Source organism: Hyperolius riggenbachi, chromosome 7 (genome assembly GCF_040937935.1).
Source record: "Hyperolius riggenbachi isolate aHypRig1 chromosome 7, aHypRig1.pri, whole genome shotgun sequence".
Classification (NCBI taxonomy): Eukaryota; Metazoa; Chordata; class Amphibia; order Anura; family Hyperoliidae; genus Hyperolius; species Hyperolius riggenbachi.
Window position 1 is genome coordinate 62,103,446 of NC_090652.1, and position 132,489 is coordinate 62,235,934.

Below are 132,489 nucleotides of genomic sequence, written 5' to 3' on the forward strand. Positions count from 1 at the left end.
CTCCTTTGAAAATCAATAGGCGAATTTTGATTAGCTTTTGTAGGCTCCACCCACTTTTCTGAATATTAATCCCTGTCACCCACTGTGCAAAGTTTAAGAACCCTGCCATTGACAGACAGTGTAAGAATGGCTGCAGTTTACATTCTGGCAGTAAAATTTGTATTTTTCTCCACCCACTGATCTCCTAATGTTTCCCGGGTATGTATTTGGCTGCTTTTGGCTGTGGCTTTTTCTAACCCTAACACAAAATTATCAATAGGTAATGATCAAGTTTGTGAGATTTGTGGTCTTTGGCATGAATAATTTTCATTGAAATGAAACACATCTGATTAGCTGTTTGTGGCCCCACCCCTTTTCTAAATATTTAACCCCAGTCACCCAATGATCAACTGTACCAGGTTTGAGGCTTGTGCCATTAACAGTGCAAAAATGGCAGCAATTAAATATTTGCCTTGAAAATCAATAGGTGAATTGTGATTGGTTTTTGTAGGCTCCACCCACTTTTCTGAATATTAATCCCAGTCACCCAGTGACCAACTGTGCAAAGTTTTAGAACCCTACACTTAATAGTGTAAGAATGGCTGCAGTTTACATTTTCCCAGTGAAATTAGTGTTTGTCTCCGGCCACTAATGACTCGGCATTGCCCAGGTATGTATTTGGCTGGTGTTGGCTCCGCCCACTTTTTCTAACCCTAACACAAAATTACTTAATGACCAAGTTTGTGAGCTTTGCGGTCTTTGGCATCAATAATTTGCATTGAAATAAAATAAATCTGATTGGCTGTGGCTCCACCCATTTTCTGAATTTGAACCCCAATCACCCAATGGCCAACTGTACCAGGTACAGGTGATTAACAGTGCAAGAGGCTTGTGCCACTAACAGTGCAATAATGGCATCAATTAAATATTCCCCTTAAAGATTAATAGGTGGATTTTGATTGGCTTTTGTAGGCTCCACTGACTTTTCTAAATATTTATCTCAGTCACTCAGTGACCAACTGTGCAAAGTTTGAGAACCCTACCATTAATAGTGTAAGAATTGCTGTAGCTTACATTTTCTCAGTGAGATTTGTATTTGTCTCCGCCTACTGATGACCCAGCATTTCCCGATTATGTATTTGGCTGGTGTTGGCTGCGCCCACTTTTCCTAACCCTAACACACAATTACTCAATGACCAAGTTTGTGAGCTTTGCGGTCTTTGGCATCAATAACCTGCATTAAAATGAGACAAATCAGATTGGCTGTTTGGGGCTCCACCCCCTTATATAAATTTAAACCCCAGTCACGCAATGATCAACTGTACCAGGTTTGAGGCTTGTGCCATTAACAGTGCAAGAATGGCAGCAATTAAATATTCCCCTGAAAAAATCAATAGGTAATTTTTTATTGTTTTTTGTAGGCTCCACCCACTTTTCTGAATATTAATCCCAGTCACCTAGTAACCAACTGTGCAGTTTGAGAACCCTACCATTAACAGTGTAAGAATGGCTGCTGTTTACATTTTCCCAGTAAAATTTGTATTTGTCTCCGCTCACTTATGACCCTGCGTTGCCCACTTATGTATTTGGCTGGTGTTGGCTGTGCCCATTTTCCTAACCCTAACACACAATTAATCAATTACTCAATTACCAAGTTTGTGAGCTTTGCGGTGTTTGGCAACAATAATTTGCATTGGAATGAAACAAATCTGATTGGCTATTTGTGGCTCCACCCCCTTTCTGAAATTGAACCCCAGTCACCCAATGATCAACTATAACAGGTTTGAGGCTTGTGCCATTAACAGTGCAAGAATGGCAGAAATGTAAATATTCCCCTTGAAAATCAATAGGTGAATTTTGATTGGCTTTTATAGGCTCCAACCACTTTTCTGAATAATAATCCTAGTCACCCAACGACCAACTGTGCAAAGTGTGAGAACCCTACCATTAACAGTGTAAGAAAAACAAAAGTTTGCTTTCTTAAAACAGAACGATTTTGTGATAATCCAGGTTGGCGTGAGCTTGAGATGTCTCCCAGTGCATCACTGCTGAATATATGCAAATTAACCATTTTTACCCTTAGAAGCTAAACACACCTCCAGAACCGCTGGAATGCAATGATGTGTCAGCTTGTTAAATTGTACAGAGCCATAATAATCCAACATACATACAGACTGTTTTGGATTGTTTGATCCTCATCAGTGCATGGCATGGATTAATTTGGCTCTATGCAGTAGGGCTTGTAACACCGAGGTACAGACTAACCAGCAAGCTCATGGTGACCCAGAACTCATTGGAGTGTGTAAGGGACTACAATGGTCCTAAAAGCCCCCTTACTAAGATGTTAAGAAAAACAAAAGTTTGCTTTCTTAAAACAGAAAGAATTTGCGATAATTCAGGTTTGAGTGAGCTTGAGATATCTCCCAGTGCATCACTGCTGAATATATGCATATTAACCATTCTACCCTTAGAAGCTAAACACACCTCCAGTGTAACAGTGTAAGATTGGCTGCAGTTTACATTTTCCAGTGAAATTTGTATTTGTCTCTTTTTGGTTATGGGAATAAATAGTATCCTATACTTTATTCCAGGTAATGTACTATGTGTGTGCCAAATTTCATTCAAATCCGTTCAGCCGTTTTTGCGTGATCGAGTAACAAACATCCAAACATCCAAACATCTAAACATCCAAACATCCAAACATCCGAACTTTCCCATTTATTATATTAGTAGGATAATCTATTCCTCCTCTTCCCTTTATTTCCCTGCCAGCTTCTTATCTGAAACCTAATCCCCTACTCACTTGTGTTTACAAGCAAGGCTGAGGCGACTCAGCGATTGGAGGAGACAATAAAAAAAGTAAAGGGCAGAAATGACATCACGAGTTATAAATATTATTTACTTCACTGCGCCTCAATGACAATGCATTTGATACTTCAATAAAAAATGTATTATAAAATTGATCGGTCAGGATGATATTTAATAATATAGAAATGTCTCCCAAGCTATAACTGAGATCAGCTGACCTCACCACACTGCATACCTTCATGCACACTGCTCCACTCACAACCTGGAATGGTTAATCCCCCCCCCCACAAAAAGCCAGCTGCTGCCGCCCGTGATCGTGTAGGGAGATTCCGCTCCAATTGCGTCTGGTAACAGGCTGCAAGCTTGTCCTTTGAATGTGGCAGCGTGGTTTCCACCACAAAAGTTCAATACACGCAAAAATTGTTAAAAAACATAAAATATAAAAATGTAAAAAAGATTCCGTTATTCTTTTGTGTTATATTTCATAGCATTCATATGCTCCGCACACGGCGTATTAAAGCATAATATAGATAGACTTAGATTGCCAAACAGTTCATAGCAGTCTTGCTGCTCCGCATATAGCGTATAGCTGATGGACTCACGTGTCCTTCACTGAGCGGTTAGGAGGTTTAAGACTGGCAGCCAGACTGTGATAGTCCTTTTCGCAGTTCAACAAGCTCCCTTGTCCCGGCCGAGGACACCAAGAGCCCGGAGCCGCTTATTACTTTGCGATGGTATTCTCCGTGGATCGGAAGTTTCAGGTGACGTCACCACTCTGTATCCACCAATCAGGGCCTACGCGTTTCGGTAGGGAATGCCTACCTTCATCAGGGCCTTCCCGATTGGTTCCCTTCTTTGTCCTTTATCGCTGTGTCTCCGCCTCCTCCGCTCATTGTCATGGTTACTCGTAGTCACAGATCTTCTTCCATTTCCGTAGGTTACGTCCTGGTTTTTGATCTATACACATTCCATCTCAGAGATCCTTAAAATGCAAAAAGTTCTGCATCATTGTTCAATCCATACGGGGCCAGACTATTTAAAGTATATATCCATTTTGTTACTTCTCTTGACATTTTCTTAATAAAGTCACCACCCCTCCAATCTTTCTCTACCCTCTTTATGGCATAAAATTTTAATGAGGTCAAACTGCTGCTGTGTTTTTCCTTAAAATGTTTACTCAAGGGGAATTTGTCATTTCTTCCTTTGATGTTGTTGATATGTTCCCCAATCCTGGACAATAGTTTCCTTTTCGTTTTACCTACATACTGTTTTGGACAGCCACATTCTATGACATATATTACTCCCATACTTGTACAATCTAAATTGTCCTCAACGCTATACTCCTCATTGGTTACACATGATTTAAACTTACTTATGGGGTCCATGTGTCTAGTGTTCCTACACGGATTACAAAAACTACATCTTTTAAAATGACCCCCCCTCCCCCCATTTTTTCTCCCCCCTCTTAAAGGTACAGTCGGTGCAATGATACTACTCAAATTGGCGGCTCTGCTGAAGGTGAATTTGGGTTGTTCTGATAAAATCCCATTTAGTGTTTTGTCTTGCTGTAGTATATGCCAATATTTCCCAATAATTTTCTTAACTTTATTGGCCTGTTGTGTATATTTCATTTTGATACTCAGTGGTGGTGGTGAGGTCGGTTGTCTATTTCTCGGTTTTAGTAAATCCCCTCTTACAATTACGTACTTCTTACTCAACCCTTTCTAATGTCAATTCATTATATTTCCTCTCTGTAAATCTTTTCTTTAAGGTCACAGCATGTTTATTGTAATCTGTCAGCTCTGAGCAGTTCCTACGAATTCGCAAGAACTGACTTTTTGGAATGTTAGCTAACCACTTCATCATATGACAGCTATCCAGATATATGAAACTATTTGTATCAACTTTCTTAAAGAAAGTTGTGGTTTTAATCTTACCTCCTTCTATAAATATTTTTAGGTCTAAAAAGTTGACCTCTACACTGCTATATTCACTACTGAATGATAAGTTATACTCATTGGTATTCATCCATGTAAGAAAGGAATCCAATTTAGCTCTTCCGCCACCCCACACAAAAAAGGCGTCGTCAATAAACCTCCGCCATAATACTAGGTTCGCACCTGGGCTCTCTGGGCCCCCTAAAACAAACTTCTCCCAGAGCACCATAAAAAGATTAGCGAACCCAGGTGCGAACCTAGTCCCCATCACCGTTCCTATCCGCTGTAGATAATATTGCCCATTGTAATAAAAATAGTTGTGGGTTAAAATAAAATAGATGGCCCTCTCGATAAATCTCACCTGATCTAGTGGGATGTCTGTAAGTGTTTCCAGAAAGAACCTGACTGCCTCCAAGCCCTTCCTGTGGTCGATTACTGTGTATAATGAACTCACATCGGCCACACATAGTATGTAATCATCTTTCCAATCGAAATCTTCTAGAATTCGTAAAATGTGGCCTGTATCTTTAATGTACGATTTGGTTCACAGTAATCGACCACAGGAGGGGTTTGGAGGCAGTCAGGTTCTTTCTGGAAACACTTACAGACATCCCACTAGATCAGGTGAGATTTATCGAGAGGGCCATCAATTTTATTTTAACCCACAACTATTTTTATTACAATGGGCAATATTATCTACAGCGGATAGGAACAATGATGGGGACTAGGTTCGCACCTGGGTTCGCTAATCTTTTTATGGCGTACTGGGAGAAGTTTGTTTTAGGGGGCCCAGAGAGCCCAGGTGCGAACCTAGTATTATGGCGGAGGTTTATTGACGACGCCTTTTTTGTATGAGGTGGCGGAAGAGCTAAATTGGATTCCTTTCTTACATGGATGAATACCAATGAGTATAACTTATCATTCAGTAGTGAATATAGCAGTGTAGAGGTCAACTTTTTAGACCTAAAATTTTTTATAGAAGGAGGTAAGATTAAAACCACAACTTTCTTTAAGAAAGTTGATACAAATAGTTTCATATATCTGGATAGCTGTCATATGATGAAGTGGTTAGCTAACATTCCAAAAAGTCAGTTCTTGCGAATTCGTAGGAACTGCTCAGAGCTGACAGATTACAATAAACATGCTGTGACCTCAAAGAAAAGATTTACAGAGAGGAAATATAATGAATTGACATTAGAAAGGGTTGAGGAAGAAGTACGTAATTGTAATAGAGGGGATTTACTAAAACCGAGAAATAGACAACCGACCTCACCACCACCACTGAGTATCAAAATGAAATATACACAACAGGCCAATAAAGTTAAGAAAATTATTGGGAAATATTGGCATATACTACAGCAAGACAAAACACTAAATGGGATTTTTTCAGAACAACCCAAATTCACCTTCAGCAGAGCCGCCAATTTGAGTAGTATCATTGCACCGACTGTACCTTTAAGAGGGGGGAGAAAAAATGGGGGGAGGGGGGGTCATTTTAAAAGATGTCGTTTTTGTAATCCGTGTAGGAACACTAGACACATGGACCCCAAAAGTAAGTTTAAATCATGTGTAACCAATGAGGGGTATAGCGTTGGGGACAATTTAGATTGTACAAGTATGGGAGTAATATATGTCATAGAATGTGGCTGTCCAAAACAGTATGTAGATAGAACGAAAAGGAAACTATTGTCCAGGATTGGGGAACATATCAACAACATCAAAGGGGGAAATGACAAATTCCCCTTGAGTAAACATTTTAAGGAAAAACACAGCAGCAGTTTGACCTCATTAAAATGTTATGCCATAAAGAGGGTAGAGAAAGATTGGAGGGGTGGTGACTTTATTAAGAAAATGTCAAGAGAAGAAACAAAATGGATATATACTTTAAATAGTCTGGCCCCGTATGGATTGAACAATGATGCAGAACTTTTTGCATTTTAAGGATCTCTGAGATGGAATGTGTATAGATCAAGAACCAGGATGTAACATACGGAAATGGAAGAAGATCTGTGACTACGAGTAACCATGACAATGAGCGGAGGAGGCGGAGATACAGCGATAAAGGACAGAGGAGGAGAACCAATCGGGAAGGCCCTGATGAAGGTAGGCGTTCCCTACCGAAACGCGTAGGCCCTGATTGGTGGATACAGAGTGGTGACGTCACCTGAAACTTCCGATCCACGGAGAATACCATCGCAAAGTAACAAGCGGCTCCGGGCTCTTGGTGTCCTCGGCCGGGACAAGGGAGCTTGTTGAACTGCGAAAAGGACTATCACAGTCTGGCTGCCAGTCTTAAACCTCCTAACTAGTGATGCTCGGATGTGCCTCATCCACGAATTCGGAAATCCGCGTGGATGCAAAAAAAAAAATCCGCATTCGGCCCCGCCGCATACGGATTTTTGTCCGCGTCCACGCAACCACGTGGATTTTTTACCATGAATGGCGTAATCACGCGCGGATTCACGCCCGGAGGCGGATTTTCTTTTAACGTTAATAACAAAGCCCCCATACATGCTACAGTCCCCCAAATAGCATGGATTATCGAGGTGATAAGGGGCAACATAACTTCAACATAAAAAATTCCCCCCAAAAAAATTTTTCTAGAGAAAATGGATTTTAAAGTGAAATCAACACTTTAAATGGGGCTATTAATTGGTAATAAGTGGTTTTAAAAAGGGATATACGCGTTAAGCAGTCAAAGAGGTGAAGGCGAGTTCCAATGGCAATTGGCGGCGAAGGTACCGCTGGAGGAGGATGAGTGGCTGACGGCAAAAAGGCTCCAGAGAGGTTTTTGTAAAAAATTTTTTGTTTTTTTTTGCAGCAATTAGCAATGACATCGCAGCAGAGTTGTCAGTGGACACGGGCAGTGTGAATGCAGAGTGCAGTGGTGGTAGCGACTGAGTCAGGAGAAGGACTATGCGGGCGGTCAGTTCAGCAGCACAGAAGGACCACGGCAACATACTGGTGGTAGTAGTAACAGCACAGCGTCATAGTGCTGGCCAAAAAATTAAATGCACCCGGTGACCCGGGCAGTGTGAACGCAGAGTGTAGTAGCGACTGAGTCAGGAGGACAAAGCGGGCGGTCAGTTCAGCAGCAGCAGCACAGTAGTAGTAGCACAGTGTCATAGTGCTGGCCAAAAAATTAAATGCACCCGGTGACCCGGGCAGTGTGAACGCAGAGTGTAGTAGCGACTGAGTCAGGAGGACAAAGCGGGCGGTCAGTTCAGCAGCAGCAGCAGCACAGTAGTAGTAGCACAGTGTCATAGTGCTGGCCAAAAAATGAAATGCACCCGGCGACCCGGGCAGTGTGAACGCAGAGTGTAGTAGCGACTGAGTCAGGAGGACAAAGCGGGCGGTCAGTTCAGCAGCAGCAGCACAGTAGTAGTAGCACAGCGTCATAGTGCTGGCCAAAAAATTAAATGCACCCGGCGACCCGGGCAGTGTGAACGCAGAGTGTAGTAGCGACTGAGTCAGGAGGACAAAGCGGGCGATCAGTTCAGCAGCTCAGAAGGAGGACCATGGCAACTTACTGGTAGTAGTACCATACACCAAAAAATTAACCAAGGTAGGCACTAGGCAGGTAGTAAATGTCTTTATAAAGGCAGGCATAGTTAACAACAGCACATGCAGCAGCCACTTCATGTCCCCCTGTGTCCGACAATAGGGGCCAGGAACTCACCTTCCACCCAAGCCTGGTTGATTTTCAGGAAGGTGAGTTTGTCCACAGAGGCGTGGGAGAGCCGAGAGCGCTTCTCTGTGACCACGCCACCGGCCGCACTAAAGCATCTCTCTGAGAGGACACTGGAAGGAGGGCAGGATAGGAGTTCCAGGGCGTACTGGGAAAGCTCGCTCCAGATGTCCAGTCTCTTGACCCAGTACTCCAAGGGGTCCACGGGGCTGTCGGTGTCATTGAGCCCGCTGGATGACCCCATATAGTCAGACACCATGGTGGTCAGTCGTTGCTTGTGCTGGTTGGTGGTGGATGCTGTGGCGGGCACCTCTGTTCTGGGCTGCTGCACTGCATACAGGCTCTTGCTTAGGCTCTTCAGGTCTCCGGGGCGCCAGTTGCTGCTGCTGGTGGTTGTTGTTGTGCTGCTAGTGGCAATGGCAGGCACCTCTTGCTGGCTTGGCAGAGCAGTTACAGTGGGGGTGGAAGGCTGGGGGAATGCTTCCAGTAGTCTGCGCACAAGGGCCTCCTTCAACTCCCTTGTGCGTTGCTCGGTGGTGGATGGCGTCATTAAGTCTCCCAGCTTCCCCTTCAGACGGGGATCAAGCATCAAGGTAATCCAGATGACCTCCCTTGAACGCATCTGGATCACCCGGGGGTCCCTGCGAAGGCAGCGCAACATGTGCACAGCCATGGGAAACAAGTGGGCCCTGCCAGCAAGATCTTCCACGTCCTCGCCATTGTCCCATAACGCATGCCTGTCCTCTTCCTGTGCCATGTCGTTGTCCTCCTCAAACCGCCATCCACGTACAACGCCTGCTTCACTCTGCTCCTCCTCCTCCTCCTCATTCAGGTTAGGGACCTCCAACTCTTCCACTACCTGCTGTGAGCCCTCCTCTGAGCTGGACTGTGCTGCCATCTGCTCCTGTTCTTCCAACTGCCTCAGGGCTTCATCCCCACGCTCAATTAAATTGTCCATTGCCTGCTCCAGTAGACAAACCAAGGGCACCCACTGGCACACAGAGGCCCGCTCCTCACTGACCATCTTCGTTGCCTCCAGGAAGGGACTCAGCACCAGGCATACTTGCTGCATCAGTGTCCACTGAGTGGCAGTAATCATGGGGACTTGCTGGTTGCTGGGGACACTTGGGTCTAGCATGTAGGCCCTAAGAGCCAGCCTGTGCTGACACAGCCGCTCCAACATGGCCAGAGTCGAATTCCAGCGAACTGGCATGTTGATGATCAGCCGGTGTTGTGGCCTTCCATACTGCTGCTGTAAGGTGGACAAGAGTGCAGAGGCAGTGGCTGACAGGCGGAAAAAGCGTACCACCGCCCGGGCATCCTGCAGCAGCTCGCTCATCCCCTGGTAGGTGCGCAAGAAGCGCTGCACCCAGGGCCGGCCCGCTCATGAGGCGGGGTGAAACTTTTGCCTCAGGCGGCAAATTTCCAGGGGCGGCACCCGCCCGTCCGTGGGTGCGGGGAGCCGGCCCGCCGAGCTGGAGGGGTAGCTGGCAGGACGGGGGTATTGGGCCAGCGGCGGGGAGGGGGGTCGGACCCCCCCCTCCCTCGCCTGGGTCCCCCGTCCTCCGCTCCCCTCCAGCCTAAATAGACGCAGCCGTATATGTAAGAGGCACGGGCGGGGAGACACTCACCTCCTCCTCGCTCCAGCGTGCGCTCCACTGACATCACTTCCTGCAACGCTGCAGGAAGTGATGTCAGTGGAGCGCATGCTGGGAAGAGGTGAGTGTCCTCCCCGCCCGTGCCTCTTACATATACGGCTGCGTCTATTTAGGCTGGAGGGGAGCGGAGGACGGGGGACCCAGGCAAGGGAGGGGGGGGGTCCGACCCCCCTCCCCGCCGCTGGCCCAATACCCCCGTCCTGCCAGCTACCCCTCCAGCTCGGTGGCCCCCCACAGCGCCCCCCCCCCCCCCCCGAGGGGGGGGAGAGGGGCGGCGGTGGCAATTTTTTAAAAAAAATTTGCCTCAGGCGGCAAAAAGTCTAGGGCCGGCCCTGGCTGCACCACAAGATTGAGCACGTGGGCCAAGCAGGGGATGTGCTGGAGGTTTCCCTGCTGCACTGCTGCCACCAGGTTGGCCCTGTTATCGGCTGCCACATACCCCACTTCCAGGCCTCTGGGGGTCAGCCACCTCCGCTCCTGCTTCCTGAGGGCGGCCAGGACGTTGGTGGCCGTAAGCCTCTCCTTCCCCAGGGTCACCAATTTTAAAAGGGCTTGGCAGTGCCGAGGCTTGGCGCTGCTGCTGCCGAGGTGGGCTTGCTTTCCGGGTGCTGAGGGAGTGTCGTGACAGGACCCTTCTGCATCCCCCCTGATCCCGCGTGGTGGCACCACTAGCTGGGCTGATGCGCTCTTGTCCTCCCTCCCTTCCATCAGTGTCACCCAGTGGGCCGTAAAGGACAGGTAGCGACCTGTCCCAAATCTGCTACTCCACGAGTCCATGGTCACGTGGACCCGCTTGCCCACAGAGTAGTCCAGGGAACGGGCCACGTTTTCCACCACAAACTTGTGGAGTGCTGGGATCGCGCTCCTGCTGAAATAGTGGCGACTGGGGACTTGCCACTCGGGGATGCCAAATTGGAGCAGCGTCTGCATGGCGCTCCCCTCCTGCACCAGGGAGTAGGGAAGCAGCTGTGATGCCATGGCCCGGGCCAGCAAGCCATTTAGTTTGCGGATCCGCCTGTGGCTTGGAGGCAGAGGCTTGGTCAGACTCTGAAAGGTGTCGCTCAGCAGGGTCTGACGACGCTGGGATGCAGGGGAGACAGAGGAGAGAGACGAACACTGGCTGCCAGCCTCAATGTCTGTGTCCTGAGCAGCCGAGGTGGAAGAGCGCTTGCGTGCTACTACTGCTGCTGCTGTGGGGGATTCACGACCCTGAGGGAGGGAGGATGCTGCTGCGCTGGTGGGCCTTCTGCTCTCAGGAACCCCTGCCAGCAGTGCCTGCTTCCTCTTAAAGTCCGCATACTCGCGGCAGTGGCGGCTTCTCAGGTGGCCCTGGAGGGATGAGGTACCCATCTTGCTCAGACTTTTCCCACGGCTCAATCTTTTGCTGCATAACCTGCACACCGCATACCTTTTGTCATCAGTACATTCCTCAAAGCAATCCCACACTGGTGACTTTAATTTACTGCGGCCCCCACTAGCAGAGGGTGCAGCGGAGCAATGTGTGGTAGTAGTTGCCGGGGGTTGCATGGTGGTGGTGCCGGCTGAAGCAGTGTCCTGTCTACTTCCTCCACGCCCACTGCTGCCGATGCCCCTGCCCCTGCCTGACATATGGCGATATCCTTGCCTAGGCCGAGGTGACTCGTCATCCTGCTCTGACCATTCTTCCACGGACTCAGCAGGCTGCACATAGTTAGGGTCCACAACGTCGTCATCATCAGCAGCATCATCATAATCCAGCTCTTCCTCTGACTCCCCCGCCTCCTCTTCTGTCCCTACAGCCCCAGACACAGACCCCTCTTCTTCATCACCAGAACTCAACAACGCTTGTGATTGTGGCCCGATCTCAATCTCTGCCACATCAGTCCCCAGTAAGTCCTGAGCTTCTTGCATCAGCAGGTTCCCAGATGCCGGACTGAGGGACAGAACGCTGTCATCCTGGGAGGGCTGCTGACCAGTGGGTGCTGGGGTGGATGTCACAACAAGCGTGGGATGTTGGCTGCTGCTGCTACTGCTTGGAGTGGTGCTCACAGTAGAGGTCTGGGAGGAAGTCATGATGTCCATGAGTACGTCAGGTTCCATTTGCTCAACCACCACACGGGGACCAGAAACTTTAAAATATTTGGACAATGGCGTCCGTTGACTCGGCCCAGGCTTTGCTGCCCCCTTTTCTGCTGCATCACGACCACGTACAGCTGGGCGTCCTCTCCCTGGACGTGGAGCAGTCCCAGAAGTGGCTGAGGCAATTGAACTCCCTTTCCTCTCACCCCGCGAAACCCTGCCAGACATGTTGCTAGTAATGAATCACTGGATGCAGTGGGCACAGTACAAGGTCACTGAAGGATGCAGTGGGCACAGTACAAGGTCACTGAAGGATGCAGTGGCCACAGTACAAGGTTACTGAAGGATGCAGTGGGCACAGCAGTGGGCACTGGATATACAACTAGGTCACTGAAGGATGCAGTGGGCACAGTACAAGGTCACTGAAGGATGCAGTGGGCACAGCAGTGGGCACTGGATATACAACTAGGTCACTGAAGGATGCAGTGGGCACAGTACAAGGTCACTGAAGGATGCAGTGGGCACAGTACAAGGTCACTGAAGGATGCAGTGGGCACAGTACAAGGTCACTGAAGGATGCAGTGGGCACAGCAGTGGGCACTGGATATACAACTAGGTCACTGAAGGATGCAGTGGGCACAGTGCAAGGTCACTGAAGGATGCAGTGGCCACAGTACAAGGTCACTGAAGGATGCAGTGGGCACAGCAGTGGGCACTGGATATACAACTAGGTCACTGAAGGATGCAGTTGGCACAGTACAAGGTCACTGAAGGATGCAGTGGGCACAGTACAAGGTCACTGAAGGATGCAGTGGGCACAGTACAAGGTCACTGAAGGATGCAGTGGGCACAGCAGTGGGCACTGGATATACAACTAGGTCACTGAAGGATGCAGTGGCCACAGTACAAGGTCACTGAAGGATGCAGTGGGCACAGCAGTGGGCACTGGATATACAACTAGGTCACTGAAGGATGCAGTGGGCACAGTACAAGGTCACTGAAGGATGCAGTGGGCACAGTACAAGGTCACTGAAGGATGCAGTGGGCACAGTACAAGGTCACTGAAGGATGCAGTGGGCACAGCAGTGGGCACTGGATATACAACTAGGTCACTGAAGGATGCAGTGGCCACAGTACAAGGTCACTGAAGGATGCAGTGGGCACAGCAGTGGCCACTGGATATACAACTAGGTCACTGAAGGATGCAGTGGCCACAGTACAAGGTCACTGAAGGATGCAGTGGGCACAGCAGTGGGCACTGGATATACAACTAGGTCACTGAAGGATGCAGTGGGCACACAAGGATGTCACACTGTGTAATGAGATGCTCATATGCCAGCGAGCGAGCAGTGGGCACTGGGCACGGCACAAGGTCACTGACAGAATGAATGAACAGCGCTGGCAGAGAGTGGCGGCGCCGGCGGTGTGACTGGCTGCCTGCAAATAGTACAAGTGTATAACTGTCACTGGAATATACAAGTGAACACTGCAGCTGCACTAGCCTGCCTGCCTGCACTCTACACACAGATAATCCCCACTCCCACTACACTGCAGCACTGAACCTGCCTGCACAGCACTACACACATTTAAATAATCACTAGACTCCCACACTCCCACTATACTACACTGACTACAACTAACTACAGCAATCACTCACTGACTAGCTAACTGTGTACAGTATAAGAGCAGTGTTAGCAAAAAAAACCGCTTTGTTTTTAACACAATAAATGCAATTGCTCAAACAACAATGGCCTGGAGATAATCCTCTCAGCACCACAGTCTAGCAAGCCAAGGACATAGCTTTTCCATCATGGCCGCCGCTTTATAGTCAGGAGGGGAGGGCATAGCTCCCCTCCTGTGATTGGTTGCTAGGGCCTGGCTGGGGCACTCTGATTGGCCTGCAATGTGTCACTTCCGCATAGTTTGACGCATTTCCGCAAACCACGACTTCAGCACCGGGTTTCACGAGCGTGAATGCGGATTTCTGTCCGCATTCACGCGAAGCCGAAGTAGATTTTCGTGGTTGAAAATCTATTCACGGATTTTCGTGTCCGAGGCGGAATGCGTCAAAATGGTCGTGAATCCACGCGTAAGCGTGATCACGACCTGGCGGTGAGCACCACTGCTCCTAACCGCTCAGTGAAGGACACGTGAGTCCATCAGCTATACGCTATATGCGGAGCAGCAAGACTGCTATGAACTGTTTGGCAATCTAAGTCTATCTATATTATGCTTTAATACGCCGTGTGCGGAGCATATGAATGCTATGAAATATAACACAAAAGAATAACGGAATCTTTTTTACATTTTTATATTTTATGTTTTTTAACAATTTTTGCGTGTATTGAACTTTTGGGGTGGAAACCACGCTGCCACATTCAAAGGACAAGCTTGCAGCCTGTTACCAGACGCAATTGGGGCGGAATCTCCCTACACGATCACGGGCGGCAGCAGCTGGCTTTTTGTGGGGGGGATTAACCAATCCAGGTTGTGAGTGGAGCAGTGTGCATGAAGGTATGCAGTGTGGTGAGGTCAGCTGATCTCAGTGATAGCTTGGGAGACATTTCTATATTATTAAATATCATCCTGACCGATCAATTTTATAATACATTTTTTATTGAAGTATCAAATGCATTGTCATTGAGGCGCAGTGAAGTAAATAATATTTATGTCCTTAAATCGATGAGGTTTTGAGAAAACCCCATAGCTCTTTCTGCAGCCCATACTATTGTTGATACAAAGCGCCACAGACATCAAGAGTTAGCCTTAACTGTGGGCAAAAGACATGGCCCCCACCAGGAACAGAATTCTCGTAATTTACTATATAACATTCACTGAAATCAAAACGTGGACAGTACAATACATGTGTTACGTAAGTAAATCAAGTATTTATCTACTTATATATGTTTTTTTTTCCCTGGCATAGTATGGCTGATCCTACTGCTTTAATCTAATCTCCCAGCATCTGTTGAAAGTGACCGAACATGCTGTAAAATCTATGAGAAGGAGGAGGAGCAGTGGGAGATCAATGGCCGCATAGAATTGCACTGTTTCGAGTGGTAGGGATGAGATTTCACAAAAATTTCACCCAAACTGCCCCATTCTCTTGAGATTAAATATTCTCATTGAATTGCATTGAAGTCAATAGTGCTGAGTTTCACAGTTGATTGCAAAACCTCCATATGTGCCATCATCCCCAAATTTCCTCGGTATGTTAAGAATGGTGGGAACAAGTCAAAAAAATACTTTCTAGAAGACTTTGTTTAAAGGTACAATAGGAAAAATGGACCTCCAGTGTATATCATATAATCATTGGGTCCTCTTCTAAAATGATAATCACCTGCCGTGCCTGCTTCTTGTAAATCTCCCCCAGGGCTGTGTGTCTGCTGACTTCCAGCACATACCACAAAGTTTTGAGGGAGGGTATTGTACAACCCCCGAACAACTTTGGAAGAAATGAGTGGTGAGTGCAGAGAAGAGCATTTGCTTGGCAAAAGCGGGTGTAACGTGGCCTTGTCATAAACTGGTTTTGGACCGCCGCAGTATGAATCTACATCCAGCAAGTGGTGCTGCCGGTGTGACTTCAACATCCTGCGGAATCGCGCTTCCCTGCCGTTACTGACGATCGTGCCGTTTTCTCCCCACCGCAATACACTCGCCCTGCCGTCTCTATGATGGCAGAGCTCTGTGAGCCGGTCAGGAGCCGTTTCATTGGTTTACATTGATTGACAGGGTCAGGAGCCAATGAAAGCGGCTCCTGACCGGCGCACAGCGCTCTGCCGTCATAGCGACAGCAGAGAGAGGCACCTGCGCCGGAACAGAATGGCATGACCGGCGGGAGCAGCGGATTATTGCGGCGATTCATCGGGATTCATCGTTTTACTGTACCGGCAGTCTCTGGTCCTTAAAGGGGCAGAGACTGCTGGTACGGAAGTGGTTAAAGTGAAACTTAAGTCAGTGTTCTCCCTAGAGCCTATTAGCGGGGCGCTCCGCCCACCTGAAATTCCTCACCACCCGGCTGCCAATCAGCCGCCACCCAGCAGAACTGCTTCTGCAGGCAGCCCGCTGTCGCTCATGGACGCTATACCCGCTCTCCGCCTCAATTCCTGTCTGTGGGTGGTAAGGAGGGAGGGAGGGACAGGAGAAGTACTGTATGACGTTGTGTCATGCAGCTCAGGAGACTCTGCCTCTCACTACCCTGTTAGCCACTCACATTACAGCTTCACCAGCGGGGGGTGTGCCCTGTCGCGTGGGTCAGCTAATGTGCTGCTGCTATCGATGCTTCAAGCCGCGCTGGGTCTGTGTGTTTTCCTGGCTGTAAAAGCGGTGGGAGAGGAGAGAAAACAAGGATGCTTTCCCGAGGAGCTCCTTAGAGTGATCTTATCAGTCATCCACTGGCATGCTGGCCTCTTGTTTTCAAAGTAAACATCGGAGAATGCTAGACAGACAATGGGTGAAGGACTCTGTCCCCTCACACTGTAAACTTAACTTCCTTCCCACCTGTCTGTCCAGAAATCAAACAGAGAGGTGAGAAATCATGGCCGGGGGGGGGGGGGGGGGAGTGGGCTGGGGGATACAACTGCTGCTGACCTGTCACAATCTATTTACACTGCTACACAGCTCACTTGTGCTTTACCCAGCCAAGCTGCCTTTCGCACACTCTCTCTCTCTCTCTCATGAGTCCAAAAGGTCCATATCCACATAAAAATTAAACAGCATGACATTACGTAATGATCATTTAATGGAGATTCGTTATACAAGTTGCAGATGGCTTACGAACCGTGGTGCTCACTTTTTTTTTTTAAAAGACCGTTCTGATGGATCACAATGGAAATGATCGTTCAAACGAAACAATAGTTTCTACTAAAGTCATTGGACTTTAGCAAAACATGGTTTCATTTGAACGATTGCTTGCGTCCTGTTCGTCACATAACTCCGCATCCAATGTTCAAATATAGATCATGGAACGATTGTTCATAATGGAATTCCGTGATCTATCTTTGCGCGGGTACTCAGTTTTAGTCTTAAATTGCTACGACGTGTACAAATTTCCAGCTGTAGCTGCTAATCGCAGCTTTCAACATAGGTTCCTATGTTGGGACCCAAAATAAATTTGCTGCTTCGATGTGACCCTGCCTTTCCACCCAGCATGACCTTTCTTCACCACCCGGCTACTTTTTCATGCCACCCGGCTGGAAAAAATTTCCGGGGAGAACACTGTTAAGTGAAAACAAAGTAAAAAGATAAACAATGGTATCTATCCTCCTACTTCTAGAAATGACTTTTAGATATACTGAAGGTTTATGTTATGTTTAAAAACTTTAAAAAAAAGCTGATTTATTGTTTTGTGTCAGCTGTATAATAATCTGTCTATGTGTCTCAGAGTGCTCAAATATATGAACTATTGCCTTTTTTTTCCTCTCCTCTCCTGGAGAACTGGGCTTCCTAGAGCAAAGTACTTTATGAAATAATAAGAGCATGCAAATCTCCACCACAGTAAATGTTGAGGTCACGGCTCAGCTCTGCAATCATCGATACCCAGATAAAGGAAAGAGGCTTATCAGCTGGTGACAACCCACATTATGAGGTTGTATCAATGATTTGGTAGAACTTCAGGAAGCAACAGTCTGTCCAGGATCCACCAATTCAGCAATGATTCCTCTCATGAATGGATATCAGTAAAAATCATAAAAAACAAACAAACGGCAACACTAAGTGTAAACTGTTTAACCTCCCTGGCGGTGCATTTCTGTCTGGGATTATGAGTCAAAAGCGGTGCATTTATTTCAAGAATTTTAGGCCTTCGATTTTACAGTCTTAACTTACCAAAATATGTCTGAATAAAAGCCAGGTAGACATTCTGTATATAAACAAAAGAATGGAACTCAAATTTGTTGATTTAACCATTTCTGCCACCCGGACGTAAAGCTAACGTCCGGACGGCTGCTCTGCTGCAGGGCCGCGTTTCGGCGCGCTCCCGCTCGTGATCGCGGGCGCACCTCCCATGCCCCGTGCTGTCCCCCGGTAGCCCTGGGATCAGTGAATGGGAACATGGTTCCCGATCACCGATCCATGTCCCCAGCAGAAAAACTGAAGCGCTCTTACAAGAGGCTTCAGTCTTTCTACACGTAAAAATTTTCCGCGTCCCCCTTGTGCTTCCGGTTAGCGAGAAGCACAAGGAGGAAAGAAAGAACCTCAAGGTAGCCATCTTGTGGCCAAATAGTAAAACTATATCTACATATTTTTTACATTCCAATTTACACATATAATAACATTAAAAATTAACTGTTTATTTCCCACACCAAAATATTACCCAAATAAAATTTTTAATGAAAAAAAAAATTACAATTAAAAAAAAAAAAAAGACATAAATAGTTACCTAAGGGTCTGAACTTTTTAAATATGCATTTGAAGGGGTATACTATGAACATTTTTTAAATTATAAGCTTGTAAATAGTGATGGACACAAAACTGAAAAAATGCACCTTTATTTCCAAATAAAATATTGGCGCCATACATTGTGGTAGGGAAATAATTTAAATGGTGTCATAACTGAGACAAAGGGGAAATAAAATACATAGGTTTTAATTATGGTAGCGTGGATTATTTTAAAGCTTAAAAATGAGAAATAATGATTTTTTTCCATTTTCTTCTTATTAATCCTGTTAAAATGCATTTATAAAAAAAAAATTCTTATCAAAATGTGCCACCCAAAGAAAGCCTAATTAGTGGCAGAAAAAAAAAGATATAGACCAATAAATTGTGATAAGTAGTGATAAAGTTATTAGGGAATGAATGGAAGGTGAAAATTGCTCTGATGCATAAGGTGAAAAATCCCTGCGGGCTAAAATGGTTAATTAAATTTATGAATAAAATATATTATGCAACCTAGGTCCTGACATCACACTGTGGTGGGGTTTAACCACACTATCAGCCAAACAGATGTCCCTGATGATCTATTCAAGAAAATGTAAAGATTTCTCAGGGAAAAGGGGCATCAGCTACTGATTGGGATGAAGTTTAATCCTTGGTCACCATTCCTCTTTAAGGTTTCCTTTAAAAAGACACTGAAGCGAAAAAAAATTATGATATAATGAATTGGTTGTGTAGTACGGATAATTACTAGATCATTAGTAGCAAAGAAAATATTCTCATATTTTTCAGGTGTTTTTTTATAACATTGCATCATTCTCTAATATTTGCAGTTTACACACTACTTGGCATTCTAAATGATTTTACAGAGCAGGCCGGTGAACTTTTGAACTGCCCTCTGGAGAGAAAAAGAAAATACAGTGGCTGACAGTTGAGATAACAAGCTTCAGAAGACAGAGCTCTCTGCGACTTTGAAAGTCGTGGGGCTCAATGACTCTTTTGCATAGATAACAACTGCAGTTTCTTAACTCTTCCTGCACTGGAAACAATATTAGACTTATGTCTCTGCTCCTAATGTTTTATTTCTTAGGGCAGCTGCGAGACGCGCGGCGGCACTTCCGGGTCTGCGGGGACGCAGACGAATCCCAGAAGCCGCGCCATGCAACCTGCACGAAAACTGTGGGCAATGCTGGACAAATCGCGCCATTATTTACTATGACAAAGTTTCCCCGAGCGATTTGCCTGCAGGGAAACTGCGGATTCGGCCCAGATTCCGGGCCCTTAGCTGTACTACACATAAAAATCATGATGTCATATTTTTTTTCGCTTCAGTGTCTCTTTAAAGTAAATCACTACCGAGTCCAGATTTCTCCTACTGACCTGCATGAGCATTTTTTTTCAGTGTGGTTGTTGTAGTCAGGAAATAATGAGAAGGTGGGAGAGGAAGGGAGCAAAGATGACTTTATTGTGAGCAATACAATGTGGTGGTTACATAGGAAGGCAGGTAGGTCAGGTGAAGATAGAAAGAAAGAGTGAGTGGGATACTGAGAATAGCCCATAGTTAGTATACAATGGGCTTGATTCACTAAGACAAATAGCATGCCTTATCAAAGTTAGCACACCTTATCACAGTTAACATGTCTTATCAGAGTAGCATAGCAAGCGCTACGAACCCACACTGGCTCAGGGCAGGATGAGTGGAGCTCTCGGCATTGCCAATTAGCAGGCATAAGTTTCCTATGCTACTCTGACAAGGCATGTTAACTTTCATAAGGCGTGTTATCTCTGATAAGGCGTGTTATCTCTGATAAGGCATGCTATTTGTCTTAGTGAATCAAGCCCAAAGTCTCTCAGCCATCCACCCCTTTAAACCAATACAATTACTAGACTAAAACAAATGGGTCACAGCTTAACTGCTCAACAGTATGTGGCCAGTCCATTTACATACTGTGGGGCCGTAAAAGGGGAACTGAAGTAAGAGGTATACGGAGGCTGCCATATTTATTTCCTTTTAATCAATACCAGTTGCCTGGCAGCCCTGCTGGTCTATTTTCTGCAGTAGTATCTGAATAACACCAGAAACAAGCATGCAGCTAGTCTTGTCAGATCTGACTTTAAAGTTAGAAACACCTGATCTGCTGCATGCGTGTTCAGGGGCTATGGCTAATAGTATTAGAGGCAGAGGATCAGCAGGGCTGCCAGGCAACTGGTATTGCTTAAACGGAAATAAACATGGCAGCCTCCATATACCTCTCTCTTCAGTTGTCCTTTAAGCGTACATATTATCCACATTAGCCTAGCATCAGACTTGAGAGAGTAAATTCTGTATTGATACTTTTAAGCCTTTTAAACTTTTAAGCCTTGCGCACTTGTCTTGTCACGCACTTTTAGACAATAAATTAGATATTTTTATGCAATATAAGCGTTTTGTGTTATTTACATATTGGATGAAGACTGTCAATGGCTGCTGTTGATTCGATATAACGACTGAGGTTTGATGCAGATCTGCTTCGAGAAGTTAAAACGGGCCCAATCCGGTACAATGTCTGGTGAGTGGGGATGCGAAGGGGGGAATTGATGCCTAATTGTGATCGCTGACATCTTTTATAAGAAGTGGCTTTGTGTCCCTGGATACAACATCTATCCCAGCTTCGACATCTGATGTGAATTTGCTTACTGTTAGCCAGATTGGCTGTACATGAACTGTATACAGCACTTGTGACCTATTTGTTTTAACATCCACCCCTTTAGCTATTTCTGTTATGTAAAAATCAGGATCAATTTCATTTTGCATTCATTTCAGCTATGACAGATTTTTTTTTATCAGTTCATATTTGCTTTGGCATTAATGGTGCTGACAGCACTCAGCCTGTAAAATCACAAATACAACACTGCCCCCTTGTGGTAAACTGAGTGATTGTCACTCTAAGAGTTATAAAAGGATTTAACAGCATAATGCTAATTCAAGATCTTCTGCTGTTCAGTTTGTAAATTTGTGTTTATTTAATGTCGACTGTATAGTCTGCCATCTTAGTTATTAAGCCTCTGAGTGTAGCTAAAGGGGCACTATGGCAAAAATGATGCTGTTCCATTATCCCCACATCAGTTATTTAACATGGACAGAATACATTTCACTATAGAGTTTGTGTTAAAAATTATCTGGAATGCTGGGAATACACGGTGCGTTTCTGCGGCTCGATTATGACGCCCGATCGATTTACAGCTCGTCCCCGCGGGCGACTCTCTTATCTTCTGCTCATTTTCTTTATCTTTTCCCATTGTCCCTCATGCGGTATCGAGCGCGGAATCGATCGGGCGGGTAATCGGACATGTCGAAAATTATCAATCGATCCATCTAAATGGCTCAATTGAGCGCTACAAACCGTGTAATACTGTACCGTGTATTCCCAGCATTAACACCCTTCTACTCCTCTTCACAGCTGATCTGCGTAATTAGATCAAATATCCCTGATAAGAAAGTGTTGGACTGCTCTCTGCTAACAGACACTCACACACTACAAAGCCCTTTGTTGTTACTTTTCATATGTTAACTAGCTAATTAAATAAGCGGATCGTTCAGGAACAGCCTTATCAGTCCGCCGACAGTGCATACACACGCACTACAGTCTGCTGAGAACCCGCCCAGCGGGAGGTGCCGTCGGACCCATCATTGGCTGCTGTAGTGTGTGTGTACGCACCTTTATGCTGGGCATACACGGCTCGATTTTGCAGCTCGATTCTCCCGCCCGATCGATTCCCCGCTCGATTCTGCAGGCAATTCTCTTATCTTCCACTCCTTTGTCTTTATCTTTTTCCGTTGTCCTCAATGCAGAATCAAGCAGCGAAACGATTGTGCGGGACCTCGGACATGTCGGAAATGATCTATTGAGCCATCTAAATGGCTCAGAATCAAGCCGTGTATTCCCAGCATTAGAGCATGGTAAGCTCAGCTCTGTAGGAGGCCAGAATTAGTGTTTGGAGATTTTTTTTTTTTTTACACAAACTCTATAGTGAAATAACTCATGTGGGGATGATGGAACAGCCTATTTTTGGCCATAATGCCCCTTTAAAGCAAACCTGTGTGTTTAATGGAGCAAAACAATTTGATGCTTACCTGGGTAGTGGGTTTCCACAGCCTCCTGCAGACCACCATTCTTGCCGGGAACCTCTGAAAGCTTGCAGTCAGGCTCTGTCCTGTGTGCGAATGCGCGTGGCTGCAGTGCACAGACACTGAACTGCTTGCAGTTGCACACTATCCGATTGGCTCAGTGCTACTGCGCAGGCGCAAGCCATCTATGCTCCATTGACAAACCCTTTAAGATAAGGTTCGGGTGTCCCAGCGCTCAAACTTTACACTTAAAGCGGACCTGAATTTAGAACTTCCTCTCTGCTCTAAAAGATAAGGAACAGCATAATAAATTTTAAAGAACAATATTACTTTGTTACAGCTGGTGTGTGTCTACTTCCTGCTTGCATGGAAGCAGACATAGGGTTAACCTCCTGCGTTTACAAATTAGCTGCTCTGCTGTGCTGCTTTCACTTCTGCACTCACTTAATGACTCACTTAATGACTCACATAAGCTTTCTGCCAATATTTACTCAGCCAGCCATTAAATATCATTCTGTACCAAACAGCTCCAGGATGCAATTTGCCAGTCGCAGAGTCTCAGGTGACAGCTCTGAAACATACGAGTTCCTGACCCGAGTGGAGAGAGACACCGGTACCAGAGCAATCGGCAATCCAGTCCTCTTTATTATCAGGTAATGATATTGCCATGGCCACAATCCATCAATGTATAAAACAGGGAGTGGCTCCAACAAACAGTCCATTGTTTTCCTAAAAGAACTAAATATAGGAAACCTCCTTGGATTGCTGAAGACAAATAGTAGGAAGTTAATCCAGGGCTTTATCCAGCTGCTATACGGAGTAAAGTAGTAAGTATTCTGTTTCCCTTTTAAAGTATTTAGAAATTACTCTATAGATGTATTATGCCTTCCTTTGCAGTTTTTTGCGTTCTTCAGTTGAACATGTGTCTTTCCCAGCGGTTTAAAGGGAACTCGTGGTGACTGAGAGGGGTATGGTGGCTGCCATATTTATTTTCATTTGTAAACAATGCCAGCTGCCTGGCAGTCCTGTTGAACTTCTGTCACTTCTGGCATACGTAATGTTGGAGTCAAAACCCTGGAACAAGCATAAGGCTAATCCAGTAAAACCTGTGTCAGCTGAGTCAGAGTACCCAATCTGCATCTTTTTATTCAGGGTCTATGGCTAAAAGTTTTAGACACAGGATCAGGAGGATTGCCAGGCAACTGGTATTGATTTAAAGGAAATAAATATGGCAGTCTCCATATCACTCTCACCTCGGGTTCTCTTACTTACAAGTGAACTTGTACAAGTACAAATGAACAAAACGACAATAGCTGTATTAGTACACTGCTTATTGGAGCTGTTTTTTAACCATTTTAACCTGCCTGGCGTTCTGATAAGATCGCCAGGGAGGCTGTGGGAGGGTTTTTTTTTAATAAAAAAAAAACTATTTCATGCAGCCAACTGAAAGTTGGCTGCATGAAAGCCCACTAGAGGGCGCTCCGGAGGCGTTCTTCCGATCGCCTCCGGCGCCCAGAATAAGCAAGGAAGGCCGCAATGAGCGGCCTTCCTTGTTTTGCTTCCCTCGTCGCCATAGCGACGAGCGGAGTGACGTCATGGACGTCAGCCGACGTCCTGACGTCAGCCGCCTCCGATCCAGCCCTTAGCGCTGGCCGGAACTTTTTGTTCCAGCTACGCTGGGCTCAGGCGGCTGGGGGGACCCTCTTTCGCCGCTGCTCGCGGCGGATCGCCGCAGAGCGGCGGCGATCAGGCAGCACACGCGGCTGGCAAAGTGCCGGCTGCGTGTGCTGCTTTTTACTTGAGCCAAATCGGCCCAGCAGGGCCTGAGCGGCAGGCTCCGGCGGTACTGGACGAGCTGAGCTCGTCCAGACCGCCCAGCAGGTTAATGCCCCAGGCAATGCAATTTACTTTTAATATACTTGCCACTTTCTACCAACATAAATTATAAGTAATTTATGCACATTGTTCAAGTGGACACCCTGAAGTTTCTGTTTTTTTTATGTTTTTCTCCCCTTTTAAAATTAGGATAGGTACCTAAAGTTAAGGATTCATTCCAGATTGAATCCTTAACTTAAAGTTCACCTGAAATGGGTGGGAAAAGTTGATTTTACTTACCTGAGCCTTTCTCCAGCCCCCCATAGTCTTCCAGTCCCCTAGGTCCCCTCTGTTGTTCAACTGTCATCCCAATTAACCTTTTCAGGACCTTAGGCTTGCCCCTAGTGACCAGGCTATATTTTACAATTTAGGCCACTGCAGCTTTAAGGGCTCGCTTCAGGGCCGTACATCTCAGCACACACGTTATCCCCTCCCCCTTTTCTGCCCACTAACAGAGCTTTCTATTGGTGGGCTCTAATTGCTGCAGGGATGTTTGTTTATTTATTTAAGTTTTTTTCTAATACATTTTACTATTTTTTTTATTTTATTTTTTTACTATCCCCGCCCTCCCTCCCCCCGCTAACCAATGACAGTGATCGGCTGTCATAGGCATCAGCCTATGACAGCTAATCGCTCCTGTGCCTCCAGAGGGGACAGCCGAGTGACATGGCTGTCCCCAGTGCCTTAGATCGCAGCTCTACAGATTGTAAATAGATGGCGATCGCCGCTGGGAGACTGATGACGGATCTGCTGCAAAACACGTCCCCAGGACTTGACACCAAAGGCGGTCCTGGGGGAGCCACTGCATTCACGCCAATTGGCATTACGCAGTCGTATAGAGGTTAAACTCTACAAATGGGTTGGATTGCACACCAAGGAACATGCGCTGTCCCTGCCACACACCTCGGTTGTGCTCCCATGGCCAGCAGTGTTTTGTGCATGCAAACTGCAAATGGGCAAAATTATCTTGGCCCTGGGAGTGCAATCAAGGAGGTGCGTGGCCAAAGCAGCACATGTGCTATAGTGGGCGACACAACTGGGTCACAGACTTTGATTGGGTTGACAGCAGAACAGCAGAGGGGACCTGGACAGGATAGCACATGCACTACAGTCGGCGACCAAGCTGGGTCAAATACTTTAATTAGTGGTGACAGCAGAACAACAGTGGAGGACACCAAGAGACCTTAAAGTCTATGGGGGTAGAAGAAGCTCCAGGTAAGTCCAACACTTGGATCACCACCGGCCTATACTCCACCAATGTGCCTTACACTTTAAACTATTTTGGATCACCGCTATGGGTGAGATTGCCGAATCTAGTCAGGCTAAGTGGATCAAAGTGCTAGACAAAGTTCTTCTTGCAGTGCAATAATAACACAGAGCAACTGTAACATAAGTGTGAGAACCCGAGGTGGGCATTTTTGTAAAAAAAAAAAAAATTCTACTACTATGTCCAGGGGGCTATCTGGATTAGGTAGCCTCATCACAGCTGATCATGTGGCCATAAATCAAGTAGTTTAGTTTTTAGTGACCCCTGGGGTAGCGATGCTGCAGGGAGGTGGGGGAGCAATGGGGGAGAGGCAGAACTGTTCAATGAGAGCTGGGGAAGGGGCTTTAGGAACACCCCCAGTGGACATTTTAAAGGAATGCCTCTCATGCAAGGGAATCCCCTGCATGTTGGCAATTTTGGAGAGTGACAGCCTGGGGAGTGTGTGTGTGTGTGTGTGTGGGGGGGGGGGGGGGCAGAGAATGGCACACAGGGACCACAGAGGAATGTAATGGACCAGGGAATGTGCCTCTGTGCGCCATCTTCCCCCCTGCACCACCTTGGGAGGGTACACTTTATCTTTTTGCTGAGAATCTACAATTTGTGACCACCTGATCTCTCTCATTCTTAGGACTAATAACAGCCAGAGATGGGCCTCTACAGGAAAGTTCTGGTGGGGATCTTCTCCAGAGAGTCAGAGAGCACCTACCGCTGGGTCACCGACCTGCTAACATCACCACAGTTCCAGCCACTGGTTGAAGATGTCCGCCTGGTTCAGGTGTCCAATACAATGTGCGGTCACTCAACACAGCTGGGGGAGGAGATTGCCAAGTGCCAATTTGCCATTCTCTACCACACAAACAACAGAGGACGGCTGAATATCACCAATGTGACTGACTCGCTGTATGATGAGGAATTGCGCCACTTATCCCAAAAACTGGGTGAGACGTAAAATCTATCCTTATATTCATTCAACAATAATTATAACATAACAATTCTAACATTTCTGCAGCGCTTTTCTACTGCTGGACTCAGAGCGCTTGAGAGTAGGAATGCTCATTCGGATTCCGCGGGATTGAAATTTCCGCATTTCCAATTCAAAATCGGCATTTCCGATCGGAAAGCGAAATTCCGCGGAAATCTGATTTACCACAACTCGGCAATTTTAGCCCATTCACAGAGCTCAGAAGCACTGGACCAATCAGAGAATGCAGGATTTGTCAGCAAAAATCGGATCACCCCAGTAATTTAGACCAATCATAAGACTAATTTTCCCTTTTTCTGATTTTCGTTTTTCCATTTTTTTTTTTCATTCATTCATGCGTTCTCTGATGCAAAAAAAAAAATTACTACTAAAATACTCCCCAAAAATCGGAAATCAGAAACCGGAAAATCAGAAATCAGAAAAACAGAAAATCATTCTGACATTAGCAGAAATCGGAATTTACCCGGAATCAGAAATAAGCATTTTCAACCATCCATACTTGAGAGCTGAAGCCACTATAGTCGTGCTCAGCAGGCCACTCTGCAGTGTTAGGGAATCTTGCCCAAGGACGCCTTACAGAACATTTACTGGCATACTGAATAGGCAGAGCTGAGATTTGAATGCTGGTCTTCTATGTCAGAGGCAGCGCCCTTAACCAGTGCAGCACAGATTCTGGCATGAGTGCCCGGAGTTTGGCTATTTCATAGCTGATCACCACATATAGGTTCCAACAGGGCTGTGGAGTCGGTGCGAAGCAATTTTTGGGTACCTAGAGTCAGAGTTGGTGGTTTCATAAACTGAGGAGTCGGAGTCAGATGATTTTTGTACCATCTTCACAGCTCTGGTAAGTATTAGACTAGGGAGTCGGAGTCGAGGAGTCGGAGCAATTTTGGGTATCTGGAGTCTGAGTGGTTTCATAAACTGAGGAGTTGAAGTCAGACGATTTTTGTACCGCCCTAGGTTCCAGCACTCCGCTATAATATGGCTAGGCTAGCTACATATATTGGCAATACCATAGACAAGCCCCGGATGCTGTGAAACGATATACGTTGGGATTAGTGAAAAGAAAGTGTGTGGGTGTTGGGGGGGGGGGGATAGCATTAACAATCAGACAGAGGAGGTTAGTGTTAGACATTTAGGAGGGGTAATGGTCAAGAACTAGTTTAAAGGATACATACTCTTAAAATAAACCAGGTGGCTATGTAACAAACACGGTATAGGACTTGAGGAGGAGCCGCTCGGGAATGCTCTATCACTTGTCAGTGTAGTTGGTCACTCTCTAGCAATAAGAACATTTGAATAGTAGAAAAATGTTCTAGCGGACCCCTAGGAATGGGAGATACTGGGCGAGAGGAGGCACGCATGCATGGCATTCTGGTGTGGGGGGTTCTGGAGCAGGGTAAACCGAATGACGGCTCACCCTACTGCCGTGCAAATTCGGGGAGGGGGGTGTGAAGTACTATTGCTTCTCTAAGTTATCGCAACTCGGAGGGAGAAGTAATTTGGGGTCCAGCAGCAGAAACAATGCTTGGCTCCTGGCTAAGCAATGCATTTCATTGTGTGCAGACAGGAGCTTGAACAAGTGGCTGTGGGACATTCTTTTAAAGTTCATTCAGGTAGAGTTATGGTTGGGCAACAGCAATTCATCCCAGTGGACCACTACAGGAAGGCAAGTGATATCAGAGTACACATAATCACAATGTCTGCTGTAATAATCATCAATAAATCAAAATAAAATGTGTATATAGCTTGAGATCTTGTAACTCAGAACTTTCAGCAAGATATGCTGTAAACCCAGTTGATGCTATGTGCTGCTCTATAGACCAGTGCAGGTCACTATTATTCCATTATATTTTAGGTACAAGTAATGGAAGATTTGATTTCCGCTATTATTTATAGACTCTAATGGAGTTGCATTGGGGTTTATTTGACTGTAGTTCTGAGCTTTGAATCCACCATGTCAACTTTTACAGACCTTTTGATACCTTGTTTGAAATTCTAGATTGTGTTGCCGGGTCTCTCAATGGCATTCTCTTTACAGGGAGGGAACGCATCATTGTCCTGGTGGATGATGTGAATTCTGATGATCCCCTGGTCAACAGCAGGTTGCTCAATGACCAGCCTCTCATTAATGAGCTTTCTAGGCTACTAATTGTCATGTATAAAGATGAGAAGAGCCTTTATGATCAAAGTGGTGGTGGCTGGAGATCAGATATCGGTTCCTATCAGCAAGGAGCCAAGATCCAATCCAAAGAGAAGATACAGAAGATGAAGTCACAGATAAGCAATGGCAAGTCGTTGTAAAAAAAACAACAAAAAAATAAGTGGGTTCAACAAAATGTGTTTGGTTGGCTTATAGGGAAACAAATAAATGTGCTTTATGAATCTGTTCACCACTGAAGTGATGTAATGTTTGCCAAACTTCTACAAACATGGAAGTGGTCACAGTCAAATAACGTCTTTATTTTGCAATTACTAAATTAAAAATGAGACAGACCAAATGCCCTGGCAAACGAAGCAAAACATGTCTTCATGCTGTCCATTGAGAGCTTTACTTTGATTCTAAGTTAACCAACCAAGACATCTCTTATTTTTCTAGCCTTTGAGGTGTGATGTGTAAGGGAATTCCTGCCATCACTGTAGTTATGAGAGCTTTTAAAGCAGAAAAATTAAAGGTTTAATCACTTAAAGAGACACTGAAGCAAAAAAAAAAAATGATGATATTATGATTTGTATGTGTAGTACAGCTAAGAAATAAAACATTAAGATCAGATACATCAGTCTAATTGTTTCCAGTACAGGAAGAGTTGAGAAACTCCAGTTGTTATCTCTATGCAAACAAGCCATTAAGCTCTCCGACTAAGTAAAGCTGGCCATACACTGGCCCGATTTGCCACCGTTTCGACAGCAGATTCGATCACTGGGATCGAATCTGCTGCCAATCGTTCGCGCTACACGCCGAATTTCGATCCATTTCGTCTGATCCCGTCGATCACTCCGTGTGGAAAATTACCGTCGATCGCCCGCGGGTAGGGAGCGCGTCGCTAGCGGCGTTCGAGTGCCCGACGACCGACGCAATAGAGCCCGCATACATTACCTGCTCCGCCGGCGCGACTCCAGTCTCCCGGTCACCGCTGCTCTGTCTGCGCTCTGGTCTCCAGGTCCGGCATGTCTCACTTCTTCTAGCCTGGCAGGAAGTTTAAACAGTAGAGCGCCCTCTACTGTTTAAACTTCCTGCCGGGCTAGAAGAAGTAAAGCATGCCGGGGCCGGAGACCAGAGCGCAGACAGAGCAGCAGTGACAGGGGGACTGGAGTCGCGCCGGCGGAGCAGGTAATGTATGCGGGTGGGCGGGGGCAGCAGCAGCACCACCACCACAACAGATTGTGAACGGTTTCAGGCTGAAATCGGTTCACAATCTGTTTGCTGTAAAGGTAGCCATATGATCCCTCTCTGATCAGATTCGATCAGAGAGGGATCTATCTGTTGGTCGAATCTGATGGCAAATGGCCACCTTTAGTCGTGGAGAGGGTTGCTATCTGACTTTTATTATCTCAACTGTAAGTGAACTGTTTACTTTTTCTCTGCTAGAGGAGAGGTCATTACTTCACAGACTGCTCTGAAAGAATCATTTTGAATGCTGAGTGTTGTGTAATCTGCACATATTATAGAATAATGCAATGTTAGAAAAAACACTATATACCTGAAAATAAAAGTATGAGAATATTTTCTTTGCTGCTAATCTTCTAGTAATTATTCAAAGTACACAACCAATTCATTATATCATATTTTTTTTCCGCTTCAGTGTCTCTTTAAGTGCAAAAATCTATGTAACCAAATCCTCATGGGGGGGTGGGGGTGGGGGGAAGGGGGGTGTAGCACGGTGGCATAGTGGTTAGCACTCTCATTTTTCATCTGTCTTTCAGTGTCACTCTAAAGCTGCTATAAGATTTTTTTTTTTTTTGTGCTGCAAACCATGGCAACATGATATATTGTTTGGTGTGAAGATGGGATTAAACTCTGAATGAAATGTTTACTTAACACATTAAACAGAGTAAAAAAGGAATATAAAACAGTATAATATTTGAATACATATTTACATCTCACTGAAGCTAAATGGTATCCTAGCTGGTTGCTTGCTGAACATATTACCAGATAGACTTGTAATTAATCATTACTGAGCAAATAAAGGAGAGAACATTCTCTGTTTCTCCCCGAATACTGCCTTGTTTACACAACATAGTACACTTCAACACAATCTGATAAATCTGCAGTCATGGCAAGAAGGGATTTAAGTTCTACAATTTACTTCAGCCTACAACAAACATTGTATGTAGCCAGAGCCGGTTCTAGACTTTTTGCTGCTTGAGGCAAACTCAGGCAGTCCTCCCCCCCCCCCACATCATTGGACAATTTGACTGCACCTTATAGCTGCGGTGAGACCCCCAAAAACACCCTCAGTATAGGTAGGTAGCCAGGTATAGGTGCCACCAGTATTGGTAGCTAGGTACAGTTACCCCCAGAATAGGTTAGCCAGGTACAGTTGCCCCCAGCATAAGTTGTCCAGGCACTCTCTTCCCTTCCTGTTTCTGCCTGGTGCTGCCCCCAGACTTCTGCCGCCTGAGGAAGTCGCCTCACTTGGCATCATGGCCGGACCGGGCCTGTATGTAGCCTGACCAAGTTGTGTTTGAATGAGTTATTATATTGTGAGAAAACGCGGAAAAGCCGCCGCGTGCGCTCAGAGCAAGGCGGTGGATTCTGCGTCCAACGCGGCGGTTTGCACGCGTAGGCCTACATCTGCCAGTATGGCTGAACGCGGAAAAACCGCCGAATGCCTTGATAGCGGTGCGGTGGGCTCCGCGTCCTGCGCGGCGGGTGGTACACAAGACATGTCTGGTGTGGCTGGGACTGATAGTCCACACAGGTTCAGAAGGACGCGCGCGCGCGCTGAGAGGCAGAACTTTTATGACAGCCAGAAGGGAGTCAGCTGACCAAGCCGGTCAGCTGACGATTGTACCAGTTCCCATTGGTCCAGCATTTAGGGGAGGCGCTGGAGAGCGCTGGGCTATATATACTGGGTGCTGGTCATTCGCTGGTTGTCTGCCGTTGCGATCACTACGTGGAAGCACTCAGACCTTATTGTCAGAATCTGTGTTATCATTCTGTTATACTTCAGACTAGTTCCAGGGTGTTGATGATCAAGGACCTCACACCCAAGATTAGGAATCTGTGTTATCATTCTGTTATACTTCAGACTAGTTCCAGGGTGTTGATGATCAAGGACCTCACACCCAAGATTAGTAATCTGTGTTATCATTCTGTTATACCTCAGACTAGTTCCAGGGTGTTGATGATCAAGGACCTCACACCCAAGATTAGGAATCTGTGTTACCATTCTGTTATACTTCAGACTAGTTCCAGGGTGTTGATGATCACGGAGCTCACACCCAAGACTAGGCATTGTTTATTATCTGTTATGATTTTCTGCTTTCCTGACCACTCTTCTGTTCACTGATTTGGTACTTCGCTATATCTGATACTCTGTTGCCAAACCCTGCTTGCCTTAGGATTACCAAATCAGCCTCCTGTCTTTGTACTTTGTATGTCCGTGTGTTGCCGACCTGGCTTGTCCGACCTTGAGAGCTATCTCCCCAGTTAAGAGATAGTTCACAGATCAGTCAGTGACATCCTCCTATTAGTGTCACTCACGCTCTGGTCCTTTCCTCTCCCAGTCTGACTCCTCCCTGCTGGAGAGTCTCAGGCTGCGGAAAGGTACTTATTCTAGCAGTATTCCTTACTGCCTTGTACCTGTCCTCCTGGTATTGTTCTCAAAGTATTACTGTTACACCAAACACTCATATCTCTCAGGTGTCCAGAGGTTAGTAATATATCTGATTATCGGTGATACTGCAGATCATCAATAATCGGGTATATATCTGTATTTTTGGTGATACTGCAGATCACCAATAATCAGATCCTCTCTGTGTTACACCGATTGTTACAGATATCTCCTCATCAAACTAAGTCCATGGAATGTGATGCTCAATCAAACAAGTGGTCTTATTTTTTGGTCATAAATTAGCTGGCATGCCTGTGAAATTTTCTTGATGTTATATAATAATATATGTAATATAATCATCCAATGACTTCTATTGCAGAACAATGCATCTCCTGTTAAATGCCCATTGTATATAAGCTGTATTCTAATTTTTGTCAGTATACAGGTATCAGTCTGACGAAGGCTTCATAGCCAAAAGCTTACTGCTTTTCTTCTAAGTTGGTCAATAAATGGTATCATCTTAATTCAAAACTTAATGTTGTAATAACCGGAAAAAATAAACGAATAAAATGTGTGGGTTTTATGTACAGTCGCATGTTTTATTTTAAAATTAAAATGGCTAAAAACTGAGAAATAATGAATTTTTTAAACTTTTCTCTTCTTCTTGTTCCTGCTAAAATGCATATAAATAAACTAATTGTTAGCCAAGTGTACCACCGAAAGAAAGCCTAATGGGTGGCAAAAAAAGTGTATTGATCATTTTGGTGTAATAAGTAGTGGTAAAGTTATTGGCGAAGGAATGGGAGGAGCATTGAAATGTAAAAATTGCTGTGGTCCATAAGGAGAAAAACCCCTAAATAAAACAAATGTATTTTAGTACAGTTAATATTGTCCATACATAAATCAAGACAGATGCCAACATTGGTATTTTTCCAGTGCAGCCCTGACTGCAGGCAGCACCAATTGGCTGGCAGCAGCTCTATTCATAAATCCAAGGTTGCCCTTCAGAGATAAACAGTCTGTAACAGGTCCACTCTGATGTGTACGAAGACACTGGCCATCTCTGATCTACAAAAAAAAGGCTCTGATTGGTCAGCCCTGGTATGCACAAAGTCTTTGACTGCCCAGAGCTCACTGACTGTATTACTTGCCAATCTGATTTTTAAACTATTGTTCATGTAAACATCACAATGGAAAAATATCTCAGGCAAGGCTGCACTCTAAATGTAATGACAGAACGTATATACGTAGAATGCTCAGCAAACATATATAGTAGTATGATCTTCTTTGTTTTCATATCCTTTGTCACTGATTGTAAGTGAGACCACAAGCTTTTATTTCAATAAGGTTATCTACTAATAGTTATGTTCTGTTAGTTATATTTTTATTTTTATTTTCCATTCTACTACCGGCTAAGAACAACATATATCTGCATGTAAGTAACACGTTGTAACGATTGCAGAATTATTTCCGTGGTCAGCGCACGAGATTTGCGCTGACACTGTGGAAATCCTCCACAAACATGTAATTTAACAGAACCCAGCTATGGTGCTATGTACCTGTAGAGGGAAATTCCCACCGGCAGATGGAGCTGTGGAGTGCAGAGGAACACAGCCTCTGCCCTGCCACAGATGCCAGATGGGAATTGCATGAGTCGAAGCAATGCAGGGCAAGATAGCCCTTAAAGAGAGAGAGAACACAGAAACAGAATGTATGTGTGTCCACCAATCTAGTTGCCACCCAGCGACGGTGAACACACAACAGCGGAAACGAAGTGTGAACGCAATCGCAAGAGTGGCGATTGCCAATAGTGACACAAGACTGAATCAGACAGAGCACAAGTGTAGCAGGAAAGACACAGCAAATAACAATGATCAGAACATCAAGGAAAATAACAAACGCTAGCTAAACGCATCCACTGCACTCATTCGCAACAGCGAACGCGTTAAAGACACGATCACTGCGCGTTAGGTGCCCAGTGATAAGCGTGCCACCCTAACTAACCAAAATAACACAAACACGAAAATAGAGAACGCGAACACTTGCTAAACGGTTACCACACCGAGCCTACAGCAAGCGTTCGTACCAGACAAGACAGAGAGAGGAAGTAGCCAGCAGCAACCGCAGCTCTGGCCTACACTCCCAGACAGAGTACAGAAGGAACCACCGCCACTACCGCTAGGGTGGATGCGATCCAGACAGGCAGACAGATGGGGCTACCAGTAGCTACCGCTGCTCTGGTTAGCACCCCTAAGGCAGAACGATTTCCTGTTGACCACCACTGGCGACAAGACAATCGCAAGAGACAGACAGATATAAGGCAAGACAGATAATACAACCCGACTACGCTAGAAGGGATGCCTAGTGTGCAGTCCCAAGGAATTACTCTAAGATAATCTTAGCAAACAATAGCAAGGCTGATACTCCTGGTGAGTAGCAGGAACAAACCATCATGACCAGCAAGGAATTCTGGGAGAGAATGGTATTTATACTGCAAACCATCAAAGGAAGCAGCTAAGCAATTTGCATGACATGTATATGCAAATTCCTCAGCAGCAGAGCAACTCTGACACTTGCAAAGTGAAGACAGGTCTCTTTTCCAGAGACCTGCAGCACTCAGACTTAAATAATGGTCAAACAGCTGTCTACCTGTGCAGACAGCTGAGCAGATCATTACACACGTTTACTGCATCTCAGCCGGTCCATATATTTATCAAATCAGATGTTTAATTTAACTCATGGAACAGTGACATACATCATTACCAAGACTTCTTATTATCACATTGTACTGCTTTAATTCTTAAAAAAAACCCTAAAAATATAAGATCCTAGCTTAACTACATTAAGACCGACAATCTCCAATAGTTTTTCGATTGATAGGTCGTCTATGTACCACTGCTTACAATCGAACAATATAGTCAGAAACTGACCCTCCTGTTAGTCAGCCAGAAATACATTGACTAGATAGGAAGTCATTATTCTGGCAATGTTTAAGCCAGGACACCATTAACAGTTGAAGGCATATTACCTTTATCTCTGTACTATGTTTATGTAGATCTTAACCTCCCTGGCGGTAAGCCCGACCTACATTCGGGCTAGCTGCCGGAGAGGATCGCATGGCTCCCCAGAGGTTTTTTTTTAATAAAATTTGTTTTATATGCTTGAGCTAGCACTTTGCTAGCTAAGCATGCCCCCCAAGTCGCTCCGCTCTCCCCTGATCCCCCCCCCCCGATCGCCGCTGTTATACGTACCCCCCAGGGATCCCACAATGGTGCAGCCTCCCAATCAGCTCCAGGCTTCGCTATGGGAAAGATTGGGACTGTGCATGACGTAGATGACGTCATGTCCGATCAACACCATAGCGACCACTGAAGCTACATGGTGAAGCTGCGGCTCTCGCGGGATCGCGGACGGGTAAATATTGCCGGCGGCGATCGGGGGGATCACAGTGGTGCCGGGGGACTTGGGGGCCACAGTTAGCTAGCAAAGCGCTAGCTTAAGCAATTAATCCAAATTTTATTTGAAAAAATTATCCCGCGGACGCAGCAACTGCGTACCGCCAGGGAGGTTAACTGTATACATGTCCAGAACCCAGATATACTTAACGAATGTGAAGTTGTCTTGTATAATATGTTACAGTTCCTTTTTACTGCCTTAGCATATCTTTCAATAAAAATTTATTGATGAAAAAAAAAACAAATACTGTTCATGGAATTGGTGACGCGTAAACAGTGGAAATGCATAAAAGTCCACCATTTTTCATTAGTTATTAAAAATAATTTGTTATTGATTTACAACATTGTATTTTCTTCTTTTTTTGCAGCGCAAGAATTAAACACGGTAAGTAGCAGTCTATGCTTCATTGTAGAATAACTAAATGAATTGACAAATGAACATATAAATCAATGAAAGGAAAGCATCCCTTGAGTTTTTAAGCCATTTTTAAGCTTGTATTTCCTTCTAGAATGGAATACAATAAATGGACATTGCGGTCTACGGTGTAGCCCATTTTTTTTTTAATGCAGCCGGCAACCCAATTTAGGTGTCTCACTCGGCTGAGTTCCATCTAGGGCAGGGGTTTCCAAACTTTTTGGACCAAGGGCCATATCACTGGTCTTGCTGCTGGCATAGTGGCTACTGCTGACATATGTGGCTACCCTTCACTCATCAAGTCCATTTCCTCCACAGTGGAACTTCTGCAGCCATTTTCTGATGAGCCATAGTGATCACTATAGGACTACAAATAGAAAGATGGCTCACATTTTCCAGTATATACTTTGTAGACCATTTCTTTGTAAATATATACTAATTCCTGTGGGACTTCAGGAGAGTGGAGGAGGAGATAGACCCGTGACACAGGTTGGCCCTTAACATTGATGCATGTGGTGCCACAGCAACAGAAATCAAACAGCAATTAAAATCACACAAGAGCTTTAGGGGTCACTGGAAAATGCTCAGTGGGATGAGTTTGGCCCTCGGGACAGACTTTGGACACCCCTGATCTAGGGTGTGCACAAAGCTTTAGACAGTGAACCTCACGATCCAGACACTGGATGGAACCGTTGAAGATGAGGAGGGTGGAGTACAGCCGGACCAAGAAGCAGAGGCAGCCGCTAGTTGGGTCACAGTTAGAAGGGGTAGGGGAAAAAGTGGCAGGGAGGCTAGTCCCGAGTTGTCCCTCACTAATAAGTATGCTTGTTTGCGTAATATTGGGGAGGATGATTCAGGAGTAGCAATGCTGCAGCAGGATGTGCTCCTTAGCAACCAAGGGGCAGACTGCTGTAACGAGAAAGGGAATAGGAGTGCAGCTAAGGCTAGACAGGTACTGGTGGTAGGGGATTCAATTATTAGGCGCACAGATAGGGTAATCTGTTGAAGAAACCGCGAATGCCGTACAGTCTGTTGCCTCCCGGGTGCTCGGGTTCGGCATGTAGCGGAAAGAATTGACAGATTACTGGGTGGGGCTGGGGAAGACCCGGCTGTCATGGTACACATTGGCACCAATGACAAAGTTAGTGGGAGATGGAAGGTCCTCAAAAATGATTTTCAGGTACTTGGAGATAAACTTAAAGCAAGGACCTCCAAGGTGGTGTTTTCTGAAATACTGCCAGTGCCACGTGCTACATCTGAGAGACAGAGGGAGCTTAGGGAGTTAAATAAGTGGCTGAGAAATTGGTGTAGGAAGGAAGGGTTTGGGTTCCTGGAGAACTGGGCAGACTTTGCAGTCGGCTACAGGTTCTACAGCAGGGATGGGCTGCACCTTAATGGGGAGGGTGCAGCTGCATTGGGGGAGAAGATGGCTAAACGGTTGGAGGAGATTTTAAACTAGGATCTGGGGGGAGGCGGGAGGATAAAGTCTCAATACATAGACAAGATGAGGTAAAAAGACAGTGGGAACCTATCATTATGGAGGGTGGAGAGGGGGGTGGGGACAGTGTAAAGATTAAGGAGGTTGGTAAAAATTCAAGTAGCCAATTTCATGTAAACAAAATTGGTAAATGTGGTGGTAAAAATATAAAGTGCATGGTAACCAATGCTCGGAGCCTTGCAAATAAAATAGACGAACTAGAGTTCATTCTGAATGACAAAGGCTATGACATTGTGGGAATAACCGAGACATGGATGGATGAAAGCCATGACTGGATAGCTAATTTAAAAGGATACAATGTGTTTAGGAGGGATAGAACAGGGAAAAAAGGTGGAGGGGTTTGTCTCTTTGTTAAGAATTCTCTTACAGCTGTCCTCAACGATGAGATGGAGGAAGATTGCGAAGATGTGGAGTCCGTTTGGGTAAATATTCATGGTGGAAATAAAAGTTGCCAATTGCTTATTGGGGTATGCTACAGGCCACCTCTTATTAATGAAGCTGCAGAACTGCGATTACTACAGCAGATTGAAAAAGCTGCAGGTAAAAATGAGGTCATAATTATGGGCGACTTCAACTTTCCAGACATTGACTGGAGTATTGAGGCTACCCATTCTGGTAAAAGCAGCAGATTTCTGGCAGCACTACAGGACAATTACTTGACTCAAATGGTAACTGAACCAACTAGGGGGAATGCGTTACTGGATCTGATCATTTCTAATAGACCAGATAATGTATCAAATGTGCAGGTTCAAGAACATTTGGGAAATAGTGATCACAACATGATAACGTTTGAGCTGGTGACTGATAGGCCACGGGGCAGCGGGACCACTAAAACTATGAACTTTAGAAAAGCAAAGTTCACTCAAATTAGGCAGGCACTAAGTTTGGTGAACTGGGATAATGTACTACAAGGGGAAGACACTGAAGGGAAATGGCAAGCTTTTAAACTTATACTCAATCAATACTGTAGTATGTATATCCCATATGGAAACAAAATGTCTAGGAATAAAAAAAGGCCTCTATGGATGAATAGAAAGGTTAAAGATAAAATGAAGAGGAAAAAGAATGCCTATAAGGTCTTAAAACAGGAGGGGACAGAGGCTGCACTAAGCAATTATAAGGAGTGCAATAAAAATTGTAAAAAAGAAATTAGGCAGGCAAAGATTGAAGCTGAAAAACAAATCGCTAAGGATATCAAATCTAACCCAAAAAAGTTTTACAAGTACATTAACTCTAAAAAAAAGAAAGGTTGACTGTATAGGACTCCTAAAGGATGAGGATGGGAACTCAATGGTGGATGACCAAGGTAAGGCAGAGTTATTAAATGCTTTCTTTGCTTCTGTCTTCACAAAAGAAACAGCACTGTTGCAAACTACAGAGGCGGAAGAGTCTCAATCTTCTAACTGTAATATTTAATACTTAATGCAGGAAGAAGTGAAGGCAAGACTAAATAAATTAAAAATAGACAAGGCACCTGGCCTGGATGGCATGCATCCTCGGGTCCTAAGGGAATTAAGTTCAGTTATAGATAAACCCCTTTATCTTATCTTTTGTGACTCTCTTGCAACTGGCAGAGTCCCAGTGGATTGGCGTACAGCCCACGTTTTCCCATTATTTAAGAAGGGCAAAAAATCTGATCCAGGAAATGATAGACCTGTAAGTTTAACATCAGTTGTATGCAAACTATTTGAGGGGTTACTAAGAGATACTATACATGACTTCATAGTAGAAAATAATCTTATTTCTCAGCATCAACATGGGTTTACTAAAGACAGGTCCTGTTTGACTAACATGCTCAGCTTTTATGAGGTAGTGAATGCTAATATGGATATTGGGAATGCTGTAGATGTGATATACTTGGACTTTGCAAAGGCATTCGACACTGTTCCCCACAAAAGTCTGGTGCAAAAGTTGAGGATGCAAGGACTGGGGAAGAGTCTGTGTTCATGGATAGGGAACTGGCTAATGGACAGAAAGCAAAGAGTTGTGGTCAATGGATCATACTCAAAATGGGAGACTGTTAGCAGTGGGGTCCCACAGGGGTCTGTTCTGGGTCCAGTGCTCTTCAATTTATTTATTAATGACCTAGTAGATGCAGTAGTGAGCAATGTTGCTATTTTTGCAGATGATACAAAATTGTGCAGAATCATTAACTCTCAGGAAGATAGTGTCATATTGCAACAGGATCTGGATAGGATGGCTATATGGGCACATACATGGCAGATGAAATTCAATGTTGACAAATGTAAGGTCATGCATTTTGGACGTACTAATGGTCTAGCACCATACAAAATAAATGGGATACAGTTGGGGACATCAAACTTGGAGAAGGACTTAGGAGTACTCATTGACAACAAGTTAAATAATCGTACTCAATGCCAAGCAGCTGCAGCTAAAGCTAACAAAATTTTGGGATGCATTAAAAGGGAAATAAAAACTCGAGATGCTAGCATAATATTGCCCCTGTTTAACTCTCTAGTAAGGCCACATCTGGAATATGGAATTCAGTTCTGGGCACCACATTACAAAAAAGATATTGCAGTTTTAGAGCAGGTGCAGAGACGAGCAACAAAATTGATGTGTGGGATGGAAGGTCTCACTTATCGAGAAAGGTTAGATAAACTGGGTTTATTTAGTCTAGAGAAAAGACGCCTTAGAGGGGATCTAATTAACATGTATAAATACATCAGAGGGCAATATAATACCTTGGCGGATGAGCTTTTTGTCCCTAGGCCTTCTCAAAGGACTAGAGGACACGATCTGCGCATGGAGGAAAAACGTTTTAGCCATTTATTTAGAAAAGGGTTCTTTACAGTAAGAGTGATTAAGATGTGGAATGCATTGCCACAGGAAGTCGTTATGGCAAACTCTATACCTGCATTTAAAGGGGGCTTAGATGCTTTCCTTGCGTTGAAAGACATCCATGGCTACAATTACTAGGTAATGCCTAATGATGTTGATCCAGGGATTTTATCTGATTGCCATCTGGAGTCGGGAAGGAATTTTTCCCTTTAGGGGCTAATTGGACCATGCCTTGTAAGGGTTTTTTCGCCTTCCTCTGGATCAACAGGGATATGTGAGGGAGCAGGCTGGTGTTGTACTTTATACTGGTTGAACTCGATGGACGTATGTCTTTTTTCAACCAAAATAACTATGTAACTATATATGTAACTATGTAAGTATATCTTGCGTCTATTACTAGACAAACTCAAGAAATAATTGTTTATTTCAAAATCCTATTGCTGAAACTTCATCTACAGTATATTGAATGTTTTCCTCATAGCGTTGTATTGTTTTTAATGTTTAGCCCCTTGTCCTGCTCATTTCTGTCCTTGTCGTAGTGAGTGTGATCACCATCATAGCTGTCTGCATCTGGGTGAGGACCTAACCCAAATTCTGGAGGCTAATCTGGATTCATCCTGAAGACATCTCTACTTGGATATACAGAAACTACTTACACAGGAACTATTGAGGACATCTTCAGGAGAGGACTTAATTCATCGGACTGACTTCCAAGAACTTCACGGAGTAGATCTAACATCATTTGAAATAGTACTATCGGTTTATTAAGGAAACAGCTCAAGCTCAGCAAGGAGCCAAGATCCAATCAATGTTTGTTTTGTGATGCAAGACTAAATTTATGGGCCAGAACCAACCAAATCAACTTTCTTTACATTCTGTTATTTAACACAACAAGAAATACCACTGAAGATCTATTTTTCCAGTGAACCATCTGAAATGTTTTATTTGTTTACAGGTTTACATTTGTGAAGGTAAAGGATAACTTGTGTATCTTTAAACATGAATATGGTTGATACACAATTGTTTGAAATGTAAACATTTCAAACAATTGAAATGACAAATTTTTAGTGCTAAAATAAACAAGTTTTATGGTGAAACTAATGGTTTTTTTTTTTGGGGGGGGGGGGGGGGCTGGGTTGCATTTTTCGTTATAAAAACCACAATTGTTCACATTTTTGTGATTTTTCACCAAATTACAAAATATTTTGCATAATCATAATTTTGCAGTTTTTTGCAATTACCATGCAAAATTGTTATGCACATTTTCAAGTAAAATTGTAATTAATTTCATTTGCAAACATAATCAGGAACCCTGATTTCACAATTTCTGTGATTTTCGCATGATTTCTTCCCAATTTTAGAGGTTAACAGCAAAGCCCCCATACATTCTATCATCACTAACATTGCTCTGTTTGGTAAGGGGAATAGTGGGAACAAGACTATTTTTTTTTTTCAAAAAGACCATGTCGTTTTTGAGAAAATTGTTTTTAAAAATGTAAATCAAAAATAGTTTTTAAACTGTAATTTTTCTGAGTTTAAAAATCATTTTTCCTTTTCACTACAAGGTCTTTTTGAAAAATATTTTTTTTTGTCTTGTTCTCACCCTTCTCCTTAACATACGTAGCATGTGTATGGGGGCTTAGCTATTAACTGCTAAAGTCAGCATGAAATTACGCAATGGATTACACAAAATCAGTTGAATGTCCAAATCGTAATTACGTATGGCCATAATTGTGAAAATGTATGTAAAATTTCATGTAATCATAGTTAGCAGATTACGGTCATCGCTACCCAACTCACCGACACTGTCTGACTTCTCCTTTGCTCAGAGAGAACATACTAGCTTGTTTACTTTATGTGTTACGTTGTGAAATTAAATTCAGCTTATCATGTAGACTATGAACCCTAAACTAAAAGGAGATGAAAGAAGTCTTAAATAATCGGAAAACATAGGAGAATTATAGAAACTGTTTGAAGTCATGTGATGTTTTTCAGAGGCCATGTTGGAAACTTTACTGTTATAGGCATGCATGAAAAAAGGGCGCAGTGAAAAAAGGGCCCGGCTGGTTAATGAAATGGCGCCAGTGGATAACGAAATCTGATAACGATAAACATCGTTATCAAACATATTAATGTTAAAAATCTTTATGGAATTCAACAATACAGCTTAACCCAACCCTACTCTCACACAGAACCCTCCCCTGGTGGTTCCTAAAACTAAACATTCCCCTGGTGGCGCCAAACCCTAACCCTCCCCGGTGGTGCCTAACCCTAACCCCCCAGTGGTGCCTAACCATAACCCCCTGGTCGTGCCTAACCCTAACCACCCCCTAGTGGTGCCTAACCCTAACCAACTCCCCCGTGTAGCCTAAAACTAACCGGCACCCGAGTGGTGCCTAACCTTAACCACTCCCCCTGGTGGTGCCTAAACGTAACCAATCTCTCTGCAGAAACACCCTTTTACACATAGAAATGATAATATCTTTGATAACTTAAACTCTGTGCATATAAATGAAATAATATGACAAAAACTATAATGTTGAAAGCTTCTAAAATGATAATATACGTCAAAAACTTTAATGTTCTAATGTTCTCAACAATATTTATCACGGACCCCTTTTTTCTGCTTTTTTTGCCGTATTAACAATAATTGCATTGAAGTCTATGGCGGTGCCCTTTTCCTCCACCCTCAGCCGGCACCCTTTTATCCTGCTACCTGTTATAGGAATCATTCTCCCTATAAAAAGAAATAAAACCGAGAAGCTGAGAAAGACTTCCACTTTCGTTATGATTAAACAAGGTGTGGTTGTTGGTACAAAGTCTAAAGATGGTATTAATGTAATGACAGCTCAGGCAGAGCCAGCAGAGTCCTACAAGCAAGATCGCAATCCCTGCCTGATAACTGCCGGCTATAGCCTCCAGCCCAGAGGGGGAAGACAGCTACAGATATCAGTGTGAAGTAAGTGTAAGCTTATGGGTCTATCGTGTGTTGTGTGAGGAGAAACAATGTACAATCTCCAGGAAAAATAATAACTTCTCTAAAGTTTTATTGGAAATGATGTCGGTGTAAACATTTCTTGGACTTTGCTAATTTACCTTTTGCTGCCTCTCTTATATTTGTCTGTTTCCACATTTTGTAGTCCTCTGTTTCTTTCTTCCCTAACTGATTTTATTGTATTTCAATCTCTCTTTCTCTTCATCCCTCCTGTTTGTCTCATCTTACCTCTCTTTTCCTTGTGCCTCTCTCTTTTTCTTTTACTTGCTCTCTCTTTACTCTGTATTCTCTTTAGTCTTCTTTTTTTCTCTCTCTCTCTCTTCCTCTTTCCTTAATTTCTCACTCGCTCTCTTTCTCTTCCCCTTCCCGTCTTTTTTTCACTCTCTTCCTCCTCCTTCTACTTCTCTTTTTGTCACTTCCTCTCTCTTCCCCTTTTACCCCTCCATCTCTTCCTCTATCCTCACACTTTCCCCATCTTACTGCTCCTCTCTAGTCCCCCTTTCTCTCTCTTACTCTCCCTTTCTCTTTTTCCCTCTCTCCTCCACCTCTCCACCTTTCTCTCTCTACCACCTCTTCCCTCTTTCTGCTATCAACTTTCTCCACTACTCTCTTTTGCCCTATTTTGTCCTCTGTGTCAATTCACTAAGCTTTATCAAACACTTTATGAAACATTTGATAATTTACCTCATGAGTAAAATCTAAGTTTGAATTCACTAAGGTGTTATAGATTTATTGAACATTTTATAGATAAAACATTTGATAAATCTATAACACCTTAGTGAATTCAAAATGAGATTTTACTCATGAGGTAAATTATCAATTGTTCGATAAAGTGTTTGATAAAGCTTAGTGAATTGATGTCTTCAACATTTAACAGCCATGATTAAAGTTTTGCATTAATGCATATTCTAATTGTGTGCGTAAATGACACCTCTTCATAATTTGCACAATTAATGTATTTGCATTACCAAATAATTCATCAGAACTTTTTGGCTGCCTCTGGACCTGAACTTTTGCACAGGACAGAAGGAAAACATAGAAAATGCACCCTGTATGTATTTAGAGAGTTCAGCCTGTTTAATTCCCTCTTATCTAGGGCTAACCACAACTGTAATTTGCTCTCTGAGCATTCAAGGCCGGTTTACAGTGAATGTAATGTGCCCTAGCACTTTAGCTGCTGCCCTGATGTGATGCTAAGGCAATATAATGGCAATGCACCTATTGTAACACACACTGCTGCTTGCACTCCCATCAGAGCCAGGACAAGGTCCTCCAGCACCCAAGGCTGAGACACCAAAGTGCGCCCCTCCATCCCTCCACCCCATCCATCACACACTGATTGCTATTAGACTAAGAGGCACCTCAGGGCCCCCAACTCCTTAATCTCTAGTTATCTGGCTTGTAGTCACTTCCATGTATCTCCTTTTCTTATTTCTTTATGCTTCATACACAATTAGGAATGACAGCTGAATGAATTGTGCGCACCCTCCTACACTTCGCCCTGAGGCTGGAGCCTCTCCAGCCTATGCCTCGGCCCGGCCCTGACTCCCATCACTCAACTGATCCATTGCCCTTACACTGAGAAAGGCACATAAACTGCCCAGCAATGGATCAGCTGGTGCAGTGCATTCACTATATGCTGGCCTTTTCCTACATTGCACAACTTTTTTATGCAAAATAAACCTTCCTTCAGCTTGGAACAGATTTTTAGCATTTATCTATTATAAGCAAACATTCAAATGAGCAAAAAGAGTGTTGAGCTTGTGGTGTTCATACATCTGACCTGTAGATGTCACTGTTCTCATGTATTACGTTATAAGACAATCTAAAATGTTGTGGGTCGTTCGTTTTTGTTATGCCCTGGCTAGGAACACGGAGCGAAGGCACTGCAATATACAGCAAAGTCCCCAGTATCTGAGCAAAGGCAGGGATTGCCTGATGCTGGTTACGTGTTCTTGCCGGTTGCTTGAGCAACTGGCCAAAAAAGCACAAAGCTCCCCCCTGTTAGAGATGTCGCAAACATAGAATTTTCCATTCGCTAACAGCGAGCGCGAGCTTCTGCAAATGTTATCAAACATGCGAACCCAGCTAACCGCCAAAGATTTGAATGGGCAGGCAAATTTTGAAAGCTACAAAGACTATTTCTGGCCCCAAAAGGGATGGAAAAGTTGTTTCAAGGGGTCTAACACCTGGACAGGAGTATACCGGAACGGGATCCATGCCAAAAGTCCAGAGTTGACAAAAAGTAGGGTTTTAATACCCAAAGGGCAGAAATCACATTACATTCCCACAAATAATGCACTGGAGTGGTAGTGTGCCTGCAACTTAATGTAGCAACAGTAGCAGCAGTGTGGCACAGCTCTGGGAGTGGGCTGTGGAGTGTCACACAGAGAGAAATGCAATAGTACTATCAGAATACAGGGAAATAATAATGCACTGGAGTGGTACTGTGCCTGCAACTTAATGAGGCAACAGCAGTAGTGTGCACACAGCTCTGGGTGTCAGTGGGCTGTGGAGTGTTACACACAAAAACCCCACAGGAGACCGATGTGCTAGCCCTCAAAAGGGTTGTTTGGGGTGCTTTTACAGCAAGTGAGGAAGAACACAGGCCTTTCTGATAGATTTTATGCTGAATTCTGTCGGAAATCACAGTGTAGTGTATAGGCAGGCAACATATCATCTCAACAGATAGGGATCTATCTCATGGTTGATCTGCCCATACATGGACCAGTGTGTCATCTAATATGTCCTCTGAGATTCCCGTGAACTTTGAAATTTGTGGAGAGCTGACATCCACTTCCCATGACATATGTAGCGTCATAAACACATTATACAAGGTGCAGAGTCCTTCTGACCTACAACATACACACCCTGAAGAAGAAAGGATAAAGAATAGATAATAATAATAAGTCAGGCAAAGCAGAAAAACATCATGATTCTAATGATTCTAAAACCGCTTTAGAATGATAATGCTCATATACACTGTATATATATATATATATAAATATATATATATATATATATATATATATATATATATATATATATATATATATATATATATATATATATATATATATACACTATATACAACTAAATCACTAATAATATAAATTACATTACCTGGAATACCATATAGGTTACTTTTTACCCCTATAATCAAAAGTGGGTGGAGACAAATACAAATTTTACTGGGAAAATGTAAACTGCAGCCATTCTTACACTGTTAATGGTAGGGTTCTCAAACTTTGCACAGTTGGTCATTGGGTGACTGGGATTAATATTCAGAAAAGTGGGTGGAGCCTATAAAAGCCAATCAAAATTCACCTATTGATTTTTAAGGGGAATATTTCATTGCTGCCATTCTTGCACTGTAAATGGCACAAGCCTGAAACCTGCTACAGTTGGTCATTAAGTAACTGGGGTTCAAATTTAGAAAAGGGGGTGGAACCGCAAGCAGTCAATCAGATTTGTTTCTTTTCAATGCAAATTATTGATGCCAAAGCTCACAAATGAGGTCATTGAGTAATTGAGTAATTGTGCGTTAGGGTTAGAAAAAGTGGGCACAGCCAACACCAGCCAAATACATGCCCGGACAACGCCGAGCCATCAGCTAGTATATATATATATATATATATATATATATATATATATATATATATATATATATATATATACAGCTATGCCTTTTATATATCTGTCTATGCATTGCACCTCTGATTCCCAATATTTACAGATACATCATCATTTTGTATTATACCTTTGCCCTGCCCCTTGTTCCATCTTAGGTCCTAGGCACCTGCCTTGGTCACCTGGTGGATGATCCTGCTCTGCCCCCAGCAAAACTTTGATGGGACACCCCAATGTGCACACCCTTTCCTTTGTCTACCCTCGAAGACCCCCACAGCTTGAAGTCCCATCCTGCGAGGGTCATAAAACAAGTGAGGCCATCATAATCTTCATGCCCATAACAAGTGAAGCCACAAATACACCAGATCAGAAGGATGGGCCCCTTTATCAGAGGGATTGAAGTAGTAGTTGGGCCCCTCCCCCCAAATCTCTGGGCTTCCCTGTGGTCGGAGGGGTTGCTCTCCTGTAGTTACACCCCTGCTTAGGAGAAATAAATGTAGTACACCTCTATTTTCACCACTAACTCACCTTACTCTTCCCAAACATCACTCAGCTTCTTACAACCCTCTTCCCTAGTTATGGGCTGATGTGGCGTGTGCTGTACCCAGTGGGAACATTCTTAGTTGTCAGTTATTATTATCTGGCATTCTTAGAGTCCTTTTACACTTAATCAGTTGCTCTCAGTTAAAACGGAAAGCAGTAGCAGTAGGGTATTGTACCGTGTTAGCCATCAGTGTAAGCAAGACGTTTTAAATCAGGATGATACCATTTATTGGCTAATTAAAAAAGAATAAAAATAAGCAAGCTTTCGGCCTTGCAGCCTTCATCGGGCTTATATCCTGTTAATTTGCAAGCTTGTGGTACAGACAGCTTTATACATGCAACATCAAAAGGGAAAACAGATATTTTTTTCAAGCATAAATAATATCTGTTTCCCCTTTTGATGTTGCATGTATAAAGCTGTCTGTACCACCAGCTTGCAAACTAACAGGATATAAGCCCGACGAAGGCTGCAAAAGGCCGAAAGCTTGCTTATTTTTATTCATTTTTAGTAAGCCAATAAATGGTATCATCCTGATTTAAAACTTCTTGCTTAAATGGAAAGAAAACTGATGTTCAAAGTAATGCCCATGTTTTCCCATGGCACCTTCCACACTTAAAGTGGACCCAAATGAAAAATACAAGATTTCAGAAATAAAATATATTTTCTAAATTATAATAATAAATAGCAGCCTTTTTCAGCTGCATGATGACAAATATAAAATATTTTACATTTATTGGAGGAACCCCTCCCTTCCTTTCATATTGCCGGGATTTTTCAGGCAAACTGGTGGAGGAGATAAAAAAACAAAAACAAAACACAGGCTGCTACTGATGATGTCACAGGGGAGATGATCTCAGATTGTGTTAGATTTCACATAGACGACGCCCCTGTGAGGGAGGGTAGCTGATGACAACAAACACACCCAAGATCTAAAACCTCCCACTATGCTCAGAAGTAATGGCTGCCACCTGTATAACCCTAGTTATGAAAAGAGAAGGGTGAAAAGCATGCGCTGAAATGATCATAGGCTTAAAGGAGTGTTTATTTATGTTTGTATGTGTCATAGTGGTGCAACTAAATATATTGAATTAAAAAAATGTTTGGTTTGGGTCCGCTTTAACGCGTGTTAACTTAAATCTTCTTCCCAATGCACTGCTATCGAAAAAACGTGTACTAACGCACACTAACGCATACCAACTGATTAAGTGTAAACGGGGCCTTAGAGTGTTATTTAGGGGCTTCAATCTGCTATTAAAGTGGACCTGAACTCTTACACAGGACAGAAGGAACACATAGAGAAATCCACCCTGTATGTATTCAGAGAGTTTAGCCTGTCTAATCCCTCCTCATCTTTTACTAATCACAAGTATAATTTGTGCTGTGTCAGCTCAGGAACCTCAACCTTCTGCAGAGCAGCTTATTTGTAAACACAGGATGTTTGCTCTATGTCTACTTCCATGAAAGCAGGAAGTAGACACACTGCAAATTTATTGCTGGATTTCTATCAGTAACAAATAAATCTTGTTTTTTTTTTTATAAGGTTATTATGCTGTTGGTTATCTTTTAGAGCAGAGAGGAAGTTCTAAGTTCAGATCCGGTTTAAAGGTATTTTTAGCTCTACCTGTGTCACTGAAGATGAGAGAGCAACATAAATACACTAAATGAATCAGGAGAAGAGAGATTGGGGCCCAGATTACATTAAGTTTTCCCCTGCGTTTTGTCCCAGGAGACTTATTTTCACCTTAAATATAAAATATTTTTTCAGCACCTAGTAAATGAACTAGCACTAAAGTGTAAATTAGAGAAGCAAAACATTGATATGACAAAGAACAACAGACTATGCTTCAGTCACAGAATTGCAAATAGAGGAACTGTAAAACCTGGTTACTTGGTGACATAAAATACAACACAGTGATATCCTATTAGTTTTTAGCATCTGCTTGAAATGAAAGGTTTAGGGGAACCTCTGAGGAAGTGCTGGCTGGTTGTGAAACATGTCAGATTTATCCCTTTAACACTTTTTTTTTCTTTTAGGACATAATACAATCTATAACATACGTCAAACTCCGTCCCGCGGGCCAAATCTGGCCCTCAGAGCCATTAAATTTGGTGCACAAGTGGGTTCCCCACTTTGCATTATGTTTGGCCCACTCAAGACCACCAGGGAAGCTGTATTGGGGTGAAGCCCTAGAACACCAGGGAAACCATATGGGGGAGGTAGGGGGAAAGCACTAAACACCAGGGAACTGTATAGGGGGGGGAAGGACCACTATACGGCAGGGAACCGTATAGGGGTTGGAGGGGGCCATTAGACACCTGGGAACTTTGTATTTGAGTTTGACACCCCTGATCGAAAATTACCATACATTTATTTATTGATTGATTGATTTTGTGTGTGATATAACATAGCAACCTTCATCTCCCCATAAAAAATCTTGGTCTGAAATACTACACCAGACCAGAGTGGGTTCTCAATTATTTCCTTATATCTCAGGAGAAAAGCAAACTGAATTAGGGTGCTGGACTAGAAACTGGGTATCACTGGCATACAGTATATGTAACATTGAAGGCCAAATAATGGAAAAAGTTTACTAGAACAGGAGGCACAATTCAATATATCCTTAACCCTTGCAGGTAGACAAAAGGATTGGTTAGCACACCAGCTTCTCAAAGAGCAAAGTGCATATTCTATTCTTCAATTAATCTGTCAAAACACCATAAGTTGACAATTGTTTCGGGGCCACATAGGGTCCCCTTCCTCAGAACAGTGCAGGCATATGGAGCTCTTTGGCAAGCCGGTGTGCTAACCAATCCCTTTGACTACCTGATTTACATGGAATGTTACTTTGCAACCATGGTTATGTACCCAAATTGATATGGTAAGGTGTGCCACTCCTCACCCTCCCACTTCTCTTAACCCTTGCTGGACTGGCATGTCTCCCTCCATAAAGAACCAGAGGGTCCATTTCCCTAGTGATCTAGTGTTGCCTTCCCCATTTAGATAATCCCTGGTGATCTAGTGTCCCCTTCCTGAAACATTCCCTGGTAATCTAGGGTCCCCCCTCTCTCCCCCCATGCAGAGATCTGCAGCAGGAAGCGATGCTGGGTGAGTATTTATCACCTCTCTCTCTCTCCAGCGACGAACAGACTTCACAGCAGCCAGCATGTCCTGGGGTCTTGGATTGACAACATCATCAAGCCAGGCCGGTACATGCTTCAGTACGATGAGGACGGATGTGTGCAGTGATCATCAGGGAAATGTGGACAGGTGACGCACTTCTTTACCTCCATGGTCACTATGGTCTTCAGTGATCGTAGTGATCATGAGAAAATCGGCGTGACTCATGGTCAATGGCAAGAGATTATGCAGAGAATTGACAGCTTAATCTCTGGCCTCGACTGTGCACGATCGCTGCAGAGCCACGCGTAACGATAGCAGTAAAATCTACGTCCTGCTAGAGCCTCAGATCCCCCTGCAGGATGTAGATTTGTACTACTTAAGTTCGGAACAGGTTAAAAACCGTTCTAATAATTTTAGGAGACCCATAAGACGACAATTCTTGTGCAATGAAGCGTTTTTAGTGGGAGAAGAAGCATTGGCGTCAAATGCATAATCTAGGTCAATGTTTGTGTAGTATCTCACTAGGTTGAGCAATATGAGCCTTTATAAGAATCTTTGATTTTATTTATTTCAGAGACTACAGTCGTGCAAATGGCAATTAAAAAGCGAATGGTGGGGATCTTCTCCAGAGAGAGCTCAACTCTATATGATTGGCTAATTTTTATTCTCATGGCCACTAAAGTAGTGAAAGACATCCGTCAGGTCTATATCTCCAACAGGTTCCATGAATTCCAGCAAGAGGTTTACAAATGTGACTTTGCCATCCTCTACCATTCAAAGAAAAGAGGAAGGATAAATGTAACCGATGTTACGGATTCGCTCTATGATGAGGAACTTGATTATCTCTGCACGAGACTTGGTGAGAATCCTTTCATTTCAAGTTATAGCAATAAACAACTGTGCATCATTATGGACCATCTCAGCTGAAGACCTGGACATATTTTTTTTAATTAACAGAGACCTGTACAAAAATCAGATTTTTGACAACAACAGAATGGCCTTAATGATCAGTGACTATTACATGTTATAAAACATTTAACAGTGAACTTAAATCTTAATAGAGGCATGCATATATGGATCCATTAGGTTAAGCAGAGGATTTGAAGTTAGCACTTCCTGTGTATATTTGAATTTCATTTTATCATACAAACTGTGATGGCTGCTGTTAAAGCGAGTTTGAAGTGAGATAAAAAAAAAAAAAAAACACTCCTCCCCCCAAAAAAAAACAACAACAGAAAAAACCTAGATACTCACCTAAAGAGAGGAAAGGCTCTGGGTCCTTCCTGCTCCTCTCCTGGTTCTGTCATTCTTCTGCCGGCTCCTCCATTAGCAGTCTCTGACCAATGGGTTGGAGACTGCTCTCTCTGCCCAAGACTTTGGAAGTCTTCAGGGGCACTCAGGCTCAGGCCACTCCATACTGCACATATGCAAGTGCCTTTACTGTCCCTCTCTGTTGCTGTCACTCTCTGTGTCCCCACTGTTCCCTTGTGCCCCCTCTGTCCTCCTCCCGTTGTCCGATGCTTCCTCTGCACCTCTGGTGTCCCCTTTATGCCTCTTTCTCTCCTTTTGTGCCTACTCTTTTCCTCATCCTATCCTCCTTTACCCGCTCTGTGCATCCTCCTGTCCTTCTTGGCCTCCACTGTGCACCCTCCTGCCCCATTGTGCCCTCTCCTGTCTTTTCCCCTCCCCTCTGTGCCTCTCCCCTTTCCTCTTTGCCCCCTCCTTTACTTTTGTGTCACCTCCTGTCCCGCTATGACCCATCTTGCTTCCACTAACTCTCCTACCCTGTGCCACCAGGGCTTCCTCTCCCCTCCGACAATGCCCCATGCCACTCCTGGAAGCTCTCCATGATCTCCATCCACGTCACCTTTGTCATGGAAATAACGTCATTGCGCCCAGTGCGGCTTTCTTAATGACCTGTGGTTCGTATTTTGACCGTTTGTAAAACCGGGGTATACCTGTATTTGTTACTGTTATATTTTTTGTTACACATCATTTCTGTATTACAAACCTATGTCTTGTACTGTATCTATCTCATATACTGTAGTGTAACAGATTATGGTGATACATAAAGCTAAACTAATAATAATATTTATTACTCCATATATTTTCTGCCCTTCTCTGTTAGGTCAGGAAAATGTTGTAGTGGTAATTGATGATCTGGATGACAGCAGTGATAGTGTGAAGTCTGATATCCTTCTCAACCAACCAAGTATAAGAAATAAAGCTAAAGAGCTCTTTCTATTCAGCTCAGACGAGAAAACGTACCTGACTCATTCTCCATTTGATGCACACAGTGGATATCGGAGCCAATCCACGCTAAAGAAGAAGAGGGATGATCTGAAAAGGGTAATAAAAGGTAAGAAGGGCCACCAACAAAATCCAACTTCAGCTTTAAAGTTCAGTTCAGAAGGCCAACAGAAAAATTACAGAGCCCTGGACAGTAAAGGTGAATTTTTTTATAATTGATTATAAAATAGTGTGCATGTAATAAGGGCTCCTGTTAAAAGGGCGCCAGATATAAACAATATCCAACTTATTGCTTAGTAAAATGGGCGCCAGAATATGCCGTAAAATATAAATTATGGTACTGATATTCTACTATTCCCCAATGTGACCTCTATTTTTACATCTAGTAAAATGGGCACCAGGAAAAGTGATATCGGTTAATTTACCAATATTTTAATACTTAATTCATATAGTAAAATATATGCAATATTTAAAAATATTTTACTATGACCTAACCTCTCCCGACTCTCACACAGAACCCTCCTCTGTTAGTGCCTAACCTTAACCTCCCCCAAGGACTGAACCTTAATCCCCCCCCCCCCCGGTGGTGCCTAAATTTCACCAATTTCCCCAGGGTACCTAACCTTAACCCCCCCCGGGTGGTGTCCAACCTTAACACCCCCCTGCTGGTGCCTAACTTTAACCCCCTCCCTAGGAAGCCTAACCCCCCTTTACCTGGTAGGGCCTAACCTTAGCCCCCCTGGTAGTGGCTAACCTTAGCCCCCCCCGGTAGTGCCTAACCTTAGCAACCCCTGGTAGTGCCTAACCTTAGCCCCCCTGGTAGTGCCTAACTTTAGCACCCCTGGTAATGCCTAACCTTAACCTCCCCAGGTGGTGCCTAACCTCAGCCTCCAATGGTGATGCCTAATCTTAACTCCCCCGGAGAGCACTTAACCTTAACCCCCCATTTTTTCTTTGTGTAATATAAATTATTATATGATTTTTTTGTGGTTTAATGTAACATAGAATTAAAATAAAAAATGATAATTGAGGAGCCAAAACATAAAAATATATATGTATTTTCATATAAGTTTAAGTGAACTTTTTGAATAAAAAATAATTTGTAACATAGGTGAGAATTACAGAAGCTGCTTGTTAAGGTGCAAAAAGTTGAAATGTAAAAATCTGAATAACAATGAACTCCTGCGCCACACCAATAAATATTGCAATATACGGCTTTTAATTACCATCAATATGGATCCAATGAAATATTCATGAAAGCACACACCAAATACGTGTCACATAAAATGGTCATAGCAGATCATAGAGCATATTTGTCATACATACTGCACTGTATAATCAAACCCACATGTGGATAGCATATAGTTGTGCACCAATAGACTTCTGCCACACAACTTGTACCAATCCCCAGGATAGAAAAATACCTCTATAATGGCAACAGCAATTTCCCTCACACACTGCACTGTCTGAGAGACCTTCCTAACTCCTCCTATTTTGCAACAGTTTTAGAAAGAAACTGCACTATCGAGTGATTTCTTAATATATCTGAGACAGTTCTGCACAAATTTCTAAAAACCTACCAATATTTTGTCTCAGACACTGAAATATTTATTACTGTGGTGCAGGAGTTCACTGTTATTCAATTTAGTTTTAATTGTATGGTGGTGGTCGGAGTGACCCCACAGACCTCTGTGCAGCCAGCAGATAAAACAATATTACGAGTGCTGCAACCGGCCAATTTTCTTTTGACATGTAAAAAAAAAAAAAAAATTGAGAAAGCATAGGAAACTGTTTTACATTTTTTTCTTAAATAATGGGTTATTGTAATCAATAAAGTTGGTATGGGAATGAAAGGTAAAGATAACAAGTGATATAGATGTTTTATATTCTTTTAAACGCCCTTTTGATACAGTTAGAGCCAATAGAGAAAAGATTTGCATTGAAGTGAATGGGACACCCTCTTTCTTTAATAGGCGCTATTAGGGCTTGTTCCCATTATCAGCGTTTGCTGACTTTTTTAAGCGCTGGCGATTTTGCAAATTGCCCTAAAAGTGCCTGTCAATGATTTCCTATGAGAGTGTTCACATGTGAGCGATTCAATTTGTTTGAAATCACAAACGTGCTACAGGTACCATTTTCTGAGCGGTTGGGCTGAATGGTATAGGGAATTTGCAAAGCCCTTTAAAAAGCGCTTTGTATAGGGATTTCTCAAGTGCTTTTATGAATAAATACATTGTATTTATTAATTTCCAGGTTAAAAATCATTGCTGAGCAAAAGCGCTTAGAAAAGTGCTTATAAAAGCAGGGAAAAGCTCTTCAAAAATCACAGTATAAATCTCTCGGTGCTTGCGTTAGGGCTGGGGATATATAATGTGAACAAAGCCTTATTACTGTATTTTTTGAACTATAAGACTCACTTTTTCTCCCCCCAAAATGGGTGAAAAGTCACTGCATCTTATAGTCCAAATGCAGGGAGTTCATGACCTAATTTGCATTGAAATGAAACAAATCTGGCTGTTTGGGGCTCCACCCCATTTTCTGAATTTGAATCCCAGTCCCCCAATGACCAACTGTACCAGGTTTGAGGCTTGTGCCCTTAACAGTGCAAAATTGGCAGCAATTAAATATTCCCCTTGAAAATCAATAGGTGAATTTTGATTGGCTATGGTAGGCTCCACTGACTTTTCTGAATATTAATCCCAGTCACCCAACGACCAACTGTGCAAAGTTTGAGAACCCTGCCATTATGTGAGGATCCGCTCGGCTGCCTGCGCAGGCAGGCAGTTTTTTGACCACTGTTCAGGTCTGCATTCTGCAGGTCTCTGGAAAAGAGACCTTTTGTCAGTTTGGCAGCTTGCTACTGAGGAATTTGCATACGTTTGTCATGCAGATTGCCTAGCCACATCCTTTGTAGGCTTGCTGTATATATACCATGTGATATCACAGATCTGGGCTGGTCATAAGGGTTAGTCCTGTGAACACTCCTGAGTGTCAGCCTTGCTCATTGTTTGAAGATTAGCTTAGAGTAATTCCTGGGACTGCACTAGGCAGATTCCCTAGTGCACTTAGGATTGCATATCTGTTTTTTTTGTCTGTTGTGATTGTCCTGTCCCAGCGGTGGTTGACAGGAATCATTCTGATCTTTGTTCTTGGAATATAGCTGGAGCAGCGGTTGCTACCAGCTATCTCATCTGATCTGTCCTGCCTGGATCACACTCGCCTTGCGCTAGTGCTGTGGATCCTTCTGTTCTGTCTTCCTGGATCGCACTAGCCTCTTGCGCTAGTGCTGTGGATCCTATCTCTCACTTATTCCTGGTTTCGTGTATCTGTCTTGTCTGCTACGAACGCTTGCTGGAGGCTCGGTGAGGTAACCGTTAAGCAAGCGCTCGCGTCCTCTGTTTCATGTTTGTCTGTCGGTGGTTAGTTAGGCGTGCTTGTCTCTGTTGTGCTTAACACGTGGAGACCACGCATAAACGCGCGCACTGTTGCGAATGAGTGCGGTGTTCGCGTTTAGTTAGCGTTTGTTATTTTCCTTATCTCCTCATTGTATATTTGCTGTGCCTTTGCTACTCTCATGCTCTGCCTTGCTGTAGCCTTGTGTCACCTCTGGCAATCGCCTCTCTCGCGATTGCATTCCTACTTCATATCTGCTGTTGTGTATGCACCGTCGCGGGTTGGCGACTAGTTTGGTGCACACACATACAATCTGTCCCTTTGCTCAATCTCATTCGCAATCGCTTCTCAGGCGATTGCGTTCTCACTTGGTTTCCTTTGTTGTGTGTCCGTTGTCGCAGGTGGCGGCTAGATTGGTGGACATACATACATTCCTCATCTGTGCTTATTCGGTCTTGTGTCGCTGTTAGCAATTGCCATCTCTGGCGATTGCCTTCTCACTTTGTCTTCATGGTTGTGTGTTCATCGTCGCAGGGTGGTGACTAGTTTGGTGGACACGCATACCCTCTGTCGCTTTGATCTCTCTCTTTCAGGGCTATCTTGCCCTGCGTTTCTTCCCTTCGTACAATTCCTGTCTGGCGTCTGTGGCAGGGCAGAGGAGCTGTTCCTCTGCACTCCACAGCTCCACCTGTCAACAGGAATTACCCTCTACAGGTGCATTGCAACTTTTGCTGGGTTCCCGCAAATTACACGCTTGTGGAGGATTTCTGCAGTGTCAGCGCACGTCTTATGCGCTGATCACGGAGAGAATTCCACAATCGTTACACATTAGCAGTGTAAGAATGGCTGCAGTTTACATTTTCCCAGTGAAATTTGTATTTTTCTCTGCCCACTTTTTGTTTATGGGAATACCAAGTAGTATCCTTTATGTTATTCCAGGTAATGTACTATGTGTGTACCAAATTTCATTCAAATCTGTTCAGCCATTGTTGCGTTATTGAGTAACAAACATCCAAACATCCAAACTTTCCCATTTATAATATTAGTGACATTGTACAGGTAGCCAGTGCAGTGAGTGAAGGATCGGCATAATGTGACAATGGCGAGTCTGGTTTGTTAGCAATCTGGCAGCAGCATTCTGTACTAATGGTGTAACAGGTCTCTTCTGCCAGAATACAAGGAGGAGTTCACCAGACACTGATCAACACAAACTTTTTCAATAAGGGTAAATATAGTAGAACCCAAAAAGGTTAATTCAAAATATATGTAGCAAATGGGATAACTCCAACAGGAACAACTATCATTCAATAATACAATTTTCTGGCTGTTCTCTTCTTATGACCACAAATAACTTCAGGCTCGCTTGGGAAAGAAAGGTTAGTATACCATCACAAACAAAACTCTTTCTTCTTTCCTGCAAATCAAAAGTGAGTTAATGACGTCCTATGTCACATTGCAAGTTAACTAATGACATATCTATACCCATCTACACTTTCACCTAGTTAAAATTGGACTTCTTTCCTCTTCCCTAAATACTGTAAGAACCACTTAGTTAAATAACTGGTCGTAACAGTTCTCTGTCCCTTGCAACTAAGTCCAAACTTACGACTGCTCAGTATTACTCCTCACTTGGTTGGAAAAACATGGAGGATAAATCCGGTACTAGGTAAGTATAATAATTCCGGCTCAACGGAGCATATATATATATTTATATATATATATATATATATATATATATATATATATATATATATATATACAGTATATATATTTTCTTATTGGAAAGATCTTTTGCAGGCTTTTAGCAGGTGGCATTTGTCCATGGAATAAGCATAAATTAGGAAATAAGTAATAAATAAATAAATAAATATATAAATAACTCAAAATAAATAACAAAATAAATAACAAGCCCTACTGTATAGAGCCAAATTAATCCATGCTATGCACTGATGAGGATCAAACAATCCGAAACAGTCAGTATGCATGTTGGATTATTATGGCTCAGTACAAATTAACAAGCTGACACATCATTGCATTCCAGCGGTTCTGGAGGTGTGTTTAGCTTATAAGGGTACAATGGTTAATTTGCATATATTCAGCAGTGATGCACTGGGAGACATCCCAAGCTCACTCCAACCTGAATTATCGCAAATTCTTTCTGTGTTAAGAAAGCAAACTTTTGTTTTTCAAAATAAATAAGTAAATAAATACATTACCAGGGTTCACTTTCTATTGTTTTCTTTCCTCAGAGTGCTTTCCATCAAGAATCAGTCATCCAGGTAAATGTGTGAACAATGCTTCTAACTGCAATCTATTCTTTCCACAGGTGAATCAATTCATTCCGACAATCTCATCCAAGGTAAGAATATGCTAGGTTAGTAACTGTAGTAAGTAAATCCACTGTTGTTGATTCTTTCTTGCACAGATATCTGGGCCTATGTTGCCTAGAGTGGAGCATCATGTGAGCTATGACTGTTCATAACTAATAAAGCCTCTCAAGTCCTTGCTAAACTATAAGAATATATTTTTTAAAAAAACCCTGTAACTTAAAAAAGCTCCCCTGGGGGTACTCACCTCGGGAGGGGTAAGCCTCCATAGGATCTTCCCTTGTCCTCCCGTGTCCCACGGCGGTCTCACTGTGCCGCTCCGAATAGCGGGGATGTAAATATTTACATTCCCGGCTCCAGCGCTGGCGCAGTATCAGGTCTCCACTTGGAGATAGGCGGAAATAGCCGATTGCTGTCGGTCCACTCTACTGCGCAGGTGCAAGTCTACTGCGCCTGCGTAGTAGAACAGACCCGACAGAGATCGGCTATTTCTGTCTATTTCCGTGCTGAGAGCCGCAACAGCGCCACCTGCTGGAGCCAGGGAAGGTAAATATATCAAGCCTTGTCTAGCTTGTCGAGCCAGGATTGCGGGCCGCTTCGGGGAGCCAGCACTGAATTGCCTTCAGCTACAGGGATGGGCGAAGCCTCATTGGGACCCTGAGGCTTCCCCCTCCCGAGGTAAGTACCCCCCAGGGGACATTTTTCTTAGTACAGGTTCTCTTTAAAATAATAGGGATATCATTCTTTGACAGCTAGCGGCTCATTACTGCCAGGAGGACATTGCATGGGGGAAGTAACATTAGCTTAGATAGTTTCCTAAGAGGCCATCATTCATATGGTTTCTCTATATTCTCCACCAGTGAAGATACAGACATCAGCAGGAATACTAGTTCTTTTGTAGAAAGATTGCAGTCAATGTAGAAGAAACATATGACCCGTGTAGGCAGGTTATTGATGATGAAGCAAACAGGCAAATCTTGAACTTCTCTGGGAACAAGAAATACTTATATGCATCCAGACACTAAATAACTGGCTCTTGTCTAGTGATGATTGTAATGAGCTAATTATGATTATGCAAAATTGTGCGTAAATTATCGCAATTACACCTATACATAATTATAATTTGTAAATGCAATTGATTTTACATATCCATTCGTAATTTTGTGTAAAATTTTGCGTAATTTTCATGTAATTTCTTGCCGGCTTTAAGAGTGAATAATGAAGCCCCCATACATGTTACTGACACCAAAATTGCTACATATGTAAGGAGAATAGTGAATAGTGGGTACAAGTCAAAAAAAGAAATTTCCAAATAGACCTTGTAGTGTTTGAGAAAAATTATTTTAAAAATGCAAAGAAAAAAATTGTTTTAAAAACATCTATGGTAGCTATAGCTTGTGTGGGGGCTTTGCTAATAACCTTCAAAGTCGGCAAAACATTTTGCAGTATTGCGCAAAAATTACGTGAAAAATTGCACAAAATTATAAAATATTACTATTACATACAAAATTAATTACCATTTTCTCTGAAATTTTGCATTTGTCTGAATTCCCAATTCCTAACCTCTCCCGACTCTCACACAGAACCCTCCTCTGTTACTGCCTAACCTTAACCTCCCCCAGGGACTGAACCTTAACCCCCCCTGGTGCCTAACTTTCACCAATTTCCCCAGGGTACCCAACCTTAAACCCCCTGGTGGTGTCTAGCCTTAACACCACCAGCTGGTGCCTAACTTTAACCCCCCTACCTAGGAAGCCTAAACCCCCCTTCCCTGGTAGTGGCTAATCTTAGCCCCCCCTGGTAGTTCCTAACCTAAACCCTCAATGGTGGTGCCTAATCTTAACTCCCCCAGAGAGCACTTAACCTTAACCCCCCCCCCCATTTTTTCTTTGTGTAATATAAATTAGTATTTTTTTGTGGTTTAATGTAACATATAATTCAAATAAAAAATGATAATTGAGGAGCCAAAACATAAAAATATATATTTATTTATATATAAGTTTAAGTGAGCTTTTTGAATAAAGAATAATTTGTAACATAGGTGAGAATTGCAGAAGCTGCTTGTTGAGGTGCAAAAAGTTGAAATTTTAAAATCTGAATAACAATGAACTCCTGCGCCACAGCAATACATATTGCAATATACGGCTTTTAATTACCATCAATATGGATCCACTGGATTCTGTACTATCACCATTGCTCTTTGCAGTCTACATGCTCCCACTGGGCAAAATAATCCAGAACTATGGCCTAGGATACCATTGTTATGCAGATGACACACAACTGTATCTGTCCTTCAAGCCTGGCACCCAAGACCCATCAGCATCCATAAATGCGTGTCTAGTGGATTTACAAAATTGGATGAACACCAGCTGGCTGAGGCTGAACTCTGACAAAACAGAGGTGTTGGTGGTAGGTGGTCCACACATTATGGATAAAGTTCAAAACGCTCACCACCTCAAACTAGCAATTGGGGGAGATACTGTACAGTATAAAGACTCTGTGCGAAACCTTGGGGTGATCCTGGATGGAAATCTAAAACTCAGACAGCAGCCAGCAGGTATCAGCTGTCGTCAAGTCTTCCTTCTTCCATCTAAGAAATATAGCGAGAATCAAACACCTTATCCCAGCTGAAGACCTACCTGCCCTGGTTCACGCATTTGTATCCTCCCGCCTAGACTACTGCAACACCCTGTTCATCGGATCTACAGATAAGGTTCTGCACCCCTTACAGCTAGTACAGAATGCTGCAGCCAGACTCCTAGCAAATGCCCCCCGCAGCTCACACATCACCCCAGTACTGCAAACTCTTCACTGGTTGCCAGTAAAATGGAGAATCAATTTTAAGATCTGCCTGCTGACATTCAAGGCTCTACACCACATGGGACCCAAATACATAGCAGATCTATTGGAACTTTATGCCCCTTCACGCACTCTCCGCTCTGCCAACAAGATGAAGCTGGTTATTCCCAGGATACACTTAACATTTGGTGCTCGGGCCTTTTCCTATGCAGCCCCTACTCTATGGAACTCACTTCCAGAATCAGTACGAGAGGCCCCTTCTCTAGACAGCTTTAAAAAAGGCTAAAAACTCACCTCTTTTCCCGAGCCTTTGAGACTGCATAATGCAGGGTCACTGAGCTTTGAGTCCCCAGGGAGAAAAGCGCTATATAAATATTATTGTTATTGTTATTGTTATCCAATGAAATATTCATAAAAGCACACACCAAATAAGTGTCACATAAAATGGTCATATCAGATCATATCAGATCATAGAGCATATTTGTCATACATATTGCACTGTATAATCAAACCCAAATGTGGATAGATGTACAGTGGGTTGCAAAAGTATTCGGCCCCCTTGAAGTTTTCCACATTTTGTCACATTACTGCAACAAACATGCATCAATTTTATTGGAATTCCACGTGAAAGACCAATACAAAGTGGTGTACACATGAGAAGTGGAACGGAAATCATACATCATTCCAAACATTTTTTACAAATAAATAACTGCAAAGGGGGGTGTGCGTAATTATTCGGCCCCCTGAGTCAATACTTTGTAGAACCACCTTTTGCTGCAATTATAGCTGCCACTCTTTTAGGGTATGTCTCTACCAGCTTTGCACAACTTTGTGTTGGTCTTTCATGTGGAATTCCAATAAAATTGATTCATGTTTGTGGCAGTAATATGACAAAATGTGGAAAACTTCAAGCGGGCCGGATACTTTTGCAACCCACTGTACCAATAGACTTCTGCCACACAACTTGTACCAACCCACAGGATAGAAAAATACCTGTATAATGGCAACAGCAATTTCCCTCACACACTGCACTGTCTGAGAGACCTTCCTAACTCCTCCTATTTTGCAACAGATTTAGAAAGAAACTGCACTAGCAAGAGATTTCTTAATATGTCTGAGACAGTTCTGCATGGATTTCTAAAAACCTACCAATATTTTATCTCAGACACTGCAATATTTATTACTGTGGTGCAGGAGTTACTGTTATTTACTTTTGTTTTAATTGTATGGTGGTGGTCGGAGTGACCCCACAGACCTCTGAACAGCCAGTAGATAAAACAATATTACAAGCGCTGCAACCGGCCAATTTTCTTTTGACATGAAAAAAATGTTTTTGAGAAAGCATGGGGAACGGTTTTAGAGACATTTTTTCTTAAATAATGTGTTAATGTAATCAAATAAAGTTGGTATGGGAATGAAAGGTAAAGATAACAAGCGGTATAAATGTTTTATATTTTTTGAAATGCCCTTTTGATACAGTTAGAGCCAATAGAGAAAAGATTTGCATTGAAGTAAATGGGTCACCCTTTTTTTTAACAGGCACTTATAAGGCTTGTTCACACTATCAGCGTTTGCTGATTTTTTTTAAGCGCTGGCTATTTTGCAAATCGCCCTAACAGAGCCTGTCAATGATTTCCTAGAAGAGTGTTCACATGTGAGCCGCTACATGTACCATTTCTGAGCGGTTTGGCTTAATGAACGGTATAGGGAATCTTATCTGTTGCGATTGTCTTGTCAGTGGCGGTCGACAGGAAATCGTTCTGTCTGTTGGGATCGCATCCGCCCTAGTGGTAGTGGCGGTGGTTCCTTCTGTACTCTGTTTTAGGGGTGCAAGCCAGAGCAGCGGTTGCTACTGGTTGCTCCTTCTGTCTGTCTGTCTGGATCGCATCTGCCCTAGCCGTAGTGGCGGTGGTTCCTTCTGTACTCTGTCTGGGAGTGTAGGCCAGAGCTGCAGTTGCTACTGGTTACTCCTTCTGTCTGTCTTGTCTGGAACGAACGCTTGCTGTAGGCTCGGCGAGGTAACCGTTTAGCAAGCGTTCGCGTTCTCTATTCATTTTTCGTGTTACATTGGTTAGTTAGGGTGGCACGCTTGTCACTGGGTGCCTAACGCGTGGTGATCGTGTCTTAAACGCGTTCTCTGTTGCGAATGAGTGCGGAGTTCGCGTTAACCTAGCGTTTTGGAAGTGTCAGTTTCACAACCTAAAGCGATCTTGGATTCGCAAATTTTGCGTTCTGACTCCTCGGATTGTTAGCCGTGTCTAAGGGTGAGACAGCACTTTGGTTTTGCGAATCTGATACTGAGGGATCTTTGTGTTGTCCAGAGAAGGTTTCTGTGAGCCTGCCCTGTACCATGAATGAAACCATGATGTCCACTCGTACTGACATTTGTGAGTCCCTTTCTTGCTCTGAAGATAGTACTGACTCTCCACCCTGTACTCTGGATGAGTCAATATTGCCTTGCATAGAATCTCCTGCAGTGACCCTAGAGGCTTGTCTAGGTATTGCTACTATTCTCACCTGTTTTTCTGCTATTTTGGAATTGCAGTCTAGTTTGACTGCTATGCAGAATTCTGCGTGCAGTGAGATTAGAGTCAGGGAGTCAGTGTGTGTTCCAGTAGATATTCCTGTGCATCATGTTCATGAAGATAAAACTCAGTCTTAGCGGTTTGTAGAACCATCCCTGGGACATTTGCTCTGTCCGCAAAATGTATTTGATGTTTTGCCCTGTAACATGGATAGTTCAGAATCCTTGATTTCTTTGTCAGAAAACTTGGGAAACGATGCTCCTGAGCTTTTGTTTGATGTTCTGGAGGTCTCCGAGCTCCTCCCAAAGGGTGCAGAACTTTTAGGAGGTGCCTCCTGCCCCGCAGGGCCGTCTGAGGTATTGCCCACTTCAGTAGGCATCGCTGCTATACTGACTACTTGTGGAGATTCAGTCATGCGTAGTCAATGATGAGTTTTGGTTAGATACCATTACAGTCACAGAAATTTCTAAGTCTGAGTCCAAGTTTTGAAAGTCCAGTACTTGTGACCACTACTCGTTATGATTCTCTGCCCGGTCCTGGTTTTGGTCTTGTCGTGACGGACTCTGAGGTTGGCAGTTCCTCAACATGTCCTGAGGTTTCTCTTGTGCTAGTGTACCCCGATGCGCTCTGTGACCTAGAAAGCCCAAGTGTGTCTCGGTTACCAGCATGCTCAGATGCTTCCTCGGTGGGTTCTGATATTGCCTGCCTGCCTGCATGCCCAGAAGTGGTCCCTGAAAGTCCCGATCTTGATGGTTGTCCTGGTAATCCTGAATCCGGAATTGTCATAGGTTCCATAGGGGTTCTTGGTAGTTCTCCATATGAGCCTGGTGAGCGTTCTGGCCTCTTGGGATCTCTGCGGAGCTTCAAAGTGTTCTGGGAGATTCTGGGAGAAATTTTTCTTGGTACCCTAGATGGGATCAACAGTGGCTTCTCTGTTGAAAGGGATACTTCAAATAGGTATTGTGGCAGGTTTGGTATTTTTGGACGCTCCCTGGAAGGTGGTGGGTATTGCTTGGAGGGTGTCGATGGGTTCTTCTCTGGCATTCACAGTTCTGATAGGTGTTACGCTGAGACCTGTAGTACTTATGGGCATGTTTCGGTGGCTTCTGCTTCCGATGAGGTCGGTTTCCGGAGGATTGACTCTAGAATTTGGCCTTGTCGGGCTGACCCGACCTTCATGAGTGTTCAGTCAGATTTTTTGGGAAATATCAGTTTTGAGAGACGTCTGGAAGCCGTCTCGGGGGGGGGGGGGGGGGGTGTACTGTATTGATCCGCTCTGCTGTCTGCACGGACAGACAGCTTTTTGACCATTTTGTAGGTCTGAGTGCTGCAGGTCCCTGGAAAGGAGACCTGTCTTCACACTGCAAGTTTCAGAGTTGCTCTGCTGGTGAGGAATTTGCATCCACTTATCATGCAAATTGCTTAGCTGCTTCCTTTGATGGCTTGCAGTATAAATACCTTTTGCTCCCAGAATTCCCTGCTGGTCATAGAGGTTTGTTCCTGCTACTTACCTGGCAGTCGACAGGAAATCGTTCTGTCTGTTTGGATTGCATCCGCCCTAGCGGTAGTGGCGGTGGTTCCTTCTGTACTCTGTCTTAGGGGTGCAAGCCAGAGCAGTGGTTGCTACTGGTTTCATCATCTGTATGTCTGTCTGGATCGCATCCGCCCTAGTGGTAGTGGCGGTGGTTCCTTCTGCACTCTGTCTGGGAGTGTAGGCCAGAGCTGCAGTTGCTACTGGTTACTCCTTCTGTCTGTCTTGTCTGAAACGAACGCTTGCTGTAGGCTCGGTGAGGTAACCGTTAAGCAAGCGTTCGCGTTCTCTATTAATTTTTCGTGTTACATTGGTTAGTTAGGGTGGCACGCTTGTCACTGGGCGCCTAACGTGCAGTGATCGTGTCTTAAACGTGTTCTCTGTTGCGAATGAGTGCGGAGTTCGTGTTTAGCTAGCGTTTGTTATTTTCCTTGGCGTTCTGATCATTGTTGTTTGCTGTGTCTTTCTCGCTACTCTTGTGCTCTGTCTCTACTTGGTCTTGTGTCACTGTTGGCAATCGCGATTGCGTTCCCACTTGGTTTCCGCTGTTGTGTGTTCACCGTCGGCGGGTGGCGACTAGATTGGTGGACACACATACATTCTGTCTCTGTACTCACTTTTCTCTCTACAGGTGCATTGCACCAAAGCTGGGTTCTATCGTTTGATACGCTTGTGGAGGACTTCCGCAGTGTCAGCGCACATCTTGTGCGCTGACCACGGAGATAATTTCACAATTGTTACACTAAGTAGTTTGCACGTGGAAACTACTTAGCACTGTAGTCAGCACGTGCAACGCATGTTAGAACGTGCAAAGTGGCTTTTCACTGGTGTGCTAACATTTTGCACGCTTTAGTGAATCAAGCCCATTGTATTTATTAATTTCCAGGTTAAAGAGTTCACTTCCTGACTGAAATCAGGAAGTAAAAAAAATAAAGCTGAGCAAAAGCGCTTATAAAAGTGCTTATAAAAGCACTTTTCGAAGCGCAAATTGCAGGGAAAAGCTCTTCAAAAATCAATCTCTCAATCTATGGTAGGCTCCACCTACTTTTCTGAATATTAATCCCAGTCACCCAGTGACCAACTGTGCAAAGTTTGAGAACCCTGCCATTAATAGTGTAAGAATGGCTGCAGTTTACATTTTCCCAGTGAAATTTGTATTTGTCTCTGTCCACTTTTTGTTTATGGGAAAACCAAGTAGTATCCTATATGTTATTCCAGGTAATGTACTATGTGTGTGCCATATTTCATTCAAATCCGTTCCGCCATTGTTGCGTGATCGAGTAAAAAACATCCAAACATCCAAACTTTCCCATTATTATTATATAATATATATTATTATATAATATTAGTGACATTTTACAGGCAGCCAGTGCAGTGAGCGAAGGATCGGCATAATGTGGCAATGGCGAGGTTTGTTAGCAATCTGGCAGCAGCATTCTGTACTAATTGTGTAACAGGTCTCTTCTGCCAGAATACCAGGAGGCGTTCACCAGACACTGATCAACATCAACCGTTTCAATAAGGGTAAATATAGTACAACCCAAAAAGGTTAATTCAAAATATGTAGCAAATGGGATAACTCCAACAGGAACAACTATCACTCAATAATACCATTCTCTGGCTGTTCTCTTCTTATAACTACAAATACCTTCAGGCTCGCTAGGGAAAGAAATCTTTCCAATCTTCTTGGAAAGATTTTTTGCAGGCTTTTAGCAGATGGGATTTGTCCATAGAATAAGCATAAATTACGAAATAAATAAATATATAAATATCTCAAAATAAATAAGTAAATAAATACATTACCAGGGTTCTCTTTCTATTGTTTTCTTTCCTCGGAGTGCTTTCCAGCAAGAATCAGTCATCCAGGTAAATGTATGAACAACGCATCTAACTGCAATCTATTCTTTCCACAGGTGAATCAATCCATTCCGACAATCTCATCCAAGGTAAGAATATGCTAGGTTAGTAACTGTAGTAAGTAAATCCACTGTTATTGATTCTTTCTTGCACAGATATCTGGGCCTATGTTGTCTCCCTAGAGTGGAGCATCATGTGAGATCTGACTGTTCAAAACGAATAAACCCTCTCAAGTTCTTGCTAAACTAGGAAGGATATATTTTAAAATAAGAGGGATATCATTCTTAGACAGCTAGCGGCTCATTACTGCCAGGAGGACATTGCATGGGGGAAGTAACATTAGCTTAGATAGTTTCCTAAGAGGCCATCATTGATATGCTTTCTCTATATTCTCCAACAGTGAAGATACAGACATCAGCAGGAATACTAGTTGTTTTGTAGAAAGATTGCAGTCAATGTAGAAGAAACATACTGTATGACCCGTGTAGGCAGGTTATTAATGATGGTGGAGCAAACAGGCAAATCTTTAACTTTTCTGGGAACAAGAAATAATTATATGCAACCAGACACTAAATAACTGGCTCTTGTCTAGTGATGACTGTAATCAGCTAATTATGATTATGCAAAATTTTGCGTCAATTATCACAATTACGTCTATACATAATTACGATTTGTAAATTCAATTGATTTTACATAGTTGTTTTGCGTAAGATTTTGCGAAATTTTTGCGTAATTTCATGCCAACTTCAAAGAGACACTGTAACTAAAAAAAGTCTCCTGGGGGAACTCCGCTCGGGAGGGGGAAGCCTCAGGATCCTAATGGGGCTTCCCCGTCCTCCTCTGTCCCACGGGGGTCTTGCTGCAGCCCTTCAAAGCCAGCGCAACAAATCCGACAGCCTGTTCAATATTTACATTTCCAGGCTTCAGCGGGGGCGCTGTTTCGGCTTTTGGCTCCGAAGTAGACGGAAATACCCGATCTCAGTCATACGGGCTACAATTGCAGGCGGTACAGGTCCTGGTTTGTGAGGCCTGTATAGAGGACATTGCAGTAGTCCAGCTGTAATGTGATGAAGGCTTGAACAAGTTGTAAAATCCTCTGGGGGAATGAGATGTTTAATTTTTGCAATATTCTTCAGATGAAAGTAGGAAGATTTGACTACAGCCGAGATTTGGTTTCTAAAGCTCAATTCCCCATCGATTAGCACACCAAGGCCTTGATTCACTAAAGGGTGCTAAGTGTTAGCACGCCAGACAAAAGGTCTGCTTTACACGCTAATATGCGCACAAGCATTAGCGCGCACAAAGATTAGCGCTGCAATGTCTGAAATACGCCTGAAAAGCTATTTTACACGGTGTGACATTTCGCAAGCACCGGTGCGACGTTTCGGGCGCACCAACTTAACGCACGATCAGTAACAGCTTTAGACGTGCAAACTACTTAGCACTAGTGTTGGGCGAACAGTGTTCGCCACTGTTCGGGTTCTGCAGAACATCACCCTGTTCGGGTGATGTTCGAGTTCGGCCGAACACCTGGTGGTGTTCGGCCAAACTGTTCGCATTCGCCCGAACGGCTCAATTCCTGGCCGAACCTGGCCGAACAGGGCCCCTGTTCGGCCGAACAGGGCCCTGTTCGGCCGAATACGGCCCCCCTATGGGGTCGCAGGCATAAGGGGGGAGCATGCCCCGATCGCGGGGGGGGGGGGGGGTCGGAAATTCCCCCCACCCCCTCCGCTAGTGCTCCCCCCTTCTGCCAGCTTCCCCATACAAAAGTTTAAGGAAAGTACCGGTGGTAGTGGATGGCCTGGCAGTGGCACTGTGGAGTGAGGAGGAGGATTCCGGAGAGTGACGCGTTGAGGGAGGCCGGGCAGCGGGCGGTTCAGCGGTAGTACCCATGTGGTACTTCCACCCTTTCTCTGACCTCACGCCTGCTGCCCGGCCTCCCTCAACGCGTCACTCTCCGGACTCCTCCTCCTCACTCCACAGTGCCACTGCCAGGCCATCCACTACCACCGGTACTTTCCTTAAACTTTTGTATGGGGAAGCGGGCAGAGGGGGGAGCGCTAGCGGAGGGGGTGGGGGGAATTTCCGACCCCCCCCCTCAATCGGGGCATGCTCCCCCCTTATGCCTGCGACCCCATAGGGCCCCCAAAAGCGGGATGTTCGGGGAGTTCGGGGTTCGGCCCGAACATGCCGAACATCGCGGTCATGTTCGGCGAACTTTCCCGAACCCGAACATTCAGGTGTTCGCCCAACACTACTTAGCACCATAGTTTGCACGTCCAAACCTTTTAGGCGTGCTAACTGTGTTAGCACCCTTTTTTAAATCAAGCCCCTAGGATGCCCGAAGTGACATGTGACATGATGAGATAGACATGTGTATGTACAGTTCCTAGCACACAAATAACTATGCTGTGTTCCTTTTTTTTTTCTTTGCCTGAAAGAGTTAAATATCAGGTATGTAAGTGGCTGACTCAGTCCCGACTCAGACAGGAAGTGACTACAGTATGACCCTCACTGATAAGAAATTCCAACTGTAAAACACTTTCCTAGCAGAAAATGGCTTCTGAGAGCAGGAAAGAGATAAAAAGGTTCAATAGTTCATAGATTTTAGCTCTGGCATACTTTAATGAATGTGTCATTGAGCAAAAACAATAAAACAGTTAAAACTTAAAAAGTAGATTTAAACATAAAATAAAACTGTGGAATATCTTAAAAAGTCATTTTTAGGAGAAGGAAGGATACAATCGTTTATTTCATTAGTTTATTTTCACTTCGGGTGTCCTTTAAAAAATAAGAGCTGTTTATGTCTGAATTCCCAATCCTAATTGGTGTTGATTCCCCCTCCAAGCCAGCGTGGACTGTGGTGGCCAAATTAAGCTGGTTTTATTATAATTTTGGCTCTGTCTATTGACCGTGCCCAAATTACTGCATCAGTGCCGCTATAGCCATAATTCTCATTACGGTCTATGGCGGCACCAGGTGTGCCAAAATTGAGACTAAATACTGGACGAGGTTAATTTTAGTGCACAATAGTCAGGGGATCATTGTGGATCATTCTTTTTAGCTGAAAATTAAGGTTTATTGTATTTTTGTTTTTACAAGTGTATCTGGAGGCTTATAACTGTATCATTTCTGTATCTTCCTAACAGGCAATACTGGCAATAGCCAAATTAATCCCTGTAACAAAGTAAGTGCTTGTTCTTTATGAGTTCTAAGTCAGGCAATTAGGTAGTCTAAAGGTGGTCACGATACAAACGATACAATAAAAAGATCCGATTTTACAGCAATTCAATAAATATGATCGGATCTCACGAAAAAAATCGAAAGCCTTTTTTTTTCATTCAACTAAAAAATCCAATCGGGGTTCCTGTTTTTTTCGATTTTTATCGATCTGGAATACTGGAAATTTTTCTTACATTTTTCTAAAGATTGTATGGTGTGTGGTCACCTTCAGGTCCTTCCACACTGCGCCCATTGGGTTACAATGCTATTGAAATGCAACGGTGCCAAATAGTTGCACCACACATAAACATACGGAGAAGCATACAGTACAGTGAACACATCCTTCACTGCTTCTGTAAACACACATGTTCTCTGGTAAACGCACAGAATGCTGTACATTACACCGACAGGACCTGCTGTACCGCACCCAATGTGAACAACATACCATAGGAATATCATTCCAACGTATTGAGCATGAAAGGACCCTTAAGGTGGCCCTACACTTGACGTTTTACCCATCAATAATGGGCAGCTTTCATAACTGTGATTGAATCTGCTAGTAATCAATGCTGCAAATGGTGCCCGATTGATCAATTTCTGTACAAAAATAATTGATTGGTCAACTGTACAGGACTGAAAATGTTGCTCAATCGGCAACAGGTCAGGAGAGCATCGTCAGCGGTGTTCGATTTGGTAATGCCTGAGTGTTGGCAGCAGAGCTGTGCTCTCACCTTTTCTGTTGCCACATCTTGTCCAGTGCCCTTATTCCATGCTGTGGGACTCCTTCTCCTTGTGTGATGTTACAAATGCTGGGGTTTAAGTACTAGAGGTCTGTTGTGTATGTAGCCTTGTGTTTGGTCCCAGAACTCTAGTGTTTGAGGTCCAGCTTTTGTCATATGACACAAGGAGAGAAGGTACTGGACATAGGAGGAAGTGCAGCAGTGGGAAAGGTGAGAGCTCTGCTGCCAACACCTGGGGGAAGCACAGATAGCAGCAACAGCTCCACAGATTTAATACTGAATTAGTTTGAATATCTGTGCAGAGTGTGGGCAGCTAACAGATCCCTCTCTGATCAGATTTGATCAGAGAGGGTTCCAGTAGCGTACTTAGGGCATTTGACACCCGGTGCTGGGCATTATAAGACACCCCCCCTCACCCCGAGTGTGGCATACAGGAGGGGGAACCAGTGCAAGAAGGAGAGGCAGCGGGAACAGCGGCGGGGAGGGGGACCAGAACTCCCTCCCCTCCTTCTGTTCTTTCCCCCTCCATATATGCAGTGGCAAGCAGGCGGCAGAGAATTACTCACCTGACTGGAGCTCAGCGTCAGTCACCATCGTCATATGTCTCCGCCTTCAATGCCGCTCACTGTGCTTCCACTAATCAGGAAGCACAGTGAGCATCAATGAAGACCTGTGGCGACAGTGACGCTGCACTCCAGTGCTTGGAACACAGCAGTCAGGTCAGTAATTCTCCGCCTGCCTGCTTGCCTCCGTGTATATGGAGGGGGAGAGAGAGAGCAGAAGGCTGCCCCTCCTTCTAGCACTGCTTCCCCTTCTACTCTGCCACAGTGGGGAGTCTTAGCAACACCCCCCTCCCTGTCAGCCACCCGGTGCACCATGCACCCTGGTGCCCAATAATAGAACGCCCGGAGGGATCTATCTGTTAGTTGTTCTGGTGTATGGCCACCTTTAATGTAGTAAATACGAAGGAGGCACTCGATTGGCTTCAAACTTGCGTTTTATCAAATCCCAGTAATGTGTATTACTGGGATTTGATAAAACGCAAGTTTGAAGCCAATTGAGTGCCTCCTTCGTATTTACTACATTGAACCGTGTGTGGAGTGGTGACCCACAGAGGGATTGTGCACCGGCAACATAGACCTGACTAGGCCTATTCCACAGGGACTCACTGCAGTTTGCTTGTTATGGCCACCTTTAGGCATGTGGAAAATGTGCAGATTGCGCAATACATGAAAATGTCCTGATTGGAGAATTTTTCTAGCAATTACAATTTGGATCTATTCAAAATTACTCAGTTCCTACACTTGTGTGAAGAGTGAGATCAATCACCCTATCTGGGAAAAAAGACACAGAGACAACGGGAGCCACAGTAGTACAGTACATCACAGTAAACAGCAATTCAATAGCACAGAATGGAGTTGTACAAAGGAGGGTTACAAGGGGGGCCAACCATCCACTATGAGCAGGTGGAGGTGCACAAACCTGACTCTACTTAGGTGTCCAGGCAGGCTGGATGCAGTTGCACTCCTGTTACAAGAGTCACCAGTTGGTCCTGGAGGTGGCAAGAGCCACAAGAGGCCACCGGTACAGCCCTCTCAAGGAGGGTGAAAGCACAATAGGGGAGATGAGGTCCACATTGGTGAAATAAAACGTTGTTAGAAACAAATAAAAAAAAGATGTGGCTTATCTCAATGAAGACAAATTCAGGTAATACATTAATTTCAATATGCACAGGCAAAGCGTTTCGTGAGTCTATACCCACTTCCTCAGGCCAATTAAAATGCCAATGTGTGCTGAGAGCCAAACTCTGAACATCTCCCTACACTTGCCATGTTTACTAGAGATGTCACTAACATCCAATTTTGGGTCCGCGAACTAGTGATGATCAAAATCAGCAAAATTACGATTTCACAAAATTTTGCGTACATTTTTGCAATTACGCCTATACATAATTACGATTTGCAAACTAAATTGATTTCGTAGTCATTCGTAATTTTGCATAAAAATGTGTGTAATTTCACGAAATTTTGCATAATTTTGTGCTGACTTTAAAGGTTAATAGCAAAGCCCCCATACGTGCTACTGACACCAAAATTGCTACCTATTTTAAAGGGAATAGTAGGTACAAGGGGAAAAAATAATTTTCCAAAAAGACCATATAGTTTTTGAGAAAATCGATTTAAGAAATGCAAAGAAAAATGGTTTTTAAACTTGGAAAAATTACAGTTTAAAAACCATTTTTCTTTGCATTTTTTAAATTGATTTTCTCAAAAACTACAATGTCTTTTTGACTTGTACCTAATATTCTCCTTTACATATGTACCGATTTTGGTAGCAATAGCATGTATGGGGGCTTTGCTATTATCCTCCAAAGTCCACACAAAATTACGAAAATGTACGCAAAATTATAAAATACTACTATTACATACGAAATCAATTACGATTTTCCCTGAAATTTCGCATTTCGATTACGATGCGTAAATGCAAGTTTCGATGAAAAATTCTGCATATGCGAAATCACGGCCCATCACTACCGCAAACAGTGAACACCAACTTCCTCAAATGTTCGTGAACAGGCGAACCCAGCGAACCGCCATAGACTTCAATGGGCAAGCTAATTTTAAAACCTGCAGGGACTCTTTCTGGCTACAAAAGTGATGGGAAAGTTGTTTCAAGGGGTCTAACACCTGGACAGGGGCATGCCGGAGGGGGATCCATGCCAAAAGTCCCACCAAAAATTACGGAGTTGACACAGAGTCTGGTTTTAATCACAATACATTCCAACACATAATGCACTGGAGTTGTACTCTGTTCCTGCAACTTAATGTGGCCACAATAGCAGTAGTGTGCACAGCTCTGGGTGTCAGTGGGCTGTGGAGTGTCACACCCAGAGAAATGCAATAGTACTATCAGAATACAGTGAAAAATAATGCACTGGAGTGGTACTCTGTGCCTGCAACTTAAAGAGGAACTGACGCGAAAATCTTAAAATGTAAAACACATACAAATAGGAAGTACATTTCTTCCAGAGTAAAATTACTTCTCTCCTATGTTGCTGTCACTTACAGTAGGAAGTAGAAATCTGATATTACCGACAGGATTTGGGTTAGTCCATCTCTTCTAGGGGGATTCTCAGCATGGCCTTTATTCTTTATAAAGAAATTCCCTGAAAAAGATTTATACAAAGATGCTGGCCAGCCTCCGTGCTCTCTGTACACTTTTTTGGCTGTTGGATGGAGCAACTGCCGTTCACTAAGTGCTTTTAAAAATAAAGAAAACCCTGAGATCCCCCCATGCGAAGATGGGCTAGTCCAAAATCTGTCGGTAATGTCAGATTTCTACTACTTACTGTAAGTGACAGCAACATAGGAGAAAAGTAATTTATGGCTCATTTTACTCTGTAAGAAACATACTTCTTATTTGTATATGTTTACATTTATTTGAAAATGTAAGATTTTCGTGACAGAGGTCCTTTAATGTGGCAACAAATATCAGTACAGTAGTGTGCACAGCTCTGGGTGTCAGTTGGCTGTGGAGTACTAGCCCTCAAAAGGGATATTTGGGGTGCTTTCAGCAAGCAGTCAGTAAGGAACAAGAACACAGGCCTAGCTAATGCTTTCCCTACCTATCTGCAGCAAGTCTGTTCCTGCTCTCACTAACAGCAGCCAGCAGAGAATGAATCCAATATGGCCACCATAACTGCTTTTTAATAGGGGGTGGGGGGAGCTGATTGGCCGCCACGTGTCTGCTGACTATGAGGTAAGTGGTCGAAGTTTAGCTCCATGATGATGTATAAAGGGCGGTTAGAACATGCTAATGGTTCGCAGTTTACCGAGAACGCAAACAGCAGAAATTCATCGGGAACTGTTTGCCTTCCAACAGTTTTGGGCAATTTCTAATGTTTACTGCTCACTAAACATCACCTGCAAGAACTGGTAACTTAACCACTTGCCGACCGCCCCCAGCCGATGGGCGGCGGCAAAGACTGGGCCCAAACGACCGCAATACGCCCATCGACGGGGGCGGCTGCGGGAGTGGCTATGCGGCGATCGCGTCATTCGTGACGCGATCAGCCGCCGGGGACTGGCTCCGCCCACCGCTCGTAGTAACCCGCCGGCCGTTCGGAAGCGCCGGCGGGTTACTAGCACCCGGATCGCCGCATGTACATAGTATAATAGGCTTTGTAATGTATACAAAGCCTATTATACTGGCTGCCTCCTGCCCTGGTGGTCCCAGTGTCCGAGGGACCACCAGGGCAGGCTGCAGCCACGCTAGTCTGCACCAAAGCACACTGATTTCCCCCCCCCCTTCCCCCTGATCGCCCACAGCACCCCTCAGACCCCCCCCTGCCCACCCCCCAGACCACTGTTTGCACCCAGTCACCCCCCTAATCACCCATCAATCACTCCCTGTCACTATCTGTCAACGCTATTTTTTTTTAATCCCCCCCCTGCCCACTGCCCCCTCCTGATCACCCCCCATCCCTCAGATTCTCCCCAGACCCCCCCCCCAGACCCCCCCCCCTGTGTACTGTATGCATCTATCCCCCCTGATCACCTGTCAATCACCTGTCAATCACCCATCAATCACCCGTCAATCACCCGTCAATCACCCCCTGTCACTGCTACCCATCAATCAGCCCCTAACCTGCCCCTTGCGGGCAATTTGATCACCCACCCACACCAATAGATCGCCCGCAGATCCGACATCAGATCACCTCCCAAGTGCAGTGTTTACATCTCTTCTCTCCTCTAAACACCCACTAATTACCCATCAATCACCCATCAATCACCCCCTATCTCCACCTGTCACTGTTACCCATCAGATTCGACCCTAATCTACCCCTTGCGGGCACCCAATCACCCGCCCACACGCTCAGATTGCCCTCAGACCCCCCTTTATCAATTCGCCAGTGCAATATTTACATCTGTTATTCCCTGTAATAACCCACTGATCACCTGTCAATCACCTATCAATCACCCCCTGTCACTGCCACCCATCAATCACCCCCTGTCACTGCCACCCATCAATCAGCCCCTAACCTGCCCCTTGCGGGCAATCTGATCACCCACCCACACCAATAGATCGCCCGCAGATCCGACATCAGATCACCTCCCAAATCCATCGTTTACATCTATTCTCTCCTCTGAACACCCACTAATTACCCATCAATCACCCCCTATCACCACCTGTCACTGTTACCCATCAGATTAGACCCTAATCTGCCCCTTGCGGGCACCCAATCACCCGCCCACACGCTCAGATTGCCCTCAGACCCCCCTTTATCAATTCGCCAGTGCAATATTTACATCTGTTATTCCCTGTAATAACCCACTGATCACCTGTCAATCACCTGTCAATCACCCCCTGTCACTGCCACCCATCAATCACCCCCTGTCACTGCCACCCATCAATCAGCCCCTAACCTGCCTCTTGCGGGCAATCTGATCACCCACCCACACCAATAGATCGCCCGCAGATCCGACATCAGATCACCTCCCAAATCTATCGTTTACATCTATTCTCTCCTCTAAACACCCACTAATTACCCATCAATCACCCCCTATCACCACCTGTCACTGTTACCCATCAGATTAGACCCTAATCTGCCCCTTGCGGGCACCCAATCACCCGCCCACACACTCAGATTGCCCTCAGACCCCCCCTTATCAATTCGCCAGTGCAATATTTACATCTGTTATTCCCTGTAATAACCCACTGATCATCTGTCAATCACCTATCAATCACCCCCTGTCACTGCCACCCATCAATCACCCCCTGTCACTGCCACCCATCAATCAGCCCCTAACTTGCCCCTTGCGGGCAATCTGATCACCCACCCACACCAATAGATCGCCCGCAGATCCGACATCAGATCACCTCCCAAGTGCAGTGTTTACATCTCTTCTCTCCTCTAAACACCCACTAATTACCCATCAATCACCCCCTATCACCACCTGTCACGGTTACCCATCAGATTAGACCCTAATCTGCCCCTTGCGGGCACCCAATCACCCGCCCACACCTCAGAACGTCCTCAGACCCCAGCCCTGATCACCTCGCTAGTGCATTGCTTGCATCTATTTTCCCCCTCTAATCACACCTTGAGACACCCATCAATCACCTCCTGTCACCCCCTAGCACACCTACCCATCAGATCAGGCCCTAATTTGCCCCGTGTGGGCTCCTGATCACTCGGCCAAACCCTCAGATCCCCCTCAGACCCCCTTCCGATCACCTCCCCAGTGCATTGATTGCATCTATTTTCCCCTCTAACCGCCCCCTGAGACACCCATCAATCACCTCCTGTCACCCCCCTAGCACTCCTATCCATCAGATCAGGCCCAAAACATCCTGTCATCTAAGAGGCCACCCTGCTTATGACCGGTTCCACAAAATTTGCCCCCTCATAGACCACCTGTCATCAAAATTTGCAGATGCTTATACCCCTGATCAGTCATTTTGAGAAATTTGGTTTCCAGACTACTCACAGTTTTGGGCCCGTAAAATGCCAGGGCAGTATAGGAACCCCACAAGTGACCCCATTTTAGAAAGAAGACACCCCAAGGTATTCTGTTAGGTGTATGATGAGTTCATAGAAGATTTTATTTTTTGTCAAAAGTTAGTGGAAATTGGATTTTTATTGTTTTTTTCACAAAGTGTCATTTTTCACTAACTTGTGACAAAAAATAAAATCTTCTATGAACTCACCATACCGCTAACGGAATACCTTGGGGTGTCTTCTTTCTAAAATTGGGTCACTTGTGGGGTTCCTATACTGCCCTGGCATTTTAGGGGCCCTAAACCGTGAGGAGTAGTCTAGAAAACAAATGCCTCAAAATGACCTGTGAACAGGACGTTGGGCCCCTTAGCGCACCTAGGCTGCAAAAAAGTGTCACACGTGGTATCGCCATACTCAGGAGAAGTAGTATAATGTGTTTTGTGGTGTATTTTTACACATACCCATGCTGGGTGGGAGAAATCTCTCTGTAAATGGACAATTGTGTGTAAAAAAAATCAAAAATGTGTCATTTACAGAGATATTTCTCCCACCCAGCATGGTTATATGTAAAAATACACCACAAAACACATTATACTACTTCTTCTGAGTACGGCGATACCACATGTGTGACACTTTTTTGCAGCCTAACTGTGCTAAGGGGCCCAAAGTCCAATGAGTACCTTTAGGATTTCACAGGTCATTTTGAGACATTTGGGTTCAAGACTACTCCTCACGGTTTAGGGCCCCTAAAATGCCAGGGCAGTATAGGAACCCCACAAGTGACCCCATTTTAGAAAGATGACACCCCAAGGTATTCTGTTAGGTGTATGATGAGTTCATAGAAGATTTTATTTTTTGTCACAAGTTAGCGGAAATTGATATGTATTGTTTTTTTTTTCACAAAGTGTCATTTTCCGCTAACTTGTGACAAAAAAAAATCTTCTATGAACTCACCATACTCCTAACAGAATACCTTGGGGTGTCTTCTTTCTAAAATGGGGTCACTTGTGGGGTTCCTATACTGCCCTGGCATTTTAGGGGCCCTAAACCGTGAGCAGTAGTCTAGAATCCAAATGCCTCAAAATGACCTGTGAATAGGACGTTAGGCCCCTTAGCGCACCTAGGTTGCAAAAAAGTGTCACACATGTGGTATCGCCGTACTCAGAAGAAGTAGTATATTGTGTTTTGGGGTGTATTTTTACACATACCCATGCTGGGTGGGAGAAATATCTCTGTAAAAGGACAATTGTGTGTAAAAAAAAAATCAAACAATTGTCATTTACAGAGATATTTCTCCCAACCAGCATGGGTATGTGTAAAAATACACCCCAAAACACATTATACTACTTCTCCTGAGTACGGCGGTACCACATGTGTGGCACTTTTTTGCACCCTAAGTGCGCTAAGAGGCCCAAAGTCCAATGAGTACCTTTAGGATTTCCCAGGTCATTTTGCGACATTTGGTTTCAAGACTACTCCTCACGGTTTAGGGCCCCTAAAATGCCAGGGCAGTATAGGAACCCCACAAATGACCCCATTTTAGAAAGAAGACACCCCAAGGTATTCCGTTAGGAGTATGGTGAGTTCATAGAAGATTTTATTTTTTGTCACAAGTTAGCGGAAAATGACACTTTGTGAAAAAAAAACAATTAAAATCAATTTCCGCTAACTTGTGACAAAAAAAAAAAAATCTTCTATGAACTCACCATCCTCCTAACGGAATACCTTGGGGTGTCTTCTTTCTAAAATGGGGTAATTTGTGGGGTTCCTATACTGTCCTGGCATTTTAGGGGCCCTAAAGCGTGAGGAGTAGTCTTGAAACGAAATTTCTCAAAATGACCTGTGAAATCCTAAAGGTACTCATTGAACTTTGGGCCCCTTAGCGCAGTTAGGGTGCAAAAAAGTGCCACACATGTGGTATCGCCGTACTCAGGAGAAGTAGTATAATGTGTTTTGGGGTGTATTTTTCCACATACCCATGCTGAGTGGGAGAAATATCTCTATAAATAGACAATTGTGTGTAAAAAAAATAAAACAATTGTCATTTACGGAGATATTTCTCCCACCCAGCATGGGTATGTGTAAAAATACACCCCAAAACACATTATACTACTTCTCCTGAGTACGGCAATACCACATGTGTGGCACTTTTTTGCAGCCTAACTGCGCTAAGGGGCCAAAAGTCCAATGAGCATCTTTAGGCTTTACAGGGGTGCTTACAATTAGGCACCCTCCAAAATGCCAGGACAGTGAACACACCCCACAAATGACCCCATTTTGGAAAGTAGACACTTCAAGGTATTCAGAGAGGAGCATAGTGAGTCCGTGGCAGATTTCATTTTTTTTTGTCGCAAGTTAGAAGAAATGGAAACTTTTTTTTTTCTTTTTTTTGTCAGAAAGTGTCATTTTCCGCTAACTTGTGACAAAAAATAAAATCTTCTATGAACTCACCATGCCTCTCACTGAATACTTTGGGATGTCTTCTTTCCAAAATGGGGTCATTTGGGGGGTATTTGTACTATCCTGGAATTTTAGCCCCTCATGAAACCTGACAGGTGCGCAGAAAAGTCAGAGATGCTTGAAAATAGGAAAATTCACTTTTGGCACCATAGTTTGTAAACGCTATAACTTTTACCCAATCCAATAAATATACACTGAATGGTTTTTTTTTTATCAAAGACATGTAGCAGAATAACTTTCGCGCTCAAATGTATAGGAAATTTTACTTTATTTGAAAAATGTCAGCACAGCAAGTTAAAAAAGTCATTTTTTTGCCAAAATTCATGTCTTTTTTGATGAATATAATAAAAACTAAAACTCGCAGCAGCAATCAAATAGCAGCAAAAGAAAGCTGTATTAGTGACAAGAAAAGGAGGTAAAATTCATTTAGGTGGTAGGTTGTATGACCGAGCAATAAACCGTGAAAGCTGCAGTGGTCTGAATGGAGAAAAAGGCTCTGGTCCTTAAGGGGCGAAAAGACTGTGGTCCTCAAGTGGTTAAGGCCAATTTCCACTGTAGCTTGCCTGGCTGCATCTCCGAGACTTGCTGTGATGTGAGAATACATCCGAATTCTCTAGCAGTGCCATGCATGGCCACAAGGATTCACATGCATGGCACAATTATTGCCTATTGATTTCAATAGAGGGAAATGGTGCAAATAGCCCCTAACATGGTCGGTGCTACTGTAGAGGCAAAGGGGGCAATTGTCCCAGGGCCCCAGAACCTGCAGGGATCCCCCAAGGTTCCAACTGAAGTGAGATGATATGGTGGCTAACATATTGGGGTTGATTCACTAGAGTGCCTTAATATTCCTTATTAGGGTTAGCATGCCTTATCAGAGTAGCATAGTGAGCACTACAAACGTATGCCTGCTAAATGGCAATGACAAGAGCTCCACTCATCCTGCCCTGATCCCTGCAGGTCCAGTCACATTAAAGGACACTATCCCCGCACTTTGATTGGCCCAATAGGCTGCCACTTGACAGGCAACCTATTGGGCCAATCAAAGTGAGGGGATAATGTCCTTTAACTACTTACTGCACCTTGTGCAGTATAATCATGGCCCTGGAAAACTTCACTTGAAGTCCCAGGGCCGTGAATCTGAGTGGCGGTGAGATGAATTTTCATAAACCTCTCTGGCGGCATGATTATTTCCAGATTTTAGGGCCTTTTCTAAACATTTCAGACCCTAAAATCAGGAATTAATCATGCTGCCAGAAAGCCAGCAGCAGCCCCAGCATTCACTCACTTCCATGGGCTCCAGCGCTGCAATTTTATCTCTGTCCTCCAGGTGGCGCTGTAACGCTTTGGTGAGATCAATGATGGCGAGCCTCCGAGGACAGGAACTAGAATGGCTACTGATGTCTGGATCCCTGGGGAGGTATGTAAAAGCTCCTGCTGCTCTCCATTGACTCTCATTGAGCCTTCGGCGGCTAGCCCGAGCTTAGCTCAGGATTACCGCCAAAGAGGTTAATCCAAGTCCTCGTGGCAATGAACACTGGCATCTAATAGATGCCTGCTTCGTTGTATCTTCCTGTTGTTACAGTGCACGCATTACTTCTGATTCATGTCCTTACGTATGCAAATCGGAAATAATGACTGAGGACATCTTGTGACCAAATAGTAAAGCTACATCAAATCACATTTTATTTAATAAAAAGACCTACACTTACATCTAAAAGTAACTATTTCCCTCCCACACTCCCCCATAGTACCCAAACTTATATATATATATATATATACTACAAAAAAACATACATAGTTGCCTTAGGGACTGAACTTTTTAGGTATGTGAAGAGGGTATATAACTATAATTTTTTTTAATTTGTGGGCTTATGTGATGAACGCAAAACTGAAAAAAATGTACCTTTATTTCCAAATAAAATGTTGGTGCCATGCATTGTACTAGGGAAATATTTTAAACGTTGCAATAACCGGGACAAATGTGCAAATAAAATGTGTGGGTTTTATTTTAACACTATAATGGCCAAAACTGAGAAATAATTAATTTTTTCATTTTTTTTCCTATCAAAGTTAAAATGTGTTTATAAAATAATTCTTAGCATAATGTACCTCCCTAAGAAAGCCTAATTGGTGGTGAAAAAAACAAGAGATCATATCGTTGTGATTAGGGGCTTAATTCACAAAAGGGTGCTAAGTGTTAGCATGCCAGTGAAAAGCCCCTTAGCGCGAGCAAAGTGACTTTGCGAGTGCTAACATGCGTGCAAGAGTTTGTGGGCGCAAAGCGATATGTGGTGCATGAAAAGCGGTGCACCGGTGCGCTCGAAACGTGGCATGTGGTGTGCCTGAAACGTGGCATGTGATGCGCCCAAAATGTGACACGCAAAATGTTTCGAGCACACCAGATGCAACGTTTCAGGCACACCACATGCAACATTTCGTGAACCTTCATTTTGTGAACCTTGTTGCATTGTGGAAAATAGCTGTTTACAGCTGTTTCCAACAGTCAAAAAAGCATTCAGCAGCTACATCAGCTGCCAACAGTAAAAATGTCACCATGTAATAAATGTCAGAATGTAAATCAGGGATTTAAAATATTTTACAATGGGCAAACACTGACTAAATCATTTATATATAATTATTGTAACAATGAAGCACTTTTTTATTACATTATTTTCACTGGAGTTCCTCTTTTAATGTGTAAGGAATTTTACCTCTATGTTTCTATGCCCCACATTGTAGATGATATTGAACAGTTGCTTTGAATAGGAGTCCCCCTGCATTATTTTGTGCCCCTTTTTCTTTTGCTAGTCGGAGCTTGTCTATGTGGACTCTTGGAGGTGCAGCATCTGCTGCAATGGGGACGCCTAGTGCACGCCCAGTGCACACCCATTGCTGCTCAAGATGCGGCCTCCTCCACGCCTCTTCCTCCTCCATGCGTGCTCCTGTCTATCCCCTTTGCTGGTGGCTTCCCTGCATGCCACAGTGACCAGGAAGTAGGTCCGGGGTCACGGCCATCTTTGTTATTTACAAGACAAACTTTTAGAGTATGTATGAAATAGCCGCCGGGAGCTGATATACGGCTTACCCTGCTCCTGCACAATTCCCGGTGGTATTAGTTACTATTCCCCCTTCAGGTCCCGGTAGATGGTGGGGAATTATGTAATTCGGCTTTCAGCTATTGCTGACGGCTGAATTAGTGTTTTAAAAGTAACTTCAGCTCCATCTTCTGACGGCGTTGAAGTTACTCACTGTGCACCGCTACAGCCGTAATTCCTATTACTGTCTATGGTGGCGCCGGCTGCGCCCAAATCTTCTGCGCTGGATACAACATATTTAAAACCTTTATGTATTGATGTTAGACACATGATTGGGTTGGGGAATGGCAAAAAACGGGAAGATGGGGTGAGGATACCACGAGGATTGCAGTGGTATGTGTTTTGTATAGGTTTTCAATGTTACACATTTGCTTTAAAACTGTTTAAATGACCTTTTTTGATCCAACACCCAAAACTTTATCTCTTCTCTTTCAGAAATTCCTCTTCATCATCATTTTTTTTGCCATCCTGATAATACTTCTGGCGACAATTTTGGGCACAACACTGCCTCATGCAACAAACACAACACTGCCTCATGGAACAAACACAACACTGGTGACAAATTTGGACACAACACTGCCTCATGGAACAAACACAACACTGTCTCATGGAACAAACACAACACTGTCTCATGGAACAAACACAACACTGGTGACAATTTTGGGCACAACACTGCCTCATGGAACAAAAACAACACTGGCGATAATTTTGGGCACAACACTGCCTCATGGAACAAACACAACCCTGGTGACAATTTTGGGCACAACACTGTCTAATGGAACAAACACAACACTGTCTCATGGATGAAAAAACGATTAAGGGTTTATTTACTGAGGTTTCCCTAAACTGGACAACATTGCAGTGTATACATCATCCAGCAAACCTGGACTAGATTTTTTAATTTTTTTTTTTTTGTTCTAGGTTGTAAAAATATGCAGACAATCATTGACCTCCTGCACTCAGAACACATTCTCACCAAAGCCTGGAACACGGACAGCAAAAAACGCAACTGAGCCATCAAAATAAAGGAACTTAGTTTCTGAAAAAATACCGCAGTATGTGGCTCCCTTCTTCTGAAGGGTCCCTATTCTGCTTATGCCGGTCCGTACAGAACTGGACACTTAGGGCTTGACTCACAAACCCGTGCTAACTGATAGTACGGGCGTGCTAAACAGTTAGCACGTGAAGTGCAGTCTGCGTGCTGCAAAGTCCCTTGCACTTGAGAACGCGGACTTTTGCGCGCGATTGGCTCCCGATCACACACAAAAGTCTGCGTTCTCGCGCGCAAATGGTCGCGATCGCGCGATTGCGGGACTTTGCAGCACGCAGACTGCACTTCACGTGCTAACTGTTAAGCACGCCGTGTTAACAGTTAGCACGGGTTTGTGAATCAAGCCCTTAATGCTCTAGGAACCTGAGTTTCAACCTGAGGCGATTCTGGTCCTTAAAGAGACACTCTAACCATTTGTAGTGAATACTTGTAATAATTTTGTCTGGAAAAAAGGGCAACAGAGATAGCTGCTAGTAGAATATTGGTAAAATTACAGATATTCTACTAGTAAAATATCAACCTAATCTAGCTCTAGTCTCATACAGAACCCTCCCTCTACCATTAGCTAACCCTCAACCCTCCCTCTATTGATGGCTATTGGCTAACTTCGTTGGGGCTGCCCCGTCCCAGTGGTGCCTAACCCTTAACACAACCCCCTTCCCTGCCAAGTGGCGACTAGCAGCATTGCACAGGAAATTTGGGCACCTGGGAAAAATAGCAGGCACCGAGCTACCCACTGTGCAAATTGTGGCTAAAAATAGCAGGCGATTCACACTTCTTCTTATAGCAGACGATTTACACTATTTCTTTGGATGCCCAAAATTCCCATTGCAATGCCCATCATTGCCGCTAATTGTGGCTTCAGGCACCCACCTTCCCCTTCAATGCCGCTAATCATGGCTTTTACCATTGCCGCAGCTTGTGCTAATAGCTGCCTTGGGTACCCATCATTGCAGCTAATCGTAGCTTCTGGTGCCAACATTTTACCTTAACTGCTGCAAATCACTTTTTATCATTGATGCCTAAGGCGGTGTCCTTTTTGATTCGCATATAGTAGAATGCAGTCGATTATTAAGGGTACCCACTTTTACTGTAATTTCCAGGTTTGAGCATCCAACTTCCTATAGCTACATATTGCTGTATATTGTATGTAGCCCCACCTTCCCAGTGATGTTTAGCCTAGGCTGTTTAGCTATGTGGAATTCTCACCCCCAGGGCCGGGCCGAGGCATAGGCTGGAGAGGCTCCAGCCTCAGGGCGCAGTGTAGGAGGGGGTGCACAATTCATTCAGCTGTCATTCCTAATTGTGTTTGAAGCAGAAAGAAATAAGAAAAGGAGATACATGGTAGTGACTACAAGCCAGATAACTAGAGATTAAGGTGTTGGGGGCCCTGGGGTGCCTCTTAGTCTAATAGCAATCAGTGTGTGACGGCTGGGGTGGGAGGGATGGAGGGGCGCATTTTGGTGTCTCAGCCTTGGGTGCTGGAGGACCTTGTCCCAGCTCTGCTCACCCCCAGTGCATTCTGGGAGACCAGGCATATTTTGTACTGGCTTCGGAATTCTCAGAAATGAACATTCCGCAGAAATCACCTATAAATGAGGTAGAGGGGATAGATTTTACAATTGGAAAATACTGACTAAATAATTTATAAATTAAATTTGTAAGAAAAAAAAATAGCACTTGTATTCATTATGCACATTTTATTTTTCATGTAAACATAGTTGCATATTTTTTTTTTTTTTAGTTTAATAAATCATTTTAAATCATTTTGGTATTTCTTCATTAACTACGTGTGAATAAGAAACCTGCTGATGACCTTGAGTGCTGCTCTATGTTCTGGAACAACTGGCACCGCTTACTAATACGCACAAGTGGAGGGAAAGGATCATTCAGTGAGGAGACCAAATAATTATTATGCACCTTTTATAACCCACTAGTGACTTTAGCCCATATAAATACGGGCTGTAGGTCTGTCATTGCCGCCGCAGGCACCTGCCGGGGAGTGACTGACTGTCCGTGTTTTAAACCACAATAACAATAACAGTGTCTAGAATTACAATAAAATGAATTCTAGAAGCATTCTCATTGCTTCTTATCCATCACATGCCCGCATCTGCCTACGTTCCACCAATCCAGGCGCCAAGAATACTAAGGGCTTGATTCACAAAGTGGTGCTAACTGTTAGCACGCCTGTGAAAACCCCCTTAGCGCGTCTAAACAAGCTTTTCGCGCATAAAACTTTACGCGCGCAAAACTTTATGCGCATAAAACTTTACGCGCGCAAAACTTTATGCGCATAAAACTTTACGCGCGTACTGCACAGAGCGCAGGGCGCTCCGCGCGAAGTGCCCATTAAAGCCTATGGGACTTAGATCTGATTGAGAAATTCGGTGGTAACCTACTTAGCACCCTGGTTAGCGCGTCTAAAGACTTTAGACGTGCTAAGTAGGTTAGCACCGCTTTGTGAATCAAGCCCTAAGTATTCGATAGGTTTTAGTGCTGCCACAGCTTGGTGTATGGAAGGGTCCAAAACATGAAAAAGTGTGCCCCAAGGGCTGTTATTTCTTTGCACTAAGGTCATGATGGAACACATGTTCCGTACTTTGAGCCAGCATTTCTGGATTAATGGGCAAGATCACAGCAGATGAAACAAATCTGGATAAGGAAGTGCACATTTGGGGCATGATGTCACATAATCTACTCTGCCCGTGGTTTGTTTAAAAATTAAAATTAGAGGGCCGAGACGGTTGGCGCGCTCCACTTTTAGGGGGCCCATAAGACCCAAGCTATCAGGAATGATGTCTGCACAAAGCTCTAGCAGTGTATCCGGTTTAAAGGATTCAGGGATGCCCACAAACTTTAGATTGTTTCGTCGTGATCTGTTTTCCAGGTTGTCTATGCGATCTGCCAATATAATTTGTTTCTTGTCAAAAAGATCCGCCTGTTTTTATTACTTGCACCATTGTATCCTCTAATTTACTTGTACAGCTCTCAGTTTCTTGTAGTCATTTGCCATGCTCTTTGAGCTGCGTCATAATGGGGGCCATTTGTGTTGCAATCGCTTTTGTGATTATGACAGAGAGATCATGCTGAAGACATGATGCTACCTCTGCAGCCAGCTTTTTATAATTAATAGGGGATGATTTACCTTGGCGGACGACTGGAGTATAATTTTCGCTAGCAGATTCCATATCTGATGCTGGGACACTTTTAGACTTAAGATTTGAGCGAATTTTGGGACTGAGGGAGGATCTCTTGGATCGTTGGGCCTTGGCAAGAAATGGATGATGGCTACGTTGCATGGTACTGTGCTTGGCTGATGTCTCTAAACATCAGGCTATCACCGTGAATGCAGGAATCTGTCAGTGCTGTGTGGTAGCCCGCAGCATGTCAGAGCTATTGTAAACAGCGGGCGCAGTTTTCAGGCCTAGCCGGTGATAGAGGCTGGAGCCTTGAGTAGTTTCGGCTGCCAGAGGGAGTGTGCGGAAGATTGCCCTTGTGCCCTGAAGATAATGGTGTGGGCCATTGACTTCACAGGGGTCTCAAAGCTGTAGATGGGTCGTAGGAGAGGCTCAGGAAGATGTGTTGCGGCTCCCGCCGTATCAGGTCGCGTTAGCAGAGGGCGGGGTTTTTAGGCCTATCTGCAGATAGAAGCTGGGGACTTGCGTAGGTTGACCCACCAGAGGAAGCGCACGTTCAGCGTGGGAGATCGCGATGGCGCCTCAAAGGTGCCAGCTTGGTCTCTTATCCTCTCGGAGGTCCCAGAGGAATGTGCGAGCTGGAGGAAACACTCAGGGAGGTGTGGAGATTGAGCGAGGACCGGAGCTCCTGCACCCGTGTCTGCTCACATAAGGTACCGGAACCGGAAGTCCCTGAGCATTTTTAAAAAGCTTGCGGGTGGAAAACTGCTTGGCTAATGTATGTCAATGGGCTTGTGCACACTAGAGCAAATTGTATATTCCCCAAAAGCAAACTTGGATCCTGCAGCATTTTTGCTGATATGTTAAGTATAGGAAAGTGGAAAATTGCTCTGAAAAGTGCTAGATCATAGCGATCTTCCAAGTGTTTTTGTTACAGAAGCTTTTCAGTTACAGCTCTACTGTAACGAAAAAAAAAATGCTACACCAAAATGCTACACAAATCACTAGGCATTTGTAGAAAATCGCTCTGCACATGCCTAGAATCACTCTAAAAAATCACTTCAAAAAGCACTGAGCGTTTGTGATTACGCTAGCACTTTTTGGTGTGCACTGGGCATAAGAAGGGTTTTATAATTAACTGGTTAAAAAAAATATGCTGCGAGAAGGAAGTAAAAGTTAAATTAAACATTACTCATTAATTATAAAATGAATTTATTAGTAAGAGAACATGCAATCTCTATTGTAAAATAGGAAGGGGGAGCAAAGAACAGATTGTTGAGATTGTGTTCCTGGGGCATACATATAAACTTGGCACAGGAGACTTGGGGGCAGGATACAGCCGGTACGGCTTTTCCTGCTGCTTCACAAGTTCCCGGAGGCGTTAATTACTATTCCCCCTCCAGGCTGGCATGGGTGGTGGGGAATGATGTAATTTGGCTTACAGCTATAGCTGGAGGCCAAATTATAGTGTTTTAAAAGCAACTTCAGCTCCGTCTTCTGACGGCACCGAAGTTACTCACTGAGCGCCGCTATAGCTGTAATTCCTATGACGGTCTATGGTGGCACTGGCTGCGCCCAAATCTTCCTGCGCTGAAAAGAACTGCTCCTTTCCTGGGACCCACCACAGTGAGATTTCCCTGCAGAAGTTTGTGTCCTGAATATGGATTCTAAAAGTGGCTTTTATTGTGGGGAATTCCTTCTTTCTAATGGCCACAGTTTTCTCCTTTCTTCCACTAATATCAAAGATCAGTTCATAGCAATATGTCTCGTCTGTAGTCAATTAACGAGACGTAACTACAGTGCAGTCTCTGGATTCAGAGTAGCATAGCTCCCTGCTGTCCTTTTTTTCAGAACTCAGTCCCCCTGTCCTACTTTCTTCGTGTGCATGAAAAAAGGGCGCCACGAAAAAAAAGGGCGGGCTGGATAATGAAATGGCACCGGTGGATAACAAAATCTCAATAAGAAACATCGTTAACATAATTGGTTAATGATAAATACCGTTTTAAAACAGACGGGAGTTGATGACGAAAATATATTAATGCTAAAAATTGTAATGTAATTCAGCAATACAGCTCAACCCAACCCTACTCTCACACAGAACCCTCCCCTGGTGGTGCGTAAAACTAACCACTCCCTTGGTGGTGCTTAACCCCAAACCCCGCAGTGGTGCCTAACTCTAACCATCCCCCTGGTGGCACCTAACCCTAATCACCCCTCCGGTGTTACCTAACCCTAACCACACCCTGGGTGGTGCCTAACCCTAACCACTCCCCCTGCAGAAACACCCTTTTGCAAATAGAGTAGAAACGATAATAACGTAAAATCTGTACATACAAATGAAATAGAATTTTGTACATATAAACGAGGGAAAAGTGTGAGCACGGCAGCACAGTGGCGTAGTGGTTAGCACTCTCACCTTGCAGCGCTGGGTCCCTGGTTTGAATCCCAGCCGGGTCAACAAGTGCAAGGAGTTTGTATGTTCTCCCCATATCGCGTGCATGAAAAAAGGGCGCAGTTAAAAAAGGGCCCGACTTATTAACGAATTTGGCACCAGGTATTAACAAAATTTGCTCATGAGAATCATCGTTGTCAAGCTTTATTAACGTATAGTAATTAATTCTTAAATAATTACTGTTGCAAAAATAAATGAGAAATAATAAGGAATAAATATTAATGTTAAACCCAACCCTCACACAGAACCCTCCCCTGGTGGTGCCTAAAACTAACCACTCCCCTAGGGGCGCCTAACCCTAACCCCCCCCGGTGGTGCCTAATCCTAACCACCCCCCCCCCCCGGTGGTGCCTAATCCTAACCCCTCGGTGGTGCCTAACCCTACCCCCCCCCCCGCTGGTGCCTAACTCTAACCACCCCCTCAGTGGTGCCTAACACTAACCCCCCCGATGGTACCTAACCACCCCCCTAATGGTGCCTTACCCTAACCACCCCCTTTGGTGTTGCCTAAAACTAAAAACGCCGCCTATGTGGTGCCTAACCCTAACCACTCCCTCTGCAGAAACACGCTTTTACATATATTAACGATAATACCTTTGAAAGCGTAAAATCTGTACTTATTAACAAAATGATATGACAAAAACGATAACGTTGCAAGCGCCTAAAACGATAACTACCTCAAAAACTATAATGTTGTAATGTTATTAACAAAATTTTTCGCGGCGCCCTTTGTTCTGCTTTTTTTGCCGATTTTTTAACGATAATTGCATTAGAGTCTATGGCGGCGCTCTTTTCATCCACCCTCAGCCGGCACCCTTTTTTCCTGCTATCCCCCGTGTCTGCTTGGGTTTCCTCCGGGCATTCTGGTTTCCCCCCACATCCCAAAAACATACAGATAAATTAATTAGTTCCCTCTAAATTGGCACTACACTATGATACATACACTCCACAATACATACATAGACATAGGACTATGGTAGGGACTAGATTGTGAGCTCCTCCGAGGGACAGTTAGTGGCAAGACTATATATACTCTGTACAGCGCTGCGGAAGATCTCAGCGCTATACAAATAATAATAATAGTAATAATAAAATATTGGTGTGGCCATATCCAAGTTATGCTGGTCTGGATTTGCATCTACACCCCAGTCAGTCATTTGTGAAGTCAATTGAAGTTCTCAAGTCATTTTTGTTTTTTTTTGTTTCGTATTTTTAGATTGTTCATCAACTTTTTCTTCTGCTTTCCATGGTTTCTACATCCCTCTAAACACTGCATATATATAAACTGCTAAAAAATATGGCATCAATTCAATTACGCTGCTGGGTTATTGATCAGTTAAGTAGCAGGCGGGGGTGTTCATTTCCAGTTGCTTTGGTGTTAATTAAATTAACAGCAGGTGTATTAGAGGGGCAACAGTGAGACAGCCACCAGTGAGAAGATTCGAAGGACTGTAGGAGAGCTGGACTGGGCCGCAGAAGGCCCTTACAGGGAACCTAACCTAATTGTAAAAAAAAAAAAAAAAAAAAAGTTTCACTTACCCGGGGCTTTTACTAGTGATGGGCGAACACCTGGATGTTCGGGTTCGGGAAAGTTCGCCGAACATGGCCGAGATGTTCGGCATGTTCGGGCCGAACCCCGAACTTTCCGAACATCCAGCTTTTGGGGGCCATATGGGGTCGCAGGCATAAGGGGGGAGCATGCCCCGATCGCGGGGGGGGGGGGTCGGAAATTCCCCCCACCCCCTCCGCTAGCGCTCCCCCCTCTGCCCGCTTCCCCATACAAAAGTTTAAGCAAAGTACCTGTAGTGGATGGCCTGGCAGTGGGCGGCACTGTGGAGTGAGGAGGAGGAGTCCGGAGAGTGACGAGTTGAGGGAGGCCGGGCAGCGGGCGGTTCAGCGGAAGTACCCTTGTGGTACTTCCGCCCTTTCTCTGACCTCACGCCCGCTGCCCGGCCTCCCTCAACTCGTCACTCTCCGGACTCCTCCTCCTCACTCCACAGTGCCGCCCACTGCCAGGCCATCCACTACAGGTACTTTGCTTAAACTTTTGTATGGGGAAGCGGGCAGAGGGGGGAGCGCTAGCGGAGGGGGTGGGGGGAATTTCCGACCCCCCCCGCGATCGGGGCATGCTCCCCCCTTATGCCTGCGACCCCATAGTGGGGCAGTATTCGGCCGAACAGGGCCCTGTTCGGCCGAACAGGGGCCCTGTTCGGCCCTGTTCGGCGGCCATTAGAAGTTCGGGGCGAACCCGAACTTAAAAGGCCGAACACCATCAGGTGTTCGGCCGAACGCGAACATCACCCGAACAGGGTGATGTTCTGCAGAACCCGAACAGTGGCGAACACTGTTCGCCCAACACTAGCTTTTACCAGACCCCTGCAGCCATCCTGTGCCCGCACCAGTGCTCAACGAACCTCCGGTCCCCGGCTAAGTTTAGTTTTCGAGTCTCCCGTCCTCGGGAGCATCCTGACCAGGCGCAGCAGAGATTTTGTAGAAGGTGCATGCATGAAAGTTTATTAATGCTGCTAATACCACTGAGTTATTACACATCTGTGAAACTTTACTGCTGAGATGTATCTTACAAGCAAGACACTGTAATGACAGTCAGCACATCTTGATTTCTGAGGCTGCCACTGTGCTTTCTGGCTCACTCAACTCCAAAGCTAAATATTTTTTCCAATCTAAACATATTTAGTTAAAAAAAGAGAAAATAACATGGGGTTCCCTGCTTAGATATGCTAGTTCTCCTCCCACAGCCATAGCAATTAGTAAGGAGTAAAGAGAGCCCCTTTGACTATGGGGTCTCCTTTAACTCTAGTTACTAGCTCACTAGACCTGTCAACAAAGAGAGTGTGCCTCACAAGGAATAAATAAAGCTTCCTTTTTTTCACAAAGCACTAGGTCTTCTGCTGTTGGGATCAAGAGCTCTTTAGACACTTCCTGGTCTGGTTTGGACAGCAATCTAAGCACCAACTGGAGTGGGAGCATCACAGTTAGTCAAATTGTTAACCTCAGTCTAAGTACTGTTTTAAATTTGCATAGAGGTTCAGACTGAACTTTCTACTAGTTCTGGAGATTCTTACCTGACTGCAGACTAAAATTGATTTTTTTTTTGTTTCCTATTTTATTAGCATTTGTTAACACACAAAAAAAACAACACACAAAAAAAAAACACAAAAAAAACCCCACAAAAACACACAAAAAAACCTCAATTTTAAAATAAAAGTTGAATTTTCCTTTAATTTAGTACTGAAGTCGAATGGGGCAGGGGGTGTGTGGCCTGGGCCCCTCCCACTTACGCAAGTCTGGTGCCTCCATAAGGTCAATTTCCCAGGGCTCCAAGTTTCTAAGGGGGTAACGTAGAAGTCACTAATATATGAAGTCACTAATGTAGAAGTCACTAATATATGATCACTACGGTATGAACGTTTACGGGAACCCACATTTATTTTTGCCCAAGACCTAATATTTCCTAAAATGGTCTCTGGCCTTCTGCAGAGAACTACTTTGCTACATGAAGTTGGGGGAAAATTTTATGAAGGGGAAGTGTAAGAAAACGCGGAAAAGCTGCCGCGCGTTCTGACAGCAAGGCGGCTGATTCCGCGTCCAGCGTGGCGGTTTGCACGCAGCAGCATGCCTCTGGTGTGGCTGAGTCTGTTAGTTCACACAGGTTTAGGAATACGCGCACGCGCGCTGAGAGGCAGAACTTTTGTGACGGCCAAGAGGGGACCAGCTGACCAGGCTGGTCAGCTGACGCCAGAGCAAGTTTCTATTGGTCCATCACTTAGAGGTGGCGCCGGAGAGCGCTACACTATATATAGTTGCTACTGGCCAGTCACAAGTTGTCTGCCGTTGCGAACACTACGTGGAAGCACTCAGACCTTAGTCAGATCCTGCAGTGTATTTGAACCAGGTGGACCTGGGGATTCACACTGAGCCAGATTACTTGTATTGTATTCTGTTTATGCTTAGACCAGTTCCAGGGTGTAGAGACCACGGACCTCACACCCAGACTAGGGAACCTGTGTTATCAATCTGTTTATGCTTAGACCAGTTCCAGGGTGTAGAGACCACGGACCTCACACCCAGACTAGGGAACCTGTGTTATCTATCTGTTATACATCAGACTAGTTCCAGGGTGTAGAGACCACGGACCTCACACCCAGACTAGGGAACTTGTGTTACCATTTTGTTATACATCAGACTAGTTCCAGGGTGTAGAGACCACGGACCTCACACCCAGACTAGGGAACTTGTGTTACCATTTTGTTATACATCAGACTAGTTCCAGGGTGTAGAGACCAAGGATCTCACATCCAGACTAGGCATTGTTTGATATCTGTTATGACTTATTGCTTTCCTGACTACTCCTCTGATCTCTGATTCGGTACCTCGCACATCTGATAATCTGTTGCCAAACCCTGCTTCCCTTGGATACCGAATCAGCCTTCTGTCTATGTACCTTATCTGACCGTGTGTTGCCGACCTGGCTTGCCCGACCACGAGAGCTATCTCTACTATTAAGAGATAGTCTCCAGATCACTCAGTGACATTGGTCTTTATTGTCACTCACTCTCTGAACCTTCCTTCATCCAGCCTGACTCCGCCCCTTGGGGAGTCTCAGGCTACTGGAAGGTTTCCTTATCTCTAGAGCTGTATTGCCCATACTGTCTCTAAATTCCTGTGCTATACTCAAAGTACTACCGTTACACCAAACACTCACATTATCCAGGTGTCCAGAGGTTAGCAATATATCTGTATTATCGGTGATTCTGCAGATCATCAATAATCAGGTATACATCTGTATTCTTGGTGATACTGCAGATCCCCAATAATCAGATTCTCTCTGCGTGCTGACACTGATCGTTACAGGAAGAGAGTAAAGGTTATTAGCAGTGGTGCTCAGAAACCTCTTTTTGATATCCGAGTTGGTCCAGATCCGGATAGCCCGAAATCCGGATAAATCCGAATATTCAAATTCGAACCGTTCGGAAAACCTAGTCGATCCAGATATCCAAACCCATTATCTGGGAAATCCGGAATTTGAAATGAAATCTGGAACTGGCCTTTAAAGAGAATCTGTATTGTTAAAATCGCACAAAAGTAAACATACCAGTGTGTTAGGGGACATCTCCTATTACCCTGTGTCACAATTTCGCCGCACCCCGCCGCATTAAAAGTAGTCAAAAACAGTTTTTAAAAGTTTGTTTATAAACAAACAAAATGGCCACCAAAACAGGAAGTAGATTGATGTACAATATGTCCACACATAGAAAATGTGGGGGGACCCTGGGACTCTTATTACTCATTTGCTATACCTAATATATATCTAACACATATTCCTTTGCTTGCTCATACTATAGCCATATAATAGGATAGACAGGAACATATACTCATATAAACATAGTGTTAGGAATTGCTTAGTTCTGTAATCTGTAACCCGCAAGGCATATCATAAGGCTTTGCAGTGCTTGGCAACTGTTCAGACGCCATGTTGTTCAGAGGCGTCCATATTAGTTATATTAGTTTCATATAAACATAGATTTTATACATATACTATACGGTCACTTTAAGTCTTAATATTAAAGGTAATTTTGCAAAAACCTCTTTCCTGTAACACAAACCACAATGTCTCCTCTTGCCTCTATCTGATAGTAACACACCCTAAGAAAAAGCCCCTACCAGCCCATGCATCCTGTCAACAGTCAACTGTTCCGAGAAAACTCCATTCTGTATCTCTCTATATTAAAACACATATTAAAACACATACATAAGAAAGTATGATATCTGCTTGTTGGCTGAAATTGTTAGTTAAGGTAATCGGCACTGAGACTTAGCAGAAGGCGCTTCATAGGCCTAAGGACACTTTATTGTCCAGTCTAAATTAATTTGTCCAGTCTAAATTAATTATATATACTTTTGTATCTTCATATGAGTGGATGGGAGGGATAGTAGAATTAGCCATGATATTAAATGTCACTGAGCAGATACAGTCTTTTGAAGCCTAAACCGCGAGCTCACATCCGTTGTCACACCTATTATACGTTTATACATTTCCCACCACATGTTCTGGGAGCACAGCCAAACAATTTATTTCCTGTAACAAAAGGTTTAGAGATTTTTTATAAGTTTACCTATAAGATGTATACTGTAGCTTTCTACGCATGTTCCAGATTTGTGGTTTGAGAAACTTCATATATACCGCTACCTTCCTATTAAACGGCATTCTGGCTATTGATACCTGACCGCTCTTGTCTGTGTCTGTGTATTGATTCATATAGTCAGAATCACTTGGCATGCCATGCGCTGACCAAATTATCTGACTAATCAAATTTAAAGTTAGTTTATAATTGTTTTATATTTGTTTAAGATAAGTTTTAAGCCTACAGCTGGTGCCGTGACTCGGATCGTGCAGAGGAGAGCTGAAAGGCCCACAGCCCAGTTCTGGGTAAGTACAGAATTTTTCCCGCACTTAGGGAACTCATTTCTGCCGCTTTCCCAGTACTGTCTGTCTAAATTTTGTATAATACTTTGTATATAGTGTCAGTCATATTTGACTGGAATAGTGGCCTCCTACTAAAGTGGACGGGGTTTATAATACTTTGTATATAGTGTCAGTCATATTTGACTGGAAAAGTGGCCTCCTACTAAAGTGGACGGGGTTTATAATAAAGAGTGGGCTTGATCACCCCACAAGAGACACTCCCGGGTGTGAGGAGTGGGCCGTTCTTGAAAGATAGGACGGGTATATGTAATAGTTTAGTAGTCTTTGTTTGTCATTTGTTTTAATATAGAGATTGGTCACATAATTTGGTCACAATCTTCTTTCTACTTTGCTTGAATCTTATCTATCGCATAGAAGTCAATAAGATAATCTGTTTTCGTGCCGTTCAACTCTGTCGTATTAGGTAGGATACGACAGGTCGGCTGTATATTGTTTTTGCACTAGACAAGTCGACACTCTGGTATTTGACCAAAGAGGCTCTTCTTTTTTCTTTTTTGTTCAGTCAGAAGGACCCCAAAGAAGCAGGCTTAATGCTATTTCAGCTGTTAAGTCCATCGGAGGGAATTTGAAATCAAGGCCACGGTTAGGCTTGATTTTAGTGTCACTAGAAATCGTTTCCTCAATAATACCAGAGTGCCGATATTACAACCTCTGAAATATAAGAGAAAGAATTAGGTTAATGAACTTAGTATATGGGTGTCCCGGCTGGTTTAAAATTCCCGCCCAAAATATAAGAAGTTCATATTAACTTCCAACGGAGTCAGTTTATAAGTGTCCCCAGGTTGCGACTATAGAAAGACTATAGACTATAGAAATAATCAGTTTCCTGATCTGTATAAGGTAGACCTCATTTACTGACCTGGATAGTGTATGGCCACTAAATACATAAGATAAGTTTAGATTCCAAAAGAGGGGGTCCTTTTAGAGGACAAATATACAGGTCACTTTAATTGCATACTACTCAGTTCTTTAAAATTCTGGAAATTACCATAATATATAATTATAATAATATATTTCTACCCACAGATACATAAAAAAATAGCCCAGAAAAAGTATATTATAGACTGATAAGTAGACCAGATGGACAGAAAGTTGTAGAAATATTTTCCCCTCCGCCTAGTGCTGAGGTATGCAGACACACACCACACCTGACTCCGGGAAAAGATCCCAAGTTAAATAAAGAATCTCCTGGGTTGCCATCCACATCTGACACGGGAACTCCAATAAATAAACCCATTCCCAAAGTAACCAAGAGGGGAAAAGGCAAGGAAAAACATAACATAATAAAAATTGCAGCAAACACCAAGGGATAATAGTATAGGAGAACCCTTTGTTGATGTTCCACTCGGAATCCTTATTTGTAAATTTGTTGTAAAGTGTTATCTGTACAGAAGAAATTGTTATTTAAAGATGTAACATAGTATTTCCTGCGCAGCGATAAGTGTTGGGTTTACTGCATTTTCGAGAGAGATACTGTTAGTAGAATTAATGTGTTGGTACCCTTGAGGCTTGGACAGACGGTGCAGTCTAGAGCGGGACAGTGACCAGTGTGAAAAATGTAGCTACATAAATGGATATCCTGTCACACTGGACTCCTGTACTGGGACTGCCATTTTGTCTGGTCAGGTTTCTTGTGTTGTGTCATATGATTTCTCGTATCGATTTCGAAAATGAAGTAAAAATAATTATAAATCTTCATTAATGTAAGTGGGAAGGTAAATAGAATGTACCATGGTAATGATGTCAAGGAAAAGTAACTGTATATTAGATGTATATATTGATTTGTTATATAAATATTTGTTGATAGTTTTGAAGTTTGTGAAGCGATGTAAAACTAGTCACCTGTGAATATGTGTGTAATTCTTGGTATTGGATGAGGAATGTATGTGGATGGGCTATGAATATTAGTTGTATGTTGGATTTGTACATAGCGTGTGTGGGTTGAATGATTGTTGTTGGTTAAAAGATTGAGGTCAGTGAAAATGTCATTAGAAAAAAAAACATGTTGCATGTTTGTTTGTTGTATTGTTTACTGAGAATGTGGATTAGGATTAGGCTGAGTGGGCATATGAAAATATGGTATGTCTGGTCCTTTAAGGGCATCACGTATTGTGTATGAGAGATTGTGGCCGGCTATAGATGAGAGAGCTGTGTTGTTTGTGTCTTCAGTATTACATTAGGTAGGGTTAAATTCTAACTATTATTGGGCAGCAGTCTCTGTAATAGATGGGAAGATTTTGTCTCAGGCTGGGAGACGTGTGTTCACCTGAAAGTGAAACTTAACTTGTTACGTAGTGGTTTGAGCTTCCGCCTAGTTAGTGATAGTTTTTTTTTTTCTTCCCTTTTCAGAATAGTGAGTGACATTTAATTGCTATTCTGCTACTGGCAGAGTACAAATATATTTTATGACTTATGTTTGAGGTGAGGGTTTTTATTCAGAGTGTCTCCTTTTTAAGCGCTGATGACTGAGTTTTTTACATCAGAAGTGAAACTGTCTATTGGTTGAGCTGTATTGCAAATGTTTTTACTTATCTAATGAGTTAGAAAATGTATCAGATTATTTAAGATTGATTAAATAGGTGTAGAAAGTTCCGAGGTATATAAATTCTACAGATTAGGAAGATTTAGTCATTGAGTTTGGGACCGGGTTCACAATGCTCAGTTGAGAAAAATTCTGCATGTCAACTTACTGCCTATACTATTCTATGGACTTGTTCACAGTAATGGATCGTGTTATTCTAACTTGCTGCATGTAGTCTTTGTATTAAATTCTATGTCCAATCTCCATTGTAAGTTCACACTCATTTTAACTTGTGCGTTATGCAAGTGAACACTGTGAGCCTGGCCTAAAAGTGTAATGAGATTTATTCTGACATTTAGCCAAGGCTTGAATGATCAGCAACCTTTGTAAAACCACAAATTCAACTGTAGCTTAAAATCCTATTTAAAAGTAGTAGAACCCATGAAAGGTATGCCTAGAAAGAGATCCTTTTAAAAATGAGTAAAATATCTAATTACATTTTTAGGGTAAATATTGTTACTGCTACCTATATATTGTTGCTGTTTCTTTAAATATTCCTTCCACAATATGTGCAGGTTTCTGTGCTAAATCTAGGTATTAGAGATAAACTTTTTGATAGAATCCAGGAATAATAGTATAGATATCATTCTGAGGCGGTTTGCATATTTTTTTTCCCGATATTTTCCTTTTATCTCATACGATTATTTGTATTTTTCTATAAAGATTCTTTCCTGGAGTAGCATGTTTTTGCACCTACTGATATAAAAAAAATGGTATAAAATAAATAAATAAATAATAGAGCATCAATCAATTTAACTGTCAAAATATTTCACATATAGATTAGCATCTGAGAGCTGTTAATGAAACCCTTCGTCAGTTATTATTAATAAAGTAGCATTTGTCACCCAGACCTATAATGCGTGTGATTAAAGTAAAGTTTTGCCACAGTGTTTGTTGATAGGTAAATTAAGTTTAATAGAAGTGTTCATTTTTGAACAGAATTTATATACCTGATGCAGTTTATGCTTTGGAGGTATATGATTCATATATTGTTACTCAATGGTGCTCCATGAATGGTTTCTTTTTGAATATTGTAACATGGTTGTTAGGCTGTATTTTTGTTAAATCCTGTCACAAATCCCAGCAGAAAGGCATGCAGAGTCACTGTTACCTTATTGTTGATATGCTATGTGTCTTGCAATTGTACCATGTCTGACTTTGATGCTCCACAAATATAAAAATTACTGGCCTGCTCCACCAGTGTAATGCCTCACCCTGCTGCCACGGCTCTCTTTAATGCTGCCACACCCCTCTGCGCCACCCAGAGGTTATTAAAAGAACTGCTCCTCTGAACCACACTTGTAAAGCACAGCTATTGTAACATCAATATATCTAAATGCCACTGCTGAGGATATATCACTTTGTATATTGTCTGTACTTGTATTTTAGAGATTGTTGTAAAACCGTGAAAGCCATATTCATCTGGAAAAATTATGGAGAAACATTGAGGCTACACAGAATATCTGTACAGGGTATGCAGCTTGCTGCATGCACTTACAGCAGACCGTTAGGGCAACGCATGTACCTTTGGGTCACATTGTTATCTGTTAGTATCACATATCATGTATTGCTTACAAGTTAGGACATTATTCCAATTTTTCTGAATTTTGAGTCTACTATAAGGCTCTATGCGTTTAGTTAAAAATCCTTTCAGTTTAGAAGTAAAATCATCCCTGTCAGGTAGTGATATATAATGATAAACCATTCCCATCTCTGAAGCATAGTTTCCTTTAAAATATTGTTAGTGTTTCTCATACCACATTTCCTTATGTATTTACCACATATAATATTGATACAGGCTGCAGAATTAGTGATGCTTAATTGAGCTTATTTCGTTTTTTGCTGTTTTTTTGTTTTTGTTTTTTTGTGTTGACAATCGCGGTGTAGATTGTCTGCAGTTTCAAAATCTCCATACATATATACATACTCTTTTGGGGTACTTGATTTCATTATTTTTCACTTATGTTATTTTTGGGGGGTTCTGAAAAACTATAGGCCCCAATATCACCTAAAATTATTACGTATCTAGTCTAATATAGGCATCAACATGGAAAAATTTAATACTTGAGCAAAGGGGGGAGGGAATGCTGGAGAGATGTTAGAATCACTCCACAGGATTAGTTTTGTGTTTGTGTATGAGTGTATGATGCTGAGTATGATGATGTGTGTTAGCAATGTAAACCTGATGTAGATGTGAATGTGTAAGAATGAAGATTATATTACTCGTGAACCATGGGTATTAGAACATAATCTCAAAATGAACCTGGTGGAAATGTCGTCCTCTATACAATCCCTAAAGCCGTGTACTCACCGGCAGCGACGTCACATGAACGGAATGTCGCGTAGTATCGTTGAATATCAGATTCACCGTGTCTTGGTTAGGCTCGGGTGGTGTAGAGGATGAATAGGACCATAAAAAGATGATTGTGAATTTTGTCCAAATTGAAAGAAACGTTTGCTCGCACTTTTCCTTTTTGTTCACAGGATCCAACCGAAGGGTTCCGTCCTGGAGATGTGGTCGTAGTCCAGAGGCTGACCAGAGGGAGAAAGGCTGACCATTTCCCCTATGGGCCACTCACCAAGGTTGTGGCTGTGACGAGGACAGCTGTCCTGATGGAGGGGACCCCCACTTGGGTCCATGTGAGCAGAGTGAAGGTTCCAATCAGAGGTTGAGGAGATCAACGGCAAAGGTGGTAGCCAGGCCACGAACGATCAGAGGTTGAGGAGATCAACGGCAAAGGTGGTAGCCAGGCCACGAACAAAGGAGGTGAATCAGTTATAAAGTCCTTGAAGACCGGCTACCTAGAGCCTGAAGAAACCAGGAGGAGGATATTCCCGGGCCCCTGTTTGCTTTTCTTATTAATAATTAGTTCTTATTACCTGCTATCAACTATCATTGATAATAACAAGTTGTCATTATGATTTAGGACCCTTAGAGTTAGTTGAGGTTTTGTGTTACAGACACCCCCTTTTCTCCTACAGTACCAACACTTAACATTTGTAAACACGTAGAGATGACCTGATGAGGGTCCGGAGTTTTATTCCTTTCGCGGCATAGTAAATCCTCAGAGGGATTGGTACAGGAGGGGCAAAACTAAAGCTGAACCCCGGTGTAGACCTCTTCCTGGTTAAACTTCTTTAGTTTCTACCAGTTGACCGGGTGGGTTAAAACTGTTGATATTTATTCTATGTATCATAGCTTTGATTTTACTTATTTACCTGGTATATAGACTGCTCATGTGCTGTATTCAGAAGTATACCATGTCCACGCCTATAAATGTTTATGTTCAATACTTAGTCCTTAAGGCCAATAAGGTCACTGTTGTCCATGCTGAAGGTCCATCTAGTCTGTAGCCCTTAGCAGGTCTACAAAGGGGGGAAATGTGGGGGGACCCTGGGACTCTTATTACTCATTTGCTATACCTAATATATATCTAACACATATTCCTTTGCTTGCTCATACTATAGCCATATAATAGGATAGACAGGAACATATACTCATATAAACATAGTGTTAGGAATTGCTTAGTTCTGTAATCTGTAACCCGCAAGGAATATCATAAGGCTTTGCAGTGCTTGGCAACTGTTCAGACGCCATGTTGTTCAGAGGCGTCCATATTAGTTATATTAGTTTCATATAAACATAGATTTTATACATATACTATACGGTCACTTTAAGTCTTAATATTAAAGGTAATTTTGCAAAAACCTCTTTCCTGTAACACAAACCACAATGTCTCCTCTTGCCTCTATCTGATAGTAACACACCCTAAGAAAAAGCCCCTACCAGCCCATGCATCCTGTCAACAGTCAACTGTTCCGAGAAAACTCCATTCTGTATCTCTCTATATTAAAACACATATTAAAACACATACATAAGAAAGTATGATATCTGCTTATTGGCTGAAATTGTTAGTTAAGGTAATCGGCACTGAGACTTAGCAGAAGGCGCTTCATAGGCCTAAGGACACTTTATTGTCCAGTCTAAATTAATTTGTCCAGTCTAAATTAATTATATATACTTTTGTATCTTCATATGAGTGGATGGGAGGGATAGTAGAATTAGCCATGATATTAAATGTCACTGAGCAGATACAGTCTTTTGAAGCCTAAACCGCGAGCTCACATCCGTTGTCACACCTATTATACGTTTATACATTTCCCACCACATGTTCTGGGAGCACAGCCAAACAATTTATTTCCTGTAACAAAAGGTTTAGAGATTTTTTATAAGTTTACCTATAAGATGTATACTGTAGCTTTCTACGCATGTTCCAGATTTGTGGTTTGAGAAACTTCATATATACCGCTACCTTCCTATTAAACGGCATTCTGGCTATTGATACCTGACCGCTCTTGTCTGTGTCTGTGTATTGATTCATATAGTCAGAATCACTTGGCATGCCATGCGCTGACCAAATTATCTGACTAATCAAATTTAAAGTTAGTTTATAATTGTTTTATATTTGTTTAAGATAAGTTTTAAGCCTACAGAAAATACATCTATACACAAGCAGGCTGTATACAGCTTTCCTTTTGAATCTCAAAAGATCATTTGTGTGTTTACCTTCTGTCCCCTTCTTCTCTCATGCACTGAACATTACAGGCTTCCTGCAGACAGCTCTGCCTGTGCCTGTGTTTGTAATTCCTCAGTATGTGTCAGCCAGCTACTTTCACAGCCTAACAGAGGAGGATTTTTATCCAGCTCTCTTCTATCACTGATAAGATAGCAGAGAAGCTGCTGGCTTATGTAAATAAAACACACACTGGAGTGTGCATAGAGGAACAGACCAGCACAGAAGAGTTGGCAGCCTTCCAGACACAAGTCTGACAGGGGAAAGATACATTGATTTATTACAGAGACCGTTATAGTACAAAGTGCTGCAGTGAGCCAGAACAGATTAGAATAGGTTTAGGAACTTGTAGGATGGTAGAAAAAACGTTGTAATTTTTGTTACAGAGTCACTTTAAAGAGGAACTCCAGTGAAAATAATGTAGTAAAAAAAGTGCTTCATTTTTTACCATAATTATGTATAAATGATTTAGTCAGTGTTTGCTCATTGTAAAATCTTTCCTCTCCCCGATTTACATTCTGACATTTATTACATGGTGACATTTTTACTGTGGGCAGGTTATGTAGCTGCTCCTAGCTGTTTTGGCAGTTAGAGACAGCTGGAAACAGCTAATTCCTGTCTGTGAACATTGTTACATTGTGGCAGTTTGCCCAGAGTACCGAGGTACTCAGAGCTTCTTGTGGGAGGGGTTTCAGCACAAAAACAGTCATACAGCGCCCCCTGATGGTCTGTTTGTGAAATTCATTATATTTCTCATGTAAAAGGGGGTATCAGCTACTGATTGGGATAAAGTTCAATTCTAGGTTGGAGTTTCTCTTTAAATTGCATCCAAAACATCTTTTATAGTAAATGATGCATGAAGCATCATGTTTTTGTGGGGTGGTATAACAGCAATTGTTTTTGTGGGGAGGTATAACAGCAATTGTTTTTGTGGGGAGGTATAATTAAAAAAAGAAAAAAGAAAAAAAAAAGAAATGGCTGTAAATTAACAACAGCCTTTGGGGATAAGAATTTTCCCTTATGCCCTGAATGGGATGCTGCTGCTGCTTTTCTCCCTGTGGTGGTTGAGGCCTGGGATTAAGTGGTGCAGCTGGTGGTAGTGGCAGAAGAGGAAGCAGCAGGCCGTGGGTCTCGCATTCCATGCCCACTGCTGCTCCTGCCAATGTCTGCAATGCCGATCCTCCGTGCCAGATACTGACGGATCGTCCTCCTCAGAGTCAGAGCTGCCATCCCCCTCCTGTGGATGAAAGTCACGGTCCTTCATCTCGTCATCATCATCATCATACTCCCCCTCCTCAAACAACTGCTGGGATGATGACCCCCAAACTCCACTTCTGCTGCCACATGCAAGGACCCCCCCCCCCCCCCAACAACCACCATCTGAATCTGCAACTCCTCCACATAGCCCGATACGCCCAGAATATCCTCCTCAAACTCACTGGTAACAGTCCTGATTGCACTGGCGATTCCTGGAGTGAAAAGCACACTCACTGAGGGTAGGCTGCTCCCTGGGGTGGCATGATGACCTCCCCAGGCACTGCTGGGTGGCTGCTGCTGCTCCTGCAAACAGGAGTACTGTTGGGGCAGAGATCTCTGTTGTACAGCTGGTGGTGGCCTGCTCATCCACTATCAGCTCCATCACAGGCTTGGCGTCTTTCTCCTCCAATGTGCGCCGACGACCCTGCTGGAAAATGGCCGCTACACGCTGCTGCACCTCTGCAGCGTGACTCCCCCTAACAGCTGGGCACCCAGTGTGTCCACGGCCAGTGGCTAGTGGCTGAATGGTAACTGACACGACAGAACTGCCAATGGTGGCGACAATGCTGCTCCCTCTCCTCTTGCCCTTGCTTTTCATGCTGCCCCGCCCCCGGCTGCCAGTGCCAGCAGACATAGTACAACGTTATATGTGTCCAAATGAAGTGGGGTACTTGTACTTTATTCAAATCAGTAGTAGATAGTAGCATTAGTACAATTTCAACTAACGGAGTGACAGCAGAGTAGCACACACTGACAAACTAACTGTCTGTTTATCTGTCACACTGTAACAGCACTGTAATTAAATTAAGGTAACTCAATACAAATTAACTATATATAACTGGTAGTAGTAGACTAGTTGTAGTAGTACTAGTAGAACTTCAACTGACGGAGTGACAGGAACACACACACTAACTGTCTATTTGTCACACACTGACTGACTCTAACAGCAGCACTGCAGTAACTACCTGTAGTAAATAAAGCTAACACAGTAATAGTACTCTCTCTAACAACTAACTACACACAATATAAGACTAGTAGTAGTACAGTAATCTAATCCCTAATAACCTACAAGCTATACTGTAGCTAAGGCTGGCAGCAGGCCTAGCCTGTGCACACAGCAGGCCCTAACCTAGCCTAGCAGCTGCAGCACTGAGTCTGACTGTCACACTGACTAAAATCAAAATACAAGCTAGCTAATTAAAAAACAATAAAATACTGGTGTAGTACAGGTGTTTAGGAGCAAAAACGCTAGGTTAAGCACAGTAAAATAGCACTTTCTTAGCCAACAGCACTGGAGATGTCTCTCAGTGAGCAGTCACAAGCAAGGACGAGATTCTCATCATGGCGCCCACCTTATATACAGGAGGGGCTGGCCAGGGTTCCCCTCTGTGATTGGTTGCTAGGGCTTCGGCTGGGAGCCCTCTGATTGGCTCAATGATGTCAATGGACATCATCTCTGTGGTTACACTATCCGAATCGGGTACTCGAACTACAACAATAACAATAACAATAATATTTATATAGCACTTTTCTCCCTGGGGACTCAAAGCGCTGTGACCCTGCATTATGCAGTCTCAAAGGCTAGGGAAAAGAGGTGAGTTTTTAGCCTTTTTTTAAAGCTGTCCAGAGAAGGAGCCTCTCGTACTGATTGTGGAAGTGAGTTCCATAGAGTAGGGGCTGCATAGGAAAAGGCCCGAGCACCAAATGTTAAGTGTATCCTGGGAATAACCAGCTTCATCTTGTTGGCAGAGCGGAGGGTGCGTGGAGGGGCATAAAGTTCCAATAGATCCGCTATGTATTTGGGTCCCATGTGGTGTAGAGCCTTGAATGTCAGCAGGCAGATCTTAAAATTGATTCTCCATTTTACTGGCAACCAGTGAAGAGTTTGCAGTACTGGGGTGATGTGTGAGCTGCGGGGGGCATTGGCTAGGAGTCTGGCTGCAGCATTCTGTACTAGCTGTAAGGGGCGCAGAACCTTATCTGTAGATCCGATTAACAGGGCGTTGCATTAGTCTAGGCGGGAGGATACAAATGCGTGAACCAGGGCAGGTAGGTCTTCAGCTGGGATAAGGTGTTTGATTTTCGCTATATTTCTTAGATGGAAGAAGGAAGACTTGACGACAGCTGATACCTGCTGTCTGAGTTTTAGATTTCCATCCAGGATCACCCCAAGGTTTCGCACAGAGTCTTTATACTGTACAGTATCTCCCCCAATTGCTAGTTTGAGGTGGTGAGCATTTTGAACTTTATCCATCATGTGTGGACCACCTACCACCAACACCTCTGTTTTGTCAGAGTTCAGCCTCAGCCAGCTGGTGTTCATCCAATTTTGTAAATCCACTAGACACGCATTTATGGATGCTGATGGGTCTTGGGTGCCAGGCTTGAAGGACAGATACAGTTGTGTGTCATCTGCATAACAATGGTATCCTAAACCATAGTTCCGGATTATTTTGCCCAGTGGGAGCATGTAGACTGCAAAGAGTAATGGTGATAGTACAGAACCCTGTGGAACTCCATAGGCAAGTGGCACTGGATTAGAGTAGTGTGTGCCCAGACATACTTGCTGTGTCCTGCCAGATAGGAAGGTCTGAAACCAGCTAAGAACAGTACCCCTTAGGCCACAGTAATTCTTCAGTCGCTGGATTAGTATTTCATGATCCACAGTATCAAATGCTGCTGACAAGTCAAGAAGAATCAGAATTGAGCAATCACCCTTGTCCCTTGCAGTAAGTAGATCATTCATTACTCGGACTTAGGCTAGGTCCACACTAGACACAGTTGCAGGACGGACACTGCAGTCCGGATCCGGGGAAGATTAGGGGAAGTACCCACCGTACTGCAAACTGATGAAAGTGCATCAGTTTTGCATCAGTTTCCGTTCAGGTTTTTCCCTGACAGAAAACGTCTCCATCATTAGGAAGGAGTGGGAGGATTTTTTTGGGCCAATCATAAAGCTCAGGCTATCCGTTTTAACATCAGTTTTTCGCCTGTGGAGCTGGAGATGCGTTTTCTCATTGCTTTCACTACCCCTGCGTGTATCCGTGGTCCTGATCCGTTGCGTGAAAATGCAGCAGATCCGGACCTTCCGTTCAGGTTTTGAAAACGGGTCCCCGCAAACGCAGACGGATCCGTTTTTTACTTGGGTGAGACTGGCTGCTACTTTGAACATTACTATCCGGGACTCCGTTTTTCATCAGGTTTGAAAAACGCAGCCACGGATACGTTTCCGGACCTAGTGTGGACCAGCTCTTATGCTGTTTCAGTGCTGTGCCTTTTCCTGAATCCTGACTGAAAAGTATCAAAGATGTTGTTATCTGTAAGCCTGGCTTCTAGCTGGTTGGTGACTGCTTTCTCGATAACTTTTGATAGGAATGGTAAGTTCGCCACAGGTCTGTAGTTGGTTACAGAATCAGGATCTAGTGATGGTTTCTTCAGGAGGGGTTTTATGATTGCTTTCTTTAGTTCTTCTGGGAAAAGTCCACTTTGCAAGGAGCACTGAGTGATTTTGTGAAGTGCTGGCCTGAACAGCGCTGGGCACTGCATTAAGGATCCAGTTGGGCCAGGATCCAGGTCGCAGGTAGTGGGGCGGAGACTTTGAATGAGAATTCCAAAATCCTCTACACTCAGAGTGTCAAAGACTTGCCATGGTGGTACGGTAGTAGGCATATGCAACGTCCAGTGGTCAATTGATGTTGTTGGTGTAATGCTGGCACGGATGGTAGACACCTTGTTTGTGAAGAAGGCAGAGAATTCTTCACACCTTTCTCTGGAGTATGTGGTTGGGGCTTTTAGGCAGGAAGGATTGCAGAGTGATTCCACTGTGTGGAAGAGTTGAGCAGCTCTGTTGTTGGCTGTAGATATTTTGTGTGAGATAAGGTCTGATTTTTTCTTGGTTATTGCTTGTTGGTATTGTCTGAGGTGTTGAACTAGGCTAGATTTGTGCTCCCCAGTCCCTGATTTACGCCACTGTCTTTCTAGTATGCGCCCTTTCTTTTTTAGATCCATGATGGTTTTGTCAAACCAATTAGCTTTCTGCTTTTTGGTTGCTGATTTGGTGCGCCATGGGGCAATACTGTCAAGTGTTTCATATATCGTGTTGTTGTACTGGGTTACTAGAGAGTTTGGGTCCATTTGACTGTGGAGCAGATTTGTAAAATCCAGGTTGGCAGTTATCCTCTCCGGTGTTAATTTACTCAGGGGACGGGTTTTGATTGTTTCTTTAGGGAGCTGCTTGATAGGGTGATGTTCAATAGTAAACTGTATTATGTGATGGTCTGACCACACCACTGGGGTTACTGTTATGTTACTAATGTCCATTCCGAGGTGGAACAGTAAGTCTAGCGTATGCCCTCCTCTGTGGGTAGCTGATTTTACAACTTGTGTGAAGCCTAGTCCACCCATGAGATTTATTAGTTCATTTGCATCTTGTGATTGAGTGTTATCAGCCCGGATGTTGAAGTCACCAAGGATGATCCATCTCGGATAAGACAGAGCCAGCATGGCCAGAAGTTCTGGGAATTCCTGTAGGAAAGGGTCAGCATCTCCGGGGGGACGATAAACCACTAAAATTTTGAAGCCTTTACCAGCTGAGATCTGGGCACCTATACATTCAAAGGACTTTGTTGGGCCAACATTCAGGGCCCTGAGCTGCAGAGTTGTTTTGCCACAAATTGCTACACCCCCTCCTCTGTGGTCTCGTCTTCCCTCACTTAGGACTGAGTAATTGTATGGGATGGTTGCTTCCAATGTGGGGCCCGCATTGGCATCAATCCAGGTTTCAGTGATGCATGAAAAATCGCATGTCTGAATAAGGTCCGCATTAATGGCTGTCTTATTGTTTATAGAACTAGGTATCCCGTTGGATTTCCGGATACCTAATCCGTATCCGAGTTCACTCGGATAGTGCATTCCGGATTGATCCAGCTATCCAGATTCCTTATCCTAGGTCGGATAATAGAAAAACAGTCAGATATCCGGATATTTAGAGTATCCCTGGTTATTACAGTAGTAAAGAGATAATCAGCTAATTACGATTACATGAAATCTCATGTAAATTTACACCCATATGTAATTACAATGTTAATTAAATTTTGTGTAATTGTAATTATAATTTTGCATTATTTTTCACTTAATTTTCGCATAATTTCATGCTGACTTGTGGTTAATAGCAAAGCCCCCATACAAGCTACTGACACCAAAGTTCATGGGTACAAGTAAAAAAAAAAAAATTCTAAAAGACCATGTAGTATTTCAGAAAATCAAAGTACAAATACTTTTTAAACTGTCATTTCTCTGGGTTTAAAAATGATATTTCCTTAGCATTTTTAAAATTGATTTTCTTAAACACTACAAGGTCTTTTTGAAAAATGTTTTTGACTTGTACCCACTACTCTATACACCCACTACACTATATACTATCATCCCTGTCAGGAACTGGCCTGCGGCACGCCTGCGTATACGGTTCCCGACTGGGGGTTTGACCAGATTGAAAGGGGAAGCAGCCTTAGTCAAGCTAAAATAAGGCTGTGACCCCTCATAACACTTCTCACTGCCACCACTAGCTGTTGCTAGACACGTCCACTCTGCTGTCGAGTGCTCAGCATGCAATCCGCGTTTTCGTACTCGGGTCAGCTTTGCGCTTTAGGCCGAATACGAGAACGCCACGCACACACACACAGTTGCAATCTTACACTGTAGTGAAGCAAAACCACTAACAGGCGTTCCCAACGATACTGTTAGACTTCCCACTCTGCTGTCAAGCGCAGAAGTGCCCCATACACACAATGCAATTACAATTTTATACGGTAGTGTTCCTCAGTCATACAATCAGGCATGGACTTATACACAGTTACACTTCAGTCTCTTCTAGGCTATGAGTGTTAGTTTAGTACAGCAGAAGTCAAACTTATTAAATAACGATTTAATATTCCAGAAAAAAAGTGGAACAATGCAGAAAATAATATATACAAAAGATTTACAAAAACAGTAAAAGTTTACAAAATAAAAGTTACACAGATACACACAAGGATATTTGCATAAAAATAAAAATGGGATATAACGTTACTGCGTAGGTTAGAATGTGGTTGCCGGGGGAGAACGCTGTTCTGATTTGCTCGGGATCCCTCTAGCTATGCGCTACCTCTAAGAGAAGATAATTTTTAGGCATCTGGCCCTGCTTTTTATACTAGGATATACGCCTGGAGGCTGCAACTTCCTTGGGAAGGGGAGGAACTGGTTTTAATTAACTTTTCAGACATCATTTAATTCCCAGAGATCTCACTTTTACATGTAAAAGTGTATTTCCGCACACACATCAAAGACCTTTTGATTGAGGCTGTCATATGTAAAATCCTGGCTCAGGCTGGTGTGGTCTGCCAGTCTAGGTGACACATCTGAGACAGTATTCAGATGAAAGGGTCCGACCACCTGTACAAGCTTCAAAGCAACTGTCTGATTAAGTGTTTCCTAATTAGATCCAGACAAAGGTAGCTTCCCCCTGCTGGACCATGAATGCAGAGTTAATTTACGTCTAGATAGCAGATAGAAAAATGGAAATATACTCCTGCATTATCCCAACATCATAAAGCACCCCAGTATATCACCACAATCCCTGTCCCCAAAAAGCAGGGAAACGCCAACCTCAATAACTACAGACCAGTGGCCATAAAGGACCTCTGTCGTGAAAATCTTAAAATGTTAAATTCATGTTAATGTACACAAATAAGAAGTATGTTTCTTCCAGTGTTAAATGAGCTATAAATTACTTTTCTCCTATGTTGCTGTCTGTCACTTACAGTAAGTAGTAGAAATGTGACATTACTGACAGATTTTTGACTAGCCCATCTTCTCATGGGGTGTTCTTAGGGTTTTCTATATTGTTAACCAGTTAATGACAATGTAACTTATTAACCACTTGAAGACCACAGTCTTTTCGCCCCTTAAAGAGAACCCGAGGTGGGATTTAATTATGTTAGTGGGACACAGAGGCTGGTTGTGCACACTAACACCAGCCTCTGTTGCCCCATGGTGTGCCTCCAGGACCCCCCTGCGTGCCGCTATACCCGCCACATTGCTAGCGACACACAGCGTGTCGCCAGCACAATGTTTACCTATGCCGTGTCTGTTAGCGCCGCTCCCCCGCCTCCTCTGTATCGGCGCTACCCGCCCGCGTCCCTTCCCTCCCGCTGATTGGAGGGAAGGGACGCGGGCAGGTATCGCCGATACAGAGGAGGCAGGGGAGCGGCGCTAACAGACAGGCATAGGTAAACATTGTGCTGGCGACACGCTGCGTGTCGTTAGCACTGCGGGGGGTATAGCGGCGCAGGGGGGTCCTGGAGGCACACCATGGGCCAACAGAGGCTGGTGTTAGTGTGCACAACCAGCCTCTTTGCTCCACTAACATAATTAAATCCCACCTCGGGTTCTCTTTAAGGACCAGAGCCTTTTTCTCCATTCAGATCACTGCAGCTTTCACGGTTTATTGCTCGGTCATACAACCTACCACCTAAATGAATTTTACCTCCTTTTTTTGTCACTAATACAGCTTTCTTTTGGTGCTATTTGATTGCTGCTGCGAGTTTTAGTTTTTATTATATTCATCAAAAAAGACATGAATTTTGTCAAAAAAATGATTTTTTTTTACTTTCTGTGCTGACATTTTTCAAATAAAGTAAAATTTACTATACATTTGAGCGCGAAAGATATTCTGCTACATGTCCAAATTTTTGTCCAAATGTATTGTGCTACATGTCTTTGATTAAAAAAAAATCAATTCAGTGTATATTATTGGTTTGGGTAAAAGTTATAGCGTTTACAAACTAGGGTGCCAAAAGTGAATTTTCCTATTTTGAAGCATCTCTGACTTTTCTGACCACCAGTCATGTTTCATGAGGTGCTAAAATTCCAGGATAGTATAAATGCCCCCCAAATGACCCCATTTTGAAAAGAAAAAATCCCAAAGTATTCACTGAGAGGCATGGTGAGTTCATAGAAGATATTATTTTTTGTCACAAGTTAGTGGAAAATGACACTTTGTGACAAAAAAAAAGTTTCAATTTCTTCTAACTTGCGACAAAAAAAAATGAAATCTGCCACGGACTCACTATGCTCCTCTCTGAATACCTTGAAGTGTCTACTTTCCAAAATGGGGTAATTTTTGGGGTGTGTTTACTGTCCTGGCATTTTGGGGGGTGCCTAATTGAAAGCACCCCTGTAAAGCCTAAAGGTGCTCATTGGACTTTTTTTTTTTGTCACAAGTTAGCGGAAATTGATTTTAATTGTGACAAAAAATAAAATCTTCTATGAACTCACCATACTCCTAATGGAATACCTTTGGGTGTCTTCTTTCTAAAATGGGGTCATTTGTGGGGTTCCTATACTGCCCTGGCATTTTAGGGGCCCTAAACCATGAGGAGTAGTCGCAAAATGACCTGTGAAATCCTAAAGGTACTCATTGGACTTTGGGCCCCTTAGCGCACTTAGGGTGCAAAAAAGTGCCACACATGTGATACCGCCGTACTCAGGAGAAGTAGTATAATGTGTTTTGTGGTGTATTTTTACACATACCCATGCTGGGTGGGAGAAATATCTCTGTAAATGACAATTTTTTGATTTTTTTTTTACACACAACTGTCCATTTACAGAGAGATTTCTCCCACCCAGCATGGGTATGTATAAAAATACACCCCAAAACACATTATACTACTTCTTCTGAGTACGGCGATACCACATGTGTGACACTTTTTTGCAACCTAGGTGCGCTAAGGGGCCTAACGTCCTATTCACAGGTAATTTTGAGGCATTTGGATTCTAGACTACTCCTCACGGTTTAGGGGCCCTAAAATGCCAGGGCAGTATAGGAACCTCAAAAGTGACCCCATTTTAGAAAGAAGACACGCCAAGGTATTCTGTTAGGAGTATGGTGAGTTCATAGAAGATTTTTTTTTTGTCACAAGTTAGCGGAAATTGACACTTTGTGAAAAATAAAACAATACAAATCAATTTCCTCTAACTTGTGACAAAAAATAAAATCTTCTATGAACTCGTCATACACCTAGCAGAATACCTTGGGGTGTCTTCTTTCTAAAATGGGGTCACTTGTGGGGTTCCTATACTGCCCTGGCATTTTAGGCACCCTAAACCGTGAGGAGTAGTCTTGAACCCAAATGTCTCAAAATGACCTGTGAAATCCTAAAGGTACTCATTGGACTTTGGGCCCCTTAGCGCAATTAGGCTGCAAAAAAGTGCCACACATGTGGTACTGCCATGCTCAGAAGAAGTAGTATAATGTGTTTTGTGGTGTATTTTTACAAATATCTATGCTGGGTGGGAGAAATATCTCTGTAAATGACACATTTTAGTTTTTTTTTACACACAATTGTCCATTTACAGAGAGATTACTCCCATCCACCATGGGTATGTGTAAAAATACACCCCAAAATACATTATACTACTTCTCCTGAGTACGGCGATACCCCATGTGTGACACTTTTTTGCAGCCTAGGTGCGCTAAGGGGCCCAACGCCGTCTTCACAGGTCATTTTGAGGCATTTGTTTTCTAGACTACTCCTCACGGTTTAGGGCCCCTAAAATGCCAGGGCAGTATAGGAACCCCACAAGTGACCCCATTTTAGAAAGAAGACACCCCAAGGTATTCTGTTAGGTGTATGGTGAGTTCATAGAAGATTGTATTTTTAGTCACAAGTTAGTGAAAAATGACACTTTGTGAAAAAAACAATAAAAATCAATTTCCGCTAACTTTTGACAAAAAATAAAATCTTCTATGAACTCATCATACACCTAACAGAATACCTTGGGGTGTATTTTTTCTAAAATGAGGTCACTTGTGGGGTTCCTATACTGCCCTGGCATTTTTACGGGCCCAAAACTGTGAGTAGTCTGGAAACCAAATGTCTCAAAATTACTGTTCAGGGGTATAAGCATCTGCAAATTTTGATGACAGGTGGTCTATGAGGGGTGAATTTTGTGGAACCGGTCATAAGCAGGGTGGCCTCTTAGATGACAGGTTGTATTGGGCCTTATCTGATGGATAGGAGTGCTAGGGGGGTGACAGGAGGTGATTGATGGGTGTCTCAGGGGGTGGTTAGAGGGGAAAATAGATGCAATCAATGCACTGGGGAGGTGATCGGAAGGGGATCTGAGGGGGATCTGGAGGTTTGGCCGAGTGATCAGAAGCCCACACGGGGCAAATTAGGGCCTGATCTGATGGGTAGGTGTGCTAGGGGGTGACAGGTGGTGACAGGAGGTGACTGATGAGTGTCTCAAGGTGTGATTAGAGGGGGGAATAGATTCAAGCAATGCACTGGCGAGGTGATCAGGGCTGGGGTCTGAGTACGTTCTGAGGGTGTGGGCGGGTGATTGGGTGCCCTAGGGGCAGATAGGGGTCTAATCTGATGGGTAGCAGTGACAGGTGGTGACAGGGGGTGATTGATGGGTGATCAGTGGGTGATTAGATGGCAGAACAGATGTAAACAATGCACTTTGGAGGTGATCTGAGGGTAGGTCTGGGGCAATCTGATGGTGTGGGAGGGTGAACAGATGCCTGTAAGAGGCAGGTTAGGGGCTGATTGATGGGTGGCAGTGACAGGGGGTGATGGATGGGTGACTGACAGGTGATTGACAGGTGATCAGTGGGTTATTACAGGGGGGATATAGGCATACAGTACACAGGGGGCGCCTGAGGGGGGGGGGGGGTCTGGGGAGAATCTGAGGGGTGGGGGGTGATCAGGAGGGAGCAGGGGGCAGTTTAGGGCATAAAAAAAATAGCGTTGACAGATAGTGACAGGGAGTGATTGATGGGTGATTAGGGGGGTGATTGGGTGCAAACAGTGGTCTGGGGGGTGGGCAGGGGGGGTCTGAGGGGTGCTGTGGGCGATCAGAGGGAAGGGGGGGATCAGTGTGCATGGGTGCAGACTAGGGTGGCTGCAGCCTGCCCTGGTGGTCCCTCGGACACTGGGACCACCAGGGCAGGAGGCAGCCTGTATAATAGGCTTTGTATACATTACAAAGCCTATTATACACTTTGTCAGCGGCGATCAGGCAGTTAGTAACCTGCCGGCGCTTCCGATTGGCCGGCGGGTTACAGCGCGAGGGGGGCAGAGCCTGTCACCGGCGGCTGATCGCGTCACGAATGACGCTATTGCCGCATAACCACGCCCGCCGCAGCCACCGCAGATGGGCGTATTGCGGTCGTTTGGGCCCAGCCCTTGCCGCCGCCCATCGGCTGTGGGTGGTCAACAAGTGGTTAAAACATCCTGTTTGAGCCTGTTAATGGCAACAGGACGTTTTAATAAGTCACTCATTCCCGCCGTTGCTCCGCATATGTGAGCCCCCCCGGCACCGTTTCCCTTCGGAACTCCGTGCTCCGTGATTGGGGAAGAGGACTGAGCAGTCCTCTACCCAATCTCAATGCCTGGAATGAATGGACATGACCGCGATCAGCGGCCACTTACATTCATAAAACAGGAAACAGTCACAGTGTAGTAAAATGTAAAGGAAAAAAGTGAACACTTCCTATAAAACAATGGTTAATTTGCATATATTCAGCAGTGGTGCCTGGGAGACATCTCGAGCTCACTCCAACCTGAATTATTGCAAATTCTTTCTGTTTTAGGAAAGCAAACTTTTGTTTTTCCTAACATCTTAGTAAGGGGGCTTTTAGGACCATTGTAGTTCCTTACACACCCCAATGAGTTCTGGGTCACCATGAGCTTGCTGGTTAGTCTGTGCCTCTCGGATTTACAAGCCCTACTCCATAGAGCCAAATTAATCCATGCCATGCACTGATGAGGATCAAACAATCCGAAACAGTCTGTATGCATGTTGGATTCTTATGGCTCTGTACATATTAACAAGCTGACACATCATTGCATTCCAGTGGTTCTGGAGGTGTGTTTAGCTTCTAAGGGTACAATGGTTAATTTGCATATATTCAGCAGTGATGCACTGGGAGACATCTCAAGCTCACTCCAACCTGAATTATTGCAAATTCTTTCTGTTTTAGGAAAGCAAACTTTTGTTTTTCCTATAAAACGGGAGAGTGTTCCCCAAAAAGTAAAATTATACATACAGGCAAATACTTACACATACACTTATTAAATATTAATAAAATTAATAACTTACACTTCCAAAGCCCCCCCCCCCCCCCAAAAAAAAAAAAAACACCATTTTTTTTTTACATAAATAGTTGCCTTAGGGAAGTTTTTTAATCTATATTTTATGAGGGGAAATTACTTTTACTTTACTATATAGGGGCTTGTAATGGACCGGAAAAAAAAAAAAACAAACACAGAAAAATAACACCTATATTTCCAAATAATATATTGTTGCCATACAGTATATTGTGATAGGGAAATAATTTAAACGGTTTAATAATCGGGACAACTGGGCAAATAAAATGTGTTGGTTTTATCCACAGGAGAATGTTTAATCTTAACACTATTATGGCCAAAAACTGAGAAATAATGAATTTTTCCATTATTTTCTTATTTTTCCTGTTAAAAGGCATTTAGAATAAAAAAAAAATTCTTAGCAAAATATACTACCCACAGAAAGCCTAATTGGTGGTGAAAAAAACGAGTAATAGATTATTTTGTTGGGATAAGTAGTAATAAAGTTATTAGGGAATAAAAGGGAGGAGCACTGACAGATGAAAATTGCTCTGGTCCGTTAGGATAAAAACCCTTGGTGGTGGAGTGGTTAAAAGCACTTAGTGAATAGCAGTTGCTCCGTCCAACTGCCAAAAAAGTGTACGATGAGCAGGAAGGCTGGTCAGCATCTTTGTATAAATCTTTTTCAGGGAATATCTTTATAAAGATTAAAGGCCATGCTGAGAATCCACCATTTAGAGATAGACAAAACCTGTTGGTAATGTCAGATTTCTACTACCTACTGTAAGTGACAGCAACATGGGAGAAACGTAATTTATGGCTCATTTTACACTGGAAGAATTGTACTTCTTATTGGTATGCGTTTTAAATTTTAAGATTTTCGCGACAGTTCCTCTTTAACATCCAACATCATGAAAGCCTTTGAGAGAGTCGTCCTGTCCCACATCAAGCTTGTTACCTCCCCCAAATAGATCAGTTCCAGTTTGCATACAAGGCAAACAGATCCGTCGATGATGCTGTCAACATCTGCCTAGAGCTCACAGCTCAGCCATCAACTCCATCTGCCCCCGCATACTACAGGACAACCTCACAGAGCTGAATGTCCATCCCACACTCCGCGGGTGGATCACAGACTTCCTGACTAACAGATCTAATGCTGTTAAGCTTGGGGAAGTCACCTCTTAACCAAGGACAATGAACATGGGGGCCCCACAAGGCTGTGTCCTGTCGCCGATCCTGTTCTCCCTCTACACGAACAACTGCAGTTCCATGGAAAACTCTGTCAAGTTCATCAAATTTGCAGATGACACCACCATTGTTAGCCTGGTAACAAACAATGATGAGCAGACCTACCGCCAGGAGGTTGACAGAATTTGCCAGTGGTGTAGGGAGAACAGGCTGGTCCTCAACACATCCAAAACCGTAGCTCTGATTGTGAACTTCAAGAAGCATGCCCCCTCCCCCCAACAATCTTCACTGATGGCACAGAGGTCGAAAGAGTAGCCAGCGTTTGCCTTCTGGGCACCACCAACTCCAAAGACCTGAGCTGGAAGGCAAACACAGCCTTGACCCAGAAGAAAGCCCTGCAGAGGCTTTTCTTCCTCCTCGAACTGAAGAAGTTCAGCATGGCTCAAGCCGCTGCTGTGCTTTTATCATTGCCTCCATCGAGTCCGTCTTCTACTCATCCATCTTAGTCTGGTATGCTGGCTCCTCCACCAGAGACAGATACAAACCTCAGATGGTCATTAGATCAGCAAAGAGAATCATTGGCAGATCTCTCCCTTCGCTTGACCTCCTCCATAATTCCAGTCTACGCTCAAGAGCACTGAGGATTGCCGAAGACCCCTCTCTCCTTGGCCAACGGTAGTGTTGGGCGAACAGTGTTCGCCACTGTTCGGGTTCTGCAGAACATCACCCTGTTCGGGTGATGTTCGAGTTCGGCCGAACACCTGGTGGTGTTCGGCCAAACTGTTCGCGTTCGCCCGAACGGCTCAATTCCTGGCCGAACCTGGCCGAACAGGGCCCCTGTTCGGGCGAACAGGGCCCTGTTCGGCCGAATACGGCCCCCCTATGGGGTCGCAGGCATAAGGGGGGAGCATGCCCCGATCGCGGGGGGGGGGGGTCGGAAATTCCCCCCACCCCCTCCGCTAGCGCTCCCCCCTCACCCCGCTTCCCCATACAAAAGTTTAAGGAAAGTACCGGTGGTAGTGGATGGCCTGGCAGTGGCACTGTGGAGTGAGGAGGAGGAGTCCGGAGAGTGACGCGTTGAGGGAGGCCGGGCAGCGGGCGTGAGGTCAGAGAAAGGGCGGAAGTACCACAAGGGTACTACCGCTGAACCGCCCGCTGCCCGGCCTCCCTCAACGCGTCACTCTCCGGACTCCTCCTCCTCACTCCACAGTGCCACTGCCAGGCCATCCACTACCACCGGTACTTTCCTTAAACTTTTGTATGGGGAAGCGGGCAGAGGGGGGAGCGCTAGCGGAGGGGGTGGGGGGAATTTCCGACCCCCCCCGCGATCGGGGCATGCTCCCCCCTTATGCCTGCGACCCCATAGGGCCCCCAAAAGCGGGATGTTCGGGGAGTTCGAACATGCCGAACATCGCGGCCATGTTCGGCGAACTTTCCCGAACCCGAACATCCAGGTGTTCGCCCAACACTAGCCAACGGTTTTTCAGCAGATTTCCTTTAGGCCGGAAGTTTCGGGCCATCTCCACCAAAACTTCAAGGCACAGGAACTCCTTTTTCCCCTCTGCTGTCACCCTCCTGAACTCCCTTCAGGTCATTCCACCCCTCCACCACTTGAATCTGAACTGCACCCTGACGTTTTTTAGTTTTTAACCTGCACTCCTGTTTATAATAATTAATTTGCACTCCTGGCTCGCTTTTAGCCCAGTACCGGAGTACCATTGTGTTCTGGAACTGCACCCTGATCATGTAATTCTAACTTAGACTTACAATATAATTAATTATCAATCTGCACTCCTATCAAATTATTAATGTGCACTCCTGTTTATGCCTTTCGGTTATTGTTTACTAGCCGACCCGCGGCGTAGCATACGCCGCATAAGGGGGTGGAGGGCAGGTAGGGTGTACTGGGCACAGCGGCAGTCCCCCATGTGTGCTCCCCCTCCAGCTTAAGCTCGGCAGCACCCTCCCTCACCTGGGTCCCCCATGTGCACTCCCCCTCCAGCTTAAGCTCAGCAGCACCCCCCCTCACCTGGGTCCCCCATGTGCACTCCCCCTGCAGCTTAAAGAGAATCTGTAACGTTAAAACGTCCCCTGGGGGGTACTCACCTCGGATGGGGGAAGCCTCAGGATCCTAATGAGGCTTCCCACGCCGTCTTCCGTCCCTCGGGGGTCTCGCTGTAGCCCTCCGTACAGCGGTGACGTAATATTTACCTTTGCAGGCTCCTGCGCAGGCGCTCTGGCTGCTTTCGCTCCGAAGGAGGCGGAAATACCCGATCTCAGTCGGGTCCGCTCTACTGCGCAGGCGCAAGTCTCCGGCGCCTGCGCAGTAGAGCGGACCCGACTGAGATCGGGTATTTCCGCCTCCTTCGGAGCGAAAGCAGCCACAGCGCCCCCGCTGGAGCCTGCAAAGGTAAATATTGAATTGAACAGTCGGCACAGTCGCCGGCTGTTCGGAGGGCTGCAGCGAGACCTCCGTGGGACGGCAGACGGCGTGGGAAGCCTCATTAGGATCCTGAGGCTTCCCCCACCCGAGGTGAGTACCCCCCAGGGGATCTTTTTGTCGTTACAGAGTCTCTTTAAGCTCAGCAGAACCCCCCTCACCTGGGTCCCCCATGTGCACTCCTCCTCCAGCTTAAGCGCAGCAGAACCCCCCCTTACCTGGGTCCCCCATGCGCACTCCCCCTGCAGCTTAAGCTCAGCAGGACCCCCCCTTCCTCACCTTGGTCCCCCATGTGCACTCCCCCTGCAGCTTAAGCTCAGCAGAACCCCCCTCCCTCACCTGGGTCCCCCATGTTCGCTCCCCCTCCAGCTTAAGCTCAGCAGGACCCCCCCTCACCTGGGTCCCCCATGTGCGCTCCCCCTCCAGCTTAAGCTCAGCAGCAGCCGCCACTATTAGGAAGAGGCAGCAGGCGGGGATGACTCACCTCTTCCGCGTTCCAGCGTGAATTCCACTGTCGCCACTTCCTGCAATGCCGCCCACTGCATTGGTGTAATTTGCCTTCTTAAAACAGAAGGAAATCTGCAATAATTCAGCTGTAAGTGAACATTTGTGGTTACCCACAATGCACTGCTACTAAATATGCAAATTATCCCTTTTCACCATTGGCAGGCCAAGCAAGCATCCAGAACCGCTGGTGTTTAGCAAGCATATAGCTTCGCGCAGTCGCAGTACAGAACAACCTCCAGGTCGCTCTGACATCATCACCAGGGACCGGGTTGGAGCTCCGGCAAACGGCTGCGGGGAGAGCTGCGGCGAGGGATGTGCTGGGAGCTTGGGGCTGGAGGAAGCCCCCGGTAAGTAGCTTTTATTTTCTTTCTTTACCCCACATAACTCCTTTAATAAGCCAAGCAAGCATCCAGAACCACTGGTGTATAGTAAGCCTGTAGCTTTAAATTTTACACAGTAATATCAAACCCACATGTAGACAGCCTGTTTCAGACTTTCAATCCTCATCAGTACTTAGCAGGGCTTAATACAGCTGTACGAGATAGGGCTTGGACCAGTACAACTGAGTAACCGAGCAGCTCAGGGTGACCCGAACCACTCGGAATGTATAGGGGGATAAAAGGGACCTAAAAGCCCTCCTACTAAAAAAAGGCAAAGCTTGGTGTAATTTGCCTTCTTAAAACAGAAGCGAAACTGCAATAATTCAGCTATAAGTGAACATTTGTGGTTACCCACAATGCACTGCTACTAAATATGCAAATTACCCCTTTTCACCCTTAATGGAGTTATCCGGGATAAAGAAAGAAAATTAAAGCTACTTACCGGGGGCTTCCTCCAGCCCCAAGCTCCCAGCACGTCCCTCGCCGCAGCTCTCCCTGCAGCCGTTCACCGCAGGTCCGTCCCGGTCCCCGGCGATGACGTCGGAGGTCGCTCTGTACTGCGCCTGTGCGATCGGCGCTGTCAATCACCGCCACGTGGGCCGGAGCGGACTGCGCCTGTGCAGTCTGCTCAGGCCCACGTGGCAGTGATTGACAGTGCCGATCGTGCAGTCACAGTACAGAACGACCTCCAGGTCGCTCTGACGTCATCGCCAGGGACCGGGTTGGAGCTCCGGCGAACGGCTGCGGGGAGAGCTGCGGCGAGGGACGTGCTGGGAGCTTGGGGCTGGAGGAAGCTTTTAACTTCTTTCTTTATCCCAGATAACTCCTTTATTAAGCCAAGCAAGCATCCAGAACCACTGGTGTATAGCAAGCCTGTAGCTTTAAATTTTACACAGTCATATCAAACCTACATGTTTTGGACTTTTGGTCCTCCTCAGTACATAGCACGGATTGATATGGCTTTATGCAGGGCTGCCCAATAGGTCGATCGCAATCTACCGGTAGATCGCGACCGCCTCCTTGGTAGATCGCGGCCTCTTGGCCGCGTCTCGTTAATGTTTGTTGCAGCCAGCAGCTCGTGTTTAGCTGCTGGCCGCTGGCCAATAAGGATGCATGCAGGCGAGGAGAGAGGGAGGAGAGAGGCGGCGCGTCCGCTGCGTCATACCTGGCTAACCTACACTGGGGGGCCCTATACCTGGCTAACCTACACTGGGGGGCCCTATACCTGGCTAACCTACACTGGGGGGCCCTATACCTGGCTAACCTACACTGGGGGGCCCTATACCTGGCTAACCTACACTGGGGGGGCCCTATACCTGGATAACCTACACTGGGGACCCCTATACCTGGCTAACCTACACTGGGGGCCCCTATACCTGGCTAACCTACACTGAGGACCCCTATACCTGGCAAACCTACACTGAGGGCCCCTATACCTGGCAAACCTACACTGAGGGCCCATATACCTGGCTAACCTACACTGAGGGCACGCAACCTATGCTGCAGGCACATATACCTGGCTAACCTACGCAGGGGGGGGGGGGGGCGTGCTTAGCAATTGAGACATTAGTAGATCTCCTGGCCTCGGCATATTTAAAAGTAGCTCACAAGCCGAAAAAGTGTGGGCACCCCTGCTTTATGAGATAGGGATTGGACCAGTACAACAGAGTAACCAAGCAGCTCAGGGTGACCCAAACCTCTCGCAATGTATAGGGGGATAAAAGGGACCAAAAAGCCCTCCTACTAAAAAAAAGCAAAGCTTGTTGTAATTTGCCTTCTTAAAACAGAAGCAAATCTGCAATAATTCAGCTATAAGTGAACATTTGTGGTTACCCACAATGCACTGCTACTGAATATGCATATATGCAGATTATCCCTCTTCACCCTTGGTTTGATATGGCACTACATCTTCTTCTTGCTTGGACCAGCCCTGGGGGGCAGGGCACTACTTCTTCTTCTTGCTTGAAGGTTGAGGGACTTACTCTATTATATATATAGAAGATAGATAGAATAAATATATAGAAGATAGATTTGCAGTAATTCAGGTTGGAGTGAGCTTGAGATGTCTCCCAGTGCATCACTGCTGAATACATGCAACTTAACCATTGTTTCTCTTGGAAGCTAAACACACCTCCTGATCCGCTGGACTGCAATGATGTGTCAGTTTGTTAATTTGTACAGAGCCATAATAATTCAACATGCATACAGACTGTTTCAGATTGTTTGATCCTCATCAGTGCATGGCATGGATTAATTTGGTTCTATGGAGTAGGGCTTGTAACACCGAGAGGTACAGACTAACCTGAGGGCTCATGGTGAACCAGAACTCATTGGAGTGTGTGAGGAACTACAACCGTCCTAAAAACCCCCTTACTAAAATGCTATGAAAAGCAAAAGTTTGTTTTCATAGCACAGAAATAATTTGCAACAATGCAGGTTGGAGTGAGCTTGAGATGTCTCCCAGTGCATCACTGCTGAATATATGCAAATTAACCATTGTTCATTTGCATATATGAAGCTAAACACACCTCCAGAACTGCTGGAATGCAGTGTTTAGCTTCTTCTTGCTTGGACCGGCCCTGGGGGCAGGGCAATACTTCTTCTTCTTGTTTGAAGGTTGAGGCACTTAGCCTATTATATATATAGATCCTTTCTGTTGTCTATACTTCTAATTTTTAACTTGCACTCCTGTTTTATTTATGTCTTTTGGTTTTATTTATGCCTTTCTGTTTATTTATGCCTTTCTGTTATCTATACTTCTTATCCCTACTCTGAGCAATTGTACATGCCAAACCCAATTCCGAGCACAACTTTGTTGTGCCTGGCGAATAAAAATTATTCTGATTCTGATTCTATTCTCCTTAACATACATATGTAGTTTTGGTGACAATAGCGTTTATGAGGACTGTGTTGTTAACCGCAAGTCGGCACTCGGCATGTAATTACACAAAAATGACACAAAAATGCAAAATTATGGTTTCTGATTACAATTACAGACGAAATTACGATTTTTCCTGAAATTTCACATTACAATTTCTCATCGTTATTGTAAATTCCATCACTAAAGGTTATACTGGCCACCCTTGGGGTTGTTCAATATAAGGTGGGGGAGTTTCATGAGATTTACACGGGATGGTGGGGGACATTGTTTGTAGTTATGCACCTTATGCGCCATGCTTTAAAAGGAGAGGGATAAGGAGGCTGCCATATTTTATTTCCTTTTAATCACCCTGGCGTTCTATTAAGATTGCCAGGGTGGATGCACAGCAGTATTTTTTTTTATCCCCATCATGTAGCTAGCCTAGCGCTAGCTACATTATGCCCCCCTCCCTGCGCTATCCCTTCCACCCCTCCGATCGCCGCCGGCACACTCGCCCATAAGGAAATCCCGTTCTGAATGGGATTTCCTTGAGGGCTTCCCTTGTCACCACGGCAACGATCGCGATGACGTAATTGACGTCATAAACGTTGTGACATCATCCGGAGTTCCGATTCACCCCGCAGCGCTGCCTGGCACTGACTGGACAGGCTGCGCACGGGGTCTGGCGGGAGGGGCAGCCTCTATTGCGGCGCATAGTGGCGCATCGGCGGTGGGGGGCAGCGGTCAGAGTAGACACGCAACAAGCTGCGTGTTTGGAAAAAAAATTACAAAAATCGGCTCAGCGGAGCCTGAGTGGCGCCCTCCGGCGGTAATGGACGAGCTGAGCTCGTCCATACCGCTAAGGAGGTTAAACAATACCAGGTGCCTGCCATTCCTCCCAATCCCTTTTTAACTATAGACACTGAACAAGCATGCAGCAGATCAGGTACTCTGACTCATCTGACTGAGGTTTTACTGGAGTATCTGTATGCTTGTTCCAGTGTTTTGACTTGCACTTATGCCAGAAGATAAACAGGGCTGCCAGGACTGGCATTGTTTACAAGGAAATAAATATGGCAGCCTCCATGCCCCTCTCACCTTGGGTTCCCTTTAATTGTGCAAGAAAGCCAGAATTATTAGCATATCATTAGAGCTCTCGCTTCCCCTGTGAATGCAGCCTCTGTGTTGCTCTCCTATTTGCAGTAAATGGTTAATGAAGTTTTCACTTCCTGATAAGCGGGGAATTAGATAACTCAGCAGAGGACTTTGAGATGAAAAATTCTGCTTTAAGCAACTAAATGCAGAGCGATAAAATCCACCTGCAGAGCGAGTGATGTGTGCGAGGAGCCCGGTGAGTACCGCTAATTACTTATTATTATATACAGCTTACCGCACATCATATGACTTTCTGAATCAGTGTATCTGAATGGCTCACATGCAGGCAGAGTTTTCATCCACCGGTCTGTCTGTTATCTGCTCTGTACCTGCAGTCACAGTCACTGCCTCCCTGTGCATTGCTCAGAGGCATCTCCATACCTTCGGTTCTAATATCTTGGCAAAGGAGACCCGCTGTGGCCCCGAAACGGTCATTGGTTTACTTTTCATGGACTGTTGTCACGACGTATGAATAAACTAAGCTTTATTCTGTGAAACTGAGTGTGTGGACCTTCTGGATTGTTTCAATTGCAACTCCATACATGACTCCAGCCATCTCTGCAGAACAGACAAACACCGTTAAATACTGCACTCACAAATGGTCAGTTAAAAGGAAGCTGAGATGAAGGATTAGGACCAATTTATACTTACCTTGGGCTTCCTCCAGCCCCATGAAGATTCTGGGCTCCCTCGCCGTCCTCTCCAGCTACTTTGTTCTCCCAAAGTCGAGCCAGTCGTGGTGTTCCGCGTCTGTGCAGCTTAGTCGCGCATGCGCCCCCTGTTGCACTCCTGTGGCCGTGAATGTTCTGTGCAGGCACGACGGGGACGGGGGGGGGGGTCCACACAGATGCAGAACACTACGTCTGGCCTGACTTTGGCAGGTACTGGAGGCCACACTGGAAGAACGGAATGGCATGGGGCTGGAGGAAGCCCCACTTAAGTATAAACTAGCCCTAATCATTCATCTTAACAGATACACTTTAAGCACGCTTTGTACCTCCACTTTCTTCAGCTAAATGTAATTTTGTAGGCCCTATTATAGCACATTTGTCAGCAAAGTCTCACTGGCATGGAATCAAACAACTCACATTAGTGTTACTAAATCGTGGCATTGTTGTTAGTAAAAATGTACAGCTGTCTGTTTTAAAGTGATGTAAACACTTTCAACTTTTTTTTTTCTTATCCCAAATGATTGTCTGTTGTTCTCTTGGAAACAATCCAGAATATGTACGTTTGTTTCCCGAGGTCATTGGCATCTTCTTCACTGATGTAGTGGGACGGAGCACTCTCACCTGACATCTACTGTTCCTGCAGGAAATTCCCACAGTAGAGCACTGCCCACTTCTCCTCCTCCCTACAAGGCTGATTTAGGTCTCGTTCACACTTTCAAGTGTCCAATTGACCTGATCTGGGCTAGCTAGCTTGCTGTTTGCACCATACAGTTCTTCCAGTAGCAACATTCAACCCCCTACTTAATGCCTAATTCTCCTGGTAAGTGCCTTAAAAGAAACCCCCACCTAATGCCTAACTTTAAACATCCCTCTTCCCCCATAAATGTCTGAAACTAACCTCGAAACCCCAGCACCCAAACGACCGATATTTCTAGCCAATCATTTACAACCATTAATTACTACAGTATGTGGTAGCCAATCGGCTACTAGCTGCATTGGGCTCCAAAATTACTTCTTGGGCACCTGATTACCAATGATTAACAAAGGTATCTATTAGGTGCCTGCCGATTGCGGCACCCAATTGACCCGATCCGAGTTTGCCTGGTGTTTGCACTGTACACTTCTTTCAGGTAGCTACATGCCAACATTACTGATTTTTGTGTAACTCATTAACTGTGCTCTCATAGGAAATACAATAAATAAACTGACTTCAGTTTCATTTTAATTAATAGCACCAGGTACAGTGGAATGAGCAGTGTTAGGCTCTACTCATAGCTCCTCTACTAGAATGTGTCAGTTGTGTCTTAATAGAAAAAAATGATTCAAGGTGGATTTCAAGTCAGTGGAAATAATAATAATGACCATAATTACTGATACTGATGGAAGGTACTCCTCTTCGTTGCCTCGTTGGGTTTATTTTAGAAAAGTAGAAAAGTCTAATGCTGGAAGCTGTACTGAGTGGTGGGGTATGGAGTAGAATCACACTACGGGGTATGGTGGTCACCATATGCCATTAAACTTTACACATGCAGGCAGCGGACATAAAGTTTTCTGGGCTTTATGCAAATAAAATAGAGCTTCAAATCCAATCAAGAATTGTGGACTACAAACTTTGATGGACAACATGGATCTTTCACAGTGGTAGTGCAATAGAGTCAGTGAGGCACTGAAATGCCTGGGGCACCATGTTTTCAAGATGAATGAGCTTGCAACAGTTACAATCAGGGGCGTAACTAGAGGGGAGCAGCTTAGAGCTGTTTTGAAGCCCCAACTTCTAGCTTTCCCTTCCTTCGATACAGGGGACTTTACTTCAGATCAGGTGTTGGTATGGCTATACTTACGTGTGTGAAGGAGATCCTGATGGACACACTTGCTTTATGACCCTTGAGAGATGCGGTGCAAGCCCATAAAGGGCACCAGGGAGAGAAGGGAAGTGGTGTGAATATGAGGGGGGCATCAAAGTTTCCCTGGGGGCCCCATGAATTGTATTTATGCCATTGGTTACTCTACATGTAAGTGTGCGCTATACTCACCTCCATCAATTTTGCCAGATGGTGCTGAGTGGAGATGTTCTTTAAGTAGTCACGCACAAGTTTTGTTTAGCTCTGGATAGTGTGTAGTCTTCTGAACCTCTTATAGGGTTTTACTGCTGTCTGTGTCCTTAGTGGTGAGATATTCCCCCACTTGCTGTCTCTGGAGCATCTATGGAATTCTGTGGCTCCAACATGAACCTTGGTAATTCCAACAACAGCCATACCATGTAATGCAATGTACATTCCTCCTTCCTTACGCCACACATTTTGCAACTGAATTGCTGTCTCTGTCCCTATTGTGAAAAATGTATCTGTTTTTTTATCAATAACTGTGACATCAGCACCCATGTAATGAGGAAAAAGTGGGGTGCCTGGACTTGGCTGTCCTGGAGTATCTCTTGGACCGCAGTATCAAAAGCAACCTGAAGCAATAAATAAATAAATAAACATAATAAAAATTAGGAGCTAAGGAATTGTATGTCTAGTATGGATAATTAATAGAACATAAGTAGCAAAGGAAATAGTTTCCTAGTTTTATTTTCAGTTATACAGCTTTTTTTATTTTATTTTATTTTTTTTTATAACATTGCATCATTCTGCCTTATTTTCAGTTTACAAACTACACTGTGTATTTAAGCTATAAAACAGAGTAGAGCTAATGACCCTTTGATTTTTTTCATGCAGTATAACCTTATCTCAAGCTGTCTCTCACTGTTTCTTGGCCGTTTAGGTGCTTCAGAAACCAGGACTGTATTCCACCCGAGTTGGGTCGAATGGCTCAGAGAAGCTCTTTAGCATAGATAACAACTGAAGTTTTTAACTCTTCCCATACTGGAAAACAATATGAGACTCTTTTCTTTGCTACTAATGTTCTATTTCTTAGCTGTACTACACATACAATTCATTATCTCAGAAGTTTATTTTCACTTTAGATTTGCTTTAAAGAGCTTTTTATTATATGGAGGTGTGACCTAAACTTTTACCTGTTTCTTATCAGGCAAGGAAGATTGTTGTCTTCCATGCTAAAATTTACAAGGCTAAATTTTTTTTTTCTAAAGTGAACTTTGAATTGATATTTAAACTAACATTGGTACGGCTAAAACTGATTTGATCACTATCTAGGAGCACATCGTGATTTTGGACTCATGCTTTGCTTTCAGGATGGATTCTCCAGGCACAGGAGAAATGGAGCCAGTGAAAGTGGTGGTTGGAGTCCTTTCTAATGAAAGCCCTGAATCCTATAAATGGTTATCCAGATTTCTCTCATCTTTGCCGGCAGTGAGACAAGTCCTCTCCACACGCCTCTCTGAGGGCATCTCCCCTGGCTTCAGAGAAGAAGTAGCCAGTTATGATTTTGTTGTCTTCTACACACCAGAGAATGAGGGAGGAAAGAGCAGAGATGATGGGATGCAGAGAGAGGACTTCACCATTATCAATGAGACGGAAGTTCCCTCCAAGACACATTTGAAATACATATCAGACATAATCGGTGAGATTGACCAGGAAGGAATTATTGAAAAAATTATAAAATATGTACGGGGAGGAATTTAATAGTGGAGAAACATCTGGTTTAGCTTGAAAAAAAATAATAAAACGGTAACATTTGTATAGCACTCTTCTCCTGTTTGGGGCTCAAAGTTTAGGGTAGCTAAGGAGAGTTTCAGCCCCCCCCCCCCCTTCCCACACGCCGCTAGCACACCCTTTGCCGCCCCTCATCCAGTGGCCTGTTGTGCAAGAAGTACGGTAATGCGCTGTTGACTTTGTGGCAGGTCGGTGGTGAATTGGAGGCTTTCAGTGCAACGTGAGTGTATTGGGCTCCATACACTTTTTTGCTGTTGCATTACCTTGTCTGCAGAAAGGGTAATGCAATACAAAAAAAGCGCCCACGTGTAAAAGGGGCCTAAAGCATTTTAAAGAGGGCAAAAATCAAGGAGAATTTCCTGGTAGAGGCAGAACTTTCTGTAGTAGCTCTGCCTCTCCTCGCATCAATCCCCGCTGATCGCCGACTCTCCCCGCCCCTCTCAGTCTTCTTTCACTGAGAGGAGTGGGAGAGTGGCGGATATCTGCGGTGGATTGACGCAAATGGAGGCAGAGCTACAGCGCTAAGCGCTGCCTCCCTGGGCAGCAAAATCCACGACCAAGAAAGCTGTGGATTTTTGCCCTAGGATTTGAGGGTGATAAAACCGTTCAGCCGTGGGAATGCAGTGCTTTTGGTCTGGCAATGATGATCCTTAAACTAAATAAAAGGTAAAAACTGATTTTTAAAGAGGCTTCAGAGTCTCTTTAAAGAGACACTGAAGTGAAAAAAAATATGCTATAGTGAATTAGTTGTGTACTATGAATAATTACTAGAAGATTAGCAGCAAAGAAAATATTCTCATATTTTTATTTTCAGGTATATAGTTGTTTTTCTAACATTGCATCATTCTCTAATATGTGCAGATTACACAACACTCAGCATTCAAAATGATTCTTTCAGAGCAGTCTGTGAAGTAATGACCTCTCCTCTAGCAGAGGAAAAGTAAACAGTTCGCTTACAGTTGAGGTAATAAAAGTCAGATAACAGCCCTCTCCACGACTAACTTAGTCGGAGAGCTTAATGGCTTGTTTGCATAGAGATAACAACTGGAGTTTCTCAACTCTTCCTGTACTGGAAACAATTAGACTGATGTATCTGATCTTAATGTTTTATTTCTTAGCTGTACTACACATACAAATCATAATATCATAATTTTTTTTTCGCTTCAGTGTCTCTTTAAGTACAGTAAGCCATTTGGCAAATTAGGGATTTTCGCTTAAAGCGGAATATAACCCTGCATTTCAACTTTGCTCTAAAACATTATTTACAGCATATTATATGCAAAAAGCATTTTTTTTTTACTAGACCAGCATTGGAAGGGTTAAACACAGAGGTTTTAAGTTCCGAGCAGACGTTCAGATAGTTACATTCTATTTAGTTATATGTATATATTTAGAAATGTTACACACTCTTTGGCTGTTCTCCAACTCCTTCTCCGTGAGAGAGATGAGTCACAATAAACACTTAGATACATTTGTGTAAACAAAAAGTATCTAACTCAAGTTCGGATGCGTCTGCAAAAATCTCCAGGGACTTTAAAGCCCTGTGTAACCCTTCCAATGCTGGTCTAGTAAAAAAAAAAATGCTGGTTGCATATAATATACTGTAAATAATGTTTTAGAGCAAAGTTGAAATGCAGGGTTATATTACGCTTTAAGGACTCCTTAACCTCCTTGCCGGTTATCCCGAACTCAGTTTGGGGTAACCTGCGCAGGAGGATTTCTCAGGCCCCGCTGGGCCGATTTGCATAATTTTTTTTCCTACACGCAGCTAGCACTTTGCTAGCTGCGTGTAGTATGCGATCGCTGCCGCTCGCCGCCGATTTGCTGCTACCCGCCGCGCCGAGCCGCCCCAGACCCTTGCGCAGCCTGGCCAATCAGTGCCAGGCAGCGCTAAGGGGCGGATCGGGATTCCCTCTGACGTCACGACGTCCATGACATCGGTGACGTCATCCCGCCCGGTTGCCATGGCGACCGGGGAAGCCCTGCAGGAAATCCCGTTCTGAACGGGATTTCCTGCTTACTCTGATCGCCGAAGGCAATCGGAGTGGATGGGGGGATGCCGCCGCTCAGCGGCTATCATTTAGCGAGCCCTGGGCTCGCTACATGATTTAAAAAATAAAAAAATAAAAAAAAGTGCTGCGCTGCCTCCTTGCCGGATTAATTAGACCGGCAAAAGGTTAATGGTTCATTCCTGGTTCAAGCCAGGCTTTTAACCCCAGTAAATAAGAAGTGTTTCCCATATATATAATTTAGTCCTTAGAAGGCCATAACCAGATTTCACAACTGAATAGTACTTATAACATAGCATTT

At 44.0% G+C, this 132,489-nt stretch overlaps 3 protein-coding genes across 6 annotated transcripts in view; all 3 read left to right on the top strand.

Annotated features, from left to right (window-relative positions):
- Positions 1–23,174: 23,174 nt before the first annotated feature.
- LOC137525530 (uncharacterized) lies at positions 23,175–41,606 on the top strand. Of its 3 annotated transcripts, none has more exons than XM_068246658.1 (5): positions 23,175–23,261; positions 26,379–26,688; positions 28,774–29,022; positions 36,333–36,349; positions 41,185–41,606. In XM_068246658.1, the coding sequence occupies exons 2-5, from the start codon at positions 26,397–26,399 to the stop codon at positions 41,263–41,265; spliced, it is 639 nt and encodes a 212-aa protein (XP_068102759.1). In that variant the 5' UTR covers positions 23,175–23,261; positions 26,379–26,396; the 3' UTR covers positions 41,266–41,606. The 3 variants fall into 3 exon arrangements, with proteins under 3 accessions (XP_068102759.1, XP_068102758.1, XP_068102761.1); XM_068246657.1 differs by lacking the exon at positions 23,175–23,261 and adding an exon at positions 23,350–23,435; XM_068246660.1 differs by lacking the exon at positions 23,175–23,261 and adding an exon at positions 23,350–23,435 and having other exon boundaries at positions 41,219–41,278.
- A 1,945-nt stretch (positions 41,607–43,551) lies between these two features.
- On the top strand, positions 43,552–84,796 carry LOC137525531 (ice nucleation protein-like). 2 transcript variants are annotated; one of them, XM_068246661.1, is made up of 7 exons: positions 43,552–43,638; positions 51,544–51,828; positions 53,098–53,328; positions 58,939–58,971; positions 67,708–67,740; positions 70,801–70,838; positions 84,109–84,796. In XM_068246661.1, the coding sequence occupies exons 2-7, from the start codon at positions 51,561–51,563 to the stop codon at positions 84,478–84,480; spliced, it is 975 nt and encodes a 324-aa protein (XP_068102762.1). In that variant the 5' UTR covers positions 43,552–43,638; positions 51,544–51,560; the 3' UTR covers positions 84,481–84,796. The 2 variants fall into 2 exon arrangements, with proteins under 2 accessions (XP_068102762.1, XP_068102763.1); XM_068246662.1 differs by lacking the exon at positions 58,939–58,971.
- A 41,236-nt stretch (positions 84,797–126,032) lies between these two features.
- LOC137526024 (protein starmaker-like) overlaps positions 126,033–132,489 on the top strand; it is a 65,366-nt gene continuing 58,909 nt past the window's right edge. Inside the window, exons 1-2 of the mRNA XM_068247236.1 lie at positions 126,033–126,090; positions 129,759–130,087. Coding sequence (XP_068103337.1) covers positions 129,760–130,087 — 328 coding nt within the window. The 5' untranslated portion in view covers positions 126,033–126,090; position 129,759. The remainder of the gene's footprint in view (positions 126,091–129,758; positions 130,088–132,489) is intronic.

What these genes read in the sequence shown, in the direction of transcription:
- LOC137525530 (XM_068246658.1), top strand. Translation starts at nt 26,397, where the DNA reads ATGGGCCTCTACAGGAAAGTTCTGGTGGGGATCTTCTCCAGAGAGTCA. An exon ending in CCACTTATCCCAAAAACTGG is followed by an intron (nt 26,689 to 28,773) that starts GTGAGACGTAAA and finishes TTCTCTTTACAG; the next exon opens with GGAGGGAACGCATCATTGTC.
- LOC137525531 (XM_068246661.1), top strand. Translation starts at nt 51,561, where the DNA reads ATGGCAATTAAAAAGCGAATGGTGGGGATCTTCTCCAGAGAGAGCTCA. An exon ending in TTCCGACAATCTCATCCAAG is followed by an intron (nt 58,972 to 67,707) that starts GTAAGAATATGC and finishes TTCTTTCCACAG; the next exon opens with GTGAATCAATCCATTCCGAC. An exon ending in TTCCGACAATCTCATCCAAG is followed by an intron (nt 67,741 to 70,800) that starts GTAAGAATATGC and finishes TCTTCCTAACAG; the next exon opens with GCAATACTGGCAATAGCCAA.